Genomic DNA, 143,651 nt, shown 5'->3' with positions numbered 1-143,651 from the left:
TGGAAAGTTCATTTATTTCCTTTGAAAAAGTCAATGTGCAATAGGCAAAATTGGATGGGACTAAAAATTTAAAACCTTAAGTGAAATTACTGCTGGGAGTTTTCCCCAAGTTTTCTAATTTGATTAAGCATAGGTAGATTTTGCAGACTGCAAAGGGCTTATCTTCAATACAAATGTTCCCTGCTTTCCAGCTTTCAAGTACCAGGCTTCAACATATATGCAAATAAACACAACACAACATGGACAGTTAGTAGAACTCCTTAAGTCTTTACGAAAGGTTGATATTTTTGAGCCTGAAACAGTGCAGTCTTCCATCTCACACATAAAATCTTCAGAACAAGCAACTAACTGAAGTATAACAGAAGTCTTTAGTTCCCAAAAACTTTTTTTGTCTGCAGCTGTAGTGAAAGTTCGCCATGAAAGTTGTGCTTGAAGGGTGACAACATTTAAGTCAAGTACTCTAAGAGAATCTGACACAAAACCCCACTGAACCACATCACAGGACGCATTCCCAAACATTTTGAACACTGGACATAGGTCCTTATCTGCCAGTTTAATTCAACATTTATTTCATTACCTATTTTAACCATCAGGTGGCTCTTACAACATTCCCAAATTACTCAATAATAACCAGATGAAAGTTCAGGCTTTCTGATTATTTGCATGCCCTGCTAAGTTTTCTGTGCAAGAGAAGTATTAGTGGACTTTTTCACCAGCATTTTTTGCATCCTTCAATGCAGCAATGAATGAACTACCAAAGGAAAAAAAAAAAAAAAAGGTCAGAAGTCTGATTGTGCAACAAAAGCAAAGTATTTACCCAGTAAATTTATCTTTGCTAATATGTGAATGCCACTGATTTTTAAATGTTTTAAGGTAAATATATTTTGCAAATTCCTGGTTTGTAATTTTGCCTTTTAGCTCTTAAGTGTCATTTGCCAGGCATTTATTATGTTCTTTCCTACCCATACTGTTAAGCAAAAATATATCTGTTTAAATACAAGCTTACTTAACATTGCTTCCTACCTTCCCTTGAAGAATAACACAGCTAACACAATCTTATTACAAAACCACCTATATCATTACAAATTGCACTGGAAGATAACATGTCTCACTGAAAGGAAAAAGATAAGTACTTTCTGCCTTCCTGTATTTTCTACAGCAAAAGCAAAAAGCCTCTATTGCAAATAATCCCTTTAGAGGATTAGTATGTCTGTGACAAACCTGAGTCAGTTGGAACAAAATTATATTTCAATGTATGTAGCAAAAGTAACTGGCTGGTTTAGTTACTGAATTAAATTCAACCTTAAAAAAAATCTCCACCTAATAGAAAGGCAAAACATATGAGACTTGAATTTTGACTGCTAGACACCAAAATAGAGTTCCTTCATGAGATTAATAGGTCCACCATAAACAGAATTCCAGTTGTCCCTGACAGGAATTTAAATATTGCTCATCATTCTAGAGAAAAGGTAGATCCCACCTGTAAAATCCAGCAGGCATCAATCCAGTATGAAGAGTAGCATCAACGTATTTTCCTCCCTGGATTTTCTGAAGCCTAAATGTCTTCACACAGGATCACTTCACACCAGGTACACAACCCAGACTAGTATAGTTCAGACACCAATAAGGTTGACAACAACTTTTAAAAAAATCACAGGTATCAGATTCCTTGACGGGTTCCTATCTTCAGACTTTATTCAAAGTATCTTAGCTTCTTTACTTTCCAGACATATTAAGGATAATGTGATTACAATGATATTCACCATTGATTTATGCAGGGAAAAATCATGCTTGGCAAACTGATAGCAATCTACAATGAAATGACTGGTTCAGCGGATGAGAGAAGAACAGCAGTTGCTCTCTTGACATGACAAAATCTTTCCTATAAAATCCTCATACCAACAAAATGCAGATTAGGCAAGTGGTCAAAAAAAAAACTTGCTGAACTTCCAGGCACAAAGAATTATGATCAGCATCATGTTCACAGCAGGTCACTACTGGTGCACCCTATGGTCAGTCTTCACTAAAGGTCTGGAAAACGCAACAGAGTGAACCTTCAGCTTCTTTGCTGGCAATACAAGTCTGAGGAAGTGACCAATATTACTAATTGGTTTTGTTGCCATTCAGAGGGATCTCAACAGACTAGAGAAACCTAAGGCCAAGAAACATAAGGTCCTGTACCTGGGGAGGACTATCTTCATGCACTAGTACACACTAGAGACTTTGTGTCAACAGCTGGAAAGCAGCTCTGCAGAGAACCACCTTGTGATACTAGTGGAGAACATGCTGAACAGAAACTAGCAAGTCACCTTTGCAAATAAGATCAACAGCATTCTTGACTGCATGAGAAGGAGCCAAATCAAACCCCAACAAACCAACTAAAACAAAAAACCCCAACCAAACAGCGCTTTGGAAATAAAAACTCCAGACCCCAAAGATTCCAGAATGCTTTTCCTACAAAAATTTTGGACCTCACTCTACAACAGACTAAGCTACACAATAGTGACTTTGGTATCCCATTCAATAGGAAGAATGAAAGGTAAAGGCAAAGGAAAAATGGCAGTATTCATGGACATATGGTGCTTCTGGGTAGAGACAATAATGCCTATAACATTATATGACATGTACTTCTGTTTTGCTGTTAAGTATCTCTGGGGGCCAGCTACTAATGTGATCCATTGTTTTCTTATAGCTGTAGAAAATACAAACCAATGAACTCATGATACATTATTTCCAGTCTTACAACAAAGTTATTATGACTTAGATTCTTTTCAGGACACACTTTCATGGGTTTTTAATTCAGATCTATGAATTTCAGAATTTCATTGCATGAAAATAAAAATTAACACATGAAAACACTGTAAAGTTACTTAAAAGTATAACAGAATTGTTTCAACACTGCTGAACTAGAATATGAAGAAGCCCTACTAGCATATCATAGCTGTTTTATGCATCTGTCCTCACTTGATTTAGTATTCAAACGCAGAAAGGGCAAATGCGTCAACCTGTTAATCTGATTAATCAGCCCCTCTTCCCCATGAAACTCCTTGCCTACATGGTAATTTTTTTTATTAGCCTTAGTGATTCTTTCTTCCTCCCAGACTCTAAAAAGCTCTTTGTACCAAATTCACACATCAACACTTGGTGAACAGGCCTAGGCTGGTGTAACTGCTTCCTTGACACATTTTTATTTAGGACTTACTTTCATTAACCAAATCACTACTCCTAAGTGAGGAAAAATGTTGTGTTTTTTTTTTTTCATTCATTAAGGAAAACAATTCCCCAAGTATACTGAAAATAAAACCACTTACCACATGCTTCACAAGAAGCTAACTGCTCAGAAGAAAAATCCAGGCAATTAGCAGTGGTAGTCATAGCGGGCATTTATGCCCCTCAGCAGGGGTTTTCCTTCTGTAAAGCCTGTTCCTTCTACTCACACTGATAGCTGTGATCTACCTGGTAAAGATATATGCATTTGCAATTTAGTCATCTTGCTTGAAATGAACTGTTTCCATAAGCTACTTGATAGGATTATTTTCTTCCTTCCAGTTTCCACACAAGATGTAACAATACACAGCTGGGTCAACATAGCCAGGAACATACTTTGACCCACTGATTATAAGAACAGCTGCCAAGTTCAGTGCATATGAAGGAAGCAAACAGTTTAACTGGAGCTGGCAAATTGTCCTTTCAGCTTCATACTTTAGTATAAACTAAATGTGCCCTAAAACCACAACTACTGAAAGCTCCAACTATTTCTATGTGTCAAAACTTCTGTAACTGAAAATATTTAGTTTTTAATAATAATAATTAAAAAAATTCCATGGTTTAATAAAAGCATTTTTAAAGTTTCTACAAAAAGCCCTGAAATGTTCCATCAGTGCAAGATTTTTAGTCCCAGAAGTTTACCCACACCTATAAATATAACGATCACTTTAGGGGTGGTGGTGGAGACTAAAAACACACAAACAAAAATAGTCAAGTGGACCAGCTGCACTAGCAATTGCTATGGTTTAGACTGTTTGGACTGTCTTTTACATGCTTTTACATACAACTCTGAACTATTAGGTAGCTTTCATAATCTAGAATGTAATCATATATTAAATTTCTATTAAAGGATAACATTAACTCATAGGATAATGCAGGCATTATCCAGGCATTACTATACCTTCTTATAGTAAGACTTCATTTCACCTACAAAGTCATCAAGACCTTATGACTGACTAACTTCATTTCTTAGAGCAACACAGGGAAAAAAATAAGTCTTTTGTCAATATACAACTGAGTTCTAATTTCAGATGCATCCTGCTGTACTGAAATTAAGCTCATTTGAATAAGTAGTGAAAATTACAGCAGCAAGTCAAAGATTTTTTTTTTTTCAAAGAAGCAAATGGAGTTACAGTGAAAGTCTGACAGAATTATCAACATGAAACTAAAATCTGGAGAAATTCCAAAGAGTCCTTACAGGAGATGTACATTAAAGAGAATGCAAGAATAATACTTGTTTTGAGTTCACTAGAGGGGAACTAATTCACAAAGACGGGCAACTACCAGTTGTCTGACAGTTATCCAACTCAGGATTAAGTAGGAGAGCTTTTCAAAGTACTACATAAAGCAGCATGCAAACTCCTAGAAATACTTGTATCAGTATGTAAACACAACACACTGGCACCCAAGAATCTCCTCAAATAACTGTTTATAAACAGGTTGTATGAAGCTTGAGTGGCTGAAAGTTTTCCAACATAGTTTCGTACTCAAAAAAATAGATGCCTCAATATTTGACAATAATATTTTGATGAGCTTTCTCAGATCAAAGGGAGATCCCAGCAGAAATCTGCCTAGGTCCTTACCAGCAGCTCCAGCCAGCATGAGAGCTTACATTCCTCCCATCTGTTGGTTAAGAAGCTCCAGATGAACATTTAGACTCCTAACCACATACAGCTGAGAACCTGGTAACTTGGGAGCTGACTTTTTGGGGTTTCTAGCTTTCCATTATTTAGAGTTTCTTGTTATTCTGTTTTACAAGTCCCAGTACAGTTCATTGCTCTGTCCATGAGAGGGGGAAAGAAGAGTTTTGATTCCTCTTGCTCTCCTGACTATACTTTAAGATAAAATATTAACAAAATATAATATTGTCCTTTTTGAGGACAATGTGAATTTGGCCCTTTGTTTTGAACTGGAAATACTTAAAATTCTTTAGTCAAATGTAAACAGAGTCTCAATCAAGATTAGGACAATCAGATAACAAGAAGAGAATATACATTTTAGGAAAGGTAAGTCACATTAAAGGTAGGATAGACTTTTCTCCTAAGGGTACACTGATGCTGGCAGGAAAAGCTGCAAATGAATTAGCAATAGCAGAACCAATTGAGGTTGCTTTATGAGAGTTGTGCAAAAATACAGCAGAAAAACCTTCAGACAATACCAAGATTAGGTCAAAGAAAACCAACAGACATAAAAGACATGCTCCTTGTTAAGCAAGACTGGGTCATAAACATTAAGTTCATTCAAGGATAACCAAGGTCACAGAGGAGAGACAGCAAAGATGGAATGTAGTAATGAAAGCCAACACAAAACATGCAATTGAGGTTGGTGATAAATTTGAAGATTCAAGAGGACACCTCTTTCTCATTAATTAGCAGCTAGTTAATACTTAAAATAATGTACTATGGATGATACATTCTATTTTCTGAATATTTTTGGATCCCAGTTTGCTCTGTGCTATATAAGATACACAAGAAATCATAAATTTGTTGAAAAAGTGCAAGTTATACAAGAAAATAAAACCCCTTCCCTCCCTTTCTTAACAGGTCCATGTTATGAACTCTCCCAGACTTTTGTCTTCTAGAATGTGTTCACACTATAAAAAAGGGGAACATTTCAACTAATTAGGAAACATCTGAACTGGGGAACTGACTTTCAACCATTTGCCTGCCAACTTTTTTTAAAATAACAAGTTGCTCGATTTTCACTAGGAATTTACCTTATATTGAAATCACTGCATGAAAATTAACTGAGAGGGGAAAGGCCACACAGGTGGCTGCCAATGCCTTTGTCTGTTTTCACAGATTCTGCTGTATTTTCATTACCAGGAACCAACATAATCCTGATCGAGAATTAAGTTACTAATGATACTAAAAGTCACTCTTTCTTCATTAGATGCATTTTCCAAGTAGTGCATTTTAGGGATCATCATCACAATGCAGTAACCCTTCTGGAGAGAACATTTGGGAAAAGTAGAAAAAGTAGAAAGAGTACTTTTATGTAGACTATGTAACTTATAAATCACAGCTTTCTTGGTCACACCCCTGATGCTGAAATTCTGTAAAGATTTACAGTGTTGTAACATGTCAACATATGCTCTATTCCTTTGTGTTCTGAAGATAAACAACTGTAGAGATGCCACTTCCATTTTGAACATTAAAGCTTATGTAAGACTTAATTATAGAGGAAATTGAGGTGTACTGTATCTTGGCACTGGGATGTGATACTGCACTTAAATCAATATAGTGATGTTATTCATAAACTAGTAGGCATATGGCTGCTGCAATGTGCAGCTAATTAATATTTCTGGAACTAAGGTAAAAAACCTACAAAATAGACACGCCAGGTCTATTGCATATCAGATTACAAAATAGTCAACACTACTAGCATGTGGCTCACACCAGTAAATCTCATGGTAAATACAGCTTTCCTACAATATCCTAATTTTAATAAACTGTTCCTAACCTAAGCACCATTATGACTAGAGTCAAAGTTCTAAATAGTCATGTTGATACAGTGAGAGTGAAATGCAATGCCTTAATGTCTCTCTCCAAAAACAATTCGAAAGATTTCCCCTTGCAGAGAAATCAGACTCATCAAAACAAATCCACTACATGTAAATACAGGTCTGCTTGAGACAGCAGACTCAGGTTAGTGTTATACCCACCTCTTTGTTTTGACACACATGTAAAATTACCTCTTCAATGAAATAATTTTAAGGAATTCATACAAGTATTATGTGAAACTTCATTTATATTCCTTTGTTTGCATTAAAAAATGGCTCACTTCCTAAAGTATTTGGAAGTTGTTCATGGTCCAGGTTTAAAGACCATTTAAAGACAGCTGCAATGACTACTTCTAGTAGTCATCAGTGAGTAAAACTTTAAATTATTTTTCACTAAGTAGGAGGAAAATAGTTGGGTTTGATCTTGGATCTTAAAGAAAAGCAGTGGAAAATTCAAAATTTGTATCTCCAAAGTTACTCCTTCCAAATATTCACCTGTCTTCCAACAGATACTCCTGTTTGAGAAAGGGATACTTGATATTCTTAACCCTCTAATATACATCCTAAGCAGCAGATTAAGCTAAAACTGTCTTGAAGCCTCCCATGGTTCTGGAATAGATGGATGTATCTACCATCCTCTGCAGTTTCCCTGTGTTGAAGAAATAAATTCATAACTTAAGCACGCTGATTCATTTTGAAGACTACCAAGATCTTTCAAACAGTAGCAAAGACAAGTACCCCAGTTGGGCAGGCTATCTACAGGCCTCTGGAGGTTCTCACCTTTTAAGAAGTGCATCAGGCAGGTAGGACTTTCTCAAGAGTATAAACATTTAATTTCCAGGAAGGTAGCTAAGTTCTGCAGGCTTGAAGAGTGGCTAGAGCAGTAGGTGTGGGGAGTCCTTCACAGGCTTTTTGTCACATGTGAAGTACCTTCTCTTCCCGTCCAATTCACACCACTCTTGTATAATAATGATGGCATCAGCAGTTTGCATCTGTCCATGCATTACAGAGCAACTTTAGTTACTCAGATGGCATGTATTGTACTCTGCATAAACTACATTTCAGCACGTTGTTCAGTCTGAACCAAACCTTGAAACTCTTCCTGCTTTTCAGGCACACCTCTGTTGAAAGCAACTCCACGTTTGGGTTCCTGACACTATTTCACATTAAACAGGTTGACTAAAAAATATGCACACACATCTATTCTCTATACCTTAGGAATGTGTGAAGTGATATTGATATTGAAGTGATATTGATATAACTATTTCAGCAGTACTTCTGTCTTTAATCATGGAGTGACACACAGAACTAACTCCTGGCTCACCTGTCTGGATGCATGTACTAAATGCTGAAGTTATTGTATATAAATAAACTTTCTGTGTACAACTTCAGGAGGCCATGATTAGATAATAGGTATTTATAAATCTTTACAAACCACAGAGTTATTACACACCATGTAATGTTATAACCCGAATCCTGAAAAGCAGTTATTTCCATGGGCTAAAAATATCTCACTCGTCCAGCTCTATGAATACCCTAGCAGTTAGGGCAAGTTATTTAATTGTTTGAATTAGGTTCTATGACTTACATATGTAACTGATATGGTGTTCCTAACAAGTACCCCCCCCAGAGACTGTGCTTAAAGAGATATTACTACACTACAACTGTTCACCTATGGGACATCTTTTTGAAAAATTCTGTGGGCTCTAATAACAACTGTATTTCTACACATAGTTACACATGAAAAAGTCATTAAAACTGAAATACAGTATCATTAAAGATCCCTTTCAGAAAGGGATTGTTTTTGTGAGAAAATTACTTTCCAACATTTCAATTATCTTCTTTGCAGAGCAATTTACTGCATAAGAGACAAAGGTAAAAATGTAAGTGTATTGGGTTTAGATAGCAAGGCTTTAGTACCCAAGGGACTGCAGGGTTGGTTTCTGTAAGCAAACACCAGAGACTGCCCCCATGTCAGACAGAGTCAGTTACAGCCAGCTCCAAAATGACACACCACTGGCCAAAGTGAAGCTCTTCAGCAACGTTGGCGGCACCTCTGTGATAACATATTTAAGAAAAGATAAAAATTGCTGTACAGCAGCTGTGATATAGGAATGAGAAACTGCGAGAGAAGCAATCCTGCAGACACCGAGGTCTGTGAAACAGGTTGGGGATGAGATGCTCCATGCACGGTGAACAGAAGCTTCTTTGCAGCCCATGGAGAGCCTACATTCTACCTCAGGAGGCAAAAGAGTCAGAAGTGCAGTTGAGCCTGGAAACGTAGGGGAAGATGTTTTTAGTTTTCTATTCATTTATCACTATCTTACTCTGTTATTAACTGGCAAGAAATTAATTTTCCCCATCAATTCTGTTTTGTCCATGACCCTAACTGGTGAACTCCCTATTGTTATCTCAACCCATGAGCTCTTCATCTTACTTTCTCTTCCACCTTGTTGAGAAGGAGTGAGAGAGAGCAGCTTAGTGGGCATTTGACAGCCAGATAAGTTTAACCCACTACAACAAAGCACAGTCCTTCAAAAAAGTAATCTCAGAAAGATCTGACAACAGCCCTAGGGTTTTCCTGCTTCTGTTTTGTCAGGATACACCCATCAATGTGTCTGGACAACCAAAAAGGGATACACAGCTGCATGGATATCATGTTTATGGAAGGACAGTTTGATCATGTTTGCACACTGAATGTGGTCACAGCTGTGTTCTGCCAAAGATATATCAAACTCTAGAAGCCTTCTTGGCCTCATTCTAAAAACAGCAGTTGCAAATGAGAAAATTTGGAACTCAGTTAAGTTGGGTAACACATCCTTTCCCTTTGGGGACATATTTAATATCCTTATGTGACAAATAACTTTTATAAAGATAATTTAAAAAGAATTGGTTTATGCAAACCAAAATATAGAAATGTTTCATAGAGGTTTTAGTTTCATGTTCTACATGATCACTCAATACCGTTAATTTTAAAAATCAGGTAAGCTTAGTATTCAGCTTAGGGTGGTTTTCTCTTCAGAAAGTGTCAGGTATCTCAGGAAGTATTTCATCCCACAAATAGTTTTGACTTTGACAAGTCAATAAACAGTTCACATCTCAAAGAAACTTGCTAATTAACATAAGAAACTGGCCCATCAGTATTTTAATGGTTTTAGCTTATCTTTCAGGTAAAAGCTAAGCACTTACTTGAGATGACACAACATGGTTAAGGGACAGGAGTCTAATTTGGTACAGGTTTCAGTAGCACCCAAACTATCCGATCATAAAAGTCTCAGCACCAAATAGTAGCTTATGACTGTCTGTGCATCCAGGTTTTGACTAGAATCATAGAATTATAAAAGCTGGAAAAGACCTCCAAGATCATCGAGTCCAATCTTTGACCAAACATCACCTTGTCAACTAAACCATAGCACTGTCACATCCAGTTATTTCTTGAGCACTTCCAGGGATTGTGACTCCACCACATCCCTGGGCAGCCCATTCCAAAGCTTAATTACCCTTTTAGAGAAGAAATTCTTCCTGATGTCCCATCTGAACCTTCCAAGGCACAGCTTGAGGCCATATCATCTTGTCCTGTCACTAGTTCCTGGGAAAAGAGGCCAGCCCCCACCTGGCTACAACCTCCTTTCAGATACTTGCAGACAGCAATAACTTCAGCCTTCTTTTCTCCAGGCCAAACAACCCCAGCTCCCTCAGCTGTTTCTCATATGATTTACTCTCTAGACCCTTCACCATATCCATGCCCTTCTCTGGACATGCTCCAGCACCTCAATGTCTTTCTCATACTGAGGGGCCCAGAAGAGGAAACAGTACTTGAGGTGTGGCCTCACCATTGCCTAATACAGGGGGAAAATCACTCTCTTGGTCCTGCTGGCCATACTGTTTCTGATACAAGCCAGGATGCCATTTGCCTTACTGTAAGTGAATTATTCTCAGTATTGAAATAATTTCACATCCTGTCTTAAGAATGTTGCATTAAAAACAGCCATGCAGAAAAATATAACTAGAAATACTCAAAGCATAATTATCTGGTTCTCAGAAGTCACATATTGAGAGACTGGATGCAGTCTAATGATGCAAGTTTAATTGGCCTAGCAAAGATAGGGCACATATTCTATTTAAATGCTTCTAGTTCTGTGTTAGCTTGTGTGAAGCTAGGTCAGTTCTTTGAGTGCATCTGAATGCTAACTGAAGGCTAGAAGATGCTTATTACCATCAGTCTCAAAAGCATGTGTATTTTCACTCAATCATCTCAATTCAATAAATCTTTATTCATGTTTTTATACCTTCTGGGTAAACCATTACACTGCATATGAAAGAGTTTCTCTCAATCTATCCCTTTTCACAAAATATGAATAGACCAAACAAAATCCTGAATGCAAGCCAGTTCCCACAATTTCTGATGTTAGCTTAGGTCTTTTCAGGGGAATAGTTTAATAGAAGCTCAAGAATATCAGTTTACTTCAGCACACAGTATCTATCTGTGTATTCATTAGCACTCCACCTTTGCAACATATTACATAGCTACTTAAAGTAATCTGAATCCACCAATTCACAATGAATTGAAAGCAGCAAATTCTTCTCAGCCTCAGCTTTCCAATGCAACCTTTCTCATTCAGTAGGAGACTGCAAAATATTATTTCTGTCCAGACTTTTAAGGTGAAACACCCAGAAAATTACAGCTACCCTAATTTAAAATGGCAAGTGTAAAATTTTGGGGAAGTTCAAAAACATCTGAGAGCACCAGCTGTATTAAAGCCTAAGTTCTAAAAATAATACTTTCTTTTTTAAAAAAGCAAAACTGAGTACTGAGAACTGTTTAAAACACTAAGAATTACAATCCAGTAGGCACATATTAATGGACATTTTTTGCATTCCTAATCACAGATACCCTTAAGCTTCAGCCATTTGTACATTTCTACATTTCTGGTCAATAATCCTAATCAGTTTTACATGACATTTAGGACGTGTTTACATCACTTCAACTTACTGACATTTAGGATATGTTTACACCACTTCAACTTACTGGCAGGATGCCAAGGTTATTTATTTTAGATAAAACCATTTCTATTAGGCCTTCAAAAAAGGTTCCCCTCTCCTTCCCGCTTAGTTCTCACAATTGTAAACCAGCTTTTTTGGGGGCATACCTTAGTTCATGGGTCAATATACCCTCCTATCATCCTAAAAAGCACTTAACTAATAGTTCTAGGCACCAACTCACTGTGTTGTTTAATTTTAGATTTACTTCTAAGGACCCAAAGTCTCCCTTATACACTGTCAAGTAAGACCAAACACTAAATGTAATAGCATTAGAGTAAATACCAGGGTGTTTAGTTCTAAGTAACAAAGTCCATTGTAAAATTTTAATCCTAGATGGTTTTAGGTCCAAAATTCTATGGTAGACACAGAACTGAGCTCTGTGTTCTCTACATTCTGTCACGTTATTCTAATCAAAGCTATCTAATGTGATCTCGCAGGATCCTTGTGTAGGTAGTTTAGGGTAACAGGCTAACATGCATGTCTTACTCCATCAGAAAAACTGAGATTTACATCCACGTGAATTTGTTTTTAATGATATACAAAGTTTTTATAAACAAAACTTCCAAACTCTAGACAAATCGTTGTACAACTACACAGTGCATTCTATTTCCTTTATTTTCTGATTTAGCATCTTAGCCAAATTCTTCACTGAAGACATGCAAGCATTATCCTGAAATATGTCAAATAGAAGATAGTGCCAAAAGGAATGGTGACATCACGGAAGGGCAAGAACTTAAAACTTCAGTGCCTGTGCACAGGCTGCGTGTGGCTGCTGCACGCTACATAAAATGTATGTGGCTGAACTCCGTATTTATGAATACCATACTGCTTCACTTTGATGTGGTCTGAACCATCTAACAATATGGTTTGGAAGACATGACATTACTTCTTAAGTTTGTCAGTCTTTACTTCACAGCAACTGCTAGCGATAGCCCTCAGCCACACAAGATTTGTATATTTTTGAAAATAGCATAAGGAAAAAATATCTTCTGGAGAAATGAAAAATAAACAATATCTCCTGGAGAAATATAAAATAAACAATAAACAACCTGATTATTAGGATACTGTAGAAAAGCATTTTATATTAATTTGACAAGATGTGATTATATTCATTGTACAGCAAGTAAAATATATGATACAGGTTCAGTCTGTTTCAGCTTTTCTCAGCAATACTGCAAGGATTGTGACTACTTCAATAAAACACATTTTGGTTACTTCAAGAGTGTGAGCTAATAAAGTAAGTTAACTCAAATGATATCTCCTTATTTTAGTGGAGATTCGCTAGAACTTTCTTGTTGCAGAGGATTGAGGTATATACTGAAGGAATACACGCCCTCTCCTCCACCATCCCCTTCCCCCACAATCATTGCAATCTAGTATAAGCAGCAACTTTTCTTTTTCATCAAGTTATGGCAACATAACTTGAGTCATTCTCCACATTACTTATAGTTCAGAATAAACTCAATTTTCACATGGGAAAATTGAAAGGACTACAACACCATTAATTCATTCGTTCACTGCTCCTCCAAAAAACATTTTTACTTTGCTACTCCAATAGATCAAACTGATCCAACAATTGAGAAATATTTTTAAAATTCCTAGACACAGATAATTTTCTGACCAATACCGGTCAGAAATTCTGGCAATATTCCTCATAGTTTTACCTCAAGTAGAACACAGCAATTGCATGGACTACTAAAGTAGATTTGTTTTTCTAGACTCTAGATTATTATATCTAAATTTTCATGATGCATGTAAGTTTTCATCTGTACAGTGGATAGTGATATTTCTACATTATTCCTAATAGTTATAAAATAAAATATTCTTGAGGATTAATTCCTTGATATTTAAATGCTGTTTTGACACCTACAGCACTACAGAGTCACTACTTCCAAAGGCAAACAGGACGTTATGAAAGGGCTCCCTGAAGCACTAGAACTCTAGGTCTATTTAAATATTATTCACATAGTTTTATGGAGTATTTGATGTGTTTCACAGACTTTCTGGCAAGGGCTTCAAACCTCTGCTTCCCCATATCTGTTGCTGTGAAACACAGGGCCCAGTTTTCAAGCTTTTATAGCACAGTTTTAAGCATCACCTACATATAAAACCAGCTTGGCACATCTTGTATGCCATAGCAGTCAGGCTTGCAAGGAAACAGATTTCTACAGAAAGAGAACACGTGTTCAATATCCAAATAAGTATATACAAAGCACATATATGTCTATAAAAAAACACTGCCTGTTTTCAAGTCTAGCAAGCGCAAGAAATTAAAATGAAAATTTTATAAAAAATCTGGTTTCACTTTAACTGAGGCAATGTATTTCTGTGATAGCCACGAGGCACTGGTGATTATGTCAATTGATCCTTCACTGCTCTGTCAAAGATTGATCTTCCCCTCCTAACATTACCCTTTCTCTCAAGTAGTAATAGTGCAAATTACCTAGACTGTATATTTTTTCAAGCAAGGCATTTAATAGAAACACTATATCCAATAGCTGGCTACTCACACAGCTAAAATCCACTAAATATTAAGAACTACCTGATAAAGTAGTTATTTTGTTCATTTATTTCTATACCCCCCTATTAGTATCTCCTCTCAAACAATATAGCTACTACAACTAAACTGAAATCAGCAATTAGCTATTTTTAATTTGATTAAACAGGGATTTGCTAATATTTCTTTTAGGTAGTATTCTAGTTTATTAATTTTAAGTAATTGACATTATAAACTGACTTGAGTCTCTGATGCATCAGCTTAGATGTGTAAATATAAAGATACAAGTAATAATAAATTTGAAGGTCTACACAAACAAGAAAACTTCTGAGAATCTAAAAAGTCTAACTTCCAGAACTATGATTACCTAGTGTGTGATATGTTCTCAAGTGTGAATTTTATCTATTTATCAGCTAATGTGTATCCCTCAAGAACACCAATTACACATTTTTTGGAGGTAGATATACTATCTTGGTTCACTCACCTTAGGCTAGTTCTAGCATGATCCTGTGAAGTATTTCCACTGTATTTAAGTGCAGTGTGGATAACAGGTCCATGGCATCATGTATTTTACAGATCTATCTCATCTAGCTGCATTGCTTGTTAATGGAAACAACCAGAGTTCCTCTATAAATTATTTTTAATGTACTATTAATAGAGGGACCTTAAATTTATATTGGTATTCACTAGAGCTATAAAGAACATTGTTGATCTTAGTATTTACTTTACAGATGAAGTAGGAACAGCTGCCTTGACTTTCTTTTCTAATTGTGTCTGTTGATAAGGCTTTAATAAAGATACTCCCATGCTTCCTGCCTCCCGCTCCATGACTGAAGTATTATGGTTCTCTATCTTCTTGTAGATCTATAGGAAAAGGAGGCCCTTTTTGTGCCCAGTTATCACATTGAACTAAATATACATTCATGGTAGAATATTGTGCCATTGTGTCAAATGCAGTTATATGCTACTACAGATACAATTAATGCATCATGCAGTAATTATTAAAGGTTGAAAGGCAAGACCATAGTAAAGGTGAAAGGCAGAGACAAGACAAATGAGAAATTGATTAAAAATGGATTCACCTAGTTCCATTTAAAAGATGAATTAAAAATAAAAATCTAGTGAAAAAGCAAAAAGCAAGAAAATTATTAGCTTACACATGAATCCTTAAAAATAGAAAGTTCAGTTTAAGACTGACTCAAAGCTGGATACCAGTTCGACATTCTGGTTTGCAGGAACTCCAGCAACTGCTATGCTTTGGTTTTGTATTTTGTTTTTGTTTGTTTGTTTGGGTTTTTGTGTGGCCTTTTTTTTTTTTTGATTGTCCTCAGAAGAAAGCTGCCCAGAAGGAGCCACTTGTGAGAAGAATTCATCCCAAGAAAGGATGAATTTTTGCCATATTTAAACAGAAACAGAATTTTTTGAATTCTCCCCCTAAATGAGTAGGTATGCTCATGAGTAGGTAGTCTGAGCTATTACTGCAGGATGTTTTATAGTATATATGCACAGTCAGAAAAAGTACATAGCATAATGAGAATGCCCATGGCATTACATTTAAAGGAAAGCTAGCATTTTAAATCCAGAAAAAGCTTTGCTATGCCAGACATCTGAAAAAATCCCACTGTAGTACATTAAGACCTGATCAGCAGCTTGTGTATAGGCAGGAGATTGTAATTTCAGAAGACAGATATCTTACAAGGTCATAGTCACTTTACAGCATGTGCCATAGGAAATGAATGAAGGCTAAACATATGAAGCTATCCCAAGGAAGTGATTCTTGGGAACTGGCAGAGATGGAAAGAAAAGAGTAAAAATTAAAAAATTCATCCCACTATTTTTTACAGGGCCCAAAACAAGTGTCTGAAGGAGTATAGCCACAAAAGGGAGTTTAACAAATCTCACTAGAATGAAAGGAGATGATTGCCTGACGAAGATACATTCTCATTATAAGGGGCAGGTTCAAAAAAAATTTAGTCAAGACAATCACCCAGGAAAGTATTTTGTGGAATCCCAACCACACAGGAACAGCCTATGAACTGAAGAAGCTGTATCTAGAAAGACACATCCGTAAGACGGAGTCTCCTCCATAAAACTAGTAAAACTTAGTGCCTAAGCTCACTTACAGTCCATGAGTCTTCTCAACTTTCCTGGTAGTAACTTCCTATGAATCTTGTCCCCTTGACAAGAAAAAATATTTGAAGATAAATACAACTACACAATTAAGTGCATTAACTTTTCTAAGTGGTACTGGTACTTCTGTTTATTTTATTCTGTTTGTTCTTTTAAAGAACTCATCATCACCCTTACCCCATCAAATCAGTTTCCAGGCTCATGCACACCTTTGCCTACTGTTTACTTAAGATCAGGTTCTCCCTTTTGCACAGTGTCAAAGGCACTCAGGCCTTAGAAAAAGTTGAACATTCAAAAAAAGTATCAAGGATTTATTCAAAGAAAATGCTTTTCTTTCATATGAATATGGAGCTCAAAGTTACTTAACCTCAAGAAATTCCCTCAATGCTTTTATTAACTGTAAATCATTGATAACTTTTTTTAATTTGTTACCAAAAAAAAAGCCAAGTACTTGCCCAGTTCTTCTGTTATCTGAATATATATATACATATGAAATTGAAATACTCCACAATATTGAGACATTCTGTTTTCCACTTAGAGATGTCTGAAGGCAAGGAATTGAACATACAAGTTTCACTATCTAGATAACTTAATTCTTAGATATAAGTTATTTGATGTCCTGTCTATATCTAACTCTTCATACCTTTTTATTATTATATTGAGAAGTTAATTTATTTTTTTTTCTGTAGAGGATCCAAAAGTCAAAGCATGTACAAAGCAGAAAGTTTTTGAACATGAGGAAATGGATAGGTAGCAAAAATAAAGCAAGGTAACAAAAAGCTGCGATCAGAGAATTGACTGGGAAATAAATAAAATTGTCTGTGTTTAGCAGTTCAGCTGAGAACACATTATTTGTAGACTGCATGGCTGTATTTTAGAGAGAATACTTTAGCTTGTTTGGACGCCTTTAAAAGAAAAGATGGCATCTGGAACTGGAAATCTATCATAATGATTGGTGAACTTTTCACATAAAAGCTGTTTTGAAAAATAACACAAGGTATAATCTCTATCCACTGAACTTCAGAGATGCCAGTGCTGTGGTAAGAATATGGAGTCATTAAAGTTGAGAAAATTAGAGACACACGCAGTTAACCAATTTATTCCTGCATATCATATCAGGATACGAACTTAAATGAGCTTTGAAGACACAATCCTAGCAAGTTAGCAAGGATCAGAACTCTGATTTGTCCCTATAAATTCAGAATAGGACATCATTTTCTGTAGTACACTTATGCACACCACCCACAATCCCATGCTGTGGCACACATGGACAGACACAACACAATTAACCATATATCACATTTTACTTATAAACACTTACACACTGACTTAAACACAGTTGTCACTACTTTCCAGAATTGCAACAACAAAACTATCTGAACAAGAAATGCCAGCCTCAGTTTAAAAGTACTGTACTTATTCAAGTACATTACACTTATATGTAGATGGATGCTACAGACAGAAGACAAAAGATGACATTTACTGAGAGAAAAATACCCTGTAGAGCTTCTGGTCTTTTAAATTGTCCCAAACCAAACAAAAGTATTCAATATGCTAATACCCGCTTGCTTGTGGTAACTCTTAACAATAATACTGTGACAGTCCTCATGTCACTACTCAGTGATACCATTGTGCATATTTAAAGCACAATGGTATCATTGTAAAAGCACATATTTAAAGCAGTCCATTTCCATAGAACTTCCATTTGCGTAACTAACGCACTGCAGAATCATAGTCCAACTCAGCTATTAGTCTGCAGGTTACAGTCCCCTTTCACCATTCCTTAAATATGCTCAACAAGATATGTCTTGTTGGCCTAGCAGCAATTTCTTTTTGATTCTGCTTACATATTTAAGTGCCACTTGTTTCACAGCAATACACAAAACCAAGTTATATAAGCAGGAAAAGTAAAAGGCTTCTGATTAGCCACCTCTTCCAGCTTTATTTTAAATCTCAAGACATAAAATAGTCAATGGAGATCACTTTGCAATACAAACCACTTAAAAATAATAGTTTACATTACAAAAGTGCTTCCTTGAAAAATATCATTTAACCTAATGCATCTACACTATAGCAGTCCCAATCCCAATTTTGAACGAAACATTCAATTATAATGAAAATATGAATACCTTGAAATGAGAACACTCCAGCACAAAAATGTTGCAGTCTGCTTGCCAGATACTGTACAGGGTTACAATATGCCTGCACCCCTCCAGTGTAGCCCTTTCTTCTCTGATCTGCATGGCAGCCTTTACTACCCCATTTACAACACATGTGTTGCATTCATGCACAATGAAGAAGCATAATCAAATCTATTACTTGTTGGGAAGCATCAAATCTTTACCTCCCTGCCAATCCGACAGGATGACTGGTGAGCTTACTACTCCCACCTTAACCTTCAGCTGGGCTCATTTATTTCCCAGGGGACACATTCAGAAAACTGACAGTTACAAGAACAGTGGCAGGTTAGCAAGAGCTCGTTTGGGGGAGGGGAAATTCCAAACCAAGAAAAGCTTCTCAAAAAAGGTTAATAGGTTTCCAAGCTTACATGTAGACTAAACAAGGACAAGCCTAATAAAATTAATTGCTTCACAATAGCAAGCTTTGTGTTTATATTCTGAAAATACTATAAGCTGTATCTGCTTAAAACAATATTGAATGGTCAGGTGGTTTGCACTTTTAAAGCATGTTAGCATAATCAGCCTTAAATTAAAACAGATGGGAATGCAGATATGTTAAGGTTATTAAAGACCTCTAAAGGATAGAGTTAAATAAGGTTACTTAATCCATCTTAGAAGGGTATTATGAATTGCATCACTTACACAAGAATAGCATTCTTGTATCTATTTTAGATTTTAAAAGACTAAACAAAATTACCAATACAACGTAACCAATGGCATGCACATAATGTGTACTTACTAGTCTTGGTTTTTGAGAGAACAAATAGAATGTTTCTTGATATTAAGTGGCATTCATACAGATCTTTTAACAATAAAGATGATATTCTCCTAATGTTGCAGTACATAGTGAATGCTCATCAATGAGAATATATCAGCATGTTAAAAATCAGCATGTTGTATCTATTTACAGAGAATGAGAATTCTACCACTAAAACCTTAAGTATTAGAAGTACAGACTTCTCAGAGGTTCCTCTAAACCAAAGCCCAAAAACCCCAAGCCCTTCAAAGCTTACAACACATTGATATTGTCAACTGTGCAAAGAGTAATCTAAATTTAACAATCTCACAATCTCATCTTCATGCATGCAACAGTTATTAGCATGTCTTTTAAGAGCTTGTTTTTGCCACAGTAACTATGATAAAAATGATAGTGATACCTCATTGGTTGACATACACAAGTGGAGTAGTAGGAACCTGTCCTCAAGCCTCCACTAATGTAGCAATACCCTGTTTTCGTCCTGTGAAACAATTTTCAGCTCAGTGGAGTTGACAACAAGCAGCTAAACCATCTTATAGCCTGTTAGAGTTATATACAAACCAAGTGGTAAACATGGTTAAGAGCCTACTCACATCAGAGGGAGAATAACCTCAACTCACACGCACTGGGTAAATTCTTAGCACCAGACTATCTTGTAAAGGCATCTTTATGCACCTTTCCCTGTGGAAGACAATAGGCTGTTTAGAAACTCAGCCAAGTAGTAGTGTTAAACAGGCTTTCAGATGAGAGGTGCCAGAATCAACTTCCAGGCAGAGAAACAATTTATGAATTCTGTTTGGGTTTTGGTGTGAATAGGTGCTAACATGCTGAGACTCGCCAAAGCTACAATGCTATGTCATTATGTACAAAAGCCATATGATATCCTTTTTTGACCATTCTGCCCTCCACTTTATAATCCCTAGATTAACAAATCTCTTCAGTTCCCAAGGTTAACTGAAGAGCAAGTAACAGCTCTGGCTCCCAGACTCACTTTTCTGAATTTAGATGCCTATACTGAAATAAATCCCATTTTGCAACCAACTTGGAAATTATTTTCAAGGATTTCCAACATCAAGGTGAAGGGTACAGAGACAGTTTAATCCAGTGGGAGCACCTAATAGCTAAAGTTCTGTCCTCATAAACTTTAAGTTTTGAAAGTGAAACCGAGGCTTTCAAAATTCTTCCATGTCTCTATTTTTGAAATTAAATGACCCAACACCTATTTTTAGTGTACAATTTGCAAATAATTTTGACATCTTTACCACTTTTGCTGCACTAGAAAATGAAAAAGTGACCAGGAATCAACTTGTTTACTTCATTGCCTTTGTAATATTAAACAAAGCATTTTATTCAGCTATAAATTACATGTGGCTATTTAAAGAAACCTCCATTATTGAAGTTTTCCTTGTGCATTTATGTACTGCACTAGAGCTGCCCTAGGTCAACCATCACCTATTGAAATATTCAACTACATTTGCTCAACTGCAGAGCACTGACAACAGCTAAGTGTATTTTAACCATCCACCAGGACTAAAAGTAACTGAATTGAAATATAACAGCAGTACAATTCACTAAGACTAAATTCAATCAGCGCTCAGAAGGAAGGGGGATTAGAATTAGCATTCTAAATCTTGTTTGGTAGGTCACATATACACTTTCATTTCTATTCAATAGAGAAAGTTGCGGTGCAGAATATGAAGTGGAATCTTCACCAGCAATAAAACACATTATGCCAAAGCAAGTATATTAAGTGAAATTAAAATGCAGATAGCTCAGATAACATCAACATCTATAGAATCAGAAGAAAAAGTTAGACTCACAGGTTCATTACAGAAATCAAACATCAAGACAAAAGAAGACCTTCACCTATAAAACCCTACCACACACTTTAATATAGGAAGAACTAATATATTAATATCAGTATACTCTTACTTTTCACTATTCTAGTTAAAGGTATTTTTTAAGCAGGTTCATACATAGTAGAAGTTGTGGCACAGGCATTTTTTAGGCATGAGAGATATATACCAGTTTGTAAATAGCCTAAACTGACTGGTGACTTCTGATGAGCTATGTCAGTCTTCCTCATGAAGTTCCCTTAAAGAAGAACAATATATTTTCTTAAACCTGCCTTGTAAAAAAGGAATTAAAAAGGTTTCATGTAAAGTGTTTTGGTGGTGGTGGTGATGGTCTTCTGTTTGTTTTTTTGGTTGGTTGGTTGGTTAGTTGTTTTGGGGGGGGGGTTAGCAATATTTTGAATGACAGCAGGAAGAAATGAAGAAGAGCCTGTACTCATAAGAGATCCTGGAAGCAAATAGGAAACATCTCTCAAGTCACAACAAAAGCATTGCAGAAACAAGAAAAAGCATGTGCCACAATTAAATTTTCTGTCATTATTAAATCAAAATATCAACATTAAAACCAAAGATCTGCTACTTCCCTTTACCAAATAGGTCAAGTTAATAACTAGTGTTCAATAACCCCATTCTTTGCACCACCTTTACAGAGCACTTTGGTTCATGTTTTCATGAACTAGAAATTCCTTTTTAAGATAGAAAGCAAGACTGATAAGTGTCATATGATTCTAGAAGCTCTGGCTGTTAAAAAAATTCAATTGCTTCAAGTTAAAGTAAGATGTATCATAAGTTAGAAGGTTACTACTTGAAAGAAGCACTGATCAAGTAAATGTTACAAATATTTAACAGCGTAAAAATGAGTTAATTTTTCTGATTCCACTATTTTTTGTGGGCTCTATTCTTTTTTCCTTTAAAAATATTACATGCTACTTGAAGGGCATTTGAAAAATACCAGTTAGGATGTTAACAGGCTAAGAGCTAGTGGCACCAACGTGCTGTTGCTATCTGAGGCATCAGTCCTACAACAGACTCAATTCTGCATTGGAACTACCCCTGTTTGCAGACCTGGGGCACTACCAGAGCTAGGAGGGAGAGAGACAGTTGGGCTTTAAGAAAGCATAGACAACACATTTGTAATGGAGATTGTAACGTTGCCTCTTTTCTCTGCTCTAGCCACCACTTGCAAGTTCAGTCCCACAAATTTGTTCTGTACCTTTAGGCTACCAAATACTGAATTGTGTAGTTCTTAAATGGAAAGCTCTTCTAAACAGTTCTCAGTTATTTTCACAGCACCTAGCTTTCAAAAAGGTAAATAGCTACGAAACTAGCATCCTTCTACTAAATACAATGTTTCTGTGCATTATCCACAGGACTCAACCTCAAAGTACATGACCTTTTCAACACTGCTGGAATGCGAAGCCTTGAGCAGAAGTCTGTGTTAGTATCCTGTGTGTCAAAATGAAAAATGTCACAAAAAACCAGCAGCTGCTTCAAAGAATGAATAAAAAGTACAACTTTATGATTAAAGAAAAAAACCTAAGAGGTGCTCATACCCTCAGGGGACTGCCATTTTCTCCAATCTCAGAGAGTCTCATTAGCCCTTCAAGTACAACATATGGGCCTACGTAAGGCTACACTGTAGAGAGCAAAACTGACAGAGATTTTAATCTCCATTAGAAAAGCTTAAGAGCACAACATTCATTTATTTAATCTAATATGCCAGGGTTTTACAAAGTCACAATTAAGAGGGCTTTCAGAGTCTACCAGCCAATTCGGAAGGCTGCTGGGAATTATGATGGCATTAAATATATTTGAGTTTATATTGACAATAGCACATTGCTTTGAATAACATTACTGTGCAAGCTTCCAGTTGTTCATGGTACTCCTCCACTTACTATTAGTCACAGCTGACTACTGTAAGGCATAAGGCAAGCAGCTGTTTAGGGCAGAAAAAGCACTAAAGTCTTCGCTGCCTACTTCAAACTTAACAGAGCCTTGGAAGCACTCGGAAACTCTTTTTGTCTCTAGAGAAAGAGGAGAAAAGAGTCTGGAACAGAAAGTTACATGATAGTAAAACTGTGTCCTGCCTCAGAAATATCTTTACCTCTCAATTCACAACGCATGGGGCAGAGGGACCAGACCTGACAGTTTCTATCCTCCCACCTTTGCTTCTGCTACATCAGTTTTCCTTTATCATTAAGAAGCTCCAGATAAAAATGCCCTGGAGTTAACAAGGAATGTAATTGCAGAGTGGGCAATGACAAGAACAACAGATAAGACTACTGGTAGCACTTCATCCTAGTTAAGAATACGTATGAGATCAATTGAAGTTTGTGGCCAGTTGTGTTGAAATATCATTTATAGTACAGTAGACACTTGGCATTTCTTTCACACAAAACTGCATTTCCTAACTTAAGAGAAACTACATTATTCCATCTCTTCTCTCCCCAACAATGTCTTAAATTGGAAGTTTCTAGGAGACAGGGGATGTTCAAAAGGGCTAAAGACAGTATTATATTAGATATAATTATTTAAAATATTCAGTTTAATATTATTAAATAGAAGTAGACTACCTAAGGCTACCAGGACTGCAAAGTCTGCCTTTGTCTTCATCTTAACCTGTCAGCAGATATTATGGAAGACTCAAGAGTAACTTTTTATCCTATCATATTTAATTAGGAATTATCTTACCATTTTAGTTTTAAAACTCGTTGCCTCCAATCCTCACTATGGATAGCACCAAGACAATTGTAACTCCAAGACTGTATTCCCAAGAAATGTAAAACAAGCAGCTAACTAATTTTGTTACAGCAGTATGACTGAATCAGTATTCCCAGTGAAGTTAGAGAATCTTCAATTAAGCTCCACGCATGCAGAAATATCTGAAAATACCTACTCTGAGTGCTACTACAGAGGCTTTTTACTTATCAGTTGGTTTTTGAAAGGTCACTTTTATATTTCTTGCAGTAAATGAAGTTGTAACTATAGTTTAGTTTGGCATCCAGCTGGTATTTGATTGGCTTGATATTTTTACACATACACTATGCTTCAATATCTGAACTGAAACAGTTCACTGTTTCCTCAAAAATGAAAATATTAAAGATGTAAGAGTCTCTGAAGAAATTCAAATTCTGTACCTCTGCCAAAGTTGATACAGTTTCCGTGAAAAGCAAACTCCCCTCTAGCCTTGTGCCAATAAAACTGTGCAAATAACTCCAGCTCATATTCCACTCCACTAGGATTCAGCTGCTTCATAATAAATGGGCTACACTCTAACTCTTGTGCCTTGCCCAGCAGCACTAGGCAGAGGCATTATGTTGAGATCAGTCAGGTGGCTAACTTCTGTCTTAATTTATGAGCCAAGCATAGCTTGTATTTTCACTAATTGGCCACAATAAAAAAAGTTTGTGCTCTGATAGTTTTCCCACACTTTTATCATAAGCATCACAAATGCCTAAAATATTCTCTCAACAGCTCAGGAGCCACAGACACCAAGAGCACTTTACCAGCAATAATCAGCTAGGTTTTGAAGCACATCTGCCACAGAATATCTGACTAAGTCATGGTGGTAAAACTAAACTCCATCTACAGATGCTTATCCACAGTGAAGTCAACTGTAGTTCTTACTATAACATTGACTATTTCTTGACACATTACAGTGATTTTATCTATACTAAGTTCTTATTAGGGTGAAGCCTAGTCTTGCTCTGTGCAGCATATTTTTCTTCAGCAGAATTAATGTATTTTGGTAAGCATCCAATTGGTGGTATTTTAGTTGACTCTGCTTTCCTTAATCCAATATTATGAAAGCAATAAAAGGCTTGGAAAAAGTGTAGAAGATTTACTGAAGCAGTTCTTGTCCTTAGAAGTAAGCATACAACATTTGTTTGTTTTGGAGGTGGGGGTTAAAGAAAAGACATCTTGACTATGTTCTGAACCCAACTCAAATCTTCTATCACTAATTCAATTCAGTACTGAAATGAAAACTCACAGAAATAATTTCTTAATGACTGACTTAAATAAACATTTGAAAGTTAAGTACGTGACAAGCTACCAGGGCCAGCAAATTAAAAGCTTTATATGATATGCATTTGAATTTCATTCATAAAGCTTTTCTCCTCCTAAGAAAAAATTCAATCTCATCAGCAATGTAACTAGGAAGGTGTGGTAAAAAAACAAGGTAAAAAAATCACACATCTACATAATTCACAAAATCTTGAAATAGGAGAAAACTGGGCAGAAACAAGCCTGCCTCATTCACGCCAGAGAATTAAGTTTTAGGAACAGTAAGATTTTTAGTCACGCCTACAATTCAGTCACAAGGTCCAGAGCTTTTGTGGTTTGAAAACAAGATTTCATAGCTATTAGTGCTCACAAACGTGAGGGCTATTTGGTAGATATTGCAGCAAACAGTTGGACTAATTTCCAGAAGGAACAAATATTGCCAAGTTAAATGCTCTGCTTTATGGCAGACTGTAACAGATGCTGTATTTTGACACTATAGCAACACCCAGCAAGTTCTCATGGTGAAATTCAGTTTTTCTAGGGTTTAAGGTGTTCAACCTTTCCATAAAGATACCAAAAGCTCACTTCCCTCATTTTGCAGAAAGTAAAGAATACAGTTAGATTATAGAAATTTGTGTGGCTCTTTATCTCAAACAATATCTGTATGCTTTCTCCATATTTAAGTCTTTCACTATCTTAGCCCATCATCTCATTAATAGATTCAAACTTTTCAAAAAAGGATAAAAAACTAAAAAATTAATGCTTTCTAACAGAAGTCAGTGTTTTTACTTTGGCACAGTACTGCTAAAGAAACTGTCAAAAGGTTGACAAGAGGAAAAAGGATATAAAGTAAAGCAGTGCTGGAACCTTTCGAGGAAGTAAGTTAAAATACTCTCCAAACCAAGCCCTTACTGTCTATCTTGTTTTCTTATAGCTATTATCATACCTATAATGATAAGCTGTAAATAACAGCTTAGTAAGAGTCATCAAGGAGCTACTCATTCCACTCTGGTTATCAGGTCTATATTAAAAGTTTCTAAGGGGGAAGTGTGAAACATTAGGAATTAATCATTAGCACTCTAAGAAGAGCCAAGAATAAACGGTTGCATCACTTCTTGTGCTTTTTGCAACTACAATTGTTTTGCAACTGCACATATAGAAAGAAACAACAAAAAGCACTATGTAACTATTTTGTATTCAAGCAGCTCCTCAATGTCTTCAAAAAGTTAGACATTAAGGTTTGCAACCAATCACGAAAAAAAACCCCATGAAAAATAATTGTCCATTGAAGCCAACAATTTGTGTTTTTTTCTTTTTTTTTTTTTAAATTAGGATTTTAAATTAGATCAAAGCCTTAGTCATCGGTTTGTAAGAAGGTAGCTGTAAGAAGCATCTCTCCACACTGTACCGAACATAAAACGTCCTACACAATTAAAATCACATCACATACCAGCAAAACCTTCCTGAGGCCCAGGCAACCATGAGGAAGCCCTCTGTATGTGATGCTGTTTGAAACTGGAATTTGTTGTGTATGGTAACAGTCTGAGTGGCTCAGAGCCTTCTGGAAAGTGCCTTAAGGCATGAGGAGCCTTCATTGAAGTGGCAGGTGACTTTATGAGTGGCGTTGACAGAAAGAGTATGCAACAGGGGTGGTGTGCCTGAACAAAAGCCCTTGTGTGGGAGCTGTTGGTGTGGGCTTCTGGCTCTATGATGAGCTATCCTTGGTAGTGGTGGGCACTGGTGCTTGATACTGTTTGCTGGGGGGTGGTGGGAGAGTGGGAGAGTCTTATCTAGCTAAATGAAGTACATTCAGAAGGTCTTGCGAAAAAGTAACTTCTTGTGGAGAGGAGCTATGCCCAGGCTTGGTAGGTGCCTTACATTCTGCCTCTGTTTGCTGGGGAAGCAGCAGAACTGTATTTGGGTGAGCACAAACTGGGTGCATGGCTCCTTGTGAAGCATGTAGTTAGGTTTATGAAGGGACCAGGAGAGGGGTGGTATGAGGGGAGGTCTCCTTAGGAAGGGGTAGATGCATCTGGGCATCTCCTGTGTGTCCTGTGAAGGTGATGGGGTAGAGGGACCGTGGGAGTAGTGTTCACAAAGAGTGTGTCCTGTTTTGGGATGCATCTTGGCAGCTAGGATCCTTGTAAAAAAGGCCCTGTGATAGGGGGCCCTTTCCCAGGAGTGGTAATCAACTTGAGAGTGATGCTGCAGAAACAGTGTGCTACAAGGCCTGTGTTCTTGAGTTAGCATCCTCTTGTTAGGAGGCATTGGTGTGGGCATGTGTTAAGGGAGAAGGGAACTAGTGGAAGGTGTTACCTGTGTGTGACTTGAGTTTCCTACGGGGTGGCAGGAGGGTGTGATGGTGTTTAAATTGAAGTAAATTATGGAGTTAGAGAAATAAGAAAAGGGAACAGAGAGAGAGAGCCTTGTGCAGGAGTGGTGGCCATGTGAAGGTGATACAAGAGGCAGGAGTGTGCAGTGGTGGCAACAGCTTGTAAAGCGTTGAGGCTGTAGAAGGAAAGGTGGGGAAAATCTCTGTAAGCAGTGGTGCACAACTGTGCACAGTTTTCATGCACCGTAAAAGGTGCAGAGTTATGCAATGGCATTATAAATTAAGTGCTTCAAGTTAGGTGGAGCATATAGTCTGGTGAAAAGGAACTTGTGGGCAAGCATTGTCTTGCTGGACAGAGCAGGTGCCTGATATGGAAATAGTTTGCTGTGGCAGTGTCAGGAGTGTCTAAATGTTTAGGACCAAAGGTCCTAAAGGATTCATGGCCTTTTTAAAAAGAATTCTCCTGGGTAGGGTGTAGTCTCCTCAGGGAGAGACAATGCCTGTGTGCAGTTTTGTAAGCTGTGAAGATGACATGAAAAGGAGAAATGTGTGGTAACGATTACTTTTATGAACTTAACAACCTTGTCTTTGAGGGGAGTTTACAGTCTGGGGAAAAGTGATGTCAAGTGGGGATGGGCGGAATCCTCAAGGATTGACAGAGGCTTGTGCAGTGTCACAGGTGGAAAGAGCCTACAGTGGTATTCACAGAGTAAGGGGCTATCCTTTGGGCAGTTGCACACTTGTGAGCAATTTCCAGTTGGCATGGGACTAGTAGAAGTGCAGCTGCAGTAGTGTTCAGAGGCAGGGTCTCTTCTGTTGGAAGCAGAAAGTATTCACTGCAGGATGGTGGGAAAGTTTTCCACAGGGAAGGTGCACACTGGCATATGTCTTCCACATATTCCAGCCTTCCTGGGATGGGGGAGGTAGGAGGGGGAAATAAATGATGGTAGTGTGGAGTAGAGAGTATGATAGTGTGTTTCCAAGAGAAGTTCCTCGAGTTTGACAGGTGTTTGGATGAGCCTAATCTCCTAATTCAGGAACTGCTTCAGGAATGGTAGATGCCTGTGTGTCTCCTGTGTGCTGTGAGGGTGATGGGGTAAACAGGAGCATGTGATTGCATTTGCAGGCCAAATGTCTCATGTTTGCAGAAGGGACCTGTCGCAAGGGTTGGAGTTTTAGCTGGGGTGGTAGGCAGAGAGGCTGATGGGCTACTGCCATTTGTGAAAGTTGGCAGTTTTGCTGCAATGATGATTGTGAACTAAAGGGTGTTTGTATGGGCTTGTATTGTAAAAGTGTCCACTGCAGGAAAGATTAGCCTCCCTGAGGAGGGGCAGATGCCTAGGTGAGGTTTACACGGTCTGTGAGGGCAGCAGAGCTGGTAGGAATGTGCAGTGGTGATGGTGTTTACCTGCAAAGTGCCTTGTATGGGAGGCATTTGGGTGGGCTTGAAGTCTCTGGAAAAAAGGATGGAGAAAGGAGGCACAGAGTTGCCCAGAAGGAGCAGATGCTTTTGACAGTGGCAAGGTGAAGTGTGCTGTGGCAGCATGGGTCCATAGGTTAAGGGATTCAGGCAAGCTTTTCTCTTGTGAGAAGTGAGTTGTCGGGGGAATGGCAGCCTTCTGTACGACTTGCACATCCATGTGTACAGCTTCCATATGGTATGAAGGTGGTGAGGATGGCAGGAGAGTGCAGTGATGCTATTCATGAGCTGAGTGCCTCATGTTTCAGTGGGCTTGTCCTCCAAGAGAGGACCTGTTATCTGGGGAGTCCTTACCCATGAGTTGACTGCCTTGTGTTTTGAGCAGCTTTCTAATCTTGTGAAAAGCAGTCCTTTGGAAGGCAGCAGCTGTCCCTAAGTGGGGCAGAAGCCCTGAAGAATGGGGATGTGTTGGAAGGAGCTTTGTCTAGGGGTGATAGGGAATTCTGAGGCAACATTTGCTGGGCAACAGCTTGCTATGGTCATGGCATCATGAACAAAGTGAAGCCTGCTAGGCGTGTTCTGAGAGGTAAGGAGAAAACCTTGTCCTAGAGTGACCACTGCCTTTGTACAATTTCTATTTGCTGTGTGGGCCTTGTAGGCAACAGTAGTGTGATGAGTGCAGTGATTTATGTTTGAGAGGATTTCATCTTGAAAAAAGGCCATTCTACCAAGTGGGGATGGGTGGTGGGCGGACCCTGGCCTGTGAGTGGCAGATGCCTGCAACAATGGCATAGGCTGCAGGAGTGATGACTTGAACTTCCATGCATGACCTTTTTAGTTAACTATCCACCTCCCTTTCCCGCATTTTAGGTTTATTTACAGGGAGAAGTAAAGCAAAAAACAACCTTAGAAACAGTTAACATCATGTGTTATCTTACCCTCTGTGGACTTTTCCAGTGCTGCTTTTCTTAGCTGCCTCTTAGATGCTTAAACGGAGGCAGCTTTCTCTGGAGTCTTCCACCCACTTGAGACACTCTTTAAAATAAGTTCACAGAAAACTGCTGAAGCCCACCTCAGACTTCAGCTTCTATTCTGACTATTCTCTTCTTACTCCCTACTTTCGAACACATGTTTTTAGGACTATTACACTTTGATTTGTCATTTCTCTTTCCCATCCTTCTCTACTTTATTATTGTCCAGCAGAGGCACAAGCTACACATTCCCCAGACAGCTCATATACCCTCCCAGCACCTACCTGTTTGAAGTTACTTGAACTCAGCAGGGATTTCTGTTCTCTTTTGTATTTATGCCATAATCCAGATGGAACCGGGAGGATGAGCTTGTCCAGTTAGGATTTTGCAAGCTGGTTCTCTGAAGCTGCAAGTATTTGCGGTGCCTGGAAGGCTCTACTGGTATGCTACAGCTGGCTATAATTCCCAGTTTAGGAATCCCTGACTTTGATCTGTTTACTGCTGGTGGTCTTTTTAGAATTTGAACTGAGGTTAGTATGGGTTATAATTTAACTTGATTGGTATGAAACTACTTTCATTCCAAATATTGTCGGCTGCGCCAAGCACGCTGTTATTCTTGGGGTATTCAGAGTCAGGGCAAAGGTGACTGATAATGTCCAAATTTTTGTTTGCTGTGGAAGGAGGTGGTGGGCAAAAGTTGAAAGGAAGAGAAGAAGGGAAATCTGACAAGTGAGTATGGTACTCTAACAACTCAATATTCTTTACTTGAGATGTAGGTTATAGGGTCATCCTCCTGAAAACCTACCAAGAGTAATAGCACTGGAGGAATTATTATAAAGGGTCTTCATGCTGAATGTTGAAATTCATAACTGTATGGATTTATTGGTTTTGAGAGATACTGTGTATGCTGCTATAGCAGTCCCCTTAAAGATAATATTGGTTTACATTGTTATTTTTCATGGCTATTTAAAATTCTTTTAGATGTAATTACAAAAGCTTACTGCAGCAATAGATAAGGATGGGATCTGTCACCTGTTGCACTTCTAAGTTTCAGTGTTCTTCTCTTAACAGCACTATTTTGAAGACTTCTCTCAGCTATGCTGTTACTCAGCTATGCTGGGTTTGTAGATCTAGTTTCTGAATTGCAGATTCAGTTTATTGTGAATAGTTACGTTATAATTTTGCCATCTTGACTTAATTTTTCAGCTTCATTTTCTTTCTTTGGAAAACCTACTGTGGCTTCCGTATGTGACTCCTTCAATTCTTTGAAGCATGTCCTCAGGCATAACTCACAATATCATTGGAGAACAGTATTTTAAATTATTATCTAATTCACAGCAGGGTATATTATTCACAAAATATTTTCCAGAATGATTGTTGGCACAGAACAAAACAAGATTAAGTATTGTTCACAACGGGTTGCTTCGAAGTTGTTTTGAATTTTTAAATTCTTGTGTCTTGTTTTCAAAGCCAAATGTGTGGTATAACCCCAGCCAGCAACCAAATGCACACACCTGCTCACCTGAAAGGAACTGAACCATTTTGTCACCCATAAAATGAAACAGCTCTTAGGACTTGCTTCTGGATATAATTTAATACCCTGAATCTCAGAGCAAATGTGTAAAATTCTGGCAGACTGAGATACTCTGTAATGAATAACTTTATGTGTAAGCGATTTGTTTTCATGAAACTCTTACTGGGCAAGATTTGATCTGACATCAAGCTGTCTGAATCAAATTCTGAATGAAGTGTAGTTATCTGCGAGGATAGAAGCAGCAGGTGAAATATGACAATGCAGTAAATTCATGTTCATGTCTTTTGGACAGGAAAGTATTTTTGATTTTTTTTTCTGCATAACACTTAGTTCAGTAGATATTATTTCAGAAGGAAAAATTAAAGTACCTTAAGAGTAGTGGAAACCAAAAAGTTTTTCATAAGCAGTTGTACTAAAATCTGGAATATTTCAAATAGTTTGGGCAATGGAAAAATATGAAAGCCTCAAGTATAGCAAAAAGGAAAGATCTTGTTAGCTTTTAGCAGGCTTTATCTATGCAGAGATGTTTGCTTGTACTCCCTGCATAACATTACATTTAGATAAATATAGTAATGTAATAGCCTGTGGGCCACATCCCAGGCTGCCAAGGTGGTTCACCTGGCCTGCATCCTGCTTTTGACCATCCAAGAATTTCTTGGTCTGAAAAAGGAATGAGCCACAGTCCATATTCTGATGGTAGCTGCTTATTTGAGATACCGTTGGCTTTCTCTTCCTGCCAAAGACCAAAAGGAAGTAGGGAAGAGTTTTGTGATCTCTGCAGTAAGTGTATTTCTTCTGGAAAGTTTTACACCTACTGTACCTACCTAGTAGTTTGTGTCATGATGGAGACTGTGCTGGTTTAAAAGTAAACCGGCAGGAGAAATGAACCCAACTCAAGAGAAATTACAAGTCAGAGTCACAATTTACAAAAAAGATGATAATAAGTACAACGATACGGAGAAAAACTGTTTTTTTAACCTATAAAGAGAGATGTATAACCCTGCACCCTGGAACAAGGACAGAATGGTGTTTGTTAGCCCCTGTGCTGAGCACCACGTGGCCCCCCTGAGGGCAAAGTAAAAGGAAAGGAAATCTGATGGTCCAGATGATGGTTGCAGTCCTGTTGAAGTAATGATCACAGTCCTGTCAAGAGTGGTAGCCACACTCCTGTTGGACTTCTGGATTTCCACTGGATCCAACAACTGGTACCAGAAGTACCAAAACCCCAAGATTATATATGCTCAGGTTCAGGTGGGAATGTCCAATACCTCCCCCAGGGCGGGGAGTTTCACAATGGATGATTTAACTCTGCCAGTCATGGGATATTTTTGGTATCTTTTATGGTCTAGGTCATTGCAGCCGCCTATTATGCCAGTTCAGTATGGCCCATTAGCAGAGATGACCCCTCAGGCTGAGTATGAATGTGCTAATGCCTCCCCTGAGGGGAGTTATCACAGCTGTTATCACAGTTATTAGCATGAAGACAAAGAAACACCCCTCACAGGGTTTCTTTAACACCCATCTTGTAGCCTGAGGTATCAGGTGTGCCCTGGGCAGCTGCTGCAAATGACCCATTATTAACAGTCCATCAGAAATAGCATAGACTGTGTAGAATACACAGTTTTGGTTATACCCACGTAGTGATACTTACAGCCCCTGTAAGCAGAACAGAGACAAACTGAGGTATATTATTCTGATCTCCACAACTGGCAAAATTAGCAGGCAGGCACATGCTCTGATAAAACTCTTATTACATTGAAATTGTGTTCACAGTAATGTACCTACACAAAATTCTTAGGGTGGAGAGGCAGTGGGGAATTTATGCACACCTGACAGTGGTGTAATCAACATCAAAAATTCTCTATTTAGACTAGAGTGTTATTCTGAACCAAATTTTTAATCTGCTTCTAAAGCAACAGAAATCCATTTGAGTACCAGTGTCTGAATTGCACTATAAACTTGAAGCATTATTCTTAATTGGGATTACAAAAAGATAGATGCCAGGGAAAGATAGATGCTTAATGAAGATGAAAAGAAGCTTTAAGGCCAAGGAAGCTGCCACTGACTTTCAACTAAGTCCATGTGCCTAACATGTTCTATTGGACTTATCTAGAGGCTCAAGGCCAGACAGCAGGGAGCACTAAACCACAAGGGTGTTCGTGAAATTTACACTGGGTGATATTGTTCATATATTGGAGTGACTGGAGTACCCTGAAAAACAAACAATGTGATACATTGTAGCAGCATTTTTTCTCATGGCATGGAGGTATCTAAAATATGAAGCTGGTGGGGTGTTTAGTGGGAATTTTCAGCAGAAAATGCTAATTAAAAAAAAGGAAGGGCTTTTTCAAAAAAATATATTCTTCAGGGAGTCTTCGAGTGTCAAGAAAGAAAGTCTGAGAGCCATGGTAGTACTACAGTCAGAAATAAAATAATGGCTGACGAGGATATTAATCTAACTTCAAGCTGTGTCCAGGGTTCTGGGATGTCCAGGATCATGTAATTTCTGCTGGAAATGTTTAGTAATTTGCACAGAGAAGGATAGTTCCAGGACAAGACATGTGGAGAAGCCCTAGACAAGTGATATGTATAGGATCATCCCCCTTTGTGGAAGGCACAGGTTGCTGTCTTAGGTGATGCAAAAAATTGAAGGAATGCTCCTTCTCTCTCCATCTCTTCTGGTTTAGATCTCCTTTCCACAAAAGACTGAAAGTCTGATTTATGCTTGAGCCTAATGAGAAATTTTGGAATATGAAATACATAGACATGACCTTGAAAGTTAATGTTTGACAGTATCCCAAATTACTGTGAGGATTAGCATGAAAATTTACTTCTACTGAAAACCCTTGCAGTATTGTTTTTAAGCAGGAATTTGCTAATTTTTCCAGACATGCTTTTCATATCCACCTGGCTTGTAATATTTTACTTGATAACGCATACTGAAGTGTTTGTCAGGCTTATTGGGATCTTGGTTGGTTAGTTTCAAACAAACACAAGTAAATATTTATAAACCTTCTTGCTGATAAAAAGGAAATGGTGAAATATGTGCAGCATAATACTATAACTGCCTTGTTGGTCATCAGTTCTTTCTGTGCTTGGAAGTGTGTGCATTTCTTGAACATGCTGTAACTCATCGCTATTCTATATTGGTGCAAATTCCTGAAAGTCAAGCAAGCATGCTTTTTAAACAGAATCCTTGGCAACAAGAAGAAAGAAAAAAAAATTCACAGGGCTTATTTTTCTAAAGATTGACAGAGGCTACAAGTAGAGAGGTGAATCAAGTAAGCTGGATAACATCCAGAAAGTGAGATTAAGAAGAAAGGAAAGAATCTTAGGCTCAGGCAGCAGAACGATAGAGTAATTTTCTAGGACTTAATAGCGTGACACCAGTGAGCCTTTTAGTTCTGTCTGCCAGTGTATTTATTTCCTTTCTAACTTAAGTTCAGTTTGTTGTACTTTTAATGCTGTCCTCAGCAAAAGAATGAGTCACCTCTTTCAAATAGATCCATGTTCCAGAACAGTGCAAGTTTTTATACATTAACTGAACAGTTTTCAAAGTTGGGAGAATGCAACACAAACAAGTTCTTTAGAATATACTTGAACTGCTGTTGACCACTAAAGAGTTGCAGCCAGATCCTTTACTGATGCAAATGGGTATAACCTCCATTGATTCCAACAGGGTTGTGTTGAGCCTTTACGATACCATAACATACTGGGTAGGGAACTGTTACCACCCCATTTTCAGTTTATGTTGAAAAGGAATCTTGCAATATTTTCTCTTAAATAACTGTATAGCACTGCTTTCATCAGGCTTCAGATGCTGAACAAATGAATTTTTTTTAAATTTTCTTCTGCTCAATAAGTATTGTCAGCCTGGTCAGTACTGACAGTCATTTGAAATGAGGTTCTTAATTTACTGAAGCATTCATGAAGTTTTTGATCACCAGAACCCCGAGGAAAGCTCTATTTCCTATACTTTTATTCCCAGGTCCAGCATACAGAGTCAGTAGTTCATATCAGCTCAGAAAAGATGGAGCAGGATATGTCCAGCTCGAGGACTGAAGAAAAAACAAGTGTTAGATTTCTTATGCCTATGTTGGCTGCTTAGTGCTGTGTGGTAGACTGGTCAGAGCTAAAAATGGTGTTGATAAGGAAGATACCATATTACTGTTGCTTGTGAATGACTCACTTTATCACTGTCTTCAGAAGGAATAAAAGCATTTAGATGTCAGGAAAAGTTTATACTAAATGTGGTTCCTTCTATTGAAATATGAGGTCTTTAAAGTTCTGTAATTTTTTTGGCTTTGCCAATATACAGAATTTTATTCAGTTACAAGATCCTACTTTTTCCATATGTGCATCATTTCAGTTATGTAATAAATATATTCAGAGGAGTATCAAAATAAAGGTGTAACTCATAATTTATTAGAATATATTTGCATTTTTATTTCTATTTTGTTTTTATGTACATAAAAGTAATAAAAATCCAAGAGACTTCTAATTCTATAACATTGATTTACATATATTAATTTTATGGTTTTACTGTATATAGTATCATGTTTCCTGTATTTTAGTTGAAAGTCAAATTGATGAGAAAAATGTCAAGAAAAATGGCAGCGGAGGAAATCTTACTTCCTCACCTTTTTCTAGTGCTGAACAATCATAGTACTTTCAGTCTCTCACACAAAAACCACTCCAATCCTTTAATTGCTTTTACTGGTTTTGCTCTGGTATATCTATATCTGTTTAGTACCCAGGGAGCCCAGAATTGCACACAGTGGTACAGATGTGCTCTCAGTAGTGCTTAATGCAGGGAAAGAACCACCTCCAGTGCCTGCTGGCTAATGCAAATCAAGATGTCATCATGGTTTGCTGCACAGGTTGGTTCAACTTCTTTTCCATGAAGATTTCCAGGTTTTCCCCTGTCATGCCACTTTCCATTTAAATGGACTCTGTGTGCTTGGGTACTTGGGGTCATTGCTCCTCAGGGGAAACATTTTTGCACATCCCTTGAAATATCAGGATTAGCCTTCAAAAGTACTTCTACTGAAAACCTGTGTTTTACTTTGAGATTACATTAAGCTTCAATGGCAAAATGGTTTGGATTTGGGCAGAATTAAGAGAATCAGAAAACCAAATCATGACCTTGCCAACTCTAAATACTGCAACCTTAAATCAAAGCTTGTGGGTAGGTACAGATGTAACATGAGTTTCTGTGGACTTAGTCGCTTTGTCCTAATTTTGCCACGCATTTCCCTATTACTTCCTAGAAAATGCAGTTTTCACGTGAGAGCTGCTAGTTTTGTACAAAGTGCCTCTTCCAGAATTTATTTTCTAAAACTATTTGTGCAGTGCTGTAAGTGGGTGGCATGGGTGGTATGTAATGCTGGATTCCTGCCTTGACCCTGACAAAATCCATTCAAGCAATGATCTTTGACTACTTCTTTCCAAATCACATGATGGGCTTTTGGCTTCTGTAAAGGTTATGTTTGTTCAAAACCACTCTTAAAATTCCATCTCCAAAACCCCAAATGTCCTCTTTAGGATATCTAAAATCAGCTTCTCACATTGTGTCTGCTACCAAACAGAGAAAGCTTGTAACAGCTAGAAATATACTGGCTGGGTATGCACCAAGTATTCTTTCCTGTTATGGTTGACTGCAGAGGTTAGTTTCCCATGTTATATATGTATGAAATTATGTAACTTTATGAAAAATTTCCTCAGACTTTTGTATCATCATGTTTTCTTTCCAAGCTGATAGTGAAGTGTATTTAGACATTTTCCTTTGGGACAGCTTATTTTTTTTCATGCAGCTGCTGGTCACAAGGTTAGGCTATGCTTCCAGTCTGAATTATTAGCCGGCATGTCACTGGCTGCATTTTTACTTGTGTACATGCATCTTTTACTAATGCTTGATACAGGGTAGTATAACAGTCATAAGTGAAAGCATTCTTTGCTGTATGTCATTGCAAGAGCATTTGTAGTATCAAAATGAAAGTTAAAGGCTTAAAAGCCAGCTAGTTAAGCAGGTTACGTTTGCCACAACATATGTATTTGTTGCACTGACAGATTTGCACAGAGATCTTGAGTATCTGGGGAAGACTTAATATGCTTTAATTGCTATCAAGAAATGAGATGAGATTGCTGTTCTTATCCAGGGTCCTAAATTCTTTTCAATGCATTTCACATTGACAAAAGCATGATAAGTTCAGTTAAGCAGCTATTCCTGTGGAAAAACTCAGTGATCAGTAAAAAAATGCAGTCCAACAAAAATGCGTAAAACACTGTACAAGCTGCAAAGAATTTGATCGTTATATGGCCCTGTCATCTGCAGGCAAACATGGTCTCAAGCCTCTGTGAAAGCATCTTTTTGAGACATTCTGAAGGAAAAAAAACAACAATGGTACCAAGAAAATTTAAATGTTCAAGCGGTGGTTTAGATGCAAAGTAAAAAGCTTTTGGATTTTTAACCAGTTAATGGGCTATATTGACTTAAGTTATAAGCCCATTTACAGCATAAGCCTTAATGATGATTTTCCAAAGAGGACTAACTTAAAGTTGCTACCTTTTAAGTGTATGTGCCTCCACCCCTCTTGATGATCTGTGGTTGTAGAAGAGTTTTTTACAGCACAACAAGGTGGATATGAGAAGGGGTGATGACAGGGTTGTCTTTTAGCATGTCTCAGGGGCTCGCGGAAGACAGCTGAATGCATTCCCCACCACACTTGTGGGTAGTAGAAAGACTCACTGCTCCTGCTGCTTGGTAGGCCAGTGCAGTCAGGCAGCACTGAATGCCTTTTTTTGATACACTCTGCAGCGTCCTGAACCTTCTTTCCATTAGGCATGCTCAGTTGCCCCTCAGCAAAGGAGCCTATCTTCTACTCTCTTTCCAAAGGATTCTGCTTCAGGCTGTATAAGGGATACAAACATAATGGCTCACACAAGAAGAAAAGTACTTCAAAAGCAAAACATCCTTATAAAATGTCAAACCCTGGAAAAAGATACATCTGTATGTGTACATTGCAGTGAAAAAAAGAGTTATATCCAACTGTGCCTTTAGTGCCTAGTTCGTTTGCTTGTCTCTTTTACTTGAATAGCCACTGCATTGCATTAGTTTTCCCATTCAATATCATTTGACTTCATCTAAGTGAACACTTCTGCCATAACTTTTGTGCACTCCTTAAACTAGCATTTGAAAGTAATTTCATAGGGAGTGATTTAGGTCGTTAGCTTAATGACTTCCCATGACTAAATTAATGAATTTATTATGCAGTGAAATAAGGAATATAATGTGAATACCAGAGTGTCACAGTCAAATTGTACATTTGCTCAGTTCCCGTTACAAGAGCAGGTTTTGTACCACAGTACTGAATAAAACCTGTGTGCTGGGGAATGCCCTGCATTCAGTGCAGTGTCATTGCCATTTCCTATTTCACAGCTATAAGTCTACCTTTTATCTTGCACATAAACATTTGGCTGGCTTTCATTACTCATGTTTATCACAGGTCTTATGATTTTGCATAACCTAGATAAACAGAATCTCACTGTACATAGTAAGAAATTTCAAGTTAGGTTCCTGTTTCATGAATACCTATATTCATAAACTACACAAGTATAACATTGATGCTTGTCACACACATTGCTTTCATGTTTCCAAAGACAAGTTTGGAAAGGTATGCATGAGAAACCTACTGCTGAGACCTGGGGTAGCAAGTTTCCCATAGCATTCCTAGAATAACAGAGGAAGAAATATGCAAATCACTTCAAACCCAGACACTTTGGACACAGCTTACAAATTAGTCTTTTTGGCATAAATCCTAGTTCAATAGCTTGATTATTCAACTGTAGTTTTGCACTCCTGCTACAAAAGGAAGGAATTTCAAGCACGTTGTTTGTGAGCTGCTTACAAGCCCTCCCCTATGAACCCTGGACCTTTTTCTTAACTGCAGCAAAGCAGGCTGAGAACATACCACAGAGCAGTATGCTGGAATAGTTTTTAAATGTTAATGAATAATATGATCACTTTATTAGAGAACCCTTCTGTGATGTGTTTCCAGGCACTGCTCAGGAATGTATTTATGCACACAGTGCTTTATTTGCTTAAGAGAACAAATCATTTTTCTGATATCCTTTGAACTTTTTCCCCTCCTTTTCAACTTTTTTAAGTTTTCGATGCAAAACTTCTGTGAAACAGAGCAGGGTAACTGACAGAGAACAGCGTTCTAATGTCTACTATAAGTATTCTTAAAGAGTCATGATCTATTCTGTATCCAAATGATTAAAACAGATCCTGTTTATGCAACAGCATTAATCATTCCTTCAATTATGTCCCTGAACTGCTTTCAGAGCTCTGATATCTTATTTCTTCATCTCATATTAAGTGTGACAGGAATGAAAAGTGGCTATAAAAAAAAGTGGGCACTACTACCCATTTTAGTTCATGGGATACATAAAACCACAACACTACTTATATCTGAATTAAAAATCTGGATAATATTCTCACTTGAGGAGAGAATGCAACAACATTGATGGGAATAATTCAGGCATTTTTCTTTAAAACAGGTTGACAACTTGAAAAAATGTACTGTAAATTAAAACAGCTCATCCAAGCAGCTGTAAATTGCATGACTAGCACTTACTCAGCAAATGACTTCCTGTGGACCTCACTGACCTTGTCAATATTGTCAGGGGCATGGCTTCAGATAGAGAGAAATTGCTTTTGAGTGGTTGCTCTGAGAATGCACAAATAAGCATGTCTGTAAAAGGAGGCATGAGATAATTTAAAAATACTTGAGAAGTTTTAAAGCATAGGAAGAACATACAAAAATTTTCTGTGCAATTGGTGTTCCTGATCCACAGCTTTCTTGCTTGTCTCACTGTTTTGTGTTTAAAGCTATAGCTTTAAGAATCATTCTTTTTTTAAAAAAAACAATCTCAGCTAGTTTGGAGGGAAGGTCATTCATTAGCTGTCATATTTATGTAAGAGCTTCCAGTTGTCAAATTAATTGGACTAACATGCAAAATAAGGCTTTCTTAGCCCAAAGTTTTACTCCTGATATAAGGTCAATCTAAAGCCCAGTTCAGTTTTTCTGGGAATCCAAATCATGTGTGTTTCATGGTTGCAGTCAGCAATACTGGTGAGATGCGCTGCTCTGCAGTAGATTCCTTTTTGTACTTGTTTACCTTAAAGTAAATAATGCCTATTGAAAAGACATTATTTCAAGGTATAACACTCATTTTTGCTTTAAAACCCTAGATTCTGTGAAATTATCCTTTTATTTTTTTTCCTGATAACTATTTGTAGCAAAAAATCATCCAGGTACCTTAATAGACAATGAAAATAAGATTTGAACACATTTGTTTTTAAGTTTGTTGATAGTTTGTCTGTGTCACTCATTTTTTTAAAAATTCTCTTTTTGCAATTTACCTTTGACTTTGTCTTACATTGCAGACAAGTTACAAGATTGTACTTTGAACTGTCTTCTTCTTGATAGAAGTGATTTTATTGGCACTTCAAAGGATTTGTTGTCTCTTACCTATTGTTTCCTGAGTATCTACTGTAATAGCCTTGGTAGCAGAAATGATTTGGAAGTTAAGCAGTGTAGCTCAAGGAAGCACTATTTGATTCAGATAGTTTTGCTATATGCTTAGATACTTCATTGCTGTGACTTAGGTAAGCCAGCTCAATGCTGTTGCACACTTTGAAGTGTTCCTGGACTATAGAACTTGCAAGGACCATAGAACGTGCCCTCTGGATCTTTTGTATATTTTTTTAAATTTCCAATTTGGATCTTTTAGCAAGGACTAACACTATGGTAATGTCCAGAATTTAAGGTTGTCAGGTGCTACATAACTTCAGACACTGTCTGTGCTAAAGGACTTAAAAGCTAATTTACCCAATACTCAACTGCCTCTCACAGTCACTTCAATGAAACAAGAGAGGATGGAGAAAATAACAATACAATAATCTGCTTACAGAAGCTGTTAAGGCCTCAAATTTCACGGTCAGTTCACTTTTGATACAGGTGGGAAAAATTTCATAGAAGGAACTGATTTGGAGAACTAAGGAGATTCTAGGCTGTTGATTCCTGAATGCATGCACAAATGCAGCTAATAATATGTAGTATATTCTATATGCAGGTGCCTAAGTTTTCTCTAAAAATGAAAAACAAATTTCACTCTACCTATAGGATAGGGAAAATGATAAAAGAGTAGTGAAATAGCCAGCCCAGGCTTATACTGTAGGAGAACATCAAAGAATAGAATTCCTCATCTGCATACTATTTGCAATACAATTTGCTCTTACTGTCATCTGTAACCAAACTAATAACATGACTTCCTACTGACATTGTTTGGGACAAAAGTATTAAATAAAAATTATTCATCACTTCTACCTTCCATTCATGTCTTCTTAAATGCAGAAACCTGTATTGAAATTTAAGGGCAAAAATATTACACTACCTATACTGCCAATTCAAAATGACTTATCATTACCATGTATGAATAAATTTCATAGCTGGCTTTGATGAACAGTGTAAAGGCATAGACTCCAATACCAGAGTTCCTACATTGTGAACTTTCATATTTGGTGTTCAGACCTGCCCGCTTCTACAAATTAGTACAAGTATTCAGAAAGGAAAAACAGGTCAAAGGCATTTTAGTAAGGCACATATCCTCATGGCAGTAAGAAACGTAGGCAGATAAAAGAGACACTTAGCTGAATCACAAAAGAAATTCTCAGATACTTTGTCTGTTGCCAAAAAAAAGCCTCTCAAGTGCTTGCAAATTTCTGGTTTGGTTTTTGTTTGTTGGGTTGGTTTTCGGTGGTTTGTTTTTTTCATAATTGCAAATAATCAGCTGCCAGAAAATCATATGATAAATAGTTTGTGGGCATTCTTGAGGAAGGTTAAGGCTTGTATCTTAGGAAGAATAGCCATATTTTTTAGGTATCTCAGCACTGTCATGATGACGCATCTCTGAATTTTGTAGGACTTAGTCTGTTATAAAGCTGTTAAAATGCAGTTCTGGCCATATGTTACTCCTTATGTTATTTGGATAAAATTCTGGTAAATTCAGTAGCAGCAGGTGGCTTATGAGCAATGATTGCAAAACACGTACCAGATTCTATAAGGCTGTGGTCTTGTCTTCTTCTTTTTTTTTTTTTTTTTTTTTGCAGCTGAATAAAATAATTTATTCCATGTGTATTAAATGTTCAGTTATTAAGGATATGGCTGTGGATTTTCTTGTAATTCTAAATTTAGTTCAACAAATTGAGTTGTGTCAGCCACATAGCCCTGATTCTGAACCAGTTGCAGGATCAGTCTTTAGGTTACAGGTTTCCTATAAGGACCTTTCATGAGCTCCTTTATGAGTAGGTACCGATTTCTAAATAGAAACCAACCGGTTCATTTGTGTTTTGCAGAAAGTTACTGCTGGCATCTAGTGGTGTTCTTTGAGAGGACAAAAAACTGACAAATTTGACTGCTTCATGAGCAAGTGCAACTGCTAACCTGATACTTCAATGCTCACTTCTCAAAATCTAATAAAATGTGACATTTCCTGTTGTAAACAGCTTTCTTTGAGGGGCGGGGGCGGGGGCGGGGGGCTTGGGGGGTGAGACAGAGGAGTGGGGGTATAGTACAAATAGCAACCCTATGCTTTTCAAATGATTTTACTGTCACACAGAAAAGGTGCTCTAATGCACTTCTTCTAATTTTCTTATAATTAAAGTACCTAAAATATAATATTTCTCATCGTTCTGTTATTAGTTCAGTTGCTAAACAATGCATTGAAAAAACGTTTAAAAAGTATTCTGGATTATTTTTTATCAATCTATTTGTATTTCAACTATTAGCCATAATGAAGCAGTGACTAATAGTTTCAAGTCTCAAAATCTCAAGGAATTTCAATAAACCTATTCAGTAATTTACTTATTTATTTAGCCATGTAGTACTATATAGGATCAAATCTACTGTCTTCCCTGCCTCCTATGGTTTCTCCAAATGAAAAGTTTGGTTTTTTGTTTCAGTGCTTTTAGCTGAAGGTTTGTTTTTTTCCCAGTACTGTTAACACAAGGAATTCAAAACAGAAAAGATGCATAGTATCCACTGTCTGTTTACAAAGAACTGTAAGGAAGATCACTTCCAAAGTAGATTCTTACAAGCTGTAGAAATTGCAGTTCTAGAGTTTGGGGGATACAAATAACTGTTTTGAGACATTTAGCTGTATACACATACAACTGTTTTCATTATAGGTACAGATATTAGGTATATAGATTAAAGATGCTGAACCTCAATTGAAGGGAAATTAATTTGATTTATGGTCATGTTTATGTAGATAGATGATCGTCATCTTACAAAGTGTTTCCCAGAGTTATCAGGAGCGGCCCAGTATGAAAAACATCATACAACACCTAACTTGTGTGATGGAATTAAAAGGAAAAAGTCCAGGTGAAGTCATTTTTAGGGAACCCAGCATATGTACTTCCCCAATATGAATTAGACCTCATGCTTGACATAGCCATGCATGCTGGGCTGAAGTAGGTTACTTAGATACACTGAAACTTCATTTCTTACCAAAATTCATGGATGTCCAAATAGTTGGAGCTATTAGCTAGACAGATGCATATGATGGCAGAATTATAATTGTGGACTTAATCTTTGGCAATTATTAAATTCCCGACTGGTTTTGTTTATTCGATTGACCATTATTAAGGTAAATTATTATTATGACCATTATTATGCCATTCTTTGCCCTGTACATGTTATAGACAGTCCCATAACAAATTTTCTTATTGCAGGATGCTACCATTGTCAAAGTTCTCACTCCTGTACTTTTCTTGTGTAATGTTCTGTTTGCTTTTCAATTTTTACTGCAGGTATTAGGTTCATTACATTGTGGGTAATGTTTTGTGGTCTGGGATAGTGGTCTTTGCTGATGTTCTGTGGATCCTTCTGATCTAGATTGTTTTTGAACAGTTTGTAAAAGCAGGAAGCAGGTCTCAATGACATGGACTGTCACTTCCAGGTTTTATTTGGCAAGATTCTCTGCAGAGTGTAATATCAGCTCTTGCAGAATCTTTCTAGCCCTCAATATCTTTTTTAATTAACAATGATCAGCAATTGGATGCACAACACAAAGTTTCAAATGGATATTAACAAGTCATTAGACAGATCTCTGTGGTGACCTTCATTGTCATCTTGCATATTTCCTAGCAGCGAATGGTAAATCCTTACTTCTGGTAAATTAGGTCAGAATCCACCCAATGGAACCTCCCAGGGGGCAAAACATCAATCTTAGATGGAATTTTATTATATGCTCTCTTCTGATTCCTGATCCTTACGATTCCTAAGTTTCTGTCTGCCTGGGGTGAAGTCTCATTACTGCAGCAGGGACCCATATTTTAAGTGTATAATTTCTATATCTCATTTTCCATTCTTTGCACAGATGCACAACACACTGGAAGATTTCTTTTTTGCCTTCACTGCCCATTTATATTATCATCAAATACCCCCTAATATTTGAGAAAATGGAAACCCAACATGTAATCAGTTTCCAATGTTACAGACATGCTGTTTTAGTTGTGCTAAACAGAGTGGTGACTCATACTTCCTTAACATTGTTCTTCAGTTTTAACTTTCCCTAATGCAAATTAGTCTGAATGTTATGCTGTTATTTTGCTAAATTCCCCACTGGATCAAAATTATAGCCAAGTTACTGAGGCATTAGGTAATTAAATTCCCTTATCAGTATTGGCTAATGGAGAACAACCCAGCCATTACCATGCATGGAACCATATTTATATGCAAATGCCTATCTGTATTTGCAAACAAATATTTCCAAATTTATTTTGTATGCTCAAAGCATTAAGCTGTAGGCAAAAAGAAACTGATCCCAGTGAATGCATTTTGTGCAATATAGAAAAAAATGGTAATAGTCTCTAATTTCTAGACATTGACTCAGGCTCGGTGCTTTACATTTTGGTTTTAAAATGTTTTCTTGGACTTCAGCTTTTGTAGATACATTGCTGTTCAAAACAGTCATATTTTCAATACATAAAACTTGTCTTACAAATTCAATGGAATTGTAAATGCGTGTCAGCTGTTAAACCTAGTATTTTTTTAGCCAGTTACAATAAGACATACTTCTCTATTTTTTGTTCCTTTGTTCTGGCTAGGAAAAGGAATTGAAAGATATTGTTCCATGCTTTATTTATAGATAAAAGCTTTCACAATCTTAATCTTAGAAAAGCAACAGATGCTTAGACTCTGTAGATGAATTTAGTAATAATCTAATGCATAAGTGTTGGGATTCTGTCCTCAGATTTTAATCTAACGAGATTACAGTCAAAGCCTGTTAGTTTTTCTAGCAGTTATGACTGACCTTTCTTTTTTTTCTTCTCTGTGAACCATTTCCTAACTTTCTCTGTTCCTCTTGCAAAGAATGGGCTACAATGGTGCTGTTGACAATGGACCTAAAAGAGCTGTTGATTGGATTCAAATAGCTGTTGTGTTCACTTTGATTCAGAATGAAAAATTTTAATTTTAAACGCCTGTAGAAGTTTTATTTTAAGAACATTGAATCATGTTACTTCATTGTATACATTTATTCAGTTCATCATTATATTTGTTACATTTAAAACATACAGGTCCCATTTACATTACTAAAATAAACTACTTCTAGACATCAAAATTTAATTAGAAAGTTGAAATGATTTGGTATTTCTTCTTCAAAAACTTTGTCCAAATATTTGTTCCCTTAAAACATCTGGTTTTCTAAGGACCATTACAATTGCTTTGACTATCCTGCTCAACAAACCAAAAACTATAACTAAAATCATATTTTGTTGCTTTTAGTAGGTAATCTAAGACAAATTAAAAAAAAGATCTTGTTGGGAGCAATGTGCAATAAAACAAAGCATTGCCAAAAATCACACACAATTAATAGAACATACAGAAGCAAGATCATCTGTCTGAAGTCCACTAGCACCAAGTAAACAGTGATATTTCTGTAAGGCTCACAAGGAATATTCACTACTTTTAAAAGCAGGTTCATGATTTGACTGCTAGCTTGTAAGTGAAATTAGATGCAGCAATTTATATATATGGCTGCTGTGATACACCCTAGAAACTTTTTAATACCTGGCAGTTGATAGTGTCTCCTTTCATACCATTGAAGTCAGGTAGGGTTGAAAATATATTTATTTTGGTGAGGAAAAAAATAACCTAAAGAGTAACTTATTGCTACTGTTTCCATATTTTTATGACAGACAATAGAAAATAGGTGTGGACAAGACATGTACTGGGGCCATTGTAAAGAAGTAATTTTGGACCTTAAGTTAGCTGTCAGCACAGCCAAATATTTCTTTGGGGTAGGGAAGTAAAAAAGGGTGGTTTATCTAGGTGTGTTTGTATATTTATTCTCTACCGTGCATCTTACCTTCTGTGAGCTCCAAGTGAATCTGAGCATTTAGGGCTTTGAGGTCACAGTGACTACTCAGGAAAAAAAAAATCTATGCAAAAAGATACTGGGTATAACTGAATAGACATTTTAGTAAATGGAAAGATAAAATGCAGTAGTGGCTCTTTTAAATACAGCTTATCTTCAGAAGCTAGAGGCTACACTGCCATCAAAGGCATAGCCTTTGGTGGGAAAATATTCCTAAAAGTGGTAGGCTTGTCCTAGTGTTTGTTACCTGTGTTGCAAGCATGAATGTAAATCAAATGATGGAATTTCTTCTTTATTACTAAAGTTTGCTGCATTCACAGTGAAACCATTTAGCATGGGAGCCACTGTATATGATCTGCACTAGGATATAGATTTCCTGCTGGAAATATATCATAAAAATATAAATGAAAATTTGCCAAAAAAAGGGGGAACATCAAAAAAAGGAAGTGATTCTGAAACCAGACAATTAAAGTCTGTGGGGAGATGCTGTTAAATAGAAACTACTGCACATTAAAAATGTTTAATATGCATACTTAATTGAGAAAACTGGAAAAGAACAAGATTTTAAGAAGACTGTCACCTTTTGGGAGGGGTTCTTAGAGGTAGAAAAATATTTCCACAATACAAGGGTATCCAATTCCTAAATCCTAACTTCTTTACTACATCAGTATGAAAAAAAGCTAAAACATTTAATAGGAAAAAATATATATACATAAATCCAGTGCTGCAAACATGAAATATCGAGATACCTCTTTTAAAAAATGTTGACATAAGGGAGTGAAATGTTTTGACCTTTTAACCCTGTCTAAAAGGTTAACTTAAAAGTGACTAACTTCTCATTTCTCTGGCTCCACAGTTCTCTCTTTGGGATTAGAATTCCCTGGATGGAAAGTAAAGACACTGACACAGTACAGGTATGAGTAGTGATGCATCCTTGTTGGAGCAGTGGAACATGCAGAGAAAAGGGTTGCAAAGGCTGCCTTTGTAACTGTCACAAAAAAGAGAGGAGAGGTGGTTTTGAACAGGAATCCATCCTAGAGCTGAAATCTTAGTTCTCTAACTCACCTCCTGGCTAGGCTAAGTAAAGCAACCTAATTGTACTGAAATGAGCTCTCATAAATGCTCTTATTGGGCCAGAATTTTTCAGATGTGATCCGTTCTGCTCTGATAATGTGACTTATTCTGCAGGTGCAGTTGATCTTTACAGTCAGTGCAACACATCAGAAAAGTGTACACCATGGTGTCAAAGCTGATGAGCAAATGTTGTAGTTTATCTGTGCATGTTCACTGGCATTTTGCATGTTATCTTCAGGTAACAAACACTTAGGCAGAGCCACTGCTCATGGCTGGCTACTAGGTAGCTTAAATCCCAAACAATGTCTGGAGTTCCCAGCTACGTGCTCAGGTCATGTTCACAGCTCTTATTCACAAATTTTTTTAACTCCACAAAAGGAATATGAAAGAAACAAATGGAAACATGGAAACAAATTCTCCTGTCTTTGAGGTTTGGGAGAATGCTAATGAACACAGTCTGCCTGCCAGCCCTCAGGTAAGCTTTTCCACATTTGTGTCAACTCTGAGCCTGATCTCCTGTTGGGCTTTCTGGACAGTCTGGACCCAGAGATGTTTCTCAGATGTGCCGATTCAGAGTCAACGTGCCTGGAAAACCTGGAGAAAGAGATCTTCGGAAAAACAAATTCCATATCAACCTCCATGTCTCCTCCTTTGGGGTCCCCATCAACTAAGCTGGAGGCCATTAATGAATTGATAAGGTTTGATCATGTATATACAAAGCCCCTAATACTGGAGATTCCTGTTGAAGCAAGGAATCAAACCAATATGCCAGTGAAAATTGAGAAAGAATCTCTCTCTTCATCTGAAGACAAGGCTATCCCTGAGGTCCCAGCATCTGTGAAGGAAGAACCTGTAGACAGCTTCATGCCTGAACTGGGCATTTCTCATTTGCTTTCTTCTCATCCTAGCCTTGAAGCCTCAAACTACTTGTTGGATGCCTGTAATGACTCTGGGTATGAAGGATCCCCATTGCCCTTCAGTGACATGTCCTCTCCACTTGGCACTGACCATGTGTGGGAGAATAGCTTTGCTAGTGAACTCTTTTCCCAGCTGATCAGTGTTTAACTTGGTAGTGTTAACTCCCCTTGGGTGACTGTCCTGGCAGATATCAGCATATGCCCCTTTGTGAAGTGTGTATGGGGAAAATCAAGTGTATTCAGAAAAGCGTTGCTCTCTTCTACCCATGCTAGTAGATGGAGTGATGGTATGAAAAAACATAGGGTGTCCTGCTCTGCCCCCCCCATCAGTGTTGGCTTATGAGCGAGGAAACTTTGTTTCTCAATAACTTGCTAATTCTATATGAACCTGAAAATGTTAATTTTGTTTTACATTTAAAATTTTAACACCAAAAACTGCAGTGGGATAGTCATGTACAGACAACTGGAGTAAAACTTTAATAGTCTCTACATCTTACAGCTTTACTATGTAAATGCTTGTTTTCCATTTGCTATGTAGAGTTGCTTTCTCCATCTAATATTTAACTGTATTGGTGCAATTAAAATGCAGTGCAGCTCACTGAACCTTTTTTGCTTTAGATCTCAGTGGGGAGGGGGGAGTATCTGGGCTTTCCAGAACTTAAGTTTAGGTCCCTCAGTGTCTCATCCCACCAAAAGGCACTGATAAGCAGCACTTGCACAGTGTCTGTAGCTGGATGCTGTAGCAGCTTCTTCTCGATGTGGTAGAGGGGTTTGTGTGAGGGCCAGATCTGCTAGAGCAAAACCTTCAGCCTCAATAAGGAAAGTGGGTGTCAGGAGCTTGAAATCTGAATAAAGTCACGGTGGTGTCACCCTGGTGTGGCCAGTAATGCCAACCAAAATGCTCAGCTGGAGGGGAGGTGGGGGCAAGACAGACATGGGGTGAAAAAGGTGCACATTCTGTGTTAGCACAGGATATTCTGAAGCATCAAATGAACTTACAGAGAGAATTTCAAATATCACAGCAGGGCTCTCTGTTGTTTATTCCAACACCACAATATTAAAAACACTTGAAGAGACAGAAGAAACTGAAATTTTATACTGAGAGAGCTGTTACAGGTTTTTGCACAGCTGCTCTTAGTTTCAAGTACTATTTTATGTTTTGAATCCAATTTTGACAAAAATAACTTGGGGTGGGGAGGGAAGGAAATGGGGGATGGAATGGGAGGGCTTTGGTCACTAACATTCAAGGAGATAGGACTTGGATTACAAGCTTTTTGTAATAAAGCATTCCATCTGAATAGTGGATAGAAATAGAGACTACAGCTATGCAATGTAACAAATTTAGATTAAATATGCCAGTAGTCAGAGAATAGGTTGCTTTACTTTCAATCTGGCAAATAGGGATGACTGCAACAGGACCCTTAGTATCAAATAAATTGTTGTGAGTCCAAAAAGTAAACAGAAGTGAGGATTTGATCCATAGTTTTGCATTACTTTTGTTAGCATTATTGGAACTTCAAAGGACATTAAATTAATTTCTTAACTAGTGCAATAGATGAGTAAACAGAGTAATTGATGGAACTGTCTCTGTTCAGTGCCACAGTACGTGTAGGCAATGTGTGTGTTGCTGTGAATTTGACATTTGGGACTGAGTCACTGCAGGCACAGCCCATTTCTGTATGAAGCTCCTGCTTATTTTTGTGTCTTCAGCAGCTGATCCCAACTGTAGGGTAAAGTGGAAGTTTTAGTGACATGCACAGTCTTCTCTATCTCAGGTTATCAATGATGTTTCACTTGTGATGGTTTAGCATTAGAGTTGCTTTTTCTGTGCACCTTAAAAAAAGCTACGGTGACTAAACTGTAATAATGCAGCAAGAAATGGTGTCCCAGCAAAAGAGCTTCATTGAGCATTCAAGAACCTGCCTGGAAAACCTTAATATCCACTTATGTGTATTTGCAAAGAACGTGTCTCCAGCCTTTACGTTTAAAGGTGTAGAAATTCTGTCATTAAGAACTTTGAGGGGAACAAGAAGGCCAAAACTGAAGGAGTAAGAAGTAGCATAGGGCTCAAAGACATGGTACCACCTGATACCTGCACAATTGTAGGTACTTTGACAGCAATGCTTATGCAGTTGCTTTTGGGATTTTTTCATGCTAGCTCGGATTAAGATACAGCAACATTAACTGCCAGGATGAGGAAGAGCGGAAATGAAAAGTTAATGTGAACTCTTTTGGCAAACTGCTTAAGAGAGAAACTTGTGCTCATTGCATCATGTTTCATGAGGAAAATGTGACCTTTGTTTGCAATGAATAAGGAAGTTTATGGTTCTTACATTCAGCTTTTGATACACCATTACAAAAGCAGGGCCTGGTATCATATGCACACTTCATAGTGACTAAATCCAAGAACTCAGCAAGAGTGATTTGGCTTAAACTGAAGACCAAAGTGGGGTCACCTTTCACGAAATTATAGAGGCAGAGAAAAACAGTTTTCTTTAACAAAGACACCTGAAACATCTGGAAAAGCTGTCTAGGCAGGAAATGGCTGAAGGCAATTTGCTAAGCTGAAGACAAAAGCTGGTGGAAGCACTGAGACCTGCTACCTCCATGTCTGACAGAAATTGAAGTCCAACACCTGTATGTGAATGGTACACTGAAAGAAATATGAATACATGCAAGACATGGCCATCTTAAGCAAAAAATCCTGTACCAATTATCAACCTTGCCTATGTTTAAGCCGTCAGCAAGAAAAACCACCAGTAAATCCAGCTTTGTAAAGGACTGCTTCAGACAACATTGAGAATGAAACAAATGATACCTCTGCTGCGTATGACTCTCCTTTGTTCTTAAGCCAGCCAAACTGCAGTTCTCAGCTCCTAGGCAAGGTTCTCCTCCAGTAATTATTCTGTCAGTGGTTTAAGAAAGATCAGGGCTCACAACTTTGAGATTTTAAATTGCTTTGATTCATTTGAGTAATTGTTGGTGGTTTGAACCAGCATCTTGAGTAAAGTGTAGTTTGATAGCTGCACACGTAAGCTTTTTTGGGTACCCTATAAACTTAATTCAACTTACAAGCCTCCCTCAGAGCAGTCAAGTGTTTTGAAGCCAAGGCTGCGCCCACAGCAGGGGCAGGTAGCAGTGAGGGCACAGATTCCCTTTTCTCCTCTGTCACTGCAGCAGCTGCCTGTTGTCACTGACACAGAGCACTGTGATCCTCAGAACCATCCGTGGGCATTAGGCAAAAGGCACAGGATGTGTGGCATGGAGCAGAAAGCTGCTGCCTTCTGCTGGAGGAGTAACTCCCCTGCAGCATGTCCTACTTCTGCAGGCAGGGAAAGTATGTCTGTCCTGTGGCTAAAAACACCTCCAGGTGGGGAGTAATCAGGCATTGGAATGGGCTACCCAGGGAGGTGGTGGATTCACCATCCCTGGAGCGTTTTAAGATGAGACTGGATGTGGTATTTAGTGCCATGATCTAATAACCATGGCAGTGTTGGATCAAGGGTTGGACTTGATGATCTCAGAGGTCTTTTCCAACCCAGTTGATTCTATGATTCTATGAATCTATCAAGGTTTAACTGTGAAATGGGAATGAAAGAAGCTTTAGAGCTTTTCAGCTCCAAAGGAACTTGGTTCTGGTCTCAGTTTGTGGCTCAACTCTAAGAAAAAAATACTAATTTATATTCAGCAGTTGCTGAAAGAATTCAGAGAACAGAAGCTGGAAGTAAGGGCCCTAATCTCTTTGTTACCCAGCCTACCTCCTGGGCTGCGCAGCAAATCTCTCAATAGTCCCAGATTTAATGTGATATAGGGTAGAAACCAGCACAAGTTCCCTCCCTCCCCAGAGCTCCTGATGGGCAGGCAGTTAACACATTGCTGCAGGCTTTCAAACACTTTCAGTGAATAAACAGATCCCAATTTATTCTTTCCTATGTCAGTCTGCAGCTACCCAGTCTTCACTCAAGAGGGGACAGCACAACTACTTAAATATGTAAGGCAAACTGAGGTGTTGGTGTGTCCTGAATACAGCTGGATGAGCCCTGCAGAGGATTCATCAGTGCCAATGTAGCCAAAGCAGTAGCACTTCTTGTCACATCCAGAGGCTTATACAGAGGAAATCCTCTCCAGGAAAACTGATGGACAGGCCTTTGGGAAAGCAGGAACACAGGAATTCATAAACAGTATGAAAAAGACAGTATGAAAAGCTGTAACTGAAACTTTTATTTGGACTTTTAAAAACATTTTTTTAAGATAAAAAATATTTTATTATCCCTCTTAAAAATGAAATATATTACTCTCTCACATAAACAAATTCTCTTTTAAAAGGAATATTTTACATGGCTCTGTAGGTACCATTGGTTATTTGTTTCTACATTAAAAAAGTAATATTCCTCTGTCAGTAATCTGTTGTTCAGGGTAACTGCTTTCGGGGTATGTCCACGAGGATTTTCAGAGACACTGGAAACAGCTAGGAATAAATTGTAATCGAGTTTTAAGCAGGATTGCGTGATGCTGCTGGTGCTCATCTGTGACACGTCTGTGCGCTTAAATCGGTTTCTGTAAGCCATCACAAGTGGCAGCGCAACTCTGAGCCACCTCTACCTTTGGCACCTCCGAAACCTTTCAGCGCCGGGCAGCTGGGTGCGGCGGGGGGGCACGGGCTGCGGGGCTCCGGGGCTGCGGGGCTCCGGGGTTGCGGGGCTCCGGGGCTGCGGGGCTCCGGGGTTGCGGGGCTCCGGGGCCGCCCGTCCCGCGGCTGTCGGGGCCGCCGCCCCTCCCCGTCCCGGAGCCGGCCCGGCCGCTCGTCCCACTTCCCACGCCGCGCCTGGCCCCAATTTCGGTTTCACTTCTTCCGGCTCTGGGCAGAGTGTTTCCTCATGGTTTTCGTGGGCCCAGGAACTCGTGCAGTGGCAGGATGCTTCCAGACTAAAGGGGATAAAGCCTCAGGTGAGTGGGTAAAATTCTTTACTTCACAGTAATAAATGTGGATATCGAGGTGCAAAGGCAAAGTGCTGCTCAGGAGTTTGGATGATTTCTTTGATCTTGGATTTCTCTTGACTTTCAAGCCCAGTCGGTGCCACTGAGTGTGTTTTGGTGCTTGTGCCCGGATATGGGTCCCCAGCTAGCAGAACATATTTTTGTATTTTTAAAGAAAAAGCAATATAGGTGCAGTGGGAAAGTCCCTCTCTGGGAGATGCTGAATGCTTTCTTGCTAAATTCTCTAGTTTTTAAAGTTCTTACTCATAATGTTAAAACTGTAGTTCTTTCTTTTGCCCATCTATAAAAGTGTCCTTTAAGTCTGATAATTGGTGTGTGCTTTTTTCACTAGACCCCCCGTCAAAACTAAAACATGTAAAACTGACTCCAGATTTACTGCAAGAAAAAAACAGAAAAACGCAGCCCATCGGGCCTTGCTGGAAGTCAGCCAAAGAATTCCCTTTGTGACTGTGCAGTACATTTCTTGTGTCCATCAAACTTGGAGAGGAGCTGGCAACAATTGCTGCAAAGCCTGGCGGCTATCTGATCACCCTAAAACAAACCCTGGGACGGATGCAGACCAGGATGCAAGCTTCTGTCACAGACAAGCTTCCCTTTTGTTTTCCTTAGCGTTTCCAGCAGCCAGGGTGCAGAGGGATGAGGTAGGACAAGTGGGTCTTTATTTTCCTCAGCTATAGGGACACGGGTGCCGTGTCTGGCAGCAGCTGTAGCAGGTCAAGCTGCCTGCAGGACCAACAGATTCAGTTACTTGCTGTCCCCATCCCTTCCCTGTTTGCCAGTGGTGAGCGAGTGGAGAGCCAGGCTGTGTGAGCTGCAGGACATGGGTCAGGCCGACATGCAGTAACCAGTAGGGAATTGTTTTTCATTAAGGTTTATTTTAAGTCATCTTTTGTAGTCCTTTGTGTAAGCCTTTGCAGTGCTTTAGGTCTGTCTATCCCTCGCTTGTATCCTCACTCCTATGGGATTTTACTAATGTCTATCCTCAGATGGTCAGTGCCACAGTGGCACTCACAAGGTTCCCCTCTGGCCACTATAATATGACTTTTTGTCATTGGAGCCCTCTGAAAAGGGCAGGTCAGCTATGGACTTTTTGTCTAAAGTGTGCCCTCTGAAAAGGCAGGTCAGCTATGGAGCCAAACTCTGCTGGGGTCTGACCTTCTAAACTCCTGCCTGGCTGCAGGTTGCAGTGTCAGTTCTTTAGAGTGTCTTGTTATTCTAGTGGAAACTTGTCTCTTTAGAAAACATCAGTTCTGAAGGATTCTTCTTTTTCTGTACAAATGTGCTGGTTTAATTTCTTATTTCTTGCTTTATTGTTTGCTATTGTGCAATACTCTAAGGTGCTCAAAGCTTGATCATGTTAATTAAACACAGGTTCTAAGAAAAAGAAAATGGGAACTGTAGAACTAAGAAAGCTCATATTCCTGGGATTTAGTCTTTTGAGAAGCTCTTCCCGATAAGTCTGGGAAGGTTAAATTACCAACTATAGACTGTTTTGTACTGGGGCACTAATACCATTCTCTAGCTGGGAGCCCATCATGCTGAGAATTTAACTCACTGGTAAAGTGAGGTTGGCAGGTAGGTTCCAAATTTATTGGCAGAAGGCAATACAGATATTGTGTATTGAGATTGTGGAGACACTTATAGCTTCAGGGCTGAAAGTATAAGCTTTCTGTTTTTTAAAAAAGAAAAAATTGAAGAAAGGAACCTAAGCTTACTGTTCTCTGCTAAAGCATGGAAAAAACATTCTGGCAAGCACTCACAAAGTATTTGTTCTCCCTCTACTAAAGATTAATTCTGTAGGGAATAATATGGAAGGTACAGAGAACTCTTGATTAGCAGAAAGGCTATTTATTAGTCAAGCTCTATGACTCAGCAGGCTGGTCAAACCCTTCTGAGTTCTTACAGCTCTATTCTGGTCAGAATTTATGTGGAATTAATTTTCTTCCTTATCCAGTAAAGCTACATTACAAGATCACCAGGTGAATTTAAATCTAATGGATACTATATGAAAATGAACAAAATGTGAAAAAGCCTGAGATTCATTAGAAATGTAATGACTAAACAGGAAGAGCCATAGAATGGAAAGAGGTTGATACTGTTACAGAAATGTTCAAAGGGTTTGGGATGGAGTATATAAATTCTTAAATGTATAAGTTTTCCTGGAAGTGTTTGGATAAATGTATTGAATCTATGAGCAGTGCCTACACTTTGGCTCTTCTCCATTTCTCTGATTAGGTTGGTACAGATTTATTTTGTCTACTCTTACTTTCTCATACACTTTTCTATAGCTCAGTATTCCTTCTTTTGCTATGAGATGGAAAGATGGTTAGAATTTTGTGACTAGCTTGTAAAATAAAAACTGGCAAGAACTGTAAAATGAAGTGGTATATTATGTATTCTTACTGCATATAACTATAAATATTTTATGTGTAGTTAAGCTCAGAGCTCAATGATTAACATTAAGGGGCCTGTGTACAATTTATTATATTTATTGTATTTTATGCATATTAAAGCAATGCAAAATTAATCAGAAAAGGGAAAATGGTTGGAAATTTGCACTGATAGTAGATAAAGTTGGTAGCTTTTCGAACATACCTATTTTTAGGTTAGACAATATTATCACTTTTAAATAAAACTCTTTATTTAGAGAGATGATTAGACATAACTCTTCTGCAGAAATGAATGCTACTTTATGGGTTAAAAACACTGAGTGTTTTCTCAGTATAAGACATACTTTTTGAGCCTGGCTGGCGTAGCCTTCAGTTTAGGATGCAAGTTGAGTCAAAATGATTGTAATTTGCACTGTGTTCATTTTGCCTTTGCAGATAAAATAATGGGAAGTGCTATTCTTTGGTGGAGCGGCTTATCTGTCAGACTCTTGTTTGTCTGCTGGCTGTGTGCATCAGTTGGAAAGCAATGTCAGATCCGAAATGAAATGGCTGACTGCAGTCACCTAAAGCTGACTCAAATTCCCTTGGATCTTCCAGACAATATAACAAGTTTGGACATTTCTCATAATCAGCTAAGACAGCTAGGTCCTGCAAATCTGACCAAGTACAGCCAACTGGTTTACCTGAATGCAGGCTACAACAGCATCTCTAAACTGCAACCAGAATTGTGCCAAAATGTGCCCCTGTTGCAGATTCTGAAGTTAGAACATAATGAATTGTTTAAGCTCCCTGACAGAGTCTTTGCTTCCTGCACCAACCTGACTGAACTCAACTTAGGATACAACAGACTAAATATAAAAAATTATCCTTTCAAAACCCTGGAGGTAAGCTTTAGAAATGCACATTTTGATGTAAATAAAGTATAAATAGGGAAATTACTGTATTTTTGCAGTGTGTGTGCATAACAGCTGCCTTTGCATCTGGAAATACCCAACATATAATCCACAGTTTTTCTAAAGAAGAGGCCTAGTGGCTTTTTCTTTTAAAGCACACAGGAGTTTCAGCCATCCTTATGAATCAATGCTCTCCATTCCTTTTTCCCTGTTGCATCCCTTTGAGGCACCTCTCCATACAGGATATGTGCTGAGAGAACAGCAGCAGCAGCTGATGTACCGGGCAAAGTGGATGGTGTGGAATCTGGGTTGCCTGGGGTCTAAAAGTGGTAGATGGCCTAAGTTCTCAAGGTTGAGGTGTAATTATTCAGACCTTGAAGGCCAGTGCTTAGGTTGAATGTAGTGTCTCTTAGGACTTTAGGAACTGACAAAGAGTAAAAGGGGTTTTATTCTACCTTTGTTTTTCCTGATAGTTTACATGCGGTTAAACACTATTCTCTGTAGCAGAGGTTGGGGGATCAGCACAGGAGGCAGGAAAGGACTATTCCACTGTCTTTGCACCAGGCAGAGAATCATGCAAAAGGAAGAACCTAAGAATACAGGAAAGTAGAGACACTGTGTGGATACTAATTGTTGTTCAGTGTTCTAATGAGTGTGCATGTTGTTTGGAACAAGTCTGAACTTTTCCAGTTCAGTATTCCAGTTCAGACAACTAAATATGAGTGCAGCCAGCTTCCATGCTGGGAACAGAACTGAAGTTCTAGCCTTCCTCACTTTGCTGCTGCCACGTTACTGATGAAGACCAGGCTTGGGACACCTCCATGCACATTCTGTAGACTTGCCTTTAGGGCAGCATATTGTCTTCTGCAGGTGCAGGAGGAATCTGAGCACCTGGGCATGAGCTGAAGTATTGCAAAGTGTACAGTACTGATCTTTTTAGGCTGCTACTGCACTCCTCTTCCCCATCCTCACATCCCATTTATGGGGCTGGAGCACAATAAAGAGAGTGGAATGTAATGTTTAATACTGCGGTAGTTGTAACTGCAGCCACCTCTAGGCTTTTGTCACTTTATCTGGAGCAGGAGGGCTTTCAGTGAATTAAGGAATTTTAGCTAAAGTAGTTCTTTGGTTTGCAGTAGATACTTTAGCAGATTAAGACCATGAACACTATGAAAGTAACAGGTCTGAAAGATACAGAAGGCTTCTTCCTGCAGGAGCTTGAAAGCTGCCATTTCCCTAACACAAATTTATTTTAATTGTAGCATTGCAACTAATTCTAATCAGACTCTAATGAAATATTTCTTTTTTTTGTGTGTGTGTGTGTTATACATCTTCTCTCCAGAACTTGAATATTTTGGACCTATCTCATAATTCTTTGAAGTCAGCCAATTTAGGATTGGAGCAACAGTTGAAGAACCTTCATGAGCTCATGTTGGGTAGTAACCAAATCACTGAATTAAAAAAAGATGACTTTGGTTTTCTTAGCAACACCTCATTGAATAGCCTTGATTTGTCATCAAATCCACTGAAAGAGGTAGGAAGAATTTGAACAGAAATTCAATGAGTGTGAGTATAAAATGGAACTATCCTGATTTATCCTTTATAGTTATATGGCATTTACGTTACAATTCTGATCCACTGAGGTCAAAGATAAAACCATTCTGTTGTATAGAGCATTACTCCTGACATCTAGTAGTGGTACACATAATTATTTTCCTTGCACTGAAATCGGCCCAGGCTGGTTCCATGTTAGTCAGAGGTCTCAGGCAAAAGCTGGATCGAGATGCTCTGAGAACCCTTACCTGGCATTTTTTATGCAGATTTTTTTTGACATACTTTCTGAGCAGGAAAAAAGTTGATATTATGCAAGGCTAATTACACAATCCAGGTTACTTCCTAGTTAATAAAAGAGAACGTTCCCTTGTGCCTATGGGGTACCCCAGAGAAATGATCATTGCAGAAAAGTATACTCACTCCTTTAAAAAAAACACGTGGGTGTGCATCTCTTTCACCTACCTGACTGTGCTCTCTGACCTGCTTCTCAATGTTATAATGTGATTCTTTCAGGAGTGATGGTGTGGCAATTCTAAATTAGTTGACCCTCAGCATATGCATACTGAATACGCATTGAATTTCCTTGGTTTGTTTGGTTTGGTTTTTTGTTTGTTTTGTTTCCCAATTGATTGATCTCCAAAGAACTTTTACATTGAAATTACAAGAATATTTTAAAGTGTCATAAACTTGTACCACTGCTAAGAGGTAATCCCACCACTATCTTTTGCTTGGGCACTTCATCCCTCCCTCTTTCTGATAGCTTTAATGAGGCTATGCATTGGATCACTGGGGAAACTCTACAGATTTTTTTGGCTTGGTTAGCTTGTAGTTACACTAGTTCTCTATCTGGTTCACTATGTGACTGCATGTATGGCCATACTGGCAGAGGGACACAGTGTGTGGATAAGTAGATAGGACTGCTCCTTTCTTGGGCAGTGCTACTGAATGCTAGTTTCAGCTACTCAGATTTTACAGTACTGCTATCTGAAAGCAGCCTTGTGCATTTGAATCATTTTGACAAATAGAGTATTTAATCACTCAGCTGATACCTTAATCAAGATGAGGGGCCAGTGCTATGATAGAAGCTTGTGATTCATATTGTGGAAGCAGGTGTGAGTATTACATTTCATAGTAGCTTCTGCTTGCACAGAGAAACTAGGTTTTTTCTTTGCTGTCTGAGGACCTAATAACTTTTTCATAGTATATCTGGTTTTGCACTAGGATATTGATATCTCTAACAGATACCAATAAAAGAAAGCTGAAGAAAGATAACACAATTTTTAGGATACTTCTAGAGAAAGAGTTTCAGTAGTTGGATAGAAAATTGTAATTAACTTGCATCTCACTAAGCAACTTCCTATCTTCTTCTAAAAAAATACTACTTAGATGTATGATAATCATGTTATAAATTATAGAAGTATCATCACAAGAATTGTAAGCTCCAAGAAGTGTTTGTCTGAACTTGGCTGTGAAACAATCTGAGTGTAGTAGTTCTATTCTGCTTGAAAATCTCATTTGAAAACCTTTCCAAGTTTTGGCTTTATTGGTCAGCTTTCTTACATAATCCCCTTGTTTAGGTCAAGACTCTTTTTTTTCTGTTTCCTTTCAGTTTCATAAGGGATGTTTACACACAATTGGAAATCTGTTTGGCCTCATACTGAACAATGTTGAACTTGGTGAAAATCGCACAAAGAAACTTTGTACAGAATTATCAAACACAGCGATTCAGAACCTCTCACTCAGCTACGTGAAACTTTCATACATTCGCAAGTCAACTTTCCAGGGACTGCAAGGAACAAATCTTACAATTTTAAACCTTTCCCAAAATTCTCTGTCTGTGATAGAAGATGACTCATTTCAGTGGCTTTCAAGTTTACAATATTTAAACCTGAAGCATAATAATATTCATGTATCTTCACGTTCATTTTATGGATTATCCAGCCTTAAACATCTGAATCTCATGAATTCACTTACTGAGAAAATAGAAGATTTTTCCTTTCGTTGGTTATACCACCTGGAGTACCTTATAATGGATAATAACAATTTTCCAGGAATTACTGCTAATATGTTTACAGGTCTGAACAACCTGAAATACCTGAGTCTCTGTAACTGCAACATAAACTTACAAAGAATAACTAATAAAACATTTTCATCACTTGGTAACTCCAGTTTGCAGGTTCTCAACCTCACAAAAACCAGAATCTCTACAATAGAAAGTGGGGCATTTTCTTCCTTGGGACATCTGAAAATTCTTGATCTTGGTCTCAATGAAATTAGTCAACAGCTCTCAGGTCATGAGTTTAAAGGTCTCTATAATATACAAGATATTTATCTTTCCTATAATAAAAACTTGACTTTGCGAAGTGAATCATTCATTTTTGTCCCAAGCCTTAGGAAACTGATGCTAAGGAAGGTAGGTTGCAGTAATCTGGCACTTTCTCCTTCGCCTTTTCATCCTCTACAAAACCTGACTGTCCTGGACATCAGCAATAACAACATAGCAAACATAAAAGAAGATTTGTTTGATGGACTTGACAAACTTGACATACTGGATTTGCAGCACAATAATTTAGCTCGACTTTGGAAACATGCAAATCCAGATGGCCCTGTTCTTTTTTTAAAAAATCTTCCCAATTTGCAAATTCTTAATTTAAAATCAAATGGGCTTGATGAAATTCCGGTTCAAGTTTTCAAGGGTCTGTTTCAATTAAAACACTTGGATTTAGGATCGAATAATTTGAATTTGCTTCCAGCAACTCTGTTTGATGATCAAGTCTCTCTGAATTCATTGAACCTTCAGAAAAATCTGATAACCTCAGTTGAAGAAGAAGTATTTGGCCCACCTTTCAAGAGCTTGAGAAAACTAGAGATGGATTCCAATCCCTTTGATTGTACCTGTGAAAGCATCGCTTGGTTTGCTGATTGGCTTAATATGACCCAAGTAGATATACCTGGACTACGGTCTCAATACATTTGCAACACCCCACCTAAATATCATGGTAGTCTGGTTTTGTATTTTGATAGCTCGGCCTGCAAAGACAGTGCTCCATTTAAACTTCTTTTTGTGATCTCTACCACTGTTGTAATGGTACTCATTTTTATTGTCCTAACCATCCATTTTGAAGGGTGGAGAATAGCTTTCTACTGGAATATTTTAGTAAATCGAATACTTGGTTTTAAAGAATTTGACAGACAACAGGAAGAGTTTTATTATGATGCCTACGTCATTCATGCAAGAGAGGACAAGAACTGGGTGTCTAAAAATTTCATTTCTCTGGAAAAAAATAACCACTTTGAAATTAGGTTTTGTTTAGAAGAACGGGACTTTGAAGCAGGCTTATCTGAATTTGAAGCCACAATTAACAGTATAAAAATGAGCAGGAAGATTATTTTTGTTGTGACTGAACACCTCTTACAGGATCCCTGGTGTAAAAAGTGAGTAGGATATAAAATTTTATCTGTAAGGGGGAAAAGTTCTTAAGAGATCTTTTTAACTAGATAATTTTTTATGTGTGATTTAATAAAAAATAACATTTAATTAAAAAAACCCACCATGCAAAATTCACTTTAATAAATTTACTTAATATATTATAACTTCAGAATAATTCCTGAGTTAGTAAAGTTAATTGCTCTGCATGTACATACACTATTGGACATTTGAACATCTCAGTCAGTGTTTTAGGCATTTTTTTTGTTTTGTTTTGGTTTTTTCTCAAAAAGTTAAGCCACCTGTGGAGATTGCTTTCCTTAAAATTACAGTTTTGAAAAATGCTGATTTTTATTTGCCTTTAAATGAGTCTTTTCACCTTTCTTATGTAGTGATCTTTTAAAGAAAGGAATTTTGCTAAATAAGGGTATATCAAGATAGTAGACTTAGGTTATATTTTTAGAGGATAATTTTTTTTTTAGTTCGAAGGCAACTAATTTAAGAAAAGTAATGACCATTCTATATCACAAAATAGACATTAAGACCCCTGTTAAGAACTGTTTGTCTTTTTTTTTCCCCACGTGAAAAAAACCATTTATTTTTGTCTTGTTTTTGCTTCAGGTTCAAGGTGTATCATGCGCTTCAGCAAGCTATTGAGCAAAGTCGGGACTCCATCATACTGATCTTTCTTCATGACATCCAAGATTTCAAGTTGTATCATGCACTTCACCTGAGAAGAGGAATGTTCAGATCTTGCTGCATCTTGAACTGGCCAGCCCAGAGAGAACGAGTCAGTGCATTTCATCAGCAATTAGTGATGGCACTTAAATCTAATAGTAAAGTGCACTGATTTTTGAAAGTAGAGATTTGAATTATGGGGTAATTTTGTTGTATATTTTCTATCACTGGAAAACTAGCAAGCCTTCATGAACATCTGAAAAGGTTTGTCGTGCTGGAAAGATACATAAGATTCGCTATAATTTAAATTTACTTATCTATGTACATGTTTTTGCTGATATTTTAATTCAGCTGCACTGATGTTAAAATGGATCATGGTCATTTCAGTCAGTGTATTAAAAATGAGGTAGAAATTCTGAAATGCAGTGAGAATGACTAATGTTCTAGGTAAAATGCCCATCTGATGTAGGATAGAAAAGACATAGACTCTAAGGGGATATGCAAAAGAGAATACATTAATGATAAAACCAGCAAATTCTGTGTAGAAGGTAGAGTGGACACTGCTTCTTGCTTTTGTAACACAAGGGGAGATTCAGTGAAACTAAGACTGGAAAGCTTTCCTTGTGGAACACAGTAAGTAACATGGAAAATTACTTCTGTAGTTCAAACCAAGAAACAGCAGTTTCAAAGTGAGTTTTAACAGTTTTAAGAGAAAGTCACTGGACCCTGTGAACAGGCTGTTCAGAACATGCAGTGAAGGATTTGCCAATGCCTTCTGGGTGGCGCTAGTACTGGTGACTATGAAAATTGATTTTCAGGCTGATGAGGCAACTGATTTAATCAATTTAGTATCATGCAAAAAATTTTTTTGCTCTTCCCTGCTGAAATTCAGAGAGCTGGCAGAAGGACATTTGTACTTAGAGATGTCACCTTGATTCTGTGAAGGCACATAAACTTGTAGGCGGGCCTGTAAATAGAAATTGAAATTGATGTGAAAGGTAGCCAAGGCACAGCTGCTGCACCTGTAAAAAATGAGTGAAGGCGTACATATTTGTATAGTAAAACCAGAAGACAACTTTGTGGAGAAAGTGGTGCTACTGTAATTTCATTACCAAAAATTTTGTTACTGGTGAAACAACAAAAAAGCCATACCCTCCTCCTCAAAGAAATAGTTTTTAATTTTTTTCTGAACAGTTACAGGTAGAGTGGGAGAAAATGTCAAACATAGATGAATTTCAAATTTTTTGTTTCCTTTTTCTTTATGACTGTACGTAGTTTTGCCTTTGATAGCTAAAAAAATTAATTTCTTGTATATTAATCTAGTTTAGTTTTTTCTTTAACATACTTTACAGAAACATGGGCTAGTTGGCAGTCACCAGGGCATTAAGGTTTAAACATATGAACTACCAGCTTGATCTGGAGAGAGCTGAGACTGAGAAAAATGTGCTCTGAAAGGATGTTTATAATGTTTAAGACTGGTCAAAATGTTATAGTGTGTCTGAGCACAAGTTATTGTAAATTAGACACTAGACAGTAATTTGTATATTTTTGTTAATATTTAATTGTTGCTATAAGGACTTTATAAAACTATGTCAACTTTTGGTAAGTGTGTGATCCTTCAATAGCTCAGGAATATTTTAAAATATTTTAAAAATTTCCCCCCTAGCATATCCCTCATCCATTTCAATACCACCATTACTACAAGAATGTTGTTTTACTGCTTTAGAAGACAGCTTGCATATAGTTCTGTACTTAATGTTTGGAACAGCTTCTCTCCTGATTTGTTATATGCATAGAAGAAAAACATGGGGTTTTAATAGGTTTCTTATGTCCCATGATGATAAAAACCTAACCGAGACAAATAATTAATAAAACAGGTTTTGCGTGCACTGGAACAGTAAAGGAGGTGTAGATGTCTTCACTTGCTTACAAGTCCCGAGTGAAGACAAAAAGGCTCTGTTTACAGCTGAAGTGATAGATGATGATTCCATAATTACAGTAATAGGATTATCCCCTTTGTGATGCTTTCATCTCATCTTTCTGACCTTTTCAGGCAAGTGACAAATTCTTTCTTTATGCTTAGGCCATGAAAATTGAGGAGGCAAGCTGGTAAGGATGGCGTGCCAGGTATGCACCACGTCAATTGTTTTTTCTCTTATTTAAAGACCAACATGTGAAAGGGTTCCTATGTTTCCTAAATTTGTAATGACACATAGCAGCAGAATTTCTCTTTCCACATCAATATAAATTGTTTTGAAAATGTTAGCAGTTCACATGGATATTAAAAATGACATAAAAATGCAGAGAACGCATGGAGAAATGCTGAGGTGAAATGTGATAAAAGAGGTCAGACTAAACGATCAAATATATGATCAAATGTTTTTTTCTGACCCTTAAAGCATGACAAATGACAGCATGTGTAAATTCTATAAAGATTTTTCTCTTCACTACAAATGTCCTCGAAGTTGATTTCAGAACATGAAAAAAAATTATGAATGCTTAGTTTTGTAATATAGATAAGAATACAAATTAAAAGTACTTGCTACGGAGTGTAAAATAATTTTAAATTATAAAAATATGATTATGATTTCTAAATAGTTATTTTAATATGTAGATTCAGTTTAAAATAATTTCCCGCAGAAAAAGACATTAAGGCTCACAATGAGAATTAGACTAATGTAGGAAGGAATAAATGCAGATTGTGCTGCTGTTAGGTTTATGTGCACCTATTCCATGAGGTTTCATCAGAACATATTTATTCCAGTTTGTAAGAAAAAGGCCAAGAACACCCGAATTTCAAATCTCAGTCCTCTGCTTAGTGTTCCATGTGCTCTCTCTGTCAGCTTATTGCACTCCTTGATGTGCTAGGAAGACAAGACAGGGATAAAATCCCCCACTTTGTACCTTGGTTTTTGTGTACCAGTAGCTGCCAACCTTAAATTGATAGTGTAACTAATTGCTTGATGTGTGATCCTGAGGCTCCTACCTTTAAAGCAGCTGTGCCAACTTTCAGCCTCTGCTGTTCTTTTGGACACTGCCAAGGGCCGTTCTACATGTTCATATTCTGAGCTGGCAAAATGTTTGCCCTGTCTATAATACCAACTATTACAGTGTTCCCAAACTGCTGTTGGAGTGGTCACACTTCTCTCCATCCAGGCAAGAATCCAATGTTGGAAAGCTAAGGCAAAGTTGGAAAGATTTGCCCTGTCCCCACTTGTGTGCCTCCAGCTGCCTGGCTTGTGCCACTGCTGTGGGGGTTTTTAGCACAAGAGAAAAAGGTCGTTCATCTGATTACCCTCTACTGCTCTCCAAACTTCATGGGATGATTGGGAGCATCTTTAAAGGCACGTGTTGGTCCCCAACTGCTCCCTTCAGTGTCTGCCTGGTGCGGTGATACAGGTGTGCTGGGTTGGGTCACTGTGGCTCCCCCCTTCTGTTAAACCCTCTCTGCTCACAGATGTGTGAAGTGGGGCCCTGTTGCCCTGGCAGATGGTCTTCCTTTCTGCTCCTTAATACTAGGTGGGATGCTAATCGGAGGGGAAACCCCCCTCTTTATTTTGTCGGCTCGCAGGCTGCAGCAGGTTGCTGCGCTGCGCTCGCAGGTGCGCGGGGCGGTGGGGGCGGCTCTGGGGCCTTTGGCCGGCGCGGTGCTGCCCGCCCAGGGCGGTGCGTGCCCGCCGGGGTTTGTTTCGCTTAGCAACGCCTGCCGGGCCGCAGGCGGCGGCAGCTCCCGCCGGAGGCCGCCGCCCCCCCAGCCGAGCTTGCGGCGCCGGGAAGGGGCTCCCGCCCGCCGCCATGAAGGTGGCGGAGCCGGGTCCGGGTGCCCTCCCGGCCAGGCTGTGCCGCGCCCCGCCGCCCCCCAGCCCGCGCCCCAAGTCCGGCGGGGGCCTCGCAGCGGGCAGAGGCGGCCGCCCCCCGCGCCCGGCTCCAGGCGCGGCTGAAAAGGAGCCCGGGGGGCGGGCGGGCTCCAAGGGGCTGCTCATCACCCTGCCCGACATCGGGGAGGAGGCGGCGGCAGAGGGCGAGGAGGCGGCCGGCATCCCGCGGCGCCCCGCGTGAGTGCGCGCCCCCACACCTGAGGGGAGCGGGTGAGGTGTGCGCCCCTCGCTCCCGGGGGTTCCCCGCACCTGGCCCTTTCTGTCCGTGGGTGTCCTGAGAGGTGCGGAACGTCTCCTTGCGCAGGAATTCCCTTCCCCCGGGTGTATGCCGGGGTAGGGAAGCGCACCTGTCTGGGCAGGAGCCGTGGTTCCTGCGGGGCTGTAAGAAGGGAAGCGCTGGAGCGGCCCAGGGGGCCCGCCTGAAAGGGATGGGGAGTCAGAGTCTGGCCCCGCACGGGCGGAGGAAAACTGCCCGTTCCGAGGGGAACAACGCCTCGGGATGCGCAGGGAGAGCATACCCTGTCCAGAGGGAGCGGAGGGGGTGCTGAGCTTGAGCAGGGATACCGCAGGTAAAGATACCGCATGTAGGTGGGCGAGTCGTATCAAACTCTGTGCCGAAGCTGCAGCTGCGCGTTAAGGCGGACATTTCAGTCACTGTCTTGTAAAATTTTAAAGTGTCAATAAGAGGTGTAAAATTTAATTTGGATGCTTCTGTGTTTAATCTAAAAACTACACCTTGAAAATGTTTAGGTTTTACCTGCACATAAACAAAGCCTGTTAAGTATGTGTGCTTTAGGATCTGGTTGGTGATATTTTGCTACAGCAAAGGTATAGTAAAGTAGTTTTTTAGCATATTTAAAACTGAATAGCTTACTAAAATCAGCAATAGTTGTGCTATTGTATTGATGAATTTTTGTGTCCTCTTACAGAAAAAGCTGCGTGTATGTAGTATTAGTACATAAACGTCTATAATTGCTTTCTCTGTAGTACTAAACTATGCTAATCTTTGATATTACTGACTATTTTATTGGGCATTGATAGGAGTGAATATATTTTTGAGAGTTAAGTTTTTAACTCTTCTGGCCTGAAATCTCTTTAGTACGCTGTTACACTTTCAGTTGGAATTTAGAACCTCTACTTTTAGTTTGGTTTCCATGTAACATAACATTTAAAGTCAAAGCACAAAACCTCCCTAATGTACTTCTTTTATTTTCCCCTCCTCCGATCAAGAGCATTTTGTTTTATTCCAGAATGAACTGTAAGCTCTTTCAGGCTTAAACTTTTACTGCATTTGTGTAAAATAGCAGCCTTTTGCTAATAGGGAGGTTAATTTGGTTTGAAGTGAATTGGCAAGAGTTCTGTTTAGAAGGTGCTTTATATAAACAATACCAGAACAAATCAGTGTTATGTTCCCATAATTTTCTCCTAGTTGCTTCTTTCTTTAGTACCAAAAATAAAGCCAAGTGAAGTGCTGCACAAGTTGGTATTCCTGTTGAAGTGCCGATGACTTTTATGCTTAAAAAAGAAAAGGATGAAATTCACTCTTAAAACAAACGACTGTATTGGAACGAAGAATAAATCCTACTACATTAAAACTGTTTGTGTGCAGCTAAATGCTTATTTCGACTTGCTATTGAAACATTTCGAACTGATACCACCTAATTATTCCCAACTGTTTTGTATGCATAGTGACATTTCAAATATTTTACTCATAGAAGTTAAGGTCATTCTGATAAGGTATTGTCTGTCTTAAAAAAAGCAAAACCAAACCAGAAAGATGTAGAAGGAATAAGATATATCACTTTGACAAGGAAAGTCTATACCTCCACATTAGCATTTTTTTAATTAGATGGTTCCACTTAAGCTTTTATAAGAAGCATCCTAATTAAATATTGACAACTTTAGTATTCCTTGCCTACAGTTGAGATTTGAATTTGTGAGTTACAGAATACATTATTGATAGGTACATGTTAGAAGCTTTTGCTTTCCCTCCAAAGAAAGTTCCTCCATAACAAGTTTTATTGCTGTTTTCTTGCTGTTTAAAATATTTTAGAAGACATCAATGGCCAGTGTACTTTCATTAATAGCAATGTAACTAGAAGTAATTGGTTAATAGATGAAAAGATAAATTTTATGTCTTAGTATTTTTTTCTTAGGTACTGACAAGTTGATAGCAAACAAAATACTGTAAGAATGCAAAATAATGAAAATCTGGCACTTGTTTCTTCTTAACTTTTCCAAGTATTCTGAATTTTCTGAGCTCCTCAACTACCAACAACTGGTCCTGATACTGTGTAGGGCTAAACTATAGCAGCACATAGCACATTGTGAGATTTTACATTTATTATTTATTTACATAGTGATTTCATATTCTTTTAATTACATTGAGGGAACATTAATGAATAAATCTTTTTTCTTCATAATGGAGAAAAAAAATCCACTTTTTAAACTCTTATTAAAAAAAATGTTCTGCTATAAAAATGAAATTTCTTTGGGAGATAATAAGGTGCTTTATGCTATACTTACACAATATGCTGATGGCACCAAGATACATAGATTGCTTTTTAAGAAATATTATTATTGCTATCCTAACATATTGCAATAACTAACAAGGTAAGAGCCCTTACCTGGTATAAAGTAAGTTGGGCAAGGTTTAAGTTATATTTCTTAGGAGGGGGTAATATTTTGTAGAAACTAATCCTACTGATCCCCTAACACAGGGAAAACATGTTTGTGAACTTGGTGCAAGAAGGGAAGCTTTATCCGTGAGGTACAAATGTCATGGTCTTCTGTCAACTTTTATTTCTCAGCAGCTCAAGCTTTGGCCTTCAAAATTATGAACTTTGAAAATATGGGTATAAGTAACTTGATGAGCTGCAGAAGAGGGTGGAAACTGATTCCCTGTCTCCTGTTTTAAGCACTAAGAGCAATAGATCTCTTTCACATATGTAATGCATACTAACAGAGCATTGCAGTGTTACTTAGCTGGTCATTTCCATTTTTGTACTGATCTAAAAGAGTAAATATAGTAATGTGATGGTTTGCCACGGTCCGTTTTTTTCATTGCAAATAACTCTAAAGGAGCGCAGAAATAAGTTTTAATTTTGTATGGTACTACACATTCATCTACGTCTTCTAAGTGGATAGAACTAAAAAAAATTCCTAACATATTGAAATATTATATGTAACATGAGGTTTTTGGAAAATCTTATGAATTTTCCAGCAAGTCACAGAGTCATAGAATGGTTTGGGTTGGAAGGGACCTTAAAGATCCTTCAGTTCCATTCCCCATGACATGGGCAGGGACATCTTCCACTAGACCAGGTTGCTCAAAGTCCTGTCCAACCTGGTCTTGAATACTTCCAGGGATGGGACATCCAGAACTTCTCTGGGCAACCTGTTCCGATGTCTCACCATCCTCACAGTAAAGAATTTCTTCCCAATATGGAATCTAAACCTACCCTCTTTCAGTTTTTAAACCATTCCCCTTTGTCCTGTCACTACATGTCCTTGTAAAAGTCCCTCTCTGGAGGGGGGACTGCAGGCCCCCTTTAGGTAATAGAAGGCTATTCTCTGAGTTCTCCCCAGAAACTTCTTCAGCTCTCTCATCCTATAGGAGGGGTGCTCCAGCCCTCTAATCCATCTTCATGGCCCTCCTCTGGACCTCCTCCAGCAGGTCCACGTTCTTCTTATGCTGGGGCTCCCAGAGCTAGAGGCAGTACTAGCTAATCAGCTAGAGGATAAATGTCAAAAAAAGCCTAGACCCTAAAACCAAAGGATCTCATTTTTGCTCTAAGTCTTTTTATTGTTTTCAGATGCTGAAAATTTACTCTTGTGTACATTGAATATTAGCCTGTGTTGTTTATAGGAAACTGAGATGGCATATTTACAGCCAGGCATATTTCTGATGAAGTGCTCAATAAGTTGGTTACTAGGTCAGCCATGGAAAGGAGAAGAGGAAAGGCCCTTGGCCCATGTTGTTACACTGTCATCGTGAACAGAGTCTTGTGAGTTGGGGGACTAGAAATGGATTCTACTTTATATATTTTTAGTCATTTGTCAATGTAGAGTTCAATGTGCAATTGTTTGTGGGGTATGACACTTTTTAGTTTAGATTTGGCCCATAGTGGCACCAGATCAACTTTTTTTCTTCACCAATATTTTTGGTAATGGAGAAGATTCTTGGATCCTGCAGTAGTTTGGTGGAAGTTTCTGGTCTTTTCAGTGATGAGATCATTCCTGTCAGCTTGATCAAGATCTAAAGGAATTAGAGATTTCTCTTCTTGACAAATTACTGAACTTGGGACTGAATGCTAAATGAGTCAGTTTATTCTTGCTGTTGCTATAATTTTGTTAAAAAAGTTCTGAAGTAATGTGAATGTGTACTTGTGCATGTGTGTACACTACATGGAAAATAGGAGTGGGGATTTCTGTGCTGTTTTGGCTCCTTCCCTTGAAAACACATGTTCATACTGTGCAATACATGTGCACACAGATTGTGTGTTAGCACAAACTATTTTTACCTGATTTTTTACATGATAATTTTCTCTAAAATAGAAAACTTAAGTAACCAATACAGGAAGCAATTGGTAAAAATCTCTGGGTTTTTATTGTTTTTCTTTTTTTCCTCTTACCCCTATATTTTTTACAAAAGCATATTCTAATTAGTTCCTAAAAGCTCTGAAAGTATGTGAGGATTAACACATAAAGCTTTTTAGCATTTTTGCTAAATATATATACACACATACACATTTTATGCTCCAATTAGAGAGTTTGGAATGTTTTTGGTAATTTTTTTTTTAATTCTATAAATTGTAAGGGATAAATCCTAAATAGTATGCTTTAAGCAGTGGTATGTGTTATGTTGCAATGAGGTGGTTTAACAATCTCTAAGAATATTGTTACAGTGTTTTCTTTGAGATATAAATATTCATAGTAGTGAGGCAAAACAAAACACAACATTCAGTTGCATGGTCAGCAAATAACTATCCGTTGATAAATAAAACAGAAGCACACATAAAAATGTTTCATAGTTTTAGTCAGTTAAAAATATGGGATTACATATGTCGAGGTTGAACAAGTTCTACCTTAAATCATCAGTACAGCTGCAGTAACTTGTCACTTGCTAAAACATCTCTCAACTTTCCAAGCAGTGCAGAAGTAAAACATTACCTATGCATAGCTGATGAGATGGAGTACCAGCAAGCCATGTGTACTGTTTTAGAGAATACATGTTTGGAGTATTTACAAATATACATTTACAAAGTATGATTTTTAACCAAGGGAGACACAGTCCAATAAAAATATTTAATGTGACCAGTTACCTGAAGTCGTACTGACTGCCAGATATTTTTAGTGACATAACCATATTGCAGTTCTTTACAAAGCGCATGTTGGGAACTTTTCTACACCAAAATGTAAATCCCTATGGATTTTTTATTATGGGTTATTACATGACATTAAGAATCTAAACCTTTTGTCTTGCTTTCTATTTTACACTGTATTTTTAATGACTTTCATGATCTCTCCTTTTCATGTTATTCCCTCTCTTCCTCCAGCTCATTGCCTTTCACAACATTTTCTGAATGCATGAAAGTTTTTACTTCCTTACTCTTCCCTCTCCTGACTAGGTGTGCTGAACTCTTAATAGTCTGCAAAATACATCCTCTATTGGCCAAGTGGACTCCTCGGGATAGACTGGTTACTGTCTTTCTGTCTCCTATCTAAAAAACACTCTCCTATCTCAACCCTCCCCAGAAGTTTTAATTATTGTTCAACCCACTGAGTTTAATTTTGATTTCTTTATGATGTTCCTATGACATGAAATTAAAGTGTACATCATAGTGTACGTAATTTTTTTTCTTCCTGTATGTATGGACACACAGCTCAGATGCTGCTGTGCATGTTTATTCTGTTCATAGTTCTAATGTGAGGTGAAAGGTGGCTAGCTGCTAGGTCACATAGTGGCATTGTGTCATACAGGCTGCAGCCAGCAAGAAATACAGGATTAGCACAGCAACTTGATGTCTCTTCTTAATTAGAAAGTGACAGTGTGCATGAGGGGTTTCTCATGGATGTGCAGCAGGAGATTACCTAATTAAATTCTGTCCATCATCAGTGTGTAATGCTTCTGCTCGGCTGATACTCCTCTGTCAGGGTTTTGGCTGGGATAGAGTTAATGTTCTTCTTAGTAGCTGGCACAGTGCTATGTTTTGGATTCACTATGACAATAAATTGATAACACAACAATTGTTGATTGTTGCTAAGTAGCATTTACCCCAAGTTAAGGACTTTTCGGTGTCCATACTGTAGAATGTCATGCTCAGTATATAAATTGGGGGGGGGGTGTGTGTGGTGGTGGTGTTGTCTCTGTGGGGCCCATTACTGCTCAGGGATGGACTGGGAATTGGTCATTGGTGATGAGTGATTGTATTGTGTTATGCGATTGCTTGTTTTTTCTTTTCTTTTTTTTTTTTTTTTGTTTGTTTGTTTGTTTGGTTTGGTTTTCTTTTTTTTTTTTTTGTTTGTTTGGTTTTTTTTAACCAAGAGGGGTTGAGTTTGTGGGATGGGTGAAGGGTTGTTACTTTATTTTTCAGTATTGTCTTTCTTCCAATCCAACAACCATGGAAGTCACACTATAGAAAGGACAGAAGAGAAATTTCAGGTTCTCAAGTCTGTTGGGCTACAGAAGCTTTTAGCGGTATGATGTGACATCTTGACATCTCAAACCAGGTGTGTTTGTGGTTCTAGAGGACAGAGAAAGGTATTTTGTGTACCTGAACATATGCAGACTAAGGTCTCCCCATGCTTGCATTGCTTCACTCTGTATTCTAGATACTGTAGAGCTGTTGCCACACAACATTTCAGATTAATTTTTTTTTAATTCACTCTTCAGAGAGGATGAAGTTCTGCACCTGTTCTTAATGATTTATTATATGTCAAATTTTCTTCAGAGATGTATAAACAGAATGGAAAAAAATGTTCTGATCTCTCTGCTGATGAGAGAAATCTATTTTAAAAAGATATTAGCTGAATTTCCAAATGTACATGAGTAACAATATATATTGGGAAAGTTGTGGATCACTTCCAAGTGTTTTGTTAGGGTGCTACTCCCTCCCTCTGTGTTCAGATACTTGATCCTGCAGCAGTAAATGCCTCCTATCAGATCTAAAGAAATAAAACACCTTCTCGAAGACACTAATTAGCATTCTTTATTATTGCAGTTAATTAAGATGATAGTATTTGCCTTACTGTTGATTCATAATTTATATTAAAAAGTCAGATTTACTTCTACAGTGTCTTGCTCTCAGAATTTGTTTATATTGCCTAGAACCAAGTATTGTACTTGCATCATATTTTTACAATGAACCAAGATTAGAAATAGGTTTAAAATGATACATATAACACTCCACAAGTTCATGCCATCTTAAAGGCTTTATAATTTTGAAATGCATTCAAAATTTGCAGAAGAATAAAATTTCTATGTACAAATAAACCTGTCTTTAAAATTGGAACGGTTTATTGTTACTTTGTTTTGTAAAGGTAGGAACAGAATTTAACACAGATCATGGTGGTTATCCTGGTTCTGGCCATTTACTGTGCACCTACTGGAATTACCTCAGCTAAACTATTTCAGGAATGTCTTTTCAAGATATCCCACAGTCTTGACTTTGAGAAAGCTGAGACACAGGGACTGTAAGCAGGAACAGGCATTGTTGTCATCTACTTTGATTTTCTTTGTATTGCTGTATTTATTTGTATTGTGATTAAAGGCTGAGCCAAAGCGACTTCTTTCAACAGCAGTAAAAGTCACTGGATCTGTCTCATAAAAGGTCCAAACCTCTGAAGGAAGAATTCAGTGCTGCTGTATTAACTACATGTAAGTATGCTCAACTCTGAGCACTGTTACAGTAGTGTCTTCAGATATGACCTCTTCTAGGATCTGCAACGATGTTCAGTAGTCTGTCATACTTAGCAGTTTGTGGTCACTGAAGTTGTTGGAAGGGAGTAAAAGTGCTCTTAGTATGCGGAAAAAAGGTGTGTGTTTTGTCAAGAAATACAGTGGGAGTGTACCATGGTTGATTGCAATCAAGTTGGACAGATGGCTACCTGACCTAGAGGGAAAAGGATGTGTGTATTTCCTATGAACTTAGTAATTTCTGAAGTATAAATATTCAACTACAATGCTGCATGCTGGAATATTTTTATTTTCTTCTTGCTTATGAGCAGATGTGCTTCCTCTTCCAAGAGAGATGCCAGAATTTATGTACGGGAGCTAGAGATGAATGGAGCTAGTGTATTGGTGGAGCTGCTGTAAATTTGCAGCTGACAACCTATGCTCTGCTCTGGCACGTGATGTGGAAGATCAGTGATGTGCACAGGGATAGTTTGGAGGAGAACTCAATTAATTAACAAGGAAAATTCTTTATTCAGTTGTCCAGCACCGCATAATTTTTGTTCATCTATGAAGGTGGGGGAAACCCCCCTCTGGGCAGAAGACCATAAACTGGGCCTCTTTTGGCTCCGCGTAGAGAGGCGAGAGGCGGGGGAGATGTACACCGCCCCCGTTCAAGCTGAGGCTTTAACTTTGCCGGCGCCCCTTTTTGGGGGAGAGGCCTTGCGCCGGGCTGTGTGGCGGCGCGGGGGCCCCGCGGGTGCAGCGGGCGGGCTGTGCCGCGCCAGGGCGCTGCCAGGGCCGCCCGGAGCTCCCACATGCGCGGGGCGCGGGGCCCCGGCCCGCCGGGCAGCTGCGGCAGCGGCCGGGGGCTGCTCGTCGTGGGGTGAGTGCGGGGCCGGGGGCTGCGGGCCGTGGCGGCGGGAGCGCTGGCGCGGTGTAGGCGGGCGGCGTGATTGTTTTGTACCGTCACCATTTAATGTCCGCAACTGCAGAGCCTTCGGCGGCGGCTGGGAGTAGTCGGGAGCTGCGGCAGCTCCTGGTGTTTACTTGGCAGCGCAGGGGAAGTGATGCTGTGGATGTGCTGGGAGGGGTTTTTCCTTTCGTCTTATTTTATTGCAATAATTTCCTGGCACAGCTTCTAATGGCATGTGATCCAAGGAATCAGGAGACGTAGCACTACAACATGCAGTGGAACAATGTGGCAGAAACACTACTTTGCTCCATCTCGCATCAAGACAAGGGGGAACAGCCTCAAGTTGCGCCGGGAGGGTTTAGATTGGATTTTGGGAAAAAATTCTTCACTGAAAGGGTGATCAGGCATTGCAACAGGCTGCTCAGGGAAGTGGTGGAATCCCTGGAAAAAAATAAGAAACCATGTAGATGAGGCACTTAGAAACAGTTTAGTGGTGGACCCGGCAGTGTTAAGCAAATGTTTGGACTCGCTGATCTTAGAGGTCTTTTCCAACCTTGACGATTCTTTGATTCTCTGTGTTATGTTATTAAGTATAATGCTTATATGTAGTTTACAAGAGAAGGTCCATGAAATATTACTGGTGGCATTTCTGGGATTTTGGGTTTGTAGGGTCAGGTTTCCTGCAACTCACCCCCACCCCCACCCCGCTCATCGGGTTCTTTAGGAAGTCAGAAAGTCTTACAGATACAGGAGACCCAATCGGTGTAGTCAGCTTATGTTGACAAGAGTCTGTCAAGTAAATAAAGCAGCTGGAATTCAAGAGGAAAGGATTCTTGTACAGGGAAATGACTACAGTATGAAGCAGAAGGTAACAGTAAATGGTTTCCTTATCCAGTGGTGTTACACTGGAATCTGTCCAGGGCAGTTTGAGCTAGTAAAGACATGAACAGTGAAGTGTGAAATCTTGGTGGTGATATTAAGCTTTGGAAAAGTACTAAGAATGAAGATCAGCTATGATAATATTGGAAGACCTTATAAGGTTGCCTGAGCAATAACCTGGCAAATAAAATTACAGAGAGGTATGTACAGGAACAGAATGAAACAGTATTCTATGTAGAAGATGGGCTGTGAGCTCATTGTTACTGCCTGGGAGGTAGATTTTGGTGTTAGGACAACATGAGACTCCAGTCATGGAACAGGACTGCATGAATTTTCATAGAGCCTCCTGCTGCTGACTGACCAAAAGCAGATACCTAGGGAAGAGCTAGGATATTTTGAGCAAACACATAGAGATGTTTTCCACTGCTTTTGTACTAGCCTTCAAGAATCTGCAATTGAAGGTCTTCCCTGATAAGTTCAACTTCTGATAGGTTTTTGGTGTCTTATTTGCTAAGATATAGGAGTAGCATTTGTGATGTAGTCCATTTGAGTGGGGAGTTAGAATTTGACACGTATCTTTGTAATATGTGTAATGGCAAGATAAATATCAGGATAGAAAGAAGACAGCAGTCCTAACTATTGCAGGGCAAAGCTACAGTTCTTGTCTAAAGAAATGAAGAAAATTCTTGAACTGTCAGCTCTTTCCTTATAGTTACTCATTCACAAATGTACTTTGATGCAATCATGCATCACAGTTATGACCTGAGGATTTTATGGGATGAAAATAGGAACTTTCACAGGTAAAGCACTCCATTGTTATAAAAGTGTTTCAGAGGAACACTTGGACACATCTATGTATGTTCTGAAGAGGTGAGCTTAGTTTATTGATGACAAAACTTAGTGGAATTATAGAAAGATGTGGTTATAAACAGTTTCCATTAAAAGAAGCTAAAAACAAACAAAAAAACCAACCCCCCCAAATAAACAAACAAACATTCCTTCATTAAAACATATACTAAACTAGTTTTAGTAAAGACCACTGTTTGCTTGGCAGCTTATCTGTAACTTCTTTTTATGTGGAGAGACAGCTGAGAAGGTTGACTTATGTTAATGATTGAACAGAAACACACAGGTAAATAAATTACTGTATGGGCAGTTACTGGTTTGTGCCTTTGCTCTGTTGCTGCAGTTGTGAGGTGCTGCCACATTTGTGTGTGCTTTGTGCAAAGTTTAAACTGCACAATTGAAGGAGGATGCCTGTGGAGTTAAACAAGTCTATTTTAAATCAAGGTAGTTTGTTTCAAGCAAATGTTTGTGTTGATGGATAGGATCGAAAAATTCAACGGAGTAGTTGTCTTTCCCTCCTCCCTCCCCTCCATTGGAGGTGCAAATTAATTTTATTTAAAGTTATGAAATGATGTGTTTCTGTGTTTATAGGAAGGGACTGTCCAGAGGTTCCACAAGTCGGTGTATCTCCGGAAAAAGTGGAGAGTCTCTTCCATCAGTTTTTGCCAAAAATGTGCAGGAAGCCATCGACAATTATACTTGGTATGCATGTGCTTCTGTAACAGTACTTCATTAATGCACTTTTGACTTAGACATTTCAAGATTGGGATCAATTTTCACTTGTCATGCTTCTAGTTATTCTCATGGATAATAACTGTTGCTCAACCTAATTCAGGATATAAATTGAACTAACCCATTTTTTAGAGGGTTTGAACTTTACTCCCGGTTTGCATTGTGGATTTGAGTATTTTGAGACCATAGTAAAGGTCACTGATTAAGTCTGGAAGGAGAGTCAGACTTCATGATTCAGTTGAAATCATGCTTGCCAATGTTGCAGGTTAGTTAACTTTCAAGAAGTTTCATTTCGGATGACACTGGTTAGAATTTGCCTGGCCTGCACATTTGATTGCCATTACTTTCCCTGCATCCCAGCGTGGGTGGTAGCTGGCAGGGACCAGGTAGGGCTTCGAGGACTTTAATGCCAGAGCTCAAGATTTAAAGTACACCAAGTTTAGCAACATAGAAGGCGCTGCATACAGATATATAATTCAATAGTATTTGAAGCATTTGTAGAGATCTTGTGCTTAGTTTTGCAAATGTTTTCTTGTGATAGCTTCTAATGGAGTTAAAGAAGGCTTATGTTATCTATAACGTGTGGTTTTTCATAGGGTCACTAGCTGAACTGGTGAAACCAAATAATTGTTAGAGCTGGAAATATAGGTACATGGGTACAGATATATTTAAATACATATACACATATATATGCATATTTTAGAGGGCCCATACAGTTGCAATTATGTATATACATACAAAAGTATAATAGTGTAGGAGGAATTGCCTTTAAGGCAGTAAATGGTACTAATAGGAGCAGGTATTCGTAGCACTCTACTTCAAAATGTATGCTTGCACCTCTTCAGCTCAACAGGAATATGTGTTGCTGTCCATTTACGTGATAGGTTGCTTTATTTTAAAAATGTTTATACAGAAAATAATCGTGTTTTTAATTTTAATTTGTCATATTTTCAGTGAAACACTTTCATCACTTTCATCTAGTGGCTGTACAACACCCACGGAGTTGGATAATTCTTGGTCTGGAATAAACAGCTATACTACTGGTTTGTCTACTGAGAGAAGTTCGGTTTACTCCTGGAGGGATGATGTGCGTCACAGAAACTTTTACAGTTCCCTTGCTTTAAATATTGTAGAAAAGATTAATATTTACTGAAAAAGGACATGCAGCACCTCATCCATAACAGCCTAGTGATTGAATAAATTAAATTAATTGAATTTTTTTAAAAATAGTTTTGTTTGCAAGTTGGTATCAGTGCCGCTAATGTGTAACAAAGAAAAATGGGATAAAAATATGAAATGATGAGGTTTGAGGAAAACAAACCTGTTTTACTGAAGAAGGTAGGCTTAGGTTTCTGAGTCCATCAGAATGATTAAATATGTGTTTTCAAATACTGCATAGTGCAGGTGATGTCTAAACTGAATTATTCTCAGTGTTTTCAGTTATAAAGTACGTTCATGAACATGTGTATAATTTTCCCAGTCTTGGTAAATATTTAGCTCTTACATAATCTCAGTTCCGTTTTGTAGATGATGCAGAGAGAGGTTGTACCTTTTATGGAGGCTGACCTCTGAGGCATACCTGGTGCAGGATGGCAGTGTTGAATAAATCCAAAAGCATTGCAGTTGCTGCCACTTTCGTTTTAAAAAGCCTTCCATGGCTCGTAGTGGTAGTTCTGCCATTATTCTTGCGTAATGTCCTAACCTTTAGGGTACTGACCCTATCTATCACTGCCAGCCCTTCGGGAGAAAGCCTCACTCTGGGTTATACAATAACCTGTATGAGAGTTATTTTCTCATTCCTTCTCGGTGTGATCCCTTCTGTAGCCTGAAATGCTTTGAAGCATTCAGCTGGAAGCGAACAAACGTGATTCAGGCCCTGAGTATTACCACTTTTTTTAGTATATCGAAGTATCTAATGTAAGTGGCAAATGTCATTATGAACAGTGCCCCAGCCGAGGAACCCTCAGCCAAGTGTTTGTCTCCACATCACTGGATAAAATTAGGCACTTCCCTGCTATTTTCATATGCCTCTGTGCTCACCTGTCTCTGGTTGCACTGATTTGTGGGTTCAGTGAGGAGGTGTGGAAGGGCATTTCTCACACTGAGACTGTTTCCTAACCACCAGACTAGGTCATGCAGATGGAAGGTGGCCCCTCTTAGCCCTCTTAGCTTTTTTTACTGAGAAAGAGCAGGGAACTTTGATGCCATGGGTCCCAGAGATGCAGTGTGCATGCTTCATATTGGAGCAGGGAGCAGGCTGGTAGTCCAGACACATTATAGCTTTTTTTTTTCTGTTGGCTAATCCTGGGCAACTGCCAGTTATCTGTTAACATCCTAGAAATGTAGGCTTCTAGTTCCTTTTTGCTGAATCAACTTGCTCAAGTCAGCTATATGGGATTTTTTTTTTTTTTTTTTGCATTGTGGTATATAAATTGTGTGTCTCAAATAAATGGTCTGAACATGCATTCTGACATGCCCAGCTAAATTGATTCAAGTTGTTTTGTTCTTTATATATTGTGGTAATTTTAATTTAGACGCCAATTTGCTAACAACTATTAACTTTATAATATGTAGGAATTTGATAAAGCCAACACACAAAGAGTGCATCAGTTATTTTTGGAGATTGATGAAATGCTGTTTGAAGGAAAAGTGACTACCCAAACGCAGAGCTTGCAGGTCGAATGTGCCGATTGGGTTGAACAGTTTCCTCACCTAAGGTAAAGAAACGTTTTGCTAGTACTAGTTTTCATCAGTTATCATTCTAATTTGTATTTTTGGGGTACCCTCTTATGGTTGCTGATATATTGCATCAGCAACACTTATGCATTCAAATCTCTATCTCTGGGACTGAGCTGTGCCATGGTTGCACAGTTAGTCTGGAAAGTGGTGCTTTACCACTAATGCCCATTATTTTGCTTAGTACAATGATTGCAGGCAAAGGTAATTTAGCAGGATGTAATGTGAAAATAATAACACATCATTTTCATAATGACTTTTCCTAAATAAACAATACATCCTGTAAATAAATATTTGATTTTATTGTAATTGAAAACATACTGTGGAATTCCAAGAAATTCAGTAATTCTGTATTGATTCTTCTAAAAATTAATGAAATATGAAGGCCGACCACATGCCTCACATATACTGCACAGCCACTACATCCTCCTAGGCACGTAAAACAATGTGTTATATTAACCCAGCAATAACCAATGAATAGATATGCAGATGCACACATGATTAATGAGAATTGCTTTGCATGGATGTGCAGAATTTCTAGGCAGCCTGATGACTGCTTCTTGTAACACAGGGGACAAGTCAGTGTTGCTCTGCATTATACTGTCTTGCCTTCATAAATGGTGGCATGACATTCTTTATGAGATGTGGTTACTCTTATTCTAAACATAGGCCTGCATGTGTAATGACTGTCTTCTAGTCAATAGTTTGTTAACACCATTAAAAAGAATGCTTTCAATAACTGTGGTATGCTTTCAGTGCTTTTAGGTAATTTGCAGAGGCTTGGTACTTGGAAATATAAACTAAAATCAACTAACAATTTCTTTGTCATGAAAAAGGCAGAATTGTCAAATAACTGAGGCAGTTTTCACTAGCATCAAGCCATGTTTTGCCTTGTTTACATACTGTGAAAATTAATAGAGCATGCATAAAATGGAGATTTTTGTGCTGTGTAATTCAATCAAAATATTAAGTAATTTCTCTATATTATTTAGGGTATTTTCACTGGGTAGAATTTTTTTAAGTGATTCCCTGTATGTAGTATTTTTTGATTCAAATCTAATGCTGGCAATACCAACCAGGTCCCAGAGGTTGAAAGTAAATTGAAGAAATCTGGGAGCTTCTGCATCATTTGCTACTAAGGGATGTGGTACCTCTTGTGGTTTAAAAAGAAAACAAAACTTATTTTCATTTATTAAGATGAAACCTTTAAACTTGGTGTGTGTTGACTAGTTACTCAGAAGAATAGCTTCTGGGATGCCAGATTTATTTCTGAGTTGTGCTTCAAATTGCTTGCTGGCTGTCCTTTTTTTTTTTTTTTTAATTTATAAAACAGCTGTGTTGGTATATGAATATGTGGCTCAACATGTGCGAATAAATATATTCAAGAATTGTCATCAATAAGAGAAAGATCAGATCTATTAAAGAGAAAGCTTTTTGTTCTTGGCTTACAAAATAAAGAGTGAAAAAGGCCATTGCTTAGAGCTTCATGTGGCATAAAGTGTTGTTCTGTAAAAGCTAGTCTCAAGAAAACATGTTCAGGTGAGTCTGAACATTGCTGCTTGCACTACAGATTTGACTGGTAAATTCTATTGAGATCCCTTGTAAATTCTAGTGAAAAACAATTCAGTAAGGAACGATTATATAACTATACTGTGTTCAGAAATTATAGCGTAATTTTGTGTATATTTATTAGAGTTGCTTTTACCTTTTCTGTCTATCCCTCTACATTATGCATTTTGGAGTTCCTGCATTTTCTGAACATTAATTCTAGCCTTAATTTTCCATGTAAACATTATTGCTTAGCACTTTTGCTCACATTGATGGATACTGAAGTTAGATAAGTGAAGGCACAACAGATATTATTTGTCTTCTGCATCCATTTTTAAATGTTTCTTACAGAGTTTTGGTAAGAAAGGAAGTGTGTTTATCTGGCTTTAAAATAATCTAACAAGTTTGACTATTTACTCTTAAAATTTATAAACTAGAATCTCATCTAATGTAAATCAGCTTAACTTTAATAACTTAAAAACTGGGTGATGTTGATGTATTACACAAGGCTCTGAGCCCTCCATGAGTTGCTTTTGAAAGCATATATAAGGTGTGCTTTTACACTACCTACTGTTTGCAGGTATTTGTATTCTGGATCTTTGCATATGGCATAGGCTTCCATCTAAGAAACTGCTTGTTCTCTCCTTTTATTCAGGGTTCTAGGAAAGCAGCTTCTAGTGCCAAAGGATGAAGGCTTTCAGCATTTTCAGAGCAGAAATGATACCTATGTGGATACTAAGTGTCTGCCTGGCCTCTGTGAATATACTAGTAATACAAAAGAGTATGTTGATTTTTTTTCAAGTTTTTGTTTTCGTCTTCCCCCTTTCAGAAGTATGTACAAATACTATTTTTGTATTACCAAAACATATCAGTATAATTAAATATGGACTTTCTTCTTTCTTTGAATGTTGAATTTTCATTTTGTTGATTTTTTTTTTTCAGGCTCTGCATTTCGGGCTCTAAATTGATCCCTACAGTATCTCCAATACATAAATCACCGGATTCAAGTTCCACTAGGATTTCTGACTCAGCCATGTATTCCTTCCTGGAAGAAGAAATCTATGATATGGATGGAAAAATAGAAGAATATCTTGCCTTTGACAGCAAGGAACTGTAAATAACAGATATATGTATTTTTGAAGAATATAATGAAAAATTATCAGTGAACCCTGTCAGGGTTCATAAATTGTGTTTCTCTTCTGTAAGATACAGTTCCTTCTGTCCCTGTGTTTGGTAGCACAGTGGTCAGAGCACTCACTGAGCATGTGGAAGATTAGGTATGTTGTCTTTCTAGTGGTTCAAAACTCACATCTTCCATGTCAGAGAGATGTGTCTTAACCACTAGTTGTTTTAAGGTGTTTGGTGCATGGAGATTCAGTAAAAAAAAAATTTAATTTTGAGATGGGGTAGAATGAAGGCATCCCTTCTTCCCAGGTGAGTACCTTGAGCAGCAGGTTGTTTAGGGTCATTATGTTGTACATTCTCTTATTGTCTGCCCTGATAAAGAATCTTAAATTCTTTCGGTGCAGTGTATTACAGCTTTGTGAGGAGAGCTGCCGGTTGCAGCCTGCATTCAGAGCATTTTTGTGAGGGACAGGAGTCAGTTATTTTCTTGAAAGTCAACTGAGGTTTCCTGTGAGCCAGTTGAATGTTCCAGCAACAAGGCTACTGGGTGGATCAAAGATCATAATGTACTGTTTCCTAAAAGGCCTCTATGAGGGGAAAACTTTGGTAAGACTAGTTGGGCACAAAGCATAGCTTTTTGTGCTAAGGCCTTATGCACATTCAGGACAAAGACATGGTTGTTCTGAAAACCTGAGGAACCAGACTGACACCCTTTCAGTCCTGTTTTTGAAAGAGAGGGCCGGGGTTACTGCCTTTGAGAATACTCTTAGTATTCTTCTCTCCTCATTTTGCGAAGTAAGCAAATTTAATTTGGGAGGGACACTTGCCTGAAGGTGTGTTTTCTCCTTTGTGCCTCCTTCGCATGCCTCTTGTTTTCTTCAGCTCTGAAATACCTTGTTCTCCATAACTAAAACATTAGGCATTAAAAAGCCTGATATGAAAATAGCTTGGTCATATTGTGATTTGGACTGCTCAGCCACGTTTCAGTTATAGTTAAGAATTATGCAGTTAAGTTTGAGGAAGAAGTGACTGAGAAAGGGAGATAGTAGAAACCAGTATGAATTTGGAATCATCTTTATGATCTCAAAAAAATGCATTCCTTAGAAAGAAATATGATGGCATTAAAAAAAGAAAAAGGTGAAAACTTCCTTCCTGAGAGGTGTGTTAGAAGACCAAGTTAAGAAATGTTGCTGCAATGTGCTGCCCTAAGTAGGGAGGAGACAGAAAAAAAACCCGAAAAACCATAACTGTCCTCACAGCAGTGGAAAGGAAGAAGATATGTGTAAGGCTATAGGCTCTGCTATTCTTGTCAGACTACAGAAATCCTTTAAAGTTGTTTTTTCTTTGATCGATGGTGGAGTGCTGCAGATGTGTGCAGGTACACAGGGCATGATAAAAAAAGAAATATTCTATGTTATGGTCCTCCTGACAAATGCAACAGATAATAGTTCATTTAGGTTACTGTAAAGAGTATAGGATTTAGTCTCAAATGACTAAGTGCCATGTATAAAGGTTTTTCCTAGAGCTGCAGATCTTTCTGTTGTAGTGCCCTGGTGGGATTCTTTAAATTTTCAACTACAAGCAAAAAAATAAAAGAAATCCTTATATGTGTATGATAGGTTCTGTTCCCATAGGTGCATTTGAATTTGAATTTTTTGGTGATCTGCAGCTGACTACCTTTTCTTCTGTATTTATGTTTCTGTATTGGAAGGAAAGGAAAAAAAAGGCAAAATCCATAAGAGTTCTTTTGAATTTGTTTCCTTTATTAGTGATGATGAGAGTTGGGAACAAAAGAAGATGTGTCTCTCTGAGAAGAGGAGTAAGCGTGGCATTCCCCCTGTTTCTCCCAATGCCTGTATCAAAGATGCTGTGGCTTCTGAAGTGTTTGATCATGTTTGGAGCAGTGTCATTGGAATATTGGAGGAACTGATTAAAAAAAATTGGGAAACTAGTATCCCAGGTATCTGATATTTTCAAATACGGTGTTTATTAAATCTAACTCAGAAAAGTGGTTCTCCCCTACCCCTTAAAATAACCAAATTTTCCAAGCTTTATTTAAGATAACCAGTGCTGGAGCACTGTAGGATATGTAATGCTTTGCCATGAGAATGTGCGCGCACACACAACACACACATGCACCTAAAATAAAAACTTCTTTATTAATTTTCAGGGATTTTTTTATGAGAGGTGGGAAAAAAGGGAAAAATACTTACTGAAATAACTTCAATTTGGGAGAGCATGTTTAAAAAAATAAAAATCACTGGCTTGAGATGCAGATTGATGCTGTTAGCAGGGGATCACTGACGATGTGATGTGAATCTATAACCTAGGAATCAGTCTCCTAGTCCTCACTGTTTGAACTTTGTTAGTAAAAAACCCTTTAGGTAGGAGATAGACAGTCTTGCTGATGTTAGGAGTTCATGAGTACAGGATGAAGAAATGGTGACGCATGTAATTTTATTTTATGTTTTCATATTCTGTCGGACCGTAGCAAGGAAAATTAACTAGAAATGAAAATCTATTTATTGTGCATATATTGTCTTTGGAGGCTGAGGGAAATTGCCATTCTTTCAATGTATTTTAAAACGATTGTAATAGAAGAATACCTGAGGGGGTTTTGGAAGTTACCTCAAGTATAAGGTACACTCAACCTCAAATATAAGAGTACAACAAAATAAGAAATGGCAAAATTCCTCAGAATGCTTGCAGCATCAGAATTTAACATTTCAGGTGTTACTGAAATATAAAAGTTCCTTTCACAGCACAGGCGGATTGTTTATCTCTCAATACTATAGTTTAGGGAGGATAGCTTAGCAGTATTATGATAGGTTTGCTCTTCTATCTTTTTGAAGGTCATGAACTTATGACAAATTGCTAGTTACCAAAGTATCTCAACTAGGAAAGAAAAGAGTTTGTATTTATAATAGAAATAAGACAGTAGTTTACACCCAGAATGAAACACCATGTAGCTGCTGTCAGACAAGGACACTATCAATAGACTTTTTGTTTTATATATATTTTTAGATTTTTTTTGCTGCTTAAAAAGAAAAATCTTTGGGGATTTTTAAATAACATTTCAAAGTCTTAGCAATATTTCCTTAAACACCCACCTCCAACTCTAACTGTATAGACAAACTTGTATGTCAGTGTCAGAGAAAGCATAAACAAATGGGAAAGCTTTTAGAAAAACATCATTTACGGTAGAGTTTTAAATAATATGGAAACTTAAAAAGATATGAAAGTCTTTATTTACTGTGAAGTGTAATATTTTTTGAACCTCAACAAAAGATGGCCAGTAAACAGAAAATTCCTCTTATTACATCTACTTTTTTTGCTACTGTGCAGAGTGTGACAAAAAATTGGAAAAACTGAAAGCTGTTACAGCAAAACTGCCACATTTGCCAGCCATTCATATTATAACAGATGCTGGGAGCATTCCTCTTTCCAGAGGCTCTGAAGCACGAAGTGTATCTTTTGGGCCTCATTCTGTTTCATCACAGGTAAAAATAAAAAATAGCTTTCTGTCAAATGGTGTTCTTTTTTTCTGCAAACCTTGGACAGTCTTGGTTGAAACTTGAAAAGGGTCTTTTTTCCACCCGTTTTGTTTTGGTTTTTTTTATACCAATTAGGTGTGCTTAAAGTCATCTGATTTAAAATGTGGGTTAATTAAATGTGCATTTTTTATTTGTTGTCACTTGTTTGTCTGTGGTGGTTCTTAAAGATGCCATTTACCCCTAAGATATTGCTGCAGTTGCTTTACCAACAGAGTCTTGTTAGACTCTATTTTGTCCTAGACTGTGTTGTGTCCTTAATTTTGCTTTATTGTGGTCCAGTAATTTCTTCTTGATAGAATTAAGAAAACAAAGTGGGCTTTTCCCTGGACTGCAGAGATGTGAATTTGCAACTTCTTTTTCTCTGCAGTACATCCACCAGCACGTTGGCACTAGGCCTTACCTGTCTGTGGAAGCTTATGTTTATATTGATAAAATGTTCTATTTTGTCCTGCTTCCTACATCCTCCCTCTGTCATGTGCTTTGCACATATGTTTCCTTTTTCAACCACCACTTCTGGTTTTTTTGTCTCTCTGTCGAGTTCAAGCAACTTCATTCTCTTCCATCTGCTCTTTTTCCATGCTTGTTAAGCAGTGAGATAAGGACCATGGAAAAGATAGTTACAGGGGTCTTACTTCTTCTCTTTGGTGTGCTTTGCTCTGTAGTGCTCCCAGCAGCCAGAAGTAAAATGCTTAGATAAATAATTCCTAGACTCTATGCCCTGTGCTGAGGGAAAATGGAAGCTTTGGAGAATCAAACTCTGTCTTCAAATGAAAGAGTATTTTAAATTGAATTGCACTTCAATAACAAAATTATGAAAGTCATATTTGTAAAAATCTGTTTTAAATAAGTGAAATTACATAGTTGCACCATCTACTACTGAGAATTCTATTAAACTGTCTTAATAGAAACTTTTCTAAAATACAAGTAAAATATCTCTTAACTATGTGCTTTTTGAGGTCTTCCTTCAAAAATATAAAGGTTAACGCATAGTTATTGCTTTTAATAGGTTCAGCGTTTCTCCAGCAACTTCTGTAGTGATTTGAATGGTGTGATGACAATTCAAGCAAAACCACTCCAACAGAGGCATGTTACCAGAGTAGAAAAAATACAGTAGGTTTTGATATTGACATTTTCAAAATGTGACATAATTCACACTGCATAAAAAATGTTTTGCAGTTAGAAAAAGGCAATAAAAAGGCAGTGATTTTGTTTGTATGTATCACTGATGTGATAGTGATTTGCAGAGGTTGAAATGATATGCTGTTAAGGATAAAAGGATTCTTGATCCTAATTCATAATTTCTTTCTCTTTCCCTAGGAATGAGCAAGAAGACAAACAGCAAAGCACTGCCTCCACTGCTCCAAATTCAGCACATGCTAGGCTGGGGAGAATTTCTGATAATGGTGTTCTGTCATCATCTCAGGCACTGCTGGCATCTTCTAGGAAACTACCAAACCATCGGAGGTTACCTTCTCTCACCTCTGACCAACTCTGCTCAAAAGTTCCTAATATGTACAATGAGGAAATCCTAAGACAGACGAAATTGTGAGTTTTTAATTTTATTCTCTGGTTTTGTCAGAACTCTACTGAAATTTCACCTGTGAAAGATTTTGCAAAATACTTGAAAACTAAGCCATGATTTGTTATTAATTGTAGAATTCAGAGAAAAAGAAAGCAAGCCGAACCATGCTTTTTTGAGGAAAGGCATTTGTTTTATTTTTTTTATTACTGTATTAGGTGCTGTTATGTTTTGTAACCAAGCTCTATAAAGAAATGTACTACTTTATAATTTCATATTGCTTCAGTGAAGAAGTCTGTAACATGAATTTTCCTAAAAGAAGAACACTTAAAATTCTGTAGGGTTGCCAGCTCAGATCGTTTGTCTTCTGCTCATGCACCTGCAACACGGAACAAGTTACCACCAATAAATTCTGATGCTCTTGAACAATATCTTTCAGTACCTCGACTGCAACAGAGCTCTGTAAGTTGTGTTCATTTTTGTACTGGTGAAGAACTTCAAGCTATTCAGAAATAAACTGCTCCGTGTCACTGGTTGAAAGGACCAATTTTACAGTTTGTTTTGGTTTGTGTTTCATAGATGGTTTTAACATGCTAATGTGAATTACACTGAATTACAATGCAAGAGAAGTTTAAAATGTCAGGTCACAAACAGATCACGGTGGAAAGACTTCTCTGACAACAGAAAAATCTGGTTTAAAAAAATAGAAAAACAGCAAATCAACAAGATAGTAACCTTGCACGTTTATGCATCTGGATTTAAAAGGCTCCTTTCAGTGTTTTATTCATTAATGTTAAGTTATAAGAAGTAGAAAATTATGCTGACTGAAGCAGAAAAGGATACCAACTGAACAAAACAGATCATCTTATACCAGCCTATTTTTGAAGGTTGGGGAAGTCATAAATTACCAGAATGAAAGTAGATTGGCATTTTGATATTACTCTTCTTCTGAATAATATTTTGAATTGAGATAAATGTAAAATCTTTTATTATTTTAATTAATGTAAACCTTTGGGAATTATAGACTAGTATTAGGAACAGTCTCACATCTGTTTGAAAAACATGAGAACCCTTAAATTGGTGCTTTTGGTCAGTGAAAACGTATTTTTCTTTTCTCCTTGTGTACTTTTGTGAGGCAACAGAAAAAAAATATTTTAACTGATTCAGTTGCTGCATTCTCTTAATGCTTTTTTTAATTCTCTCAGCATCAAGGACGATATGCTCTTAGCAGAGTGTCAAGTGCAGTGCCTCGCAGGATAGAGCAACCGGCACTCAGAGAAAGAACTGTTACTGTTAATCAATTTTCAAGGCCCAACACAACTCATACGTTCAGGGTATGTTACAATATAAGTAGAGACTTGTCAAGGGGAAGAAGCTTTCATTCATGCCCAATGTTGATCTACAGAAGGTCTCATTTCTCTCCTGACTTCTGATGTACAGGGGTTCTTGCTACCTGTAGAGAGGAGGATGTTAAAAGGCTTGGGGAGGGTGTGGGACTATTGTATGAGGAAGAATTTTTTTTCTAATGCATCAAACTGTTCCTTTGAGGGTTGTACATGTGTTAGAGGTGTGAAGTCTTCCTTTGAGGGAGTCTGTATGCTAGAGGTGTACAGTTTTAGTGCTGCTTGGAGCTTTGCGCTTTGGTAGGATTCAGTATACTGGATTAGATCATAAAAACCATCATAAAACCGTTTCAGTAGATAAGTGTATCACACTAGCTAGTAGTATATCTTCCCTTTTTACAGAGAGACACATCTCAGAAGAGATCACTGACTCCCATGGATATTGCTAACCACAGAGGGATGGGTCAAGGATTTTTGACAACAGGTAGGCAAAGTAAGAATTACTTGGAAAGTAAAAGGCCAGAAAAATCTATGAAGCCATCATACAATCAAAAAGTGAAGTGCTCAGGAGGAGCCATCTTGGCATAAAAGAATAGGTGTGCTTGGCAGGATCTTTTGAGTTTGGTTTTGCAGTTTCTTCGCACTTGGTCTGAGTTAGTCCTAACTGATTGGTAGGAATCCTGTAAAGCTTCTTTTTGTTGTTATGACATGGAAGGAGAAGGATTTCCCCTCATCTTGTGTCTCTCTCCCTTTTTTTTTTACTTTAGTATTTCAGCACGTTTACAATTATGGCAAGAGTAAGTGGTGTACACATGTACAGACTAGATATTTTTGCAGCTGCTAGAGTAGTAACACAGATTCGTGCTTGTGAGCTATTCATGACAAATTTTACTTTAGCCCCCAAATTAGTAAACTTTTTTTGCGAAAAAAAGTTTAAAATATGCATTTTTAATAGAAGTATAAAGCTCTCTTAAATTAAAAGAAAAAATCAATATTGACTTGCAACTGTGTCTTTCAGTTGTAATACCGAAAAGAGAGCAACCCTGTGTGGCTCATTTTGTTTCATTTTTACAATAAAGCTGACTAGCTAGTTCCTGACTTAGTTTGAGTCTTTGTATATAACCCTTACTTGTTTGGAAGTTCCTTGAGTTTAAACAATTATAGAATTGACATAATTATATAAAAGGTGATGTAAAAATAAGGGTAGGTTAGCAAACACTGATCTGAGCAGACTAGTGGAAGTAACTTACATATAAACTTGGAGTGTGTTTCAGGAATTATGACAATTAACAGTGTTCTATATTTTCCAGGCTCACAGCATCACTACAGATCTGTTCAGAGAAATCCTTCAACCTCAAGAAAGAGATTTCAAATTGCTTCTTAACCCATTTTAGAAAGAAGCGGAAACTCTCTTTACTGAATGACTGAATGAAGCACTAAATTTGCCACCTAGTATCTTTGTGTAATAAAGACGGTGTGCAGTACGCTGGTGCTTACTGAGCCTTGCGATCTTCAGGATGTCTGCATTGCCTTCTTTTAAAATTGTCTGACCAGAGGTTAGAGTAAAAATTAGAGCAAAATGAAATAAATGGTTGAGGTGTCTGCTCTGTTTGCAGCATCAAGATGTTGCTGTTGCACTTTCTTCTCAGGCATTCCTCCTTTTTCTGTCTTTCATAGGGAATTGTTATTCTGTGTGTAGAAGTGAATAAGTTACATTGAGGCTGTAAAGTCCTGCTCCCACTTTTTTTGTTTGCTCAGTGTTAAGGATGTTCTAGTATATGTAAACATCAGTCATATATAAAATTTATATTTTTAAACAGGAATTTGCAGTACTTCCTCCTTAATCACTGTTTCAACGTTTCTCTGTTTTTCTGCTTATAGCACTTGGTTTCTTACAAATATTGTCTGTCCCTACTTTTTCTTTGTCGTTTAATTCTTTTGTAATGGAATTCATTCATTGCTTTTGCTTACACTGTTCTGATGATCAATAACTATGGGAACTGCTGGGATAAACTTTGTTTACAGGAAATAATTTTTTCCCTGCCAGTCCGAACATGTTTATAGATGCCAAGCAATTGAACCAGCATGCTGACAAGTCTGTAAGACTGTTCCCACTTCTTGAGATTTCTTATAAAATAATGTGTGTTATTGTACAAATTAATCATCTTTTGAAATATGTGAGACTTAAACAAGAAAATATGTACTTAACTGATGAAAACATCATTTCATACCTCTTTGTGTAGACCCAAATGGGAAGATCAAAGAGGAGACTTGGAATTGTGTTCTGTCCAGCAAACAAAGCACTGATCAGATCCCTGGCTATTAGTGCTGTGAGCATTCGCAGTCAGGGATTCCTCCTTCCATCAGAGAGCCAGTAGTTGAAGCAAATGTGTTTGAAGTGCTGTTGAAGTGTAAAGGAAGGACGAAAAAAAGTTACTTGCCCAAATTGTGCAGTAACAGTTTTTTCTTCTACTTAGGAACTAATACCAGTTCTCCTCACTTTTTATGAATGTTCAAGGATTGATAATCCAAGGCCTAAAGCATTTGTAATGTATATTTCATATCTATACTGTTAATCAGATTTCTTTTTTTGTAAATGGTTTGTAAGCACTGTATTCTTTTGAATACTGGCTTAGTATTTTTCTTTGACTACACTAAGTTCACTCACTGGTGATGGTATGTTATAGTATCTGAGAAGGTAGAATGCTTGAACTTTGAAGTTGCAGAGCAATTTCATACAGTTGCAGGTCAATTTGATGAAGTTTCTTCAGAAATCTCATGTCAAAGATGACTTAACTTCCAAAATTCACTTTCCAAAATTCCAGAATTAGTGCTTTCAGCAACATGTCCAAAATATACTTTTGCTCTTGTGAGTGCTTCCTCCTCTATTGTACAGACCTTGAAAAGAATGCAGAGAAGCGATGGCAAAATGTGTCCCTTTCCGTCTTGTACTTTGTATTTCATAGCAATGCAGATCTTATGTTGTGAACTAAATGAGAAGATGAACATGCACTGGTTGATTCTGTAACAACAGAAGTGGTAACCAGTGAATCACTGAGGAGTGGTTCATCATCTGGCGCTTTGCAAAAGAGAGAAGATTGCTGACATCTGTGAAGCAATGGAGCTCAGTCAGTTGATCTTTATGTGGAGAGAAGAGCAGAACAACAAACAGTCTGCTAATTACTAGAGCAGCAATGGAATGCTCTCAGCTGGCAGGAAAGAGGGAAGAGGAATGTTTGCTGTCTAGCAGAAGTATTTTAACACTTTTCCCTTTTGGTCAGTTTTTGGGCACCTGACAGAATCACAGTCATCTTACATGCTGATAATCATCATATCGTTGACTCATTCCATATTGGAAGGGACCTCAAGGATCATCTGGTCCAACCTTTATTGGCAAAACTCCTGACTGTGGCTATAACAGTCTAGACGAGATGGCCCAGCACCCTTCCCAGCTGAATTTGAAGTGTCCAGTGTTGGGGAATCCACAACTTCCCACATAGTGGGATCATTCCAATGGCTGATTGTTCTCACAATGAAAAATTTTCTTCTTGTATCCGATCAGAATCTCCCCAAGTATGACTTGCACCCATCACCCCTTACTTTTCCATATGATCCCTTATGAAAAGAGAGTCTCCATCTTCTTTGTATCTACCCTTTAAATATAGGGACATGATGATAAGGTGTCCTCTAAACTTCTTTTCTCCAGGCTGGACAAACACAGTTCTCGCAGACTTTCCTCCCATGGCAGGTTTCTCAGTCCTTTGTTCATCTTTGTGGCCCTTCACCTTATCCAGCCTGTCCACATCTTTCTTGTATAGCAGGGACCAAAACTAAACACTATTCTAGGTGTGGCCTGACCAGCACTGTGTAAAGTGGGATAGTGATTTCTTTATCTCTGCTGGTGATGTCCTTGTTGATGCAACCCAGCACTGTCTTGGCTTTCTTTGCTGCAGCAGCAAACTGTTCACTCGCACTGAGCTGTACTCATACTCCACCAGTGCCCCCAGGTCCCTTTCCATCAAGCTGGTCCCCAGCCAGGTAGGTCACAGCTTGTGCTGCTCTTCCTATAGTATATTTTCCCAAATGCATGACCTTAGCATGTCCTTCTGAACTTCATCAGGTTGTTAGCCTACTCTTCCAACCTATCCAGGTCTTCCTGCAGGGTGGCTTTCCCTTCCAAAGTGTCCACTTCCCCACTCAGGTTGGTATTGTTGGTCAACTTCACTAGGGTACACTTGATCCCATCATCGAAATCACTGATGAAAATATTAAACCGTTTTGTACTAATATCGATCTTTGGGGGACTCCACTTGTGACAGTTGCCAGTTTGAAAGGGAACTATTTACACCACCCTATGGCTGTGGCCACCCACCACATGGACCACTTGTCCAGACCATCACACATCAGTTTCTGTAGGAGGAGGCTGTGGGAAATCATATCAGAGCCTCTGAGATACCCAGGTAGACAGTATCCACTGCTTGCCCTGTATCAACTGAGCAGGTTACTTTGTTGTAAAAGGCAATACTTTGTTGTAAAAGGCAGTCATCTTTGTCAAGCGCACTTTGCTCTTCATGAATCCATGCTGGCTTTTCCTAATCGCATACTTCATTAGGCTTGTGACAGCTCCCAGGAGAATTTGTTCTGTAAGTTTGCCGGGGACCAGAGTAAGACCGATGGACCTGCCATTTTCTGCATCCTCCTTTAAACCTTTCTTGTAGATGGGATTGACATTAGCCGCCTTTTAGTCTTCTCAGATGTCTCCCGAACTCCACAACTTCTTGAAGATTATGGAGAGTGGCCTTGTGGCGTGTCAGTCAGCTCTCTTAACACCCTTGTTCAGTACTGTCAGAGCCCATCAATCTGTAGGGGTCAAGCTCCTTTAATAGTTCACATACCAACCCTTCCTTCACCTGTGGTGGGTCTGCATTTGCATCAGCCAGGATTTTTGTTCCTAAGGCCTGGTGCTGGAAAGGACATAGGTGAAGAAAGTACATCTGCCTTTTCAGCCTTGATGGTAACTAATTCATCTCTGCTGTTTAACAGCAGGCAAATATTTTCTGTCTGTCTCTGCTTGTTGTTTACATACCTGTCCTGGTTTCAGCTGGCATAGAGTGTATTTTCTTCCTAGTAGCTGGCACAGTGCTCTATTTTGAATTTGGTACGCTAATAATGTTGATAACACTGATGTTTTGGTTGTTGCTAAATTGTGTTTGTCCTACATCAAGGACATTTCAGTGTCCCATGCTCTGCCAGTGAGGAGATCCAGAAGAAGCTGTGAGGGAGCGTGGCCAGGACAGCTAACCCTGACTGCCCAAAGGGATTTTCCGTACCACAGAATGACGTGCACAGTGTATGAACTAATGGGAGTTGGCTGGGAGGGGCCCATCGCTGCTAAGGGGAGGACTGGGGATTGATCGATCGACAGGTGGTGAGTGATTGCATTATGCATCACTTGTGTTTCTTGGGTTTTACTCCTCTCCTTTTCCTATTTTTATTTTACTTTACTGTATTTCAATCATTAAACTGTTCTTAACTGATGGTTTTATCTTTGTTCTGATACTCCTCTCCATGCCATTGGAGTGGGGTGTCTGCATGGTACTTAGTTGTGTGCTGATAGTATCTGAAACCATGATAGTATCTGAAGATTCTGTTCTTGTAGGTTTCGACATCTGACTAATTTCAATATGAGCTGAGCTTTTGTTTTTCTAACTGCATCTCTGCACACCCTGCAATGCCCAATTACTTGGGCATAATCCTGAAGCCCAAAAGAAGGTTCAAAGAGAACTGGATGAGATGTTTGGTAAGATTTCCATTCCTCCTTTGTCAAGATTGAAGAAATGGCATATGCCATGTGGCCATTCAAGATGCTTTAAGTAGGTAGAAGTAGTTGGGATGGGTGCTAGAAGGTGCATGAGAGAGTACTGAGAAAGTTTACCAAGCAAAGGGTAGGGTTTTTCTATTTTTTATAGTGAAGCAGTTATAGATAGTCACTAATTTGCTGTTGTTTTGACCCTTCTCCCTTTTGCTTTTTTCCTTAGAAGGATATCAAGTATGGAATGGCACAAATATTCAGATCATAATTTATGCCGTACGCAGAAACCCCAAGATCTTCTGTGACGTGGAGGAGTTCAGGTCTGAGCGATTCATTCCCCACAAATTGTAAGGATGAGCACCTGTATGCTTTCCAAATATGTAATGTTGTTGATAGTTTGCATGCATCCATGACTTCGTACTGACATTTCTGGTCTCACTAGGGGGTGTTGTGGAGGAATTTTCACCCCCATTTTCCCCTTCAGTCTTGCAATGGTTTTATGGTAGGCTTTTCGGCTGAGTGTAGGTGTCAAGGTGTCAGCAGCAGGGCTGCTGCTGGGATGGCCTCTGTGAGAAAAGACCTGAGAAGAGAACACACATGGTTCCTGCTGGTTCTGTGATGGACCCGCTGCAGGCCACAGCTGAGCCCAGCAGCCAAACCAGTGACATCTCTGTGAAAATGTATTTATAAAAGTGTACAAAAAAATGCTGAACAGGCAGAGGAGGATGGGGAGGGGAAAGATAGTAAAGCAGCAGTGCAAACACCAAGGTCAGTGAAGGAGGAGGAGGAAGTATTCCAGGCACCAGAGCAGTGATTCCCCAGCAGCTTGTGGAGCATGCTGGAGCAGGTTTATCCACAAGACCTGCAGCCCATGGAGGGGACCTATGCTGGAGCAGGAGAAAAAGGGTGAGGAGGGAGCAGCAGAGAGGAATTTTTCTCTTTGTTTCTAACTTCCTATTTTTAATTGTCTATAAATTAAATAAAAATTACCAAGTTGAGTCTGTTTTGCTCATGATGGTAACTAATAAGCAATCTTCCAGTCTTTATCTTGACCCGTGAGGTTTTGCATCCTGTTGAGGGTGGGGAGTGAATGGATGGGTGTCTGGCTGCTGGACTAGGCTAACCTACCTTAGCTTCTAACAGGCTGCACAGCTGTGATTGTGTTATAGGCAGGCACATCAAATGTGGACAAGGGATTTCCTTGTTGACGCCAAATCTTCTGTATTGCAGGAATGCAGGTAGCAGATTCTTAGTGCTGTGTGTTTCTGTGACCCACATCACAAGTATTTCCCAATCTTAACCTGCCCCATTTATTCATTCTCCATGACCTCTAGTTTTCTTCATGTAATGTGTAGCATGCTGCTAAATGCTTTGTTTAAACTTGCTGGAGTTTAGCAAGGAGGAGGCCCTGTAGGATCTGGACAAACAACGAAACAGCGGGCGGAATCTCCACTTGTGACCTTGCATGATTTATGATCATCCAACTTGGCAGTGTGCATTTTCCTTGGCACGTGGGTGTGTAAATATAGGTGTGGTGCTTTGGTAGCTACTTAGCCTTATTGTCTATTAATTATGACAACATCGTTGATACTTTATCAGAATTGCTTTACAACAGTAGGCTGTGTTCTGGGGGGACCAGTGGTGGTCTGCTTTGTTGTAAGACATAACATTATCCTTGTAGGGAAGATTTTTGGTTTCTTAGAGAGGAGGCAAACTTTTGTATTCTGTTGGGGATAATTCATTCATGCAAAATGTCTCAATCGAAGGATCCCGATATGACGGCTACAGAACAGAGTAGTTGTTTCTGTACAGTGAACACCAGGTTGCAGAAACCAAGCAAGGTATGCTTGGTGGAGGTGGGCATCGCAGCAATCAATGTCTCTGGAAAACATAGCTGTGGTCTCTGTTTCTCAAATGCTGTTCATCTCCTCTACCTCTGTGAGAAAGGATCCACAGAAGGATTTGAAGCTGTAGATTTTTAGGCTACAGTGACATGAAATTTAGCATCAGGCCCTAAAATGCTTCTCTGAGGACTGGGGAGATCTCTGAGTTGTCCAGCACTGATGATATATTTTGAAATGGAGACGTGCTGTGTTATATTTTTTTGTGTAGGTGATGATTGTTGGGGACTACAAGTAGCCTGGGCTTTTTTAGAGTAGATTTCTATATGAAGGTAATTATGTTGTGATGGTGTGTGTTGAGAAAGAGAGAAGGTCTTACTAAGAAAAACCTTTCTTAAGAAAAAAACAGTTTTTCAGAATGAGCAGTGTACTTCTCTTTTTTTCTTCTGTTGTATCAGACTCATTTTAGCTTTGCTTTGCTTTGGGTTTTTGTTTTTCTTGTTGTTAATGATGATTTTATTGCTTGCTTTATTGAAGAATCCAGGCTGCGTTCTAGGGACCAGCAGAATCCTGTGTTGTCGTTTGTGCCTCTGGGCTTACACACCTGCCTTACAGGATGCATGCCTTCTGTCAATATGGTCAGAAGGGCTTCCACTTAGGTAAGAGGCTGAATAAAAGCAGGTTTGCACTTTCATGTGCATTTATGAAAGCAAAGATTTACTAACCAGTGGAGTGCTTACAGAAATCCAACACTGAGCAAACAGGTCTCTGAAACTCCTGTCCTATGGGACATCATCCAAGGTTTGCAAGTCTCAGTGACATAATTAGGCCTTAAAGATGCCAAAACTCTCATTTCTTCTTTCTTTTACATCTCATTCCAGTGTTGCTGCTACCTTTTGTTAGCAGCATCACCATTGCCAGCTGCTGGCAGGATTTTGCTTTCCCTGTGGCTTTTCGCCTTCTCCCTGCTGTTTCACTGTTTCTCTTTTTTTTTTTTTTCCTCCTGCAGAAGGAGTTATCAGGAGTTAGAAACATGGATTTTTGACTCAGGATCACAGTTAGGCACTTCAAACTGCAAGGCTTTTTCTAAAGATGAGAGCATAATTACTCAACTGATCTCCATGTTAAAAAGACTTAAGTCGAACCTCTTCATCCTGCATCCTTACTTCCTTCCTAGGATGTCACCTGGACAAAAGAGGGAACTGATGGCTGTGTAGCTTACCTTGTGTGTTAGCAAGACAGGGCATGTATCTGCTGCTCTCTGTCACAAAGCATTACAAACAACAGCAAGAGTAGCAAAGTTCGTTTCCAGCTGTTTACTGTGCATAAAGATACAACAGTCAGCATTTATGATAAAGTTTTTGCTGGGAGATTGCAGGAACAAAGTGCCAAAATTTAATCCCCTCTGCTGCCAAGGGTCATCAAAATCTTATTTAATTTCTGATATTCCGAGCCTTCTGTTTGTGTTTTATGTCTTAGTTGTTGTGTTTATGCTGTTTGTTTATTTACTAAAATGCTGGTGCAGTCAGTGCAATCATTTTTGGCACAAAGCAAACAGTCTGAGTGTGACTGTGGCTATAAGTAGCTTTTGTGCTATATTCAGAGGGTGAAGTTTTGTGAATTGGCTGTGAGCTATGCTGTCTCTTTACCAAACTTCTGTTTTACCACAAAGTTTCTGAGCGCTTGCTTTGAGGCACAGATGCTCAGTGGCCCTGCAGCAGTGAGAAGAGACCCTGGGTCCTCCTGAGGCAGGAGCGGCAGCAGTGTGTATGGTGGATATGGTACTGCCTCTGTGCGAGCACTTTGCAAGTTGTGGCACAGATGCTGGTACTGTCAGTTGTGTTATTGGCACCCTTTAGCCTATGCCTGAGCATTCAACAGTGACATCAGTAAAGGCCATTTGAGCTGAGAAGCATCAGTGTGCTTTGCAGTGCTGCTCTTGATCATGAGTCTGTATGGGATCTGGTTTGGGTAACTCCCCGAAACCATCAACCCAACTGAAGCTTAAAGATATTCCCCATCTCACCCTTCAGTCATAGTGTTGGACAGCGCTGGAGCAGTTCCATTCTGTATGGCAAAATAGTGTTCTCTGAGCACCTGAAAACAGATGGAGAAAGATGATACTGAGAAAACTCATCCTTCCCAAATCATCAAAAATGTGTGTTTTCTCTTGACAGTGCTTTATGTCGTTTCCTGCTGAGGTATTGCATGGGTCTGCAAAGAACTTTCTCACTCTTCACTTGAGTCAGAGGAGTGAAGTAAGGGCAGGGAAGGAGCACTGTTCCCTCTAACTTCTCTGCCATTAGGAAATGCTTACAGGCAGTCTCTCCATGTGTGTGGTTTTTAAATCTGTTTATTTCCCTGGCAAGAAGCTGCGCCTGTGGTCTTTGTGACAGCTCCGCCTCCTGCTCTCCTGGCCAAATTCCCCACACACTCAGCTTGGTGCAACGGCACTGGCGGGTACAGGCAGTGCCAGTTCCACAGCAGGGATCAAGGCTTGCAGCAGGAGGCTGAGAGGTGATGATGGAGGTTATGCAAGGATCCACAGGAAGACTCCAGCTGCTGCCCTTGGGGGCTGGGGTCATCACTCTGTTGTTGACAGTTGTGGCTTTATGCTCCCTGCCCTCCCTGATGAGTTACTGGAGGCGATGGTGGATGATGAAGTCAATCCCGGGTATCAGCCCCTGCTATCCTGTGCTGGGAAATGCTCTACTCTTAGAACGGGGTGGAGAAGGTAAGGCCAACTCACGCTGTAGCCCAACTGTGAGGTCCCTGCACTGTGGGGTTTGCTGGAGGAGCCAGTGCTGGTGAGGTGCTTGTGTGTTTGAGCTGTGGCTGGCTGGGGAAGGGGAATGGGAGATCAAAGGTGTGCTGATGCATTTAGGTCTGTCTGGGGCTGTGGGCAATCTGCAGAGGGGAACTGTGTGAGGAGTGGGCAGTGAAGGGGAAAGGAGAGGAACTGCATAAATGTAGCATTATTATTAGTCAGAGATTAACTGGAAATTCAATCTGACAACAGCTTCCAGATGCTGCTGCTGGACTCAGATGGTTACAGTTGGTAGGATGGAGGATGAATGCTGTCGGATGTGTTTTTCCAATGGGGAGGCATGCTGAGGGCTCTTGCAGGAAGTGCTATTTCACAAAGCAGAGCACTGTGTTCTCGTGACTGCTAGCTGTGATCCAAACAAAACTTTAAACAATTCTCTTCCCTCAAGTAAGCATGTGCAAGGGACTTTATCATGCTGAGTTGCTGGGTCACTTTCAGCAATCACAGAATTAACTGTGACTTACATGTGTTAGATGCAAAAGAACTTGCTGAGTATTTACAGTACATCCCTCAAAAGCAAACCTTTCTGTTCTTGCACTTGTTAATGGGACCTTCTTTTTTGCCAGGTACTCGAGAGAGCACTAATGTGCTAGATGTTCCCTTTCCATTTGGTACCTCTTTTTTAACAGGAGCATATTTCTTAAGGAGTTTGTGGTGTGAAAGCATTGATGGCTGTGCTGTCAGTGGCCCAGACGCTTCTGTGTGTGTTTGTGATGCCTCTGTATGCTGGTTCTGCTCTGTGTACATGTATTCCTGGCTGTGCTGCCTAGTATGCTGCCAGAAGAGAGACTGTGCAAGCATGGTAAAGTCAAGGACGAATACAGTATTGGAACAGAAATTGCTCAGTGCTGACCCATGCTGAGACATGGTGCCTCTGTTCACAAGGGTACACTGTCATATCTTTCCCCTGCATTGAACCCCATATCTAAATACAGATATGAGAGATCTTTGGTGGATGTGAGGGCAAGCAGCTTTCCAGGAAGCTGGCTTTGGGGAAGTAGTAGGAGGATCATAGTCAGGATATTTATACGACCCTGACTGAGAGATGAATCTTCTTTTTTTTTTTTTCTTTTTTTTCCCCTCTCTTCTTTTTAAATTTTCTTTAAAAACCAGAACAAAACACAGCATTGTTTCTGCCTCCGGAAAGCAGTTTGCTGAAGACCCTGATGTTCTTTGGAGTCTTTAATCTCATTTGTTAGCAGGAGTCACATAGCCTCCATGCTTTAGTTAAGTTAGTGTCTTTGTTCCTGTTTATTTATGTAAAAATGAGTGAAGTTTGTGGTTTGTAATACTTTTCATTTAAAATGTGACAATGAAAAAAAGATAGCTTTTATAAAAAATGGTAAAGTTTTATAGCAGAAAAAAGAAGGGCTTTTCATATGATGGTGATTTGGTTTATTGGTATTGGTAGATAAATGCTGGAAAACATGATATTTTAATCATGGCAATGCTAGGAAAAATATTTTTAAAATAGCAAAATAATCTGACACTCTTAAACCTGTTGGATAAGGTCTCATTAGAACTCAGACTAGGGAAGACTGTATTTGCACATTGATTAGGAAATGATTATTTTTCTTTTTTTTTTCCTCTGATTGGGGACCTTTGAGTTTTCAACTCTGCAGAGGCTTAATAGGATATCTTTTATTGTTTAAGCTGGCTTCTGAAAGGGTATTCTTCGAATATCCTGATAATGGCCACCACATGTAGTATTGCAGAATGAACCTGAATGCTGTCTGCGATGAGAGAGCATCAGAGACCTTTTTGAATCAAACTAAACACCATCTACTGCTCCTCCCTTGCTCACAGATCCAGCTATCTCCCATGCTTTCTGTATAACTAAACTGACAATATATGGATTGGATGAGTGTATAATAATGTGGGAGGAGGATTGGCTGAATTGCTGAGCTCACTGGTATGAAGTCCGATTGGCAGCTGGACAGAAGTGGTATCTCTCAGGTGTTCTGTGGCATAAATGATCTTATGAGTCTGTGCCCTTAGAGATTAGGACATCTGAACTGTAAAATCCACAGGTGCAAAATACGCTGCTTGATCATAAAGCTTCAACAAAATCAAAATTGCAGGGCATATGGTGTAAAAGAGTTCATTACAGAAGTTTTTCTTAAGTCTTATTTAATAACCCCCCCTTTTTGAAAAGTTCTAATCTTATTCCAGTCCCTTCTTATTCCAGGTTTTTTTAATCAACTAAAATTTTATTCTGAAGAGTTCAGGAAGTGCTCATTGTTCAATCTTTGGTTAGGACCATTGCCTGTCGTAGTTTTGTATCACCCCGACAGTGTGGAGGTGAGTGTGCTGGTCTCCTGCTTATTCTACTGTCATGCAGAGTGGTGTCCCTCCTGTTAGTTTGTATTATCTCAATGTACTTTTTGTTAAAAAAGACTTGGGCTGATTTTCCTTGGAATTGTCCTCTGACCCAGTTCTAAAGAAAGGCTTAAAGCAAAAGAATGTAAAAAAGCCTAGTTGGGTGGGGAGGGGGGAGAGCTGGGAGGGGGGCATACTGAAGATGGCCAACAAATGAAAGCACCAACACAATATGTTTTATACGAAGAAGCATCTCCTTTAGCTTTTTTTTTTCACATGTGTGAAAGCTTCTGCTCCCAAGATCAGAACAGGTAAACTGACAGCAGGGAAGGTGGGACCACTGAAATAAGGATGGAACATTACGAAATACAGATTTCAGTGCTTGTCTCTGACTGACTTCTGCATTAGAACTTGGTGGGTCTGTCGTGGTGCCATGAAATGTAGTCATTAGTTTTGCTACTGCCAGTGATTGTCCTTGAACTGGTGTAGGAATAGTTGTGCTTTCAGAAGAATTTGTAATGGGAAAGCTAGAAACTCGTTTTCACTTAGGAAGCCTGCAGAGTGTCTTCTCAAGAGGGTTAGATGTTTTTTCTTCCCTTCTGCTGTCCAGAGGGGTTGCAGAGAGAGCTGTGTTCTCTCTCTCTGCTATGCTGGAGACAGATATCTAACAGACATGCAGAGAGGCCTTGGGAAGGTGGGGGAGAAATGGAGGGGGTAAAAAGGTGCTGTACAGGGCATGAACTTGCCTTTTTTGTCCCTGGGGCCTGGTGCTTGAATAGCATTGTCAGGTATTTGTAAGTTTCTCGTGCTTTGGCCTTCTAAATAAACTTTGAATTCTTTCCACTGCGTTGGCATTTCTGGGGATACCTGCATATTTTACTTTACAAGAAGACAGGGTTTTCTCTCTGTTAGAGTGTTTATTGAAGAAAGAGTGAAGAAATCTCTCTCTATCTAACAAATGATATTTTTTTCCTCGCTATTAATTTTTTTGACAGGTTATTTTGAGCAGTTCAAAACATATAGAAAAATCATACCTGTACGACTTCCTGCATCCATGGCTGGGCACTGGACTTCTGACAAGGTATAATGAAATGCAGGTGCATTCCTGTCTTTTTGAAATTCACAGGGGATATGATAGGAAGAGATCTTGGTGGCAGGAATGCTGTGTATATCTCTGAACAGAGAGATTGTGTGCGTTGCTTATCTCAGCTGGTGATGCTGCAAACCAGTAGGATTGGCATGAGGCTGGTGATGCTTTGGGGTAGGATTGGAGAGTATCTGCACCCTGCCCTTGATTTCCTTCATTAAGTGGAGGATCCTAAGAAGTGAACTCAGGTAAGAGCATAGGTCAGGAGTGGAGAGAGGGAAGAGCAATGATGTAAGGGTTTGGTGTCCTCCAGTCTTGGGAGGGTAAAGAAAGGTTTAGTCTGGATGCTGCAGATATTCAAGAGTGAGAACAAGGCGAGGGTAGAGTGGCTTTGGTGTCTTTGAGCCTCTTTTGAGTTTTTGCGAGAAGGTCAAGGTCCCCCTGTTAGTTTGTTTCTCTTTTACAGGCTTTGCTGCTTGTTTGGAGCCCTCAGAGGTGAACTCCTTGTACTTTATGATGGGACCATGGTGGTGTAAAAGCCAACTGTGATCATGTGGTGTGAGAAGTGCAAGTTTATGTGAGAGAATGAGGAATGCCTTTTATCCTGAATTTTGTTCATGACCCCTAAGAAACCAGTTAGGAAGCAGTAACAAAGTGCAGAAAGTTGAGGTCCATAGGCATCAGACATCTTCACTGTTACAGAGAATATATTTTGACTTCTTTGTGCTTACAAAAACATAGTGGAGGCAAATGTTCCAGTCTCTACTGATTAAGGGCAGCACTGGTAGACAGCAAGCAGATAAGCTGGCCTGAGGAGTGCCCCAATAGCAAGTTAACAGGAGTAGTGGTGTGATGGTTTTGCCTTGTAAGCAGAGGTGCCAGCTGTGTGCCCGTGGCACATGTGATTCAGAAAAAGCAAACAAGAACCCCCAGGAAGCTATTTCCATTCTCTGTGGCTCTCTGCTTGTTCACTGGCATGAGGGAACTGGTTGCCTGTCTCCAAGGGAATACTTGGAAGCCAGGCCTTGAGGCAGTCATTTTGGTAATGTCCCTAGGCCCTAGTTCTCCGCAATCCTCATTTCACAGTCAGCAGATGAAGGCAAGCATGACTAGTGATTGAGAGAGACACTGTGGTGGGTTGAGACCTTGATGCTGAATAGCTGTTTTGTACTATAGGAGGCTTCTGCTTGGTCCCTCTGAGCCTGTGCACTGACCAACAAGGCTGTATTGCCTGGAGGCTTGTTGGCATCTCTGTTTGTTGAGAGCAGCTAGAGAAATGGTGGCTTCTGCTTCTGAGAGATCTGGAGCAAGAAATATTGCCATTTGCTGCTTCTGGGGAGTGCTATGAACAGCTTGAAGAGACATCTACAGAGTGTCCACCTCTTCCAGGCTGCAGTATTTACTGTATACTTCCTGTGATGGTGAGGTTTTTATTTTTGACTTGGGAACTTTTAACCCTTCCTTCACCCCATTAATTTTACAGCACTGGAGACAAGTGGCGGTCGCGGAGGAAGATGATAACTCCCACTTTCCACTTTGCAATATTGAATGATTTTCTAGAGGTTATGAATGAACAAGGAAGTATTTTGGTTAAGAAACTTGAAAAGCATGTTGACAAGGAACCATTTGATGTCTTTCTGGACATCACTCTGTGTGCCCTTGATATCATCTGTGGTAAGTCCTCTTCAATTATTGTGGTGGGACTGTAAATGATGTGGATGCTCATAAGTACAGCTGTGCCAGTTTGTGTGAGGAGGTGATTGAAGAGGAACGTCCCTGCATATTGTGTGAATGCATTTCTATCCTCCCAAGGCCATCCTTTCTCCCAGGGTTTATTATGTGCATCTGAGCAGGTGAGTTTGTGGGATTGGCACGACAGAGTTAGCATCTGAAGTGAGGTTGTGTTGAAGAGCAAGATTTCTGGGCATGGAAACACAAAGCAAACTCATCACCTGGAAAGGGATGTTTGTATTCACCTGTCAAAGGGATGGTGTTGTGACAGTCAGAAGCTGGGAACAGTAGTAACTTACTGTGTACACAGACTTTGCATTTCACTTTGCACATGTGAAATGTTGATATTTTTCTTCTTCTAGAAACAGCAATGGGCAAGAATGTAGGTGCTCAGAAGAATAAGAATTCTGACTATGTTTCTGCTATCTACAGGTAAACGGACATTTTCCTTAGCTACTGCGTAGAGCTGGAGTTGATGCTGCTGGTCAGGAGGGAAGGCCAGGGGGGCAGAGATGGAGGGATGTAAAGCACTGGAACAGACCAACCCTGGGTCACTAAATACCCTGGAGGTATTTGAAAGACTTGTAGATATGGCACTTAGGGTCACGATTCAGCAGTCAGTTAACACTAGGGTTAACTAGTTGAACTCAATTATCTAAAAGGTTTCTTTCAACCTAAATGATTCTATGATTCTATGATCTCACTCCAAACTTTTGATGGTGCTTGTTGATGACAGGTACGTTATGAAAGAAGGGGTGGACTTCTAGAGTTTGATTTTCATCGATTCCTTGGCCTTTCCCAAATTGTACCACGAGTGTGCGTGAAGTTGGCCTAAATGTAGTAACTACTTCTTGAAGTCTCTGCAGCCAAAGCATGTGCAAGAACTGCATAGCAATGACAATCAGCCCTTCCAAATGTACTCCAGTTTGTTTGAGCATACTTGAAGTCTCATATTCTTTGTTTTAAATACTTTTACATGTTATCTGGCATATATGGTATCTGGAATTGTACTCCAGTTGTGTTTGAGCATAAGGATACTTAAGTCTCATGTTCTTTGTTTTAAATACTTCTATATGGTGTCTGGTGTATATGGGATCTGGACAATCAAGTAGGAATGTAATGATGTCAGATGACTGGTTCTCAGGGCAGATATTTTGGAAGCCTGTCATGAGTAGTCTTTTCGACATGGCCAGTGCCTTACTGAAGTCACATGGGACTGAACTGGATGACTTAATAGGTCTGTTTCAATAGGATTCCAATTAAATGAGAATATACTCTCCTTCTCAGAGAACAATGCTTAAAGATATAAAACATGGTGATGCTGGGACAGGTAACAGAAATTTTGAGATGGTGTAAGATCAGGAAACAAATGTGAACAGCCTTCCTTTCAGATGAATGAGTTTAAACTCACACAATCTGTTAAATTCTACTTCATTAGGGTACATAGAACACTTTTTTTGGTTTTTGAAAGTGTGTTGTAGTTTATTTTTTTGTCAATAAATGTTACATGATGTAATTGTTTTGCCCGTAGGATGAGCGATCTAATCCAACAGAGACAGAAGAGCCCTTGGCTTTGGCCTGATCTTTTATACATGCTGTTCAAGGAAGGAAGAGAGCACAAGAGGAACCTCAAAATCCTTCACAATTTTACAGATAGAGTATAATTCTTTTGTTTGTTTGTTTGTTTGTTTGTTATTTATACTGATAATTTTAGTTATTGGAGCCAAGTCTTGCACTCAGTAGGGAGCTTCCAAATGGGATGAGGTTCAGCCTCCTTGATATGCATGTACTAAGAGAAGAGCTCTCTCTCAACTGGGATGCTGACGAATTCCCCGAAAAGAAGACAATAGTTGACTTCCCTTTCTGGAGTTCTGTCAAATTTAAACAATAGGAAGTATATAAATCCAAGGGAGTGTCAGGACTTACAGCGGGAATTCATTGAACTCTTGTTCTGCCCCAGAAGGAGAAGCATCCGAAGCACTTGCAAGAACTCACTGCCAAGTTTGGAGCAGTAAGCGTAGGGCTCTGCGTGGTGATGCCATTTGATCCAGCCCTCAGAAATTGAAGGCTGTATTCATTTTTCCCTATTCAGAGCAGAACTGCTCAGATAAGCAAACAGATACAGGTCTCCACATCAGCAGAAAGACACTTTGACACAGAAACCATTAAGCATGTGTCACTGACTTGGCATAAAATGCAGTGTTCTCTCACTATGTTAGACTGGAAATAACAGCCCTTTCACTCACCAAATAATTCCCACGCTACTCTTGCTAATGTTTGCCTTCCAAATCTACTTCGAGGATGTTTTCAGGCTGCTTTCCCTATGCATGTATGATGTCGTGGCATCAATGTCTATGACAAAGAAAATAATCTCTGAACTTCGATTACATATAATGAGCCACATTGTGTTTTTTTAAGTACGTCATGTTTTGCTTCCTTTTATTGGGAATTGCAGCAGTGAGACATGAGAGAGGCTCTTAAGAGGACGTAAGGTAACACTTGCTCTCTTCCTATGCTGCAGCTGAATATAAAAAGCCAAATCTTAGAAGATGACAAAGAAACAGTAAATAATAATGTCACTTAGTGTGGGTGCTGACAGAAAGAACTGAGCCAGCACAGCTTCATGAGAGGAAAGTCCTGCTTATCAACCGTGATTTCCTTTTATGATGAGGTAGTCCATCTAGTTGATCAAGGGAAGCCAGTTGATGTAATCTTTTTGGATTTCAGTAAAGCTTTCAGTACTGTCTCTCACAGGACCCTTCTGGACAAAACGTCCATCTGGATAAACACATCTCATGGTGGGTGAGAATTGGCTCACAGATTGAGCACAGAGGGTAATAGCGAATGGGGGAACATCAGACCGGTGACCTGTCACCTTGACAAATTAGAGGACTGGGCAATCACCAACTATATGAAGTTCAACAAAGGAAAGTACTGGATTCTGCACTTGGGTTGGGGCAACCCCGGATATTCATACAGACTGGGGAATGAGATGCTGGAAAGCAGTGCCATGGAAAGGGACCTGGGGGTCGTGGTTGATGGCAAGTTGAATATGAGTCAGCAGTGCCCTGGCAGCCAGGAGGGCCAACCATGTCCTGGGGGGCATCAGGCAAAGCATCACCAGCCGGTTGAGGGAGGGGATTGTCCTGCTCTGCTCTGCACTGGGGCGGCCTCACCTTGAATATTGGGTGCAGTTTTGGGCACCACAATATAGGAAAGATATTAAGCTATTAGAAAGTGTCCAAAGGATGAGAACAAAGATGGTGAAGGACCTTGAGGGGAAGGCGTATGAGGAGCAGCTGAGGGCACTTGGTCTGTTCAGCCTGGAGAAGAGGCTGAGGGGAGACCTCTGTCTACAACTTCCTCATGAGGGGAAGAGAAGGGGTAGGTATTGTTCTCTTCTTTATGGTGACCAGGACAGGACAGGACCCAAGGGAATGGCCTGAAGTCATGTCAGGGGAGGTTTAGGTTGGATATTAGAAAAAGGTCCTTCACCCAGATTGTGGTTGGATACTGGAACGGGCTCCCCAGGGAAGTGATCAGATCACCAGGCCTGACAGAGTTCAAGAAGCATTTGGACAATACTCTCAGTCACAAAGGTTCATTCTGTTGCATGGGACAAGAGGTATTGGTCATATTTCACCTACTAACACAAAAGGTCAGTCAAAGTTCATGACCTAATGCTGATAGCTATGCTAACTAGATCATGTGGACTGCTATAGATGGATGTTGTTGTTTTGATAAGTTGGGACAAAACTGTATGATGTAGACTATGGGCCTGTGCTGAATGCATCATATCTGATATAATGGTTCTAATCTCAGGTCATTGCAGAAAAAGCTGCAGAACTTGAAAACACTAAGCAAAAAAAACATGATAATGATGGCAACTGTGAAGAAAATGTCTCCAAAAAGAGAAAAGCATTCCTGGACATGCTGCTGAGTGCAACAGATGATGAAGGGAACAAACTGAGCTACAGGGACATTCGTGAGGAAGTGGATACTTTCATGTTTGAGGTAACCAAGGAAGCCACTGGTTTGTTTGTGGTTTTTTTGTTTTGTTTTGGTTTGATTTTTCTGGTTTTGTTTTTTGTTTTGTTTTGTTTTGTTGTTGATGTTGGTTCTATTTGTTTATTTTGGATGGTTTTTTTCCCCAGAACCTGAGATTCAGAATTTGAGGGTAGTGACTCTTGTCTTAATTCAGGAGCTTGCTTTTAGTATGGAGTTATTTTAGCCCTGGAAGCCTAAGAGGAAATATCAGTCTTTCTACCCTACAAAGGTAGGATAGAAACATTGATGTGCCCTGGCAAAATGTTGGGCAATACATGTGTGGTAGGCCCTGCCTATATGAACAAGCTCTACTCATGAAAGCAGGTGAGTAATACGATCTTAATGACTGACGCGGACCGTGGGCTCTTGGCTTATGTTGCAAACCTCATTAACACTGAACAGAGCTCTGAATGGTTTCGGTGTTTTGTCATCTCTCCTCACGTTTTGTCCATTACCATGTTGGCTGTTCCTGGTTCTGTTGTCAGCTGTGTATTAGTGTGTTGTCTTCTCACAGAATCTTGCACAGAATGGTTTGGGTTGGAAGGGACCTTAAAGATCATCTGGTTCCAACCCTCCTGCCATGGTCAAGGATGTCACCTGTTAGATTAGGTTGCCCAGGGCCCCATCCCACTTGGCCTTGGACATCTTGAGAGACAGGACATTCACAACTTCTCTGGACAACATATTCCTCACTACTCTGTGAGTAAAGAATTTCTTCCTAACGTCTAATTTAAATCTCTTCTCTTTTATTTTAAAACTATCCTCTCCAAACCCTCTGATCATTTTCATGGCCCTTCTTCATGTCTGGTTCTCTGTCTAATGAAGGATCTAAACAAGATTTTCACAAGTTTCCCACACGTTTCCATTAGGTGGACCTGAATTCTGTCTCAGAAGAGCTTATGTCATAGAATCATGTTACTGCTATTGTAACCTAGAGAAGCTCTCCTCCCATTATTACTATTTCTGTACTACATCAGCATCCTGAACTTCACTGCAGGTGCACTTTTTCAGTACTGAAATACTTTTTTGGTCAACTTTTCCCTTTTCTGTTCTCCCCTTTTTTCTCTCTTTTTTTACTTTCCTCTCCCTTTCCTTACTTCTCATTGCCTTCCTAAGTGCTGGGAACTAGTAGTTGATCCCCTTTTCATAGGAAGCCAAGAAGTATTTTCTCCTTTGGCTATTGTAATGTGTCTTATTAGACCATTTTTAGATAGTTTTGTAAAGGTTACAGGTTGTGTCCATTTTATCTCTCCTGCAGTAGTCATTGGCCCCCCAGATGTTATGTTGTTGACTGGACAGTAACCAAAAATATGAAAATACATCCGTTTCATTGTGTAGAGACTGATACTTCCTACAGCTTCTGAGAATCAGGAGAGATTTTGCTTGTGTTATTTCAATCCTTTTCCCTTTTGGTCAGTTTTCAGCACCTGACAGAATTGTGGGTCATCTTATACCTTGATAATTAGTGTGTTGAATAGAGTATTTCACTCTTGATTATTGTTTTTCTTGTGGTCATGGGACTAATAAGTGTCGCTTTCCATATTACCTGCATACCTAAGTATTCGAAAAGCCCACTGGTGCACAGGAATAGAGTTGAAGTGAATGTCTTTGTAAATCTGAACCTCTAGGGCCATGATACAACAGCAGCTGCTATGAACTGGGTCCTGTACTTGCTTGGACATAATCCTGAAGTTCAGAAGAAGGTTCACAAAGAATTGGACGAGGTGTTTGGTAAGTTTCCATTCCTGCCTTCACTGGGGCTTTGGCAGTAGTTGATGCATTTGTGAGTGGAGATGTGTTAGAAGCTGAGATGTAGAAGGGGAGTTAGGAGCATGCCTTCTGGCCCTTTTGGAGTTTTCAGCAGCTAGATTGGGACGTGTGTGGGAAGATCTGTAGGGGTGTTCAACTAACCTTACGTCTTGGGGGCAATATATGTGTAACAGGTTCTTGTATGTAGTCTTGGTGCGTGATAGGAATTCCTGGAGGGATCTAGGGTGAGTTTGTTTAGCCAGAAATGGGGAGTTTTGGTCTTGCCCATTCCCCTGTTTATTTTTGGACAGACAACACTGAGCGTCCTGTTACAACAGACGACTTGAAACAGCTTCGATACCTTGAGTGTGTTGTGAAAGAAGCCCTTCGGCTCTTCCCTTCAGTTCCCATGTTTGCCCGTACCTTGAGAGAGGACTGCTGTATTAGTAAGTAAGCTGTGTTTGCCACTTTCTGTCCTGTTAGCATGTCCTCATTGGAGATGTTTCCCAAGTAAATGGCAGCATTGTTTTATTTTTTACTGTGCTGTTGTGTATAGAAAGTCACTTATTTGCTGTCGCTTTGACCCTTTTTCTTCCTTTCCCTTTTCTCTTTAGGTGGATATCAGATACCAAAAGGCGCAACTGTTCTTGTTTTAACTTATGCCCTGCACAGAGACCCAGAGATCTTCCCGGACCCAGAGGAGTTCAGGCCTGAAAGATTCTTCTCTGAAAATTCTAAGGGAAGGCACCCATATGCTTATGTGCCCTTCTCAGCTGGTCCCAGGAACTGCATTGGTAGGTATCTGAAGAAGTCTTTGTAATGTGACAGTTTGGCTTTTGGTGTGGTAACTGAGACAGCAACGAGTGTATCAGAAATTTAAGTCTTGATGTGCCTGCTAATTGTGTACTGTCCTTCCTGCCCCCACCACACCCAGCCCCTGAATTCTAGGCACTGTGGGCCCTGCAAGCCTAGTGCTTGAGCTGCCACATTTGTTTCTTCCCAAGTTTCTTCTTGAGCTGCCACATTTGTTTCTTCCTAGAGACCAGTGGCTATCACGCTGATGTTTCCTCCTCACTGCCTGTGCAGCCTGGCAGCATGTTATTTGGCTCTTGTGTTAGGACAGGATTCCTTCCAAATTTCTGATTCTCAGTGTTAGCAAGACAGAGTGAGAGAACACAAATGCCCTGCACCTGTTTTGCTCTGGAAACATCTCTTCTGTCTCATGATCTGAGCTGAGTGTCCCAGACATGCAGTCTGCAACTGATGTATTTTTTTCCCTCTTTTCTGACACTGTAGTTGGTTTGGTCTTTTCACTGTCATCCCAGAACTTGTTAGCTCTTCTGATGCCACTGAGATGCTTGGCGTTCATCTGTGCTCAGAATAGAGGCATTGTTAGTTTTAATGTAGAACACGTGAAAAGACTGTTCCCTGCACTGATTTTAACTGCAGGTGGGGAATATCCAGAAAATGTCATGCCATTTACAAGAACAGGAAATATAACTTCTTCTGGGTTTTTTGATTTTGTTGGTTTGGTTTGATTTCTTTTTTTGGGGGGATGGTGTTGATTTGTTTTGATTTGTCTCATTGGTAGTAGGTGCCCTTCCCATAAGAACAGTAAACTAGGTCTTTCCATGTTCCAAAGAGAAATCTAATCTAATCTAGTCTAATTAGTTCCTGAGTGTGAAGGAACATGTGCAGGAGAGATGGTTCATTAATATCATTGCAGAAATGCATCACTATGTTCATGTGTATGGACATCCGTCTAAGCATATTATACAGAGGGGAGAACAGAAAAAGTTTTGAGCCCTGGCTTTGTGTCCTGTGCCCATTTTTCAGTTTAGTTTGTGTGAACTGCCAGGATTGTGGCACTTGGTTTGATTTCCCTCGTGTTTCTCTGTTCTCCCCTTTCCTTCTTCACCTTTCTCTGAAGTGTAAATTGAACTTTGCTGTCTGTGCTACCAAATCATCAGTGTGAGGTTTAATGATCACTGAAGGAAGGTCTGTCTGTCATTCTGTTGCAGTCATACCTCCTTTGCTCCTCTCCACATATATGGACCAATGAGATTTTTCACTCTCCACAGTCCCTGTATGGCATCTTCTGCTCTGGTCTGCCATCCGTTCCCCCTGCCTAGTCCATCCAAGAGATATGACAAGGCTGTGTTTTGTAGAAGTTCCATAAAAAGGGTTGACTGTTTCTGCTTTGCTGTTTGAATTCTGTGTGCTATGGGAAGGAAGACACAATGTGGATTATCCCAGGAAGGCCAGAGTTTTCATGCAGAGAAAAGTGCTAGTATTGTTAGTATCCATGTAAACTTAATTTTGGCCTAAGGCTAGTTCTGTTCTCAAGGCAGATGCACAGTCCTTGCTTTCTCCTGTTCCTGGGAGTATCACGGTGAACATCCAAGTGCAGCAGCCATTGATGCAACCTTACAATAACTTTTCTTCCTGCCCTGTGACTTGTAGGTCAGCGCTTTGCACAAATGGAGGAGAAAACTCTTCTAGCCCTCATCCTGCGGCACTTTTGGGTGGAGTCATGTCAAAAGCCAGAAGAGCTTCGTATAGCTGGAGAATTGATTCTTCGTCCAACTAATGGCATCTGGATTAAGCTGAAGAGGAGACCAAATGCTGGATCAGAATGAAACTCATTTCAAGGGTTTACTTCCAAAAATTTTCAAGCTATTTAGGCTGAAATATGTTTTAAAATCAGATATTTTGATGTCAGTCCAGCAGTTTGTTAAAACCGGTTGTTATTGTTTCATTAAAGATGTTGTAATAGTCTTAAATTGCTCTACTTTTCTAGTACTTGTGAACTTCATGTTAATCTTTGAACTGCAAGTCTTTAAATATTAACTTCTAATGCCTTATCTGCTCAGATGAAACTATTCTGTTGCAACAGTGCCACAAAACCTTAAGTTATGGTAGTAACAACAGCAATGCCTGTGATTAAGTGATCTGGTTACATGCCATAGCATTTGCCAGGTAACTGATAGTCTCAAATATTTGTACAGTTTTCAGGTTTCTGAAATATACAGTATCAGGTTCTGATAATTCTTCCTCTCAGGCAATATGTTTCCTTTTTGATAATGACTGTATCTGTGAAGATGAAGCAAAAATCTCTGGTGACTTCTCTCCTCCTCTGTAAACATTTACAGTAGTTCTTAAATAGTGAGTGCTCTGAATTATTTTTTAGCAAAGTATACCATAAGCATTAATCTGTATAACCATACCAGAAAGTAGATAGTGTGCAAATTACACACTGGATGTCGCAATGACAGAACCACTGTATTTACAAATAAACTTCTACTATGCCTCAATATGGAATGAAATTGCATCTGTAGAAATTGCATGCCTGTATGCAGGTAAAGTAGCGATGCATAATTATTTCTTAGCATCAGTTCCTCTGGGGTGATCAGTCAACCAGATTTTACTGTGTTGCTCAAAGCTCAAACAATGAGCCAGTTGTTCTCTTACCTTCTAGGGTCTTGTAAAACCCTGAGCTTGCTTGGCAAGTTTGTTAAAGGGGGCTTAGGTACTTCAATTCCCTGAGACAGGCATAAGGGAGAACACTGTAGTGTTTTCAGGAGGTTAAACAACAAACTTTTACTGGCAAACTTCAGAGAATAAGGGTACTTGGCAAGTTTCCTTAAAGCAACATTCAATCAAAATAAAGCATTTCACAGAGCATTAACTTAGCAAACTCTAGCCCATCCAACTTCCAAGTTACCCAGATTTCAAGACAAGGAAATTTGAAGAAGAAAGAGAAAGAAAGGGGAGAAAGAAAGACTTATAATCACTGCTTGAATTCCAGCACGATCTCAGCTCCTATAAAATGCAAACGGGCCGCAACCCTGTGTATTCCTGTGCAATTGCTTTTATTGGCTCTGGTCTCTCTTCTCCTAGGTGGGGCATTCAGTGTGCCAGTGGCTAATAGCCATTCTGGGCTGGACTAGATCTTGAGGGGTGAGGGTGTGGAGCAGTGCACCATCCCTTCTTGGCTGAATTTACTCCCCCTTGCAGCCCCCCTACCTCCCCTTTTAGTTATTTTGAGGCAGTAATCATTTTCTCCACTCTCTCACAGGCCATGAAGGCAACATACACAGTTTTTTGCTAACTGAAGTTAAAGACGAATCACAGTGATGGAATAAAGTGCCTGTGAAAAGTTTCTGACTGTTGGTACCTTCAGGACAGGTCAAAATCTGTTACAGGCCACACAGCTTTTTGCAAGCTCTGAAAAAGCTGATGGCTAGAGCAAGGTCAGGTCTTCTAGCTGATCTGCTCTTTACTTGTGCCCTATGCTTTGGGACTTCTTTTGGCTGGTGTATGTTGCTCCAGCATGGTGCCTGGTGCCGTACAAAGAAGGGAGCCCGCCGATAACCACACTTTTGTCTTTAGGTGCTGATGCAGCTCTTGCTCTTGCCCTATGGTGAGCAGTGAGGGTTTTTGGTGTGCTGTTGCCTTTAGGTTGTTCTGGGGCTTTGGGCACCCTGCAAAGGGGAGCTGGATGAGAAGCTGGAGGTCAGAGCTGATACAGCCAATATGACTTGGTCCAGTCTAATGAGTAATATGGTACAAAGTAACAAAGGAGTAATCAGTGTTTACTGGTTTTGTTGATCTTTTGTCTGTTTGGGTGTGCCCTTTTAACAACACTTTGTGGTTTAGCACCTGGGATGCTTCCGTCCTTTGTAGAACGTCATAATAAAGAGAAAATAATTTCTTTGTTTTCCAAGCAAATTAGAGATTTCCTTGAACCTGCCAAATTCTTTATATTCTGATGAACCTAGGTTTTACCATTTTCTGAGGATCTTATAAAAAGAAAGTATTTAATTGCTGAGTTTACATAAATGAAATTACAGATCTTGACAAAAAGTTTGTAATTGCTACCTTTATTTTGCCCTTAAGAAAAAAGAAGTCATGTAGCAATGGTAAAATGGCTGCATTCTTCAGCCTTCTTTTTCAAATAGGTTTCATTTCTGTACAATAACAAGAATTTAAGTTTCCAGGGCTGAATGTAAACATTGTTTTCTTTATAATGAGATAACTTTTGAGACTACCTTCATATGTTAATCATCATCATGGCTAGGCTTTGTGAATCAAGATTTGGGAAGGCTCATATGTTAATACACAGAATACAAATGACAAGTGTTTTCTTAAGGAATTATTTCATACTTTCAGGTACTCAGCAGTGTGAGCTTTCAAGGTATACAAGATTTGCATCCAAGATATGTTTTCTCAGGACTTTTGGTATGTAGTTGAAACCTGGAGAGGTACCTCATGTTTTCCTAAACTATGTCCTTAAAGCTGAAGACTTTCAAGACTTCCTTTTCTTCTGTGGGATTTATTTTGTAGAAACAGTTTGTAAGATAGACCAAATTATAGCAATTCTTTCCATAAGATAATTTTTTTTACTTCTAGCTATTCTGGCCAATATTTTTTCTTGTGCTTTGTTTTTGTATCATACTCTTCTCATATAATGAGATCTCAAGTAAATTATAATTTCTTTTTGATTTCTAACGTGAACAAGAAAACAATTGAGACAAAAACTAGATAAAACTGTAATGAGAAACTCATTATTAAAAGTGCATGGGCTCAAATACTGACCCATGTTGCCAAAGTGGAAAATCCCTATTTAGTGATGCACATAGTATCTTTGCCAAGATAAGCACTGATTTAATCCTGTAATCTTTGTGTTTGAAGCTGCTCTGAAATGGCGGTGACCTCTCATCTTCAGTTGTGAAATTTGATTTTAAAGCAGTCTGAGGCTGCTAAGGAAATAAATATTGAGGAAAAAATACTGAAGGTACTGAACTTTCTACTGGGATAGCAGAAACGGAGCATATGAGTGTTTCTGGTTAATGGTTTACAGCTGTTATGGAGAACACTGACAATAAACCCTGTGTAACATCTTGGGAGGTTCTGCTTGAGAATCTCCTGCAGATGCCTCAGAGGAACTAGAAGTTTCCAGCCAGCTTGACACAAACTGCTTTTTGGCGTCTGAAAGCTGCATGTTTGGACTCATGCAAGAGGTGGACTAATGGTGCTTTCTAAACATCCACCTGCCTTCCTGAATTTAATCCTCATGCTGTGAAAGACAAAACTTCATATGTAGATTTTAGTACACTGCTGCAAACAGATAATTTTACCATGTGTTTTAGCTCTGAATTGAGCTAAACCACTCAATTTATCATCAATCTGCTCTGTTTTTTCTGTTTATTTGAACTGTATACCTTATTTTTCCAAAAGTGTGGAGTTGGAGTTTTTTGGGGTTTTTGTTTGTTTGCTTGTGTTTTAATAAGATAGTAACGAACAGGAATAACTGCCCAATATCTGACCTGGAAAGCCTACATGAGAAATAAAAAGTGAAGAAATTAAGTCCTTGGAGAAAAGTTCTAATCCTTTTGTGCCACCAAGTGAAATGCATGCAGACATGTACACACACACACACAAAGGCAAAATAATTATTTTAACTGAACACTAATACAAGTTGAGCAGTACAAAAAGTTGTAAGTTCAGCTTGTTTTTTTTATAAATATTCTGATAAGTGGTAGGTTTTGTGATTACTTTCATGGTGATGAAAACTTCGTAATTTGAAGTAAAGGTGAAAATTTTTCAAGGGGTGTGAAAAATTATCATCACTTTTTGGATGAGAAAAGAGTTGCATATTTGTGGTTATACAGGAAGGCTTCAGTGGTGTTGCCTGGCAATGGTGTGGTGTACTTTTCCAGAGCTGTGTTCCCATGATACCTGTCCACCCTGTGACCAATATAAAAATCTGCTTTTCTGAGTTAAAAGTCAGAGCTGTACAGACATCTTAGTCTCAAAACATTTCGTGTCACAGGACTAAACTATCGATGTGTTTTTCAGTAAAGACTTCTAGCACTCTCACTGTTGCACATGTAAAACAGAACAGAGCACATAAAAATGAAAGCTGCTTACTGAAAACAGTTGAGTCCTCTCCTACAAGCCTGTCAGGGCAAAGCAAATTGATACATGGGAGAGTATGAAGACTTTATTTGAGACAGTTCTTCTTCTGTAAGGAGGAGTTGGAGACCTTGCTGGCCCTTAAATCATGGAGAAGTGATTTCAATCATCAGGATGTTCAAAAGGGTCATAGTTGGGTGGAATGTTTTGATCTTGATACTTTTTGAGTTGAGTATATATATCTGTCTTTTCCATATTTGATTTAAAAGAAAAGACGAAAAAAGAGTGGGGAGAAAGGAAGAGCCATTCCTTAAGCAGTTTCACTGTGAAACAAAACACTTTTTTTTTCTTTTTTTTTTTCTCAGATTTGAAAGATTATTTTTTTTTTTTTTGGCTTTTAACACTTATTAAAAAGAATAATAGAAATCAAAACAAGTGATTCAGATAAGCTAGAAATTAAATTTGACTACTTGTTGTATTTACATTTCATATATCTGCAAACAGGCTTGTGTTTTTTCTGCTTTCTGGAAAACTGAAGACACTCTTTGTTGAACTTAGCAACAAAAACAGGAGTGTGGAAAGGCCGACAGTAAAATTACTTGGAAGATGTAGACAGGATAATTTCTATGGAGTATTGAAAAGGAGGAATGAGAACTTGAAATGATGTTAAGAGCACAGTATACATAGTTGAAGTATATATCTGTGTTCGTCAAGGGAGTACCTCAAGAAAATGATGTAATAATAAGAAAATATAGGTGATGAATCTGTCCTCAGCTGCTGTAGTTTCATAATGGTGTTGTTTACTTGGGTCTGAGTTACTAGTCTGACTAATTTCATGTGGATTCCCCCACTCCAGCTCCCCCGGGTCAGGATTTGCTCTTGAGTCATATCTGGTTCCTTGTTTATGTGGGTTCCTGTGCTAGCAGCAGATACTCTGACTGTTCTGAATCAGGGATTTGCCTTTTATTTAAAATGCTATGAAAGAGGCAGATGCTCAGCTGGTGTAAAACCAGAACATCTATTTCAGTGCAGTGTGGATGATGGTTGTTCTGAAAATGGGTCCCAAGGTCAGTAACTATCGACAAAAAAGGTAAGGTACCCGTTCAAAGTAAATATTAAAGATAAGTTAGCATTGCAGGCACAATAATATTTAACACGAAGTGTGGACTTCTTTTTTTTTTTTTTAGTAGAGCATAAACCTTACCCATGCATCCAGACCTACTGTATGTTCAGGTATGTAATTGTTATTGAAACTGGTATTCAGTGAAAGGTTTTCATAGCAACAAGACAGTGTATGTTGAAATATTTATGACTTATGTTGTGTAGTTAATTTATTTGACTATTTCATAGCTTAAGTTGTTGCATGTGAAAAGAAAGGGTTTAGAATTCATATAGCATATACCAGAAGAAGTAAGTGTGAGTCATTTGTTTGCTATGGGGATAACAGTATCTACTAAACTATCAGGAGAGTCAGGATTAGTAATATCATTTCAATGTAATATTGCTCCCAGTCTAAGCAAGAATAAATATTCTACTGTTAAAAAAAGTAGAAATTCTTGAAGTGCTTATAAACTTTATTGCTTCTTACAAGCATAAGTAAAGGGATAACTTTTGTTACTCTTCCATGCTGCTTTAGATATACCAAAACTGTATATCACAGCTGTAATTTGTAAATTTCAAAGTAATATTGAATTAATGGTGAAACAGTACAGTTGTAAATCAGTGTTATGCTTTGTGGTGCCTTATAAAACTAGTTATACACCCTTTATTTAACACATCCTAAATAATAATTTTGTGGTTTTTAGGATGATTTGGATTTATCGGACTTTTAATTTCATTTTCTTACTTGCTTCTGTTTACAGTGGTAAGTGAATCTATAATTTCTGAGATTGACACACAGAGTAACACAACTCTTATAGGTGGGGAGATGATAACTACAGTCTGGTCCTGAGAGAGCTGTTTTGATTCTGCTGGGTTGTGCTTAGTTAAGTTTGGGTAACTCGCATAACCCTGTTATCTGACATGGAACTTTCTAATGGGGCTTTACTGATACTGTCCTGCTACCCCCATTGCAGTAATGTGTGCTGGCTGCTGTAGGCTCAGTCTGGCAGTGCTGGGTGAGCTATCACTATCTGCCTCTTCCTGGCTGCAAAGGAGCCTCAGACCTTTCCCCAGATGCTGCCCTCAGGTAGGAGGCAGGACTGATGGGCAGCCTCACTGTGAGACACCAGCTGAGCTTCAGAACTAACATCCTTTTTTATTTTTTTAAATAAGCAAACCCCACCAACTTCAGTCATACTCACACGTTGCCTTTGTGTGAAATTACTCATGTAAAACTTATCTGTGTAACACCTATGTACCATTGTGCTTGAAAGACTATTGCAATAACAGTGAATAACTCCAAAACCAGTTGTTTTGTTGTAAATGGTTTTTAGAATTCTCTTGGTACTCTGGAAAATTGATAATTGTACATTTTTTTTCAGTCTGTGTTAATGATTTACTTTGTTCAGTTAGCAAAAGTTAAACTACAAAAATTGCATTATATTTCTCTGAAATTCCTTTTGCTGATAAGTTATAACTAAGGCCTAACACAAGTTAAGTTCAGTAATGTATTACCTGTTTTCTCAGACAACAATTAGGTAACAGCTTTTTAGCAAAATCTGTTTGATAAATGTAGTATTATTTAAGAAAATATTTTTCCTGGCTTTAAATCTCAGCAAAACTAAAATCTTGGAAAATTTCTGAGGGCTAGAAAACATTTTTATTAAATTAACGTGTTCAGAACTGGCATAGTTCTACGTGGTGCATAGTTTTACAGCATAAATAAGATTTTTTTGTGTTAATTTACAGTAGAAGAAGATAAATAAGATGCCAAATATCTGATACAGCAAACAGAATACACTTAGAGTATTCTTTTCTGTTAATGACAAAGTTGGGCAAAGAAACTCTACTGAGAACAATAATTACCAATTTTTAGAGAAATATCTTGGAAGTATACCTACCAGAAAAATATGGATATTTATAAAGTACAAATTTTTATTAATAAGAAATTCAGCTTTGAAAAATATTAGGATATCTAGCACATTGTCTAATAATTCCTTGCTTTTTCCTTTTCTTTTTTTTAAGTATATATTTTACTTATGTGCGGGAAACTTAGAATTGCCTATGTATAGTTTATAATCACATTAACAAATAAAATCCACTTGTAATATTTTAAAACTATAAAGTCCAATATGATAGTTCTATTTATTTTCATTTTGAATAGTGTTTGATACATTATGATTGCTCTGTAGTAACAGATTAAACCAGTAGATAAAATGTTTTCAGTTAGGTTTTCCTCCCAGTCTGTAAAATTACATTATTTTCTCTTTATCTTTTAGCTGAGAAAAAGCACTTTTGTAGATACAGGAATAAAAATTGGCATACTTGCTGGTTTGCTACTTCTTTTGGAGGGCAAATTCAAGAAGAGAGTGGTCTCCTGTGCAAAGACAGCTCTCTTGTGTCTTTTAACATGGAGACCTTACAAGTGCCTTCATTTTGAAAGATGGGTGCAGGTTGCTGCTTAGGTACCTTTGTTGCATGGCTCTGGAGTGTGAGTGGTTGTCATTACAGAGTTCAGTAGGTCATTCAGAGTTCAATATTTCTGCAGATGCATGGTTGTAGTTGAGCTCATTTTTATTCTGGACCATTCTGAGATGCTACTCCTGAAACAGTATTTTCTTCATTGTAAAGCAAGTTGGGGGGTTCAAGGTGAAGTGTGAGGGAGCAGAAGGTTTATGAAATGCTCTGAGTCATTGAGGCTGTGTACAGTGACACTGCCTGGGACTCTGGCCTCAGAGCATCACTGGACAAAATAGGGCTGTTTACATAAAAGTTCCTAAATCTTTTTGGTCTCTGCGCTTCCTCCTCCTCGTTTTCCTCGTAATGGTGGTCTCTCTCAGAAGAGGCTTCTGCTACTCCTGAGATCTGCCATGAGATGGTACTTTCCCTATCTGCCATGCAGATACGGCCTATCCTGCTGCTTGGGTTTCTGCCTTGGCTCAAGCTGCCCTGCTCCAGCATTGGGTATGAGGCAGGGAATGGGGGGAGACACCTCAGGGAGTTTTATTTCTGCTGGAGAGCAAAGACGAGACTCTCAGAGGAACTGTGCTACTTGCCCCCCTTACCCACTTTTCCTGCCAAAAGGTCCATGACAAAGAGGAGCAGTGGCTTCATTCTCTACTGCTGAACTGCATGCTCCCATCTTTAATAATTGACACGTTTTGTTATTCTGCATCAGAATGTGTGACTCAGATCTATGAAAATACATACTTCCAAGGTGGAGACCTCACTACGTTTTTTACACCGAGTGCCAATTACTGCCAAATAGTGTGTACTTACCATCCTACCTGTCTGTTCTTCACCTATTTGCCAGCAACATGGACTAAAGATCCTGCAAAAAGGTAGGATGTTCATGTACATGTCTATTTTGCTGGCCTCCCGTGATAATTTAGAAACTTGGTAACATTTTGACAGAACACAGGCATGCAGGGAAAGGTACAGGGTTGCCATGGAACACTGTGTCATGTATCTCTAAAACTGAGATCTTAGACTAATTGCTTGAATTCAGAAGGTTAAATTTGACAATACCCAATTTTTCACACTCACATACCAACCCTTTCAAGGAAACAGAAGTGACTCTGCACTTCCTCCTTTGTGCCACAGATTTATTGTTCAGAGACAGTGTGAGTAATTTCACATCTGCAGTGGTCCCCTCTACTGTTCCCCACCCTCTCTATTTAGCATATTTCTCTCACAATTAAGAACTTCTTTAGCCTGAGAGAATGAGGTTGTCCTTCCTCTATGCCCAGTGCACTTCTGTCCTCCAAACCCTGGGCTCTGCTACTCGCTTTATTGAGACCTCTTGGAGCTCCCACATACACAAAGTATTGTCATCTGCCACCAATGCCAAGAAAGCATATGTGTCTCTATCCTATTTTTCTTCCAATTATACATGTCAATGTTTTAATATGGGGGAATGTTGGAGAGCCTGCATTTCACCTGAGAAACAATTATGAAAGTCTGTGTTGTACTGTAAAAGCCATTAATTGCTGCATTTTAAAACACAGGTTTTCCTGCTATTTAAAAGACAGTGATACAGAAATGCTGCCGAAAGTGGATATGGAAGGAGCTATCTCTGGACATTCCTTAAAACAGTGTAACATCCAAATTAGTGGTAAGATATGGTTATTCACATGCATGTACTTTATGCTGTGTATTGGGTGGCAGCTGTTAAAAAATTAGCATTTTGTAAATAGTAATAGAATCAGGGAAGCAGCCAAGCAGTGATTTGTATGGTCTTTGCCAGATTGCTTTCAAACGCAAGTGACAAAAACTCCACTGGTTTTAGCCTTCAGGCCCAGCTATCCACCACTGAGGCTCCCCAGATGACATGACTGTTTCATTTGCTAGAGGCAGATGGGAATGGAGGCTTTAGCTGCTGACTCCAGTTCTAAAGATTATTTTACTACTACAATTCCACTCCTGAAAGCTGCTCATATGGCATGTGTGGCCCTGTTTTATAACTCTGATGTGCAGATGCCCAGCAAAGCAGAATTGCATTGTCACAATGTGATGTTCGTGCCTTCATGATTCTGTGTAGTAATTTATTAGCAGCTGCATCTTTTAGTGTATGTGTGCTGTACATGAAGTATTGGTTTCAGCATGCTGTGTCTTTGAGTTATCATATGCTGTGTCTTTGAGTTAGCATATTTAAAGCCTATTAAATTTCTTGTTTTAGATAGGCTTTAAACTTGCACTGTAATAATGATGTCATCAAAAGGAGCTTTAAGCATAGCATGGTACTTTAGAAAAAGAGAATAAGGAAGAATATTCACTTCTGTGTCTATGAGGACAAATAGTGTCTTATGGATGTCAGGCTAGTTCTTTAGTTTTGTTGGTATAGCACCTCAATGTGGCAGGACTAAATGGGTTTTTATGTGAGTTCTCCATTGCAGCTATTATAAAATAAGTTGTGCTTGCTTTAGTTTGCCACTTGCCTTTCAGAGCAGTCAGGTCTTTTAAAAGCTCTTTCCTGCCAATATCCTGTCGTGCTTATATTTCTGAGTAGCTTTGACCCAGAAGAGATTTCAGTGGAATGTTATTCTTTATGCTATTTAGACTAATTAATATCGCTGTAGTTACTCTAGAATCAGACTAATGTCACTAAAGTGAAAATCTTTCCATATATATTTAAAAATGGCTCCAATCTTTGGCTGACTCATGTTCTTTGAAGAGAACTCAATGACCTGCATTTCAAACTCCACAGTCCCAATTCTTCCTCTGTGAAGTGTAAATTAAATATTCTGGCTCAAATGGGAGATGTTTGTTGCTTATAAGGACAGAATTTGCCACTTAAATTGCTCTGTGAATTTGGAACTGGGAAAGTATGTTTTAGTATTAATCTCGAGTTCTTTCTTTGCTGAATATCAATTTGCTCTCAGTCAGCCACATTGGTTAGAGCCCCTCTCTCATGTAGGCAGAGGCACTGTCAAAGTCTGACAGTTTGCCATGTGATACTACGCTAAGCCTATGTTTCTAATTTAGTACTAGAAGTATGTATGAAGTGTGATGTAACTGAAGTGAGTGTGAGATGTAGAATGTGGATTATGAGGGCTGTGTTATACAAACTGTCTTTTGGGCAATTTGAGGTACGGGATGGGGTAAAGAATAGAAGTACATTTTCAGAACTTGGTCTCTCTTTCTTCACAGCTTGCAGCCCAGATGTCCATGTAGGACTTGATATGGAAGGGAAGATTTATGATATTGCTACGGCTGACAGCTATCAAGAGTGTCAAAAAAGATGTACCAATGACAAGCATTGCCAGTTTTTTACATATGCCTCTGAAAGATTTCACAATGCAAACTTTTGGTAAATACAGGTTGGATCCATTTCCTTGGACAGCACTGTGCTTTAGTAGAGTAAATCTCAGAGCAGTCTATGGTTCAAGAATTACTCAAGGATACTAATTTTATTCCTCCTTGCAATGTTTATTCACACTTACAGGTAGGAAAATATCTTTAGTCAGTTAGCTTTCATTTGTTCATTGGTGAGAAAGACAAACTTGATTATTATTGCACTGAAAAAATTTAAAATCATCTGGAGATACTGAAATGCAAATTATATTGATACGTGTGCAACATTATTGCTCTGTTAAATCTTGTTCTGCTTATTGTTCTGAAAATAGCATCATCAGAGCAGCCAGAGAAATTATTTAGTTTTTATGAAACCTATTTTTGAGCTCTTGATCTGCTCAAATTTGCAAGTTAAACGTTGTTTAGCTAGCTCTGTTCATCATTTGAAGCCTTTTCTGGGGGTTGGACCATGCACCATGATAGGAATTATAGATCCAGGAGGATGGTTTAGTCCAAAGAAGAAGGCCTGTTTTCTTACCACTTTCTTTATTCTTTATCATTCAGTAAAAAATGCTTCTTGAAACATACCAGTGTTGGAACTCCAACCAACATAAAGGTGCTTGATGAGGTTGTGTCTGGATTCTCTTTAAAGCCATGCCAGCTTTCTGAATTAGGTAACTATTTAAAATCTCTGATTCAGTTTAGTTTTAAGGGTTATGGATGACGAAATGCGGTCTATCACTGACATGTATAAATGTTTCATTATGTAGAATAATTCTGATATAGTCTTATTCTTACAAATGTAGTTTGTAAGGCACAAAGGAGGTTCATCTCTTTTTAATTTTTCCATGTTATCATTTATCTTACCGACACAGTAGCCTGCGTTAAAGATCTAAAGATTTCTTTCATACAATTAGCTTGATGAAATTGTATGTTATTTTTGTATCATGGATATCAAAGTCAAAAATCAGAAAGGAATATAAAGTTTTCTAAGTTCTGTTTCTATACTCTGTATAAACTTGAAAATTTTAAAATTTTAAATGAAACCCTGCAGCTTTCTAATACAGCTGGCTAATATGAAGGGATATATTATGCCTTTTGTGGGTGATTTGTATGAAAACACAAAGTCTGTGCTTTTTCCTGCAATCATTACCAAGGCAAAAGTCTCAAGAGTCTAAAATCAAACAGTGTGAATTATACCTTCTGTAGCTCACAGATAATCTAGTTTTCCCATATAAATCGCATTTTGTAGAGACTATATCAATATATTTTTTTTCTATATCAATAGATTTTCTTCCAACTCCGCTAATCCTACTGTAGGAATAATCTTTGGAAGCTATTGAAAAAATCAATCTTGTCCCAATCTTAACAATTAAGACCGCTCATGAAAAATTAACTGTAAAGAATAAAAGAAGGAAGAAAATGTTTTGTAAAGAGAAAAAAACAATGTAGCTATTCCCTCCCTAGGCGTATGGGATAGAATAGAGGCAATATTTTTTATTTTTGCCAAACTCTTGCTTTAAGATATACTAGAAAGACATTCATTCATGATTAGAAGAAAAATCACAGTACTCAGGAGGGTCCTACTCACAAACTTTGAGAAGAATCGGGGGACTGTAGCATATCTGCAAACAATAGAATTTTAAGTTAAAAAAGTAAATCAAAAGCTATATGAGACTTCATCAAAGACATTTATGGTTTACGACAGTGATTACATGGTTGTAATGATCCATCACAAATAATCTGAATTTCTGAAAGCATGCATATTGTGTCTGGTTGAGATGGAGTTCGTTTTCCCACAGCAGCCCTCACAGTGCTGTGCTTTGCACTGGTAGCTAGAAAGGTGTTGATAACACACCAGTGTTTTGGCTACTGCTGGGCAAGGCTGGCACAGCATCAGCACTGTATTCTCCACCTCCCCGTCAAGGCACTGGGTGTGGGCAAGATCCTGGGAGAGGACACAACCAGGCCAGCTGACCCAAATTAACCAAATGGATATTTCATACCGTATGATGTCAGCTGAGATAAAAAAGATAAAAAAGCTAAGAAAAGGAGGAGAAAGGGAGGGATATTTGTTATTTACAACGTTTGCCTTTCTGAGCAACCGCTACATGTGCTGAAGCCCTGCTTCCTGGGAAGTGGCTGAACATCCCTTGCTGGTAGGAAGAAGAGAATAAAATTACTGGTTTTTTTCTCTTGCTTGTGCACGCACAAACTTTTCCTTCTGCTTTAGTAAACCACCTTGTCTAAACCTATGAGTTATTTTCCATCTTATTTTCTCTCCCCTGTCCAGCTGTGAAGGGGGAGTGATAGAGCAAGTTGGTGGGCATCCAGCCAAGGTCAACCCACCACAGTTCTTTTTGGCACCCAGTGTGGCTTTTCCCTATTATACTGTCTTTATCTCAAATCACAAGTTTTCTAGCTTTTACCCTTCCAATTCTCCCCCCAGTCTTACTGGTGCGGGAGTGAGGGAGTGGCTGTGTGGGGCTTGATTTTTCTCTGGGGTTAAACTACAACAGCACGTGAAAGTCAATCTTGTTCCTACATGTCTTTCCTTACTCTCTGTGTCTTGTGAGTGAAGCAAGAGCAGAGAGAGAGAAGAAACAAATTATGTGGTTGTAGAAGCCTAGATAGTGCTGTTGGATCAAGAGGTCATCTAAGGAGGTCAACTGTCCTAATCCAAGACAGATCAGCTGTACCTGTCCAGATGGAGATTTGTCAAATGTAGTCATAAAAACTCAGTACCATCTTCTGCCTTGTTGTTTTGTAAATATCTGAAATGGGTTTATTTGAATATTTGTTCTAGTATTTTTCTGACTTTATTTAGTTTATTCCTTCCTATGTGGCCATTCATTTTATGCCTTTGCCTTTCCAACTTTGTCCTTACGCACACATACTATTATAGCAATATTTCTGTATTTCTGCCCTTTGCAAGGTGCCTTCCTTGAGGTCATTTCATATTGAACAAATGATCACTGAACGTGATCCTTTAGATCATGAGTTAGCTACCCAAACTTTCAGATACACAGTTGTGCTTTAAATATAATTTTCTTTAGAAACTGTCCATTTCTTGAACACTATTTCCATTTAACAAGGGATCTTATCCACTAATTGTCAGAGTTAATTGACTTATTTTCTAGATTGCTGATTTTATTTTCTTACTGTTTTTATTGTGTAATTACTGCCCAGTATTGTTGTCCCTTCATGCTTATGTTTTTTGAAAACCTCATGAAATTAATAGGAGTCACATTAAGCTCTACCTCTTCCTTTTTTTTTTTTCTATTTTCTGGTAAGATGTTCCAGTATGTATATCTGTAACAAACCAGGTAGTGTTGACTTGGTTGCTGTACTTTCTCAACAGCTGAAGTTTTCTGCTGCCACCATGTCCTGTCTTTTGGATCATTTCACTATTTTTACCATCTTTACAGCTTAATAGGTTCAAGAAACGTCCTCTGTGCTGGTGCTTCCTTTTTTTCTCTTTTTATTCTTGCATTAGTAATCTAACTAGGACTGGAAGTATGTCTCTGGAGAAGGCAACTCATTAATTTCTTCCTAAACATGCTAGTACTTCCTGTAACTTCTATATCCATAGTCTGGTTGTGTGAATTATCCTGCCAAGCCTCTGTTGTGCTATTTTGGTCATGACAGAGGGCAGAATATACAGAAATCCTACTTATTCTGCCTGCTTTTCAAACAGTAGAAGCTAAAGTATTAAGAGGATCATTCTATTATTTTTCCTCTAGTTTTCCCATGATCCTGTTAGATATACCCATTTAAAATTAATTTAAAGCTTTCCCTATTAGATTACCAAATCTGTACTGTATCACATCATTTCTCTTTTCCTCTGTATGAACATTATCCCTCCTCAGTAGTGCTCTCTGTGAGTTTACATATTCAAAAATGTTCTTGAGAAACAGTTTTTGATTAAAATGTCGTGTTATCTTTCCATCTTATCAATCACGGAAGGGCAATGGGAATAAAGATAGAAATGAATAATTTGTAAATCTCAGTATTCTGATGACATAACAAAGTCTTTGGATTTTTTACATTTTGTTCTTGTTTTATACAGATTGTCAAATGGACATTTTTGATGATCAAGAGTTTTCAGGAATTAATGTTACAAGTTTTTTCACTCCTGATATTTCTGTCTGCCAAACTATTTGCACGTATTTTCCAAAGTGCTTGTTCTTTACATTCTTTACCAGGAAATGGGAAATAGAATCCCAAAGGTGAATATGACAATCAAATGTAATTATCTATGTAGATTTTTTAAAATCTATTTTTTAAAATGAAAGTCTCTTTTTTAAACACTAATTTCTGAAATTTGAGGAATTTTATGTTAAAAGGCTATTTGCAGTAAAACACAGCTTTTTATGGGTTTTTTTGTAAGTTTATAATTTCCTGTGCACATTTTATCTCTTTTCCAATACGATAAGGGCTTTTATATTGTGGTTGCATATCTGGTCTTAATCTCAAAAGGTCATCAAAAATACAATGAGCCTCCAGACTGCTTTAATGACTTAAAGCTGAATTCTATGACATTGTCAAAAGAGTCATATGGTTTCCAGGCAGGATAAACTTATTTACCTGAAAAGATTTTTCAGTGAAATTTAGAAATATTTCTATTTGTCTTCCTTTTTTTCATACACAAACCAGAAGAATAAAGTTTCAAAGGAATTCCGGTGAGAAGCAAAGCTAAGATGGCATGCATCATCTAAACTCACCTCTTCTACATATTTATAAATACTGTATAACCTTTAGTAGCACAGTTATATGCCATTTCACGGTACTATGAAACCTGCCTCAATTAAGTGTGAACTAGTGAACTTAGTGAATGCATTTTCATGTGAAATACTTTTACAGATTGAGACTTGTGAGAAAAAAAACATAATTAAGAAAGAAACTTCTCTTACCAGTACCTAAACAATTATTTTTAGGATATGATAACAGATTTGGTTATTGTAAAAAATATTTCATTTTAGAAATCTTTGCCTTCTGAAGACATCAGCAAGTGGGATACCAGAGGCACTTATATCACAAGAAAATGCTGTATCAGGCTTTGGTCTCCTAAATTGCAGAAGATCTTTTCCTGGTAAACAATAAATTACAATAAAAATACTAATTTTGAATTAAATTAATTAATTCTGATGTTTGGACTGCACTCATTCTTACAGCCTGCAATTCTCGCACTTACACGCATATGGATTTTTTGGGAGATGAACTTAATGTCACTTATACTAAAGGACACAGAGCTTGTCAGCAGGTTTGCACAGACGTGATCCGCTGCCAATTTTTTACATACTTTCCCCTCCAAGACTCATGCAATGAGGAAAGGTGAGATATATTTTTTAAAATGTTCAAAGATTGCTGACATAGTCATTCTGCAGATGTGGTGAGAGGGTAATGGAAGTGTTCTGCGTTAAAAAAAGTACAAACTAAGTCTTTGCATTAATTCATTGACAGAAAGTGTGAGTGTCACCTAAGAATGTCCTCAAATGGATCTCCAGTGAAAATAGTGCATGGGCCAGGAAGGATCTCTGGATACTCACTAAGATTATGTAAAAAAAAAGCCAGTACTGGTAAGTAAAACTTCTTTCATGCAAGAAAACCAGTGCTTCACTGATTTCAGTATAGGGGACCAAACAATTTTTTTTTTTAAAGTGGTTGCACTGAATTGGTTGCACTGTCCCAATGGGTCACCTTGTGAAGTTGGAGTGTTCTGAAAAAGTGAAGTCAGCCAGGTCTGCACATTGTAAACACCAGCAGTAGCACTGTGAATTTGGTTTAAATAGGCTTTATGATCGTAAATCATAAAGGGATTAGAATATATCATGTATCACCTTCTTCTCAATAGATGATCCTTATTCAGTGATCAGTAGTAGTCTCATTGTCATTTTTCTTTGGTGAGTGCAAGTTGTCCCTAAGCTCAGTTTTGAATTATTTCTGTAGTGTGTATGCAGCATTCTGCAAGAACTATTAGGATCGTTGGAGGGACAGACTCTTCCCCTGGGGAATGGCCATGGCAGGTCAGCTTGCATGTGAAGTTGTCTCGTCAGAGACATCTGTGCGGGGGCTCTATCATCAGCAACCAGTGGATTCTCACAGCTGCTCACTGTGTCACCAGGTGAGACCTACACGTAAATGTACAGATAAACCCAAAAATTTAGTCACACGTGAGATAAATTGAGATCTACCTTTCAGGGTAATAACAGTGATAATTAGAATAAAACAAATGGTTTTAATGTAACCAAAAGGTGAACTTTTCAGGTAGACTGTTCATCTTCTTAAAGTAGCTGAAACTCCATACATTGTCCCTTTGTAACATAGTATTGTACTGCTGATGCTAAATTATTGTAATGAATCTAGAAGATAAAATTGTGAAGCAGACAACAGATATTTACAGAACCTTAGACACTCTAATGAGATACGAGCTTTTTCTTATTGTAATACCATATAATCTATCAAGAAAAGTCTGTAGCTGAGTTATTGCATTTCATAAATTTCAAATAAGTTATCTCAGAGATTTTTCTGTACCACTAATCTGATAGTTTAAGCAGCAGAGTTCTCAGCAGTGTAGCCTTTTTGACCAGGACACACTGTAAATCTCTGAGTCCAGTTAGGCTGCTGCTGGTACCTGAGCATTACATGATGCATCAAGAACACAATTGTCTTGGTTTATTTTAACAGTTTTTAATCCCCCAAATTTTATAAACCAGTGAATTAATACCCTATTTTTAATGGAGATTTTCAGATTTAAAGCAGTCAGTACTAAGACTTTGATTATTTGCATAAACTGATGCATATAGTCTCTATTGTTAATAAAATTACCATCAGATATGGGTTGTGAAATTGTTTACATTGTGAAGGGCTGGTTTAATTGTCATGTAGTTGATCCATTTCCTTTGTTAGATTGTCAGCACCTGTAAAATAGGTTATCCTGCCATTTACAAAATGAAATGGAAGTCTACAATGCAGTCTGATGGGAGAAAAAGTACAGGTAATGGACAAAAGGCTTCAAAGAAGAGAATGTTGACCCAGCATCATGATCCAAAATCGAGCATTTTTACTGATGCAGTGTAGTATGCTTCTCATTATTTTTTTTTCTCATGGAATAGTATTACCATTATTTTACCTCCAGTGGCAAACTTTTATAAAGTGGGTAAACTTTCTAAAAAACCCTATATAAAAATATCCTTTACCTAATATCCAGTGTAGAAGTTATCATTATTAAAAAAGGCAAAGGGAGAATATATACTTGCAAAATAGCAATAAAAATAGACTTTTTTAATTGGAATTTTTAAAGCCCAACTAATATTTATGAATTCATATATAAAATCTTCAAAAATGTTGGAGTTTATTTAAGACACTTTTTGCATCTTCTTCATTGCATGTACCAAAACTTCTAGGTTGCCTTAATGGTAGGTAGAATGTCACAATGAGATATCCCTTAAACTTACTGAAAATAAAGTTAGAATAATAAAGATTAGCTGAAACCTTTCATATATGTCTATTGTATTACACTTTCTAATCTATATTTACATGGCTAGTGTAATTTTCCCAACTAATAAGTGTCAGAATAGACTACTTGAATTTATATTTCCAACCCTATTTTCCTTACTAGAAAAATTGTATTGGAATGAATTGAAAGAATCACATTAACTACTTGCGTTAGACTTTTTAGCCACAGGCTGACTGTTTGTCTTTTTCCCCCAGTCGTGCGAATCCCAACAGTTGGCGTGTTTATGCTGGTATTTTAAAACAATCAGAAATAAATGAGGATACACCTTTCTTCAAAGTGGAAGAGATTATTGTTCACCCTCAGTATAAATACGCACAGGCTGGATATGACATTGCTTTAATGAAACTTGCTAAGCCTATGAATTTTACTGGTATGTAGTGTATTGCAGAGGAAGTCTGAAAATGTGCAGGATGACACAGGGCTGGCATTGCTATGGCAGTGCATGACACCTGGGCTGGCTTCCTTTAATATGCAGTTAGAGGGGTTTGAGGAGGATCTCATTTTGTTGACTTTGAAAAGAAAATGGGTGGCTTTTATTTATGTGATGGGAATGATATATAGTATAAGGGACAAAGCATAACCTGGAGTCTATCATCAGGGGTCGTATTTGACCCTATTTGCCTTATTGATGTAGTTGTCTCTGCTGGTCAAACTAATACTTTTAACTGTATTTTAGATCTTCAACTACCTATTTGCCTGCCATCAAAAGAAGACACTAACATATTTTATACTGACTGTTGGGTAATTGGATGGGGTTACAGAAAGGAAAAAGGTACAGAAAAATATTTTTAAACAGTGAGTTCTTGTATTTGTAAAATTCATGTGTTTGAAAAAACCCAACCCCCCTTTTTTAAAAAAATAAAATTCTTCTCTATTCTTAGGTATCATTGTTGCTTCTAGCCAACACTGTAATATAATTCTTAGTTAGAAACCAGCACTGTGATATAATTCTTAATTAGAATCTATTTCTATTAAGACATCATAAAACATAAATTAAAGACATAAAAAATTATCATTAAATAACTCCATGCTCTGACACAAGAATTAATTTTATAAATTGTTCAATTCATTAATTTGAACTATGTGAGAATTCAACTTTAAATATATCCTGTCCAGCTCTCAAATATTTTTCCTTATACTCTAGCTTAATCTACTGGTAAAATCCAGTATATATCTGGAATGCACACCCCTTTTCATGGTCCTAGCTGAAAAAAGACAGCAAATTTATCATTGAACTGTTTTGAATTACAGCCTGCACATAGTCCATGCTTTTTTTTGAAGTGATTATATTCATATGACTTTGGAAATCGGAGATTGAAGTATGTTGCTTTTATTATTCTCAAGATTAATTATAAACAATGCCAATTACTTGAGTTTTGATAGTGATGAGATTTGAGTTTCTCTGATTTTATATGGAGGTAAGCCAAAAAGCTCCTTATTATCAAAGTATGGTTTTACATCTATCTACTTATTTATATTTTTATATGTCATCTTTATATGTTTATGTGGATAAATACCTATTTAAAGAGTATCTTTTCTTTTATACAGCTGTTTGAAGGTTAGAGTTCAATGTGAAATCTAGCAGATATTGTATAGACAAATTTCTTCTGTTAATTTCTAAGAAAAGGCTGCTCTCAAATAATCTTATTTATTCTATGTGCAAGTTTCTCCATCCTGTACTAGGACATAGAGCAGCATAGATTTGGCAAGTGGGAGATTCCAAAGTTATTGCAACACTTTACTAGGAAATAACAGTTACTAAAAGCATACTAATGGTAATGCTGCAAGGGCCAATGTCCTGAGAGCCATACACATATGAGGATTCCTTGCAAATCACAAAGAATTTTTGAAGCTTGTCCAGTCATAAGAAAGAAAATGGCATTATAAAAACATTCAAATTAGAAGACAATTCACATTGCTTGTAACACAAAGAAAGGAAAATTGGTGTCATCTATCAACACTCTAGAAGCAGTGACCTCCCACTTTGTAATATCAGTTTATGGGGAAGTTTAATTTTAACTTTTCTCTGCTCATATTGCCTTTTACATAGGTCGAGTACAAGATATTCTTCAGAAGGCTCCCATTCCCCTCATGTCAACAGAGGAATGCCAGGCAAGGTACCGGAAGCGCAGAATAGGTGACAAAGTCATCTGTGCTGGCTATGATGAAGGTGGAAGGGATGCTTGTAAGGTAATGAAAAACAATAGTGTGTAGCTATATATTCTAACCATTTTTTCAAATATATAATTGAATACTGTAATTATTTTTAGTTGCTATTTGAAAAGCATGGTTATCGGTAGAGCTGTTGATTAACTTGTCACTTTTCCTTGTCAGAAGCACTGAAAATCAAGGTATGTGGAAAATATTTCTTATGTCACATTGAAAACTTTAGGGATAGATTCTAGGAAACTCTGAGTGTGGATATATAGATAGCTCAACCATTTATGGAATAAAACAGTATTCCTTCAGACTGCCAGAAATGCGAAGAGAGCAAGTATAGCATCTCAAAGCATTTCTCCAATAAAAGCAGATTTCCTATGTAGTGTTTTATTTCTAGACATGAAATACAGTACTTGAAAGCTTATTTTAAAGCATCCACCTGTACAAACCAGAAGGGAGGGTCCTAGCAATGCTATTAAAATGCATGGCCAATAGAAGGCTAAAAACAACCTGTGCAAACTGCTCTGTTCGTTATTAGAATTGGAAATGTCACAACAGTGTGAGTTCAGTGAGCTAAATTCTCTCCTCAAGTGTAAACTCATGCACTTCCATCAGTTTAAATACTCTGAGCTAATTTATGCAAGAAGAAAGTATTCTGATTATTAAGATTAAATTCTCTACCAAATATAGTTTTGACTGTAAACATTTAACAGTTAATATTTTTGTGTTAAAATGTTACTATTACTATGATTGATATTGAGTAATTAGGAATAAAAATTTCCCCTATACCAATTATGCTTTCTTTATCTGATACAGTGTACCAGAAGATGGAGATGCTGTTTTATAAAAATAACACACTTGCTATTGTCTTAACAACTTACAACAGCTACACTGAAGAACCTTATGTTCAGAAAGATGGGTTATTAATAGGAAAAGAAAACAGAGAAGAGTTTTATCCTGATGGGGAAAGTCACTCAAACGAGATAAACCATGTAGAGAACTGAGATTTGCATACTAAAAAAAAAGCCATAAGAGAAAACATTGCCAAATTTACTGTTTTTCTTACTTGCACACATAGTCTTCATTGGGTTTTAAATCACTGCATGCAGATGAGTAAGGGGGGAAAAAAAGCTAGTAGTTTTGAACTTTCATGGTAAGTAGAAATTATTTGTAATGACTAGAAAGTATTTAGAAATCAATTTACAAAAAAATCAGAAAACCTGCTTCATACATTAAGTGAAAGGGATTGAAATCTAGGCAGTTATGCTGGTGTTAACACTGAATGATGCTGATTTAATTCGAGGCTTTCTTTGAGATATAAATACTGATGAGGGCTCTTCCTTGCATACTCTTTCTTTTTCTCCTGTGACACAGGGAGATTCGGGAGGGCCACTGTCATGCAGGCATGAGGAGGTGTGGTATCTGGTGGGCATCACCAGCTGGGGCGAAGGGTGTGCTCGCCCCTGGCAGCCGGGAGTCTACACCAAAGTTGCTGAATATTCAGACTGGATTCTAGGAAAAACTACATAGCATGAGCATTACTGACTCGCTCAAAGTGATGTTGTGGAATAACAACCCTAAGAGCAACATGATGAAACATATCAGTGTTTTTTAAATGGTGTTTCTTGATAGCCCAGAGTGTAAAAGGCTTGATTTAAAAAGCAGAAAAGCAGGATTGAATGATTTTTCCTATTACTAAATAAAAAGCAGTAATAAAAATAAACTCTGTGGTCACTTATTTGACAGAAAAATTTATGGCTGAACCATGGATTTCTTCTGAGGTTGCTAGCTTAAAAGAGGAGTGTATGAGGTTGTAGGACATATATGGACCTGGGAGCTGGGAACTGCTAACTTAAGAGGTTTGAACACAGCAGTGGGCATTTCCCTCCATTGTCTGAATGTGGCTAAAATGGGCAAACAACTTACAAACTTACTAAGGGGCTGAGAGAAGCAAAGCTGAGACAGAGAGATGCCTATACATTTGCATAAACCTTGTTTCCTTAGGGAGTTGGCCAAAAAAGTAGCAGTACTAACCAAGAAAACAAAACCAGAGGTCTTGGCAAGCTCTTCAGTAACGGTTTTGTAAATAAGGTAATAGTGCTGTGTGTGAGTCAGCACAGTCAGGCAGAGGGAACAATCATAGATCCATGGCTGAAATGCAATGGATTACCTTTATTCTATTACCTTGTTAGCCAGAGGATCCCCAAAGCAGTACCTGGGCAGACGCACCTGGGTGGCTGCGGACGCCGTTAAGCCAGTTCATGCTACAAGATCCCCATCCTGCTGTTCCCAGTGGTCTGCCAAGGGTTCATGCGTGGGTGATTTGCCATCGTACTGTGATCTTCACTGTACTTTGATCTTCTCTGGACCAAGGCAAGGAACTTAGGTATGTCCCTTAGGGTCTCTCCAAGTCTACCAAACACCTGTGTTATCTATACACAGATGTTCTCAAGGCCCTCAGAAAGTAAACAGGAGTAGACATATATGTTTTTCTACATTACTACTTTCCAGAATTTTTGCATTCCCAGCTGAAAGGTCTCTTGGTTGTACCTACAGTCCTACTCAACAGTCTTCTGCTTTTAACCCATTCCTTCCAATGCTCTGTCTTTCACTTACCTTACTCTAGTTTCTGTGGAAAATTTTGTGATAAGAATGATAATGTGGGTCTCTTTCTTTTGAGGCAGAATATCCAGAAAATCAGTAAAAGAATCCCCCCCCTTTAGAGACATCATTAGCACAATATATTTTTATTTTCCAAATCCCTAGCTTTCCATGATTAAACAAATGGCTTTATCATTTTATCATATCTCCTTTTTTTTTTCTTTTATCATTTCTTGTCACTCCATTCAGGTAGCAGATATGTTTCATGGCTAAAATTAACACTAGTGTGAGAGACAGCAGTGAAATCTATTACTTTCTCATAGTAAGAGGCAGCATTTCACACTGCATCAGAAAGGAGAGCAGAGAACATAGCACTGTATTTGCAAACTTTATGAGCTTGTTTCCTAATAATCTACATTACCTTAATTGCTGAAAATATGTTCCAGACACCACACTGGGAGGTAAACAGCAGGAGTGTCTTTGCAAGTAAATGAGGTCATGAAAATTAGAAATTAAACATAATATTTATGGGAGAAAACAATTAAGCTGCTGAAAATTACTTTTATGTTTATTTTTTATGCTTTATTTGTAAATAATACTGAGGAAAATAATGTAATTGCACAACTACAATGTTATACTCTGTGCTTGAGCATCCAAAGAGGCCCTAAAGTCAGAGTGCTTCTCAGGGTGTGCAATGCTAAGCTGACTGCAGTCAACAAACCTGAAATCCCAAAGCTGTGTTCAAAGGCTGAGGAGTTGATTTAGTTTGTTTATTTTAAAGAATTAGAATTCAAAGAAGGGATAAAACCAGTCCAGATTTAAAAGGAGGAGAGAGGGAATGATGCTGCTGCAGGCACATCTGAGAAAAGAAAGGTGCTGCCTTCCCTCTGACCCACAGTGGACTCCTGGTGACAGAGGCTTGTGTTGCTGGGGTTGCAGAGTTCTCAAGGTCTCATGCTTTGTGTGTCCCTGTGCAGGATTGTAGATGTTCAGAGTGCCAACAGGCAAAGTCTGGTATGTGTTGGGGGAATTGGATCAAGGATGAGAGGGGAGGCATATCACTGTGCTGGGGTTTTTGCCAACATTGCAGAAACAGAGCAGGAGATAAAGGTGGGGGCTGATGTCCTTTTCATGCTGTGTTTAATCCACAGATGGTTTAAAATATCAGCAAACCTCAGACACGCTGTCAAAAACCTAGAGAGTTTAGTAACAGACTGAGAAAGAGTAGGAAAAAACAGAAAACAGGGGGAAAAAAAAGAAAGATTCCTGGCATTCAAGTATAGTTCTGTCCTCAAGGGGAAGGAGTGAAGACAGCTGGAAAAGAGTTGCTGAAGGAAAAAAGGAATTGCTTCAGTAGGAAAACAGAGGCTGAAACTCTCTAAAGAAGAATCATCAGAAGACTGTCGGAAATACTTGTCTGCCATACTCAAGCTGTGTATTTGCTAAAGAGCATATGCAATGTCAATCTGATAACCCTTAATACTTTCTCATAATAATGCTATTATCAGCTTCTTTTTCAAATGCACAAAAAAAGCATGTGCTTTTCTTTTTTATTTTTGTTTGTCTGTTTGTTTGTTTTCCACAACAACTTTCCGGGTTGTAACTGTTGAAGTAAAAAAGAGGAATGGCAGCTCAGCAGTGCTCTGTAGACCTCTAGAGCTCCATGTTTTGTTTCTGAGAGGTGATGGCAATGTGCCAAAGGAAGCTTAACTGTTCTTGTGGAAAGGATAAGGGATCTCAGTGACTGCATACATGCTTGATGAGCAGCTGTTGATCTGATAAAATATCTTATTACTATATATTTTCACCGAGAGCAGATATTCTTCAATGACATTTTGCATTAGTTGTCTGTCCATCTGTAACAAATTCCTGATAGATAAAAGTGAGTGCTAGAATAGAGACATAGAGAATGCAGGAGTTCCTAGTGGCTATATGAAGTCCTTTTGACTTTACTGAAGATAAACTACATGGGGGAATGTCTGACCTTTCTGTGAATTTATATACCTGCATAATTTGTCATTCATTGAGACCTTTAGACTCACAGATAGAAATGCATTGGTATTATTAAGTATTATGTTGCTTGGGCTTTCTGGTAGCCATAACTGGTAACTTGCACTAAATGAGAGGCTGTTTATGACCTTTATTTATTCTCCCATCTCCTCTTCCTCCCTGGGGAAAAATAATTTTTAAAAAACCAACAAGCACAAAACCTATCTCAATCTCATTAAAGAAATGCCTGGGCTTATACTTTACATCTGCTTCTGTTTATGTTGGGACAGAACATAAACACCAGTGCTTTAGTTGTTATTTTGATTTTCTGGTGGTGCTGAAAGTCAATAAAGCTCATAATCTTACTTAAAATTGATAGGCAGAAATCTTGTAAGGGGCAAGTGCTACTATTGATGTAGTGAATGGCAGCAGTAGAGTGCCCTGATTTTTTGTGCAAATAAGATCCCTGATCCCAGAAATTTGCAGTCTCGTTCAGGCACAAATGAAACACTTTATATGTGCTGTGACAGTCTGGAGAGCAATTAGTTCGTCATAAAGGAAGGCATACTGTGTTGCTACTCAAGTGGACTCTTTAACTTGTAATAGCCTTCTCTGTAGTCATTTTTAATAAAATTGTAAACCAAACAAAACCAGTTTCCCATTAAACTGGCAATGCAGCGTTTCCTACCGCTGCTGGTGCTTTGCCTAATATCTGAGGCTGAAGTATACCTTCTTGAAAGTGACCTGAGCTGTGAATAATAAGACATGAGGCATCTCATTATTTCTTACTGGGAGAATTAAAAATTCTTATCATGAAGATGTACAGAGATCTCCAAGTACACCCATTGGGAATTGGAGGGGAGTGGAACAATTTGGTATAAGCTTTTAGTGTAAGTCTTATTTGTTCTGTGACAAATTATTATTCTGCTGTGATGAGAAATGCATCTCAGATGCTGAAAAATAAGAAACTGGATGGAATTAAAATAATTCATGGTGGCATTCCTCATAGTAGGAGAACTATGAATTCTTATTATCTGCCTAATTTCCAGTATATATAAAGGATTATTTGGAAAACTGTTGCTAGATCATTTTTAAAAAATTAAATATCTGCATTATAATTCATTAAAATTGCATTTCCACTTCAAACAGAAGGCAACATTATTTTACCTCTGAACAATAATAGCAAATATAAAATACTACATATTTATAGTGAAGCATTTCCTGAAGTAGCAAATTGATTGTTTTTCCTGTGGTCCTTGTGTTGTAAATCACATTATGGATATGTATAGATGTATTAGAATTACTGTGGAGTGTTGCATATTATAAGAAATTTTTCATGAGTTGTGCAGCAGAGATGTAAAACAGTTTTTTTTGCATCTTTTTACTGTTTCTTAATTTTCATAGGATCGTAGCATCTTGAGAAGATGTTTAGAGATTAACTAGTGCACCATCCTGCCCTTGTGTACAGTCAAGAATGCCTATATCATTCATGATGAGAGTTTCTCTAGCCTCTGGGAACAGAGGTTCTACAATCACCATGTACAAGCTATTTTAGTGCTCAAAGGTCTGTATCATCACAAAATGTTTCCTTATCACCAACTTAAAGAATATTTCCTGCATTATAATTTTAGTATTTCCTGTACTACTTGCCATGAAAATAGAAAACAAGGAGGGGGGAGTTGTTTTGTTGTTGTTGTTGTTGGTTGGGGGTTTTTGTTTGGTTTTGTTTGTTTGTTTATTTTAAATTTTCTGTAGTTACCCTTAATGTTTCTGATACTCATCCCATCACAATGTGATGTTATCCAATGTTGTCAGTTCCCACATTTTGTTGACTGGGTTATTTGTAAAAGTTAGAGAAGTGTGGGCGGGGAGTAAGAATGATAGAGGAAGAAGACTATATGCACAGAGCATGCAAGAAGAGATTAAAGGGAACTGGTAGGAACTACAGTTAAAGTGTGAAGTTAGTTGGAACAAACAAAATAAGAATCAGTGCAAGTTGAAGAAAGACCAACCTAAACAGTAGATACTCATCTGGGCATCTGGGACTGAAAACATGATGGAGCACCTAGACCATACCCCAGGACCTGAAAATATCTTGGGGTATTGTGCAGGAGGTTATTCTGTGCTCGGAAGTTGTAGAGTTGTCTGAAATTCAGGCTACCCTAACATGACTGTCCTCTGTTCAGATCTGAGTTTATTGCCACACAACTCTGCTATGATTTACTGCTCTACATTGATGTATCAGATTGAATTTTCAGTCTCGTATCTGTACTTCCATTTCTATTTCCACTGACTTTACCATCTGGTAGATTTTCTCTCTCTCTCTCTCTTTGCTCATTTTTGTACTCAAAAGTCATGTGCAGTGGTTTGAAGAATGGTATTATTTTAATTATCATAGGAATCTGAAGAAATCTCTGTTCTGGGGTATTAATGGGTGATGTAGCCTCTCCGAAGTTTACTGCATTCATGTCCCTAGTACAGCATCACTTTTTAAATGATTCCTGTTGGTTAAGTGCTGCTTATGGAAAGGTCCTTCTTAAGGAAACACCATCCATAACATTTGTGAAGCTTCTGTGTTTCTGTGCTCTGGTTCCCCTTTCCTGTGCATGGTTCGCTATTAAGAACTTTAGGCACGAGTGTCTTGGTTTTGAACTTGTGCCCAGCATGTTGAGTAGGAAACAAAATATACTCAGCACATCACCCAATGTGACTAGTGAAAGAGGGAGGAGTGGTGACATCCCATGGGGCTCAGGGTGAAAGTGTAGAAGGGGAAGGACAAAGGAATGACAGCTTTAAAGCTGCTTCTCTCTTCTGGGCTTCCTTGGATTTGGTTGTTTTGGCAGATGACTTGATGAAATAAAACTCACCAAATGCAACTAATTTTCTGAACTCTGTTGTTGGAAGAACTGGGGTGAACAGTTAATAAGACACACGATTAATGTGGAATGAGTCCACATAATCCAAAACTTTGGACTTCAAAGAGTTCAAAACTTTAAGATGGGCAGAATGGGTTGGTGGGAACACTGGAATTACTATAAGCATGAAAAATAAATGGAATATTTCTTTCCAGTAAATGTATTGTGCTTATCAGCAAAAAGGTTTGTATGACTCTCGGTAAAACTCTGATTTCTTTTACATTCATTAAATTTTCAGCGAAAAAGAGAACCATTTTTGTGGATTCTAAAATAACTTTCAATAGCTTGTCACTAGGTGGCGCTTTAGCTCTAATTTGTCTTGTGCTTAATGGCTATGGTGAGAAAATGAACATCTAAAAGAATATTTTCATTCCTAAAGCTGATAAGTAATAGTAAATAATTAAATTAGCATCTTCATTTGTAGAACTTGGAGAATTAAAAAAAGCTAAATGTGTTTAGCTCCACATTTCCGCACAGCACAGGGATATTAAGAGACAGTAGGATATGAAGGTTGACAAAATCAAGCTAACCAAAAGCCATTTGCCCACAGCTCCCTGCCTGTGGAACACCAAAGTATTTCACATGTTAATAAATAGACATAAAACCATTGGAAGACACACTGAGGACTCTAAGCACATCTGCTCTCTCTCTGGAGGGCTTGGCTTGAGGCCAGCTTGGAAACAGTGTTGTTGTCTGGACCTGAATTAGAGAGCTGGTGGAGACAGAATTGGGCGAAACCTCAGTTTGGGGAGTTGTGTGTGAGCCTGGCCCTCACACATTACTGCATCTTATAAGCTTAAAACCAATTTAGGCTGTACTTTAATAATATATGACTTGTTCTCACTGCCAAAACCATACCCATCAGTTTTAAAAATTCCTTTGTCAGAGATTGTCTGAAAAGGATAAATTGCTCAAGATTGGGAAGAGATGATAATCTGAATTGTTAGTCTCCAGCATTAGCTCTGCACACAACCAAAGGAAACCATGCAGAATGATGTCACAGGTACTATAAGTTCTTGAGAAGCAGAAGAGTAAACAATATCTTGATGTTTTACTACAACTGCATAATTTAAAAGCATCTGTTGATCTTTATAAAACTTGGACCAGTCAGGCAAGGGGAAAGATGTTCTTTATGTGCATCAGTGAACACACCAAAGATTTAGATATGTTTGTGGATTAAAGAACTAATGACTTTAAATAGCAGCAGGAAGGATGCTAAGGAAAACTGTTAGAGGTAAAGAGAGTGAAGCAGTAGGTGGGGGGCAGTTGGTGATATTGTGGAACTTCTATCACTGGAAATATTTAGGGCTAAGTTACACTGCAGTGTAAACAGTCCTGTTACACAGGTTGCACTGGACCTTCCAGATACTGCCTTATGGTTACCAACACCAGTACAAAATCAC

The 143,651-nt window shown here is 38.5% G+C and overlaps 5 protein-coding genes across 24 annotated transcripts; all 5 read left to right on the top strand.

Moving 5' to 3' along the window:
* Nucleotides 1-47,822: 47,822 nt before the first annotated feature.
* Nucleotides 47,823-49,532, top strand: LOC127472135 (uncharacterized). Its single transcript, XM_051789834.1, has 2 exons — nucleotides 47,823-47,852; nucleotides 48,469-49,532. Exons 1-2 carry the CDS (start codon nucleotides 47,823-47,825, stop codon nucleotides 49,075-49,077), a joined length of 639 nt encoding a protein of 212 aa, XP_051645794.1. The 3' UTR covers nucleotides 49,078-49,532.
* Nucleotides 49,533-53,373: 3,841 nt separating this feature from the next.
* Nucleotides 53,374-64,989, top strand: TLR3 (toll like receptor 3). The gene is made up of 5 exons (XM_051790655.1): nucleotides 53,374-53,876; nucleotides 56,753-57,201; nucleotides 58,553-58,744; nucleotides 60,374-62,199; nucleotides 62,813-64,989. The coding sequence occupies exons 1-5, from the start codon at nucleotides 53,807-53,809 to the stop codon at nucleotides 63,039-63,041; spliced, it is 2,766 nt and encodes a 921-aa protein (XP_051646615.1). The 5' UTR covers nucleotides 53,374-53,806; the 3' UTR covers nucleotides 63,042-64,989.
* FAM149A (family with sequence similarity 149 member A) lies at nucleotides 64,981-91,354 on the top strand. Of its 6 annotated transcripts, none has more exons than XM_051790659.1 (14): nucleotides 65,540-66,388; nucleotides 77,874-77,984; nucleotides 78,969-79,101; nucleotides 80,589-80,731; nucleotides 82,954-83,079; nucleotides 83,241-83,411; nucleotides 85,193-85,383; nucleotides 86,769-86,923; nucleotides 87,984-88,087; nucleotides 88,295-88,522; nucleotides 88,838-88,958; nucleotides 89,702-89,830; nucleotides 90,242-90,323; nucleotides 91,133-91,354. In XM_051790659.1, exons 1-14 carry the CDS (start codon nucleotides 66,327-66,329, stop codon nucleotides 91,231-91,233), a joined length of 1,857 nt encoding a protein of 618 aa, XP_051646619.1. In that variant the 5' UTR covers nucleotides 65,540-66,326; the 3' UTR covers nucleotides 91,234-91,354. The 6 variants fall into 6 exon arrangements, with proteins under 6 accessions (XP_051646621.1, XP_051646619.1, XP_051646616.1 ...); XM_051790656.1 differs by lacking the exon at nucleotides 65,540-66,388 and adding an exon at nucleotides 66,555-66,924; XM_051790657.1 differs by lacking the exon at nucleotides 65,540-66,388 and adding an exon at nucleotides 66,558-66,924 and having other exon boundaries at nucleotides 91,150-91,354.
* Nucleotides 91,355-92,114: 760 nt separating this feature from the next.
* On the top strand, nucleotides 92,115-114,566 carry LOC127472428 (cytochrome P450 4V2). 2 transcript variants are annotated; one of them, XM_051790676.1, is made up of 12 exons: nucleotides 92,115-95,639; nucleotides 95,878-95,998; nucleotides 102,508-102,620; nucleotides 103,634-103,719; nucleotides 105,209-105,399; nucleotides 105,819-105,888; nucleotides 106,988-107,114; nucleotides 109,279-109,470; nucleotides 111,132-111,234; nucleotides 111,564-111,698; nucleotides 111,867-112,046; nucleotides 113,716-114,566. In XM_051790676.1, exons 2-12 carry the CDS (start codon nucleotides 95,923-95,925, stop codon nucleotides 113,889-113,891), a joined length of 1,449 nt encoding a protein of 482 aa, XP_051646636.1. In that variant the 5' UTR covers nucleotides 92,115-95,639; nucleotides 95,878-95,922; the 3' UTR covers nucleotides 113,892-114,566. The 2 variants fall into 2 exon arrangements, with proteins under 2 accessions (XP_051646636.1, XP_051646635.1); XM_051790675.1 differs by lacking the exons at nucleotides 92,115-95,639; nucleotides 95,878-95,998 and adding an exon at nucleotides 99,049-100,226.
* A 4,000-nt stretch (nucleotides 114,567-118,566) lies between these two features.
* On the top strand, nucleotides 118,567-136,487 carry LOC127472427 (coagulation factor XI-like). 14 transcript variants are annotated; one of them, XM_051790665.1, is made up of 15 exons: nucleotides 118,584-119,403; nucleotides 119,976-120,034; nucleotides 122,585-122,612; nucleotides 123,279-123,385; nucleotides 124,921-125,080; nucleotides 125,629-125,738; nucleotides 129,134-129,293; nucleotides 130,047-130,156; nucleotides 130,239-130,398; nucleotides 130,528-130,643; nucleotides 131,014-131,188; nucleotides 132,778-132,953; nucleotides 133,260-133,355; nucleotides 134,634-134,773; nucleotides 136,118-136,487. In XM_051790665.1, the coding sequence occupies exons 1-15, from the start codon at nucleotides 119,396-119,398 to the stop codon at nucleotides 136,271-136,273; spliced, it is 1,761 nt and encodes a 586-aa protein (XP_051646625.1). In that variant the 5' UTR covers nucleotides 118,584-119,395; the 3' UTR covers nucleotides 136,274-136,487. The 14 variants fall into 14 exon arrangements, 11 of the variants coding, with proteins under 11 accessions (XP_051646634.1, XP_051646631.1, XP_051646633.1 ...); XM_051790664.1 differs by having other exon boundaries at nucleotides 118,587-119,403; nucleotides 122,356-122,612; nucleotides 136,118-136,486; XM_051790663.1 differs by having other exon boundaries at nucleotides 118,595-119,403; nucleotides 122,450-122,612; nucleotides 136,118-136,484.
* Nucleotides 136,488-143,651: the final 7,164 nt, after the last annotated feature.

The sequence above is a fragment of the Manacus candei genome, unplaced genomic scaffold, assembly GCF_025592945.1.
Source record: "Manacus candei isolate 608988 ecotype Guabito, Panama unplaced genomic scaffold, ASM2559294v1 h1tg000028l, whole genome shotgun sequence".
NCBI lineage: Eukaryota > Metazoa > Chordata > Aves > Passeriformes > Pipridae > Manacus > Manacus candei.
The sequence above is the reverse complement of the archived record's forward strand: the minus strand, read 5'-3'. Positions and strand labels throughout refer to the sequence as shown.

Excerpts from the sequence above, each read along its gene's own strand:
- LOC127472135 (XM_051789834.1), top strand. The coding sequence starts at position 47,823 with ATGGAAAGTAAAGACACTGACACAGTACAG. Across the intron at positions 47,853-48,468 it reads AAGACACTGACACAGTACAG|TCTGCCTGCCAGCCCTCAGG; the intron begins GTATGAGTAGTG and ends TAATGAACACAG.
- TLR3 (XM_051790655.1), top strand. The coding sequence starts at position 53,807 with ATGGTTTTCGTGGGCCCAGGAACTCGTGCAGTGGCAGGATGCTTCCAG. Across the intron at positions 53,877-56,752 it reads TAAAGGGGATAAAGCCTCAG|ATAAAATAATGGGAAGTGCT; the intron begins GTGAGTGGGTAA and ends TTGCCTTTGCAG. Across the intron at positions 62,200-62,812 it reads CAGGATCCCTGGTGTAAAAA|GTTCAAGGTGTATCATGCGC; the intron begins GTGAGTAGGATA and ends TTTTTGCTTCAG.
- FAM149A (XM_051790656.1), top strand. The coding sequence starts at position 66,665 with ATGAAGGTGGCGGAGCCGGGTCCGGGTGCCCTCCCGGCCAGGCTGTGC. Across the intron at positions 66,925-77,873 it reads GGCATCCCGCGGCGCCCCGC|GAAGGGACTGTCCAGAGGTT; the intron begins GTGAGTGCGCGC and ends CTGTGTTTATAG. Across the intron at positions 88,523-88,837 it reads ATCCTAAGACAGACGAAATT|GGTTGCCAGCTCAGATCGTT; the intron begins GTGAGTTTTTAA and ends AAAATTCTGTAG.
- LOC127472428 (XM_051790675.1), top strand. The coding sequence starts at position 100,013 with ATGATGGAGGTTATGCAAGGATCCACAGGAAGACTCCAGCTGCTGCCC. Across the intron at positions 102,621-103,633 it reads ATCACCCCGACAGTGTGGAG|GTTATTTTGAGCAGTTCAAA; the intron begins GTGAGTGTGCTG and ends TTTTTTTGACAG. Across the intron at positions 105,889-106,987 it reads TATGTTTCTGCTATCTACAG|GATGAGCGATCTAATCCAAC; the intron begins GTAAACGGACAT and ends TTTTGCCCGTAG.
- LOC127472427 (XM_051790663.1), top strand. Across the intron at positions 125,081-125,628 it reads TTTCACAATGCAAACTTTTG|TAAAAAATGCTTCTTGAAAC; the intron begins GTAAATACAGGT and ends TTTATCATTCAG. Across the intron at positions 131,189-132,777 it reads GCTGCTCACTGTGTCACCAG|TCGTGCGAATCCCAACAGTT; the intron begins GTGAGACCTACA and ends TTTTTCCCCCAG.